The following is a 122,136-nucleotide window of genomic DNA, read 5'->3' on the forward strand; positions in this document are numbered from 1 at the left end:
TCTCTATAATTTTTTTAAAAGAAAAGAGCAGTACGAGATAAACAGACACTTGTTTCCGGTGTCCATATATCTAGACACCCAAGCCTTATTATAAAATGGGCATTATCTACTCATCTAGGAGTAGAACAGGTTCTGGGACCCGGATGTTCTCGTGTGTCTGTAGCAGTGTGCTGTGTTTGAGAGTTAGTTGCATGGTACGGTGGTCACATCTTACAGTCACATAGCACAGTAGTAAACAGATCATCGAAAGGGAGCTTTACACACTAGGTTACGGAAGACAGAAGGAGAGCTAGCGATCATTACCCATTATGGTCGTCTTGTTTTTCCATGGACCCATGCTCGGTGAATCGGTTGGCGATGGCAATGGTGCAATGGCCGAAACCCCTGGATTTCGAGAATTTGGTTAGCTAATTGCGTCTGCACTGCAAATTAAGAGTAGTGGCTGTTGGCTAATGACAATGTTGCTTCCTTCCAATTAAAGGATACAAATGGATATATTGTTCTGACCAATTCCTCTATTCTAAAATGGTCATTTTTTACCAAAAGCCACTACCTATTTTTTACATAAGTTTTTATTTAATCAAGGTCCAATTTTAATTCACTCCAACAAAGAGTCGAATCTAGACCCGCCATGCTCTAACCACTAGGTTAGAGACCCTTGCGGTAAAATCCTCTCTAATTTGGTATTGTTAAATGTCAATAATCATCCCTACTCTTAACAAAAATTATAGAAAAAATAAAGCAACATCTACAGTATCAAATAAATACATTTTTAAGAAATATTTTTTATGTGGATTTAGTGAAACTAATTTGATATTGCAGATATTGTGTACTTTTTCTCCATCCTTTCAATTTAGCCTATCTCCATCCTTTCAATTAAGCAAAATTGAACCTAAACCTCACCAATTCATGTTGCTGAATCCTCACCTATGAGAGGGATATAGACGATCCTGGTGCCCACTTCCGACTGCAACCGGAAGATGTATTTGTCCTCGACGGAGTCAAGCGTCTCCCCGTCACCGAGCGGGTAGGTTAGGAACAGCTTGTAGTCCGGTGGCACCCCCGGGTACCCGCAGGAGCAGTTGACTGTGACGTTCACTGTGCGGCCGTCCAGGTTGTTGTTCTGGTAGCTGTTGGTGGCCTGCAGCCATGCGGCCGTGGTGAGGTTAAGTTGGCGGCGATGCTGCTGTAGGTGTCGCCTGATCTAACGATGTAGGGGAAGGAGCCAGCGAGGTAGGTCGAGAACGGCGCGGTCGGGAGTGCTAGGCAGCGGCAGGGGAAGTTGACGGTGACGCGCGTGCCGGCGGGGATGGGGTCAATAAGATTTGGGAGCCAGAAATTGTTGTACGGCTCGAGCTTCCGGTAGTCGTCGATGTCGAATAGGCTCGCGATGTAGGTGAGGTTTTGGTTCAGCGCGATGTGGTAAGAGGCCAGCGCGAGGTTGCAGCCGGTGCTGCAGCCGTCACCTGCCGCTGTAGCTGCAGACGCGACCACGGCGAGGAGGATGAGCCGCATGAGGAGAGGCTGCGACATCATGCATGGGGATGGAAGGACAAAAACCGTCGGCGAGGAAGCAGAGAGCTGCTCGGAAGGGAGAGAGCACACAATGGCTAGGCAGCAAGTAGATGAAGAAGAAGAGGAGGGGGTATTCCCGTGGGATTTGGGAAGGTGCCGTCTGATTAGGAAAATGTCGTTTTCTTTCATTATTTGGTATACGCAGTCAGTTAGAAAAGTCAAGATAACGTCCTTATTCAAACCAGGCGGCGGGGCCTTTGACCCCTTCCTCACCAAAAATCAAATCATTTTAGAATTTAAAATTATGTAAAATTTTATGTAACAGGGACTCCAAACAAGAGATGTATGCTGAGCCGTTCAATTGTCAGATTGGTACATTTCCAATCAAGTATCTTGGGGTTCCTGTTAGCCCTAGTAAACTCCATGTAAAGGACTGGATACCTTTAGTGGAGAAAAACCAAAAAAAGCTTTCTTCATGGAAGGGAAGCTCCTTATCCATGGCTGGGAGAATTATCCTGATTAACACAAGTCTGTCAAGTACTTTTATCTATCATATGTCTATGTACTTGCTACATAAGACAATCACTGCAAACTTGGACAAACAGAGAAGGAAATTCCTTTGGCAAGGCAGCAGCTCAAAAAGAAAATATCACTTGATTCAATGGCCAATAGCTTGCAAAAGTAAGAAAAAAGGAGGTTTAGGAATAAAAGATATTAGGAAAATGAATATAAGCCTACTTTGCAAGTGGTGGTGGAAACTGAAATCTGAAGATGGGCTTTGGCAATCAATCATTAGAGCTAAATATATGAGAGGAGGGAGTTTAATTGGGGCAATCAAACACAAACTGGATGACTCTCCGGTTTGGTCAGACCTTCTCAAAGTTAGACACATCTATTTGGCTAACAGAGTTGTTAAAGTAAATAATGGCAAATCCACTCTTTTTTGGGAAGACCTATGGCTAAAGGATAAACCTCTCTGCATGTTACATCCTGTCATTTATGACCTCTGTTCAGATAAGCATATCTCAATCCACCATTTCCTTTCAAACGATGCTCAACTCCATTTCTCAAGGTGGCTGTCCCCTGTGCTGTTCAGCTCTTGGCTGAACCTGATAACTGAAATCTACAGCTATTTGTTCAATAACTCTAGGGATACTGTCATTTGGAAGGGCAACAAGTCTGGCTCCTTTTCCTCCAAATCAGTTTATGATTCGCCGACTAAAACTGATCATGGCCAATCCTTCTCTCACATCTGGAAAGCCAGGATCCCTCATAGAATCAAAATCTTTATGTGGCTCCTGGAAAACAAAGCACTGCTTACTAAAGATAATTTGCTCAGGAGGAAGTGGATGGGATCACCAACATGCTTTTTCTGCTCTTCCAATGAGAACATTGACCACCTGTTCTTTCTTTGTCCTGTAGCCAAAGTCTTATGGAGTCCGGTCGAGATTTGCATTGGAGCCTCCAACATCCCAGAAAATATTATGCAATTTAAACTTTGGATTTCACATTGGTTGCTTGGTGGGCAACATATTTACACATTTTGTGCTGCAGCAATCTGCTGGGCAATCTGGAAACGTAGAAATGAGGCTTGCTTTGAAAACAAAATGCTGAGAAACCCAGCTGAAATTCTCTCTTATGTTTGTGCTCTAATGACATTTTGGGCAGGGCTTTATGGTATGGAGATGCAAGGCAAAATCATGGATGGAGTGAAGCTGCTTCTGTCTTGTGCCAGTAGGATGATGGCTCAACAACATCGCTCATCCCCTTCTATGCTGATTGCTCCGAATCAACCACCCGAAGCTGACGCTACTGAAGACTCGAGGGATGATGATATGTGATGCTGGAACTCTTTATTCCTACCTCTCGTGGTTGTCTTTCTTTTGTTTCTTAAGTACGGTTCTTGTTGATGTACTGACTTCTCCTAGGAATCCAAGGGTCTTTATCTTGACTGATGGTTGGAGGGTCAGGTTTGAATGTCATTACTCTCCCTCCCCCCTGTTTCCTGTTTCTGGACGAACTCCTGCTCGTTCTTGGGTGTTTGTGAACTTGGTATTTCCGTTATGTAATGAAAATGGGGGGTTTCCTTGTGTCAAAAAAAATGTAAAAATAGATTATTTTACCTTATTGAAATGTGTATGCTCATGTAAGAATTGGTTACTGCTAAATATAGACAATATAAATATAGATAATAGATAGAGGTAAGTAAGGTAATACTTATTAATCTATTACAAAATTTCTAAAATAATTTATTTTAACTAGCATAGACGCACGTGCGACACACACGTGATTTGAAAAAACTAATTAGCTTTTAATTCAAAAAATACATTGAATATATATTAATTACATTAACATTCATATTAAATCCTAAAATATGTACAATGACAGATATCACTGCTACCTTGTACCGTAGGTCGATACGAACCTATTGCAATAGGAACAGAGCTAAAACAATCAAGCGGTTGAGGTTTAAAGATATAAGAATAGTCCTTTAAATGTTACTGATTCTGTACTTTAGGGGTCAGCGGGTCGTTTTTTACTGAGATAGATTAAGTAGAAGGAGGGAGTAACTTTTTTTTTGGTCAGTTTTCTATGTCAGACTCACTCACCAATCCAATATCGAGGGAAGACATGCGACAAAGAAGTGAGAACACGGGAAGATTTTTGTTCTTAGAAAAGTAGGAGAGATCACTCCGTCCTTTTAATCTAAAATATTCAGAACAACCAATTTTGGTTTATTAAGGGAAACGGGCATGTTATCCTTGAGAGCCACTGCGAGCTGTGCGGTGATCCTGATCAATCCTTATATCATATTGTCTTTCTTTGCCCGGCGGCTAAACGGTTCTGGGCTGAGGTCAAGAATTTTTCTGGGGTTTCAGTGCCGCTTCTGCACCCGACCACGTGGGCGATGGATGTACTGCAACCAGATTTATGCTCGCAAAAGCTAGCTGCTCTACTTGTGTGTGGCGCGTGGAGCCTGTGGTCGGGTCGAAATGCACAGCGCCATGGTCGGAAGGCATGGAAACCAGGTGCGGCTCTCCGGCATATTTGCAACATGCTGGAGGACTTGGCCGGTCTGCAACTTCCGGTTGAGCAGAAGCAACAAAAAGGAGGTGGAACGGTGGAAGGGACCTGAGCAAGGCTGGATCAAGGTGAATACTGATGCTGCATTCATAGCTAAGGCAGGTTCAGGAAGTAGTGGTGTGGTCATCCGCTACCACAATGGACAGGTTGTTGCAGGGGCCGCTAGGTAGCAGGATAATCTGGCGGACACGCTAATGGCTGAAGCTATGGCGGCTAAAGAAGGCTTGGAGCTGGCGGTGGAGATTGGCTGTGATCGGGTGATGCTGGAAGTAGATAACAGTGTGCTTAAAAATATGCTTCATGACCCGGATGCTGGAAGATCATCGATTGGGAGCTTGTGTCTTGATATCATAGAGCTTAGCAAGAACTTTGTAGATTTCAGGGTTGCGTGGGTTAGTAGAAGTGCAAATTATGTAGCCCACGTCTGTGCTCAGAAGGTCTCTTCATCCGCACGATCTTTGTTTTGGGTTGATGAGATCCCAGATTGGCTTGCGCTGCTGGCAGCCAAAGATTGTAACCCTGTTTAGTTATAATGAAAGCTCTATGAGTTGCTAAAAAAACCAGGTGAATTTTAGAATGCAAGAGAATAGAGAATTTGAAGTTTCAGATTCTTTAAATGTTTTGCATAGCTCCTCCTATTTCTAATTCTCCTGCAACTTAAGGTATTCTCTATGAAGTGAATTGGGAGAAAGTAACTCTTAAGCACTCTGCATATTAGTTCACATTCAAAAAATACATATGAAAAAGGATAAAGATCGGTTTACACACTTGAACTATCCCAAAAATCTGATATTCAGGCTTTAACTACAAAACCGGATGGCAAAAGCCATCCAACTGTTGAAAGCGGACAAGTTTGGCCTTTTGGGTGTTTCCGAAGGTGGTTTTATTTGTTTTAAAAAAAATAAAATTCTAATTAGATCTAAAAATTCAAAATTAATTTATTTTAGATTAGAAAAATACGAAACTATGTCGTGGCTCTGGAAGGAGGGCCACAGCCGGGTGGCGGAATGCACCCGCCTAACCCCAGAGGGTGGTTATCCGGGGAAGTGCAAGCTATTCTTCAGATCTACCCTTGGAGCAAGAACACAAGAACACACGAGGGTTTAGAGTGGTTCGGGCCGCCGGAGCGTAATACCCTACGTCCACTGAGAGTAGTATTGCTCTTGTGTCTATCCGATGAGTCTATCCTCTGCCTGCGGTCCTCTTTTTGGACCTGAGTCCTTCTCTAACGGGCGCCCCCCTTTTATAGAGCAAGGAGGACGCGTACACAGGCGTTGGACCCCGATAGGTAGGCCCAACAAGGATGTATACTATTCTGCATAGACACTAATGGTGCTACAGTGATGCAGAATCTCTTGCCGGATACGCGTCATCGTCCTGTAGACTCTCTGATCGAGGGGGGTCTTCTCCTGTCCCATCGGCGAGGCGCCTGTTGAAGCAGTGTAGGTTGCGGCGTAGATTGTTGGGTCTACCGCGTAGGCATTATGAAACTCCGTCGCCGAGTTGTCGTGTCTAACTGGCGTAGACTGTCGCGCATGGCGGGAGTGGTACCAGCGGTTGTACTGTGTACCTTGGTAACGCGCGACCAACAGTACAGCTTGGCAAAAGTCTCCTCGGGCTCTGCTGTGGCAGAGCGCACTTAACGCTTCCCGCATTGAACGCGGTAGGTGGGCAAACCTTCCCGAGGAAGCTTGGCAGCCGCGCGCGTACTTGTGCCTGCGGACACGTGGCGGCTCCGGACCCCCCCCCACAGGCGGCTCCGGCCCCCCCAGGCGGGGTGTCTGTCCCCCCCCAGTTGTGGGGTCCGGATAGTATATGGGGGTCCGGGAGCCCGTGGGAGGTCGAGGGCCCCTGGCTGCTTTGGCTGAGTGCTCCCTTCTCCGGGACACGTGGTGACACTGGACCCGTCCCCGAGCGGAATGCGGGTCCGAGACCGTTGGTCCGGTGAGATGGAGCCGGATCCCAAGGGTCCGACTGCTCCTTTAGGCGTAGTTACGGATAACTACACGAGTCTTGACACAGCAAGAGGGGATACCCTAGTCCAGAGGTACCGACAGTGGCCCCCGGGCCCACCTCGGGAGAGGTACGAACCCGCAGGTGGGGCCATTATCGTGACGCAATGCTGATTGCGTTGGCGTGCTTATGTCGAGAGCGGGTGCTCCGGACCTCTTCAAGGCCGTAGCACTTGCTGCCAGGTTCCGGTACTAGAGCGCTCTACTCAGGGCAGCGAAGGTGCAGGCTTAGGGTACGGAACCGAACTAAGCGGCTGCACGGACCTTGAACCGCCCAGGGAGCAAGCACTACTTCCCCGGACCCGGCTCCAAGCGACCGTGGCGAGAGGTTTCCGCCGGAGCGGGCCACCGGAGTGGACTTGGAGCGACCGGAGCGAGCGGTCTCCGCCGGAGCGGGCCAACAGAGTGGACTTGGAGCGACCGTGGCGATCGGTCTCCGCCGGAGCGGGCCACCGGAGTGGACTTGGAGCGACCGTGGCGAGCCGTCTCCGCCGGAGCAGGCCACCGTAGTGGACTTGGAGCGACCGTGGCGAGCGGTCTCCGCTGGAGCGGGCCACCGGAGTGGACTTGGGTTGTTGCTGACGATCCCATGAATTACGCCACCGGGCCTTGAAGCATGGTGTAGGAAACTAGGCCTTATACTAGAAAGGAGCCCGGGACCTCTAGGGACAGCAGTCTCAGATACTAGGGGACTCGTAACAGGGTAGTGAAGTACGTAGGCTTAGGGTACATTACCAGGCTAAGCTACTCAGAACTTCTCTACCCCAGGATACGGGCACCACTTCTCATGAGCAGGCCCCTAGAGGTCCGAACTGCCTTCCAGCTAGAAGGGGTGTCCCCACCTGACCACAAGCCAGCAACTCGATTTGGATCGTTAGCAACAAAAGAGAAACTCTGTTCGGGAGGAAATCATGCAAGCTGAACGGACAAATATCATTAAGTTAACGTAAAGATAGGACTGAGAAAGCAAATCTCCTTCATTGCTTGATTCGTGGTGTACATAAGAGGTCGGGATTACGAGGGCGGACCTCTATCGCTCTGGACCACTTGATGGTGTCGCCTGTTTGTGCGATGAAGCCAGAGGTCGGGTTTACAAGGGCGGACCTTTACCGTTCTGGACCACACGTAGGCACCATATCATTACAAAGGATAATCACACTCAATCCTATCTAGTGGTAACCTATGACTGCCATTCGTAAGGCGTGCACTTCCCTGCCGGAGTGGATCTGCCACCTTGGAGATTCCTCAGTTGTTGGGGGCGGAGGCGCCTTGGACATGCTTATACAGCATCATCCATCATCACCTCGGGAGCTTGCAGGGCCCTCTTTTGCACAAGAAATGTTTCATGCTTAGTTTGCATGAGAACAACTTCTTTGGCTTTGAATGGGAGTGGCCCTGCCGTTGCCAGCTGTCGTCGGAAGCCAGCCCGATGGTTGCCCTCGATGCGCTGAAGCCAGCTTGACATCCTGGCGCAGCGGAAGGACGGGTGCTCGTTTGGACGAGCACGGAGCGTGGAGAAGGGCAGTCGTTCGCCGGCTTCGCCTTGGCGCTGGCACAGGGCCCCCGCGCCTTGCGATGGAGGCTGACGCCTGTCTGCAGCAGCTCCAAGGGTGGCTTGAGCCAGGCGAGGGAGAAGACGACAAACATCCTTCCTGCTCCAGGCTCCATCTTGAGAGGAAACCTCGAGCCGAAGCCGTGCCGCCGCGGGAGACCCCGAGTGGTTGCTTGAGAGGAAACCTTGAGCCGACACTGGAATGGCGCAGGGCGACGCGCAGCAGGCGCCGCCCCTGCGCACCACTGTGCCGGCTCTGAGGTGTCGTAGTGGCGACGCACAGCAGGCGCCGCTGCCATGCGCCACCGCACCGAGGACACTGCCGCTTCGTTGTCGGGGCATGCGGCGCAGGTGGTGCCGTGCCCTTCTTCATCTTCTTGTCGTTGTTGCAGAGGATGAGCTCAACCTCAGAGACGAGGAAGTGAGCGGAGATCCGACCGACGCCTGCGACCTCCCCACGGACGGCGCCAGATGTCGTGGCTTTGGAAGGAGGGCCACAGCCGGGTGGCGGAATGGACCCGCCTAACCCCAGAGGGTGGTTACCCGGGGAAGTGCAAGCTATTCTTCAGATCTACCCTTAGAGCAAGAACACAAGAACACACGAGGGTTTAGAGTGGTTCGGGCCGTCGGAGCGTAATACCCTACGTCCACTGAGAGTAGTATTGCTCTTGTGTCTATCCGATGAGTCTATCCTCTGCCTGCGGTCCTCTTTTTGGACCTGAGTCCTTCTCTAACGGGCGCCCCCCTTTTATAGAGCAAGGAGGACGCGTACACAGGCGTTGGACCCCGACAGGTGGGCCCGACAAGGATGTATACTATTCTGCATAGACACTAATGGTGCTACAGTGATGGAGAATCTCTTGCCGGATACGCGTCATCGTCCTGTAGACTCTCTGACCGAGGGGGGTCTTCTCCTGTCCCATTGGCGAGGCGTCTGTTGAGGCAGTGTAGGTTGCGGCGTAGACTGTTGGGTCTACCGCGTAGGCGTTATGAAACTCCGTCGCCGAGTTGTCGTGTCTAACTGGCGTAGATTGTCGCGCATGGCGGGAGTGGTGCCAGCGGCTGTACTGTGTACCTTGGTAACGCGCGACCAACAGTACAGCTTGGCAAAAGTCTCCTCGGTCTCTGCTGTGGCAGAGCGCACTTAACGCTTCCCGCATTGAACGCGGTAGGTGGGCAAGCCTTCCCGAGGAAGCTTGGCCGCCGCACGCGTACTTGTGCCTGCGGACACGTGGCGGCTCCGGACCGCCCCCCCCACAGGCAGCTCCGGACCCCCCAGGCGGGGTGTCTGTTCCCCCCAGTTGTGGGGTCCGGATAGTATATGGGGGTCCGGGAGCCCGTGGGAGGTCGAGGGCCCCCGGCTGATTTGGCTGAGTGTTCCCTTCTCCGGGACACGTGGTGACACCGGACCCGTCCCCGAGCGGAATGCGGGTCCGAGACCGTTGGTCCGGTGAGATAGAGCCGGATCCCAGGGGTCCGACTGCTCCTTTGGGCATAGTTACGGATAACTACACGAGTCTTGACACAGCAAGAGGGGGTACCATAGTCCAAAGGTACCGACAAACTAGTATCAAAATTTTTCAAAAAATGTAAGCTATCTATTTTGGTTTGAATGCTTACACATCATCTATTTATGTGTGGGCTCCTTGGGTCGTCGTTAGGGGCAACGAACGACTGCCAGCCGAATCATCACAGAAGAGGATTAACACTAAATAAAATAAATTATTAGGCCAATTTGCTTCCATTGTTATTGGGCCGCCGGCCATCCTTCTTTTTCTCTCTTTTCTTTCTCTTTTTCTAAATGGATACGAAACCAAAACAAACAACCTAACTAAAAGCTCAGATCTCTCTTAGATGAATTAATACATGATAAAAAAATTATGACAACAAACCAAAATGTATAGACTAACCAAACGAACAGCATAAACAAATAGCATTACTCTGGATCAAAAAACGGAACTGAAAAAATTTGTTGCATCGCAGTTGAGAACAAAAAATTTCCATGGGAACAAATGTAAACAGTTTGTTAGAATGTTTACAAATTTCCATGGAACAAATTTCAACTGGATTCAATCACACCATTGGAACAAATTGTTCCATCTGATTAAATATTAAAATTTGTTTAATTGGATCTAATTTTACCACTGGAACAAAAACGTGTCTGCTGATCTAAGGAAACACATGAAGTCATCGCATAAAGATTTATTATGGAATACATAACTATACAGTGATATTAACAAAAAAGAATAGTTTCATCCATAGTGCAAAAATGAAGAAGACAGATGGCACTGAGAAGTCATGAGAGGAAAAAAAAAAGACAAAGGAAAAATAAAGAAGAGATGGACCCTAAATCCCTAATGGGCCGAAAATAACAAGCCGGCCCGTGCTGAATAAAACAGCTTCTGCGGTGCAACGGATCGCATGTTGGACTCGACCTTTAACATTTACGATATTCTTTGCATGCGATTGCGGAGATTAAAAAAACTGGGTTTCTCCGTGAGAAAAATCTGCTACGTGCGGATGTTTTTTCCGGAAAAAAAAAGCAACTAACGTGAGAGATAAAAAAAGGCATGCGGGAACAAACACAACCACGTCGCATATTGGACTCGAAAAAAAATTGTGAGTGAGATTGGACCACTGTTGGAGTGCTGTTTTTCATGATATATGTAAAAACTGATTATTAGGAATATTGTTGGGCTCTCTTGGAGATACTCTTGCATAAGGCCCGATTACTTTTTTGGGCCTTTGCCCATACCCCTCAGAGACGGAAGGTGGTGGGTAGCCGCGAAATGCAGCCCAAGTAACGACAGGACGGTCAAATTTCAACCTCCGCGTCACCAATGTTGGCCATTCTTCAACCGGCGGCGCCGCCGGTGGCGGGCGGGTGGGCGGGGGCTTCTGCGCCAGCCGCCGCTCGTCAATTTTTTCTCGATTAGAAAACGGTAGTCCGGCGTGCGGACAGGGAAGGGAAACACCGGCCAGACGCGACTTTTTGGGGCCCGACGCGCGTGGACGGTTTCCTCCATGGCGTCGCATGGTATCAGCAGTCGTTGCAGGAGGTGACTAGAAAAGGGAAATTGTGATGGAGAGAGAGAGAGGGAGGGAGCAAGGTCGCCATACGCTGGTACGTTCCGTGTTCATATGTGCTATGGCTGTTTCCGCATGGTGCCTGCTGCAGATTGCTCATGGTCCTTTCATCTGCAGCCGCGCCGCGGGACGAGGGGAGGAGACCAGCGTGGAGCCAAAGCGGTGGATCCTTCTGCGAATAGCTTGGCTTAAGGTTTGAGCTCCTGCTTCCCGCCTCTTCGGCATCTAGTCGTCATGATCAACTCGCTAGCCGATTGTCTAGAGCTGGTGAAGGCAAATCGTCGAGCAGCCGGCGTGCGTCCTGTTGCCGCCGGTCAGATGGCCAATGTCCTGGTTGTGGTGGGACGTGTTGCCAATAAATCGATTATTTACCATCAAAAAATAAATAAATCGTTCATTAGTTGCTTTCTGGTGCTCCTTGCTTCCTGAAACGACCGCTTAATGTGGTACTTGCGGCATTTCTTCCGTCTAGGCTACTGCAGAAGCAACGGCACTGGATCCCAGCCCGGTTTTGATATGTTATTCAGTCTGCTTCCTTCTCACCCTCTTGGTTGACTGCCTGTGGTGCTCCTGATTCCTGGACATGCCTCAGCAGCACCCGAGGAATTGTGACATTGATTATCTCAAGTTTTGAGCGAAATAGTCATAATTAGTTTATTCTTCATCCAACAATTGAGTCAAATTGCACAATAATTATCTTCACATGACATACATTGTATAACGTATACAAACTAATGAAGTCTTATCGCCTGTCTGCTAGCTTTTACGATTTACCGATAATTAGATAAGTGTGATGGTAGTCTTTGATACCTCTTAGATATTATATTAGTAGCAGAAAAACCAAGATCCTTGTATAAATGTATATTTTTGAGGATCATGCATTTAATTCCTCTAACTTAAATAGGGCTTTTCACAAATTTATTCAGCTGATTCACAGTTTCAGGACTTAGGAAAAGATGCCAGCACCAGCCGCACCCATTCGTCTGGGAGTTCCAACTCCCTATATAACATCTCATGGATCCAAAGTTGCACGGCTACACATGTATGACTGGATTGTGCTAGTTCTTCTAGCTGTATTAGATGGAGTTCTTAATATAATAGAACCATTCCATCGATTTGTTGGATCAGAAATGATGACAGATCTCAGATACCCCATGAAGGACAACACAGTGCCATTTTGGGCTGTGCCGGTAATATACTGTTCTCTTTTAGTTTTTGTGCTACCCTGTCAGTTCCCATGAACTTCTTTACTTTTATTTAATCATGCTTATTCAGATAATTGGTATCATTGGACCTATGCTTATCATCACTGCAATATATTTCAAGAGGAGGAATGTATATGATCTGCATCATGCCATACTAGGTATATCCATTTTCTTTCTCGATTGGCCATTCTAGTTTGTTCATTTATAACATCTCTGAAATCCATCTTGTCCTAGCAGGTCTCCTATTTTCAGTTCTTATCACTGCTGTTTTAACTGATGCGATCAAGGATGGTGTTGGGCGACCACGTCCAGATTTCTTTTGGCGCTGCTTCCCTGATGGAAAACCTGTAAAATTCTTAAGTTTTAGGCAAACATTAATGATAACTCAATTGCAACCCTCGTACAATTACATTACATGAAAATTTTGTCAGAAAGCTTAGGAATTTACTTGGCTTTAGGATTATAACAACTTCACTACGGGCGCCATATGCCATGGCAAGGCGAGTGTTATCAAAGAAGGTCATAAGAGCTTTCCAAGTGGTCATACTTCATGTAAGTGGCATTATTCTTTACAAATAGAAGGATTGACCCCATGTTACAAAAAGTAAGGGCTTAGTGTGCACTAACTCCCTACTTCGCCGTTCAATGAACACAATTTGTGCCTCCTTTTCTAGTCTCTAGTCTTTGTTGTAGCTATTGTTGGACTATCTTAATCAGCTAATAGCATGGGGCAAGGCATTTCATACTTTCTTTTATACAGTATCCTTTTATCATGTTGTCTAGATACGCATGTAGTCATGTTGTTTCCATGTCTATCTGTCCACGTGATCCTTTAGGGCAAATATTTCTGCTTATTGCACTCTTCCATTGAGAATATGAATCGTATGTTGCATTCATTTATTTGCAAGAAATACACTGGCATGCTATTATCCATTAGTGGTTGTAATACAAAAGATTGCTAGTGCAAATGATAGTGTGAATTATCTTGATAATGTAAAAAACATAGTACTTGCGAACGGCTGCGAGGCTGGACTGGCTAGCGGGCTCAGTAGCGCCCCTGCCTGCCGGCCGGGGTTCGATCCCCTTCGGGGACGGATTTTTCGGTTGGTAGTGCAGGGGTAAAAAAATCCCCTCGTCTGTCCCCATGTCCAAAGCATAGTCTGAGTCCGGCCTAACTCACAAGGCGACGGGCCACTGTGTATGGGTGGGGGCAGGGGTTCGGGGGTTTTCTTGACCTGTGTGAGAAGGTCTTCTTCTTAATACAATGCCGTGGGGGTGGTCTTTCCCCCCGCAGGTCAAGTTTTTAAAAAACATAGTACTTATAAGTTTTCATAAAAGTATATTCTGCATATTTTTAACAAATAGTCAGTTTATGTGTTAGCAGTTGACAGTTCTACCTGATCATAACGCACTTTACTACTTTCAGCTCCAGCTTCTAGAAATACACTGGCATGCTACTATCCATTAGTGGTTGTAATACTGCTCCATTTGATTCCCTCAAGCCATACAAACTTGGTCTTTTTCTCAGTTCAGATTTACCTCCTAGCTGGCTGTTACACAGTCTAATGGAGGTTCAGTCAGCATTTTGTAGCCCAAACTATTCGTCTCTTATAATTCTAGAATATATGAGCTTTTCATTCCAGCTGTTATTGTTGGCGGATTACTCACAGATTTATGCTTACCTTAGGGTCTTTTGCTGGCCTTGGCTTCCTTTCATGGTATCTAGCTGGTAAAATCAAAGTCTTTGATCGTAAAGGGCATGTTGCAAAACTCTGCATTGTCCTTTCCCCTCTGCTTCTTGCAGCCTTAGTGGCAGTTTCTCGAGTTGATGACTATTGGCATCATTGGCAAGATGTATGTACCGGTGGATTGCTTGGTAAGTCGTGAGTAGTACCCTCCCTTTACTCAACAGTCACCACAAAGAAATGGAAGTGTTAAGTACATACAATTCTTCAAACATTAACTTACTGTTAAAACCGTGCAGGGCTGACGGTTGCTTCCATTTGCTACCTGCAGTTTTTTCCACTACCATCTGATGAAAATGGTTTGCTTTCTAACTCTGTCCAATAAATTTTTCTTCCAATGTTCTGTTCATGTTTGCTGATCTCAGATTATAGTAACTACTTGGTTGGTAGTGTCTATTCTAAATTCTAATCTCACTTTAGATAAACTTTGGATGCGTTTTAGTACTAAAAAATGAATCAAGTTTGAAATTGATAGATAAAATAATAGGGTTATGTGTGATTGCTGAGGTACCATACCTTCGGTGAGTGGTGGCATCATGCTCTGTACTGAGCTCATGACCCAACGTTTGTGGAAGGAAGAGTTTCATTTATGTCAGAATGATATAATCCCCTTCAACGTAAACGCACTCCAACTGGCCTAACATCCCTGAACAATGTTTCTGACTAATAGTTGGTTGCTAGCTGGGTGGTAGATATTTGTTCGATGGTTGTAATTCACCTATGAAAGGTCAGGGGTGTCAATTGATGACTCTTAGGTGCACCTCCAACCCTTACGAAAGGTATCAGAATGCCTGCTGGATCAGGAATTTTGCACAAACCAAAATTTTGCAGTTATAACTTTCATAAAATTACTCTACAGCAGAAAACTTGCATCTGCCTTTTCTTCTCCCCCATCAATTATCTCTTCTAGCCTTGGACAGTTGTGTGTAGCATGTAGCATATGCTCCTGCCCTGGCCGCGTCATGAGTACAGACAGACTGACAATGGTGCTACGGCAGTACTGCTGTTAGTACGAGGATCGCTGGTATTGGCAGGCTGTGCGGTAAGATGACCAGTACCAAGTACCAACAGATAGATATACTGGCAAGGATCGTGCATGGAAATAGCAAAATAGGACATGGTCCAGTGCCATGTGTGGCCATCATGTTTCACGCCTGCTTGGGAAATAGGACACCGTGCAGTGTCGCGCGGGATATGGCCCTGATGTATCCATCATCAGTCCCCTCTCTGAATGATGGCTGAAGCCTTGGTCTTCGACAGTTGTTCTGGTATAAACCATTGCCATTGCTAGTCCTATGCATGGTAGTACTGTAATGGCAACTTGGCAAGAGAGAAGAAATGTTTAAGTACAGTACTAAGAATACCGTGGATAGGGATACTCTATATAAGTGTAAAAATATCAGCCATTCAAAGAGACAGTTAAACCAAGTTTTAGTGCTCTCTAATGCTCAATCTAATATTTGCTGTTTGCTGCCACGATAAACCATGGATGCCCTTCCCAAACTAGTCGGAAACTTGAGCCCATCATGCACATGTTGAGGAACACGACAACTGTAAGAATTAAATTCTTGATAGTGGGTAAAAGATAAACATTTAACAAAAAAAAGGCAATATCAGGATACTAAGATACCATACGCTGTACTAGGAAACTGCAAGGGTCATGTTCATATGTCAGGATTGGTTATTAAATGTTAATAATTTAACCTTGTTCGATGGACAGGATTGTGGCCTCATGCATATTTCCGGCACATTCTTGAACCGGAGGGTGAGAACCAAGTGCAACCCACGTCCATGAGCCGCCGTAACTCCATTCATAATGGTTCCTTTCACGGTCCTGATGCTGTGGAAATGAGGAGCACGAGCCAAGCACTGGATTCCATGGAAGCTGGCCGAAGACAACAATGACGGGATACTAACATCAACTAGAACGATTGTATTATAGTGCTTCGAATAGCATGTTTTTGTTCCCTATTTCTGATGTAACTTCCAGCCCACTGAATATAGAACACATGTCTCATGTGACGATTGGGGACAGCATATTCTTCTGTCATATGAACACAACCAAATCACTCGCCTTTTGGAACATATATTTGCTTGGATGTCGATGTACCGTAGGTCATAAAGAAGCATGAGCTTAACATGCCTTTGGATGAATCTTAAAATGAGGCTCCATGAACTTTAGTATAAGTTTTTCAAAAAAAAAAAGAGAGAAAACTTTAGTATAAGCATTAAAACCACAATTTCGGTTGGATCCTGGTGGCTTCAAGGTTCCTGTATGATGATTGTTATCTCCCAATGTTCTCTGGAGTGTAATTAATTACTCTGTGCTTCGCAAGAAAATAATAATAATAACTCTGTCGTTGTGATCCGGCTGCCATGTTATTCATCAGACGATGAGCACTAACAAGGAATTCATTCGACGCAGTGGTGTTTGTTGGAATTTGGAACCATCCTCACAGCACCATGTTCCTCTACAGTCGCCAGATTTTAATGGATCCATTTCAGGCACCTGCGCAACATGACCAAATTGGTCCTGTCCTAGTTAAACTGAGACTGGGCAAAAGCCTGCGAGCTGACACACCGACATGTGGATCGCAATGTTCTTAGACCAAATGATGCTGAATTGATAGCGAGCCTGACACGCCGACATGTGAGCCGACCTGTAATCGCTTTTCTTGTTCTTTTTCAATATATGGGGTGTTTAGTTTTCAAAAAAAAATTCTACAGTACCCGTCACATCGAATCTTCAGACACATGCATGAGACATTAAATATAGTTGAAAAAATAATTAATTACGCAGTCTAATTAATTAGCACGAGATGAATCTTTTAAACCTAATTAGTTCATGATTGTGCATTATTTGTCAAGTAATAACAAAATGTGCTACGGTACCAAAACTCAAACTTTTTCACCAACTAAACACACCCATAGTTTTGCCTTTTTTCTGATAAACAACTGTCTTAGGCAACAAAGATGGTCGATCGCATGACGCTATATAGTAGTGTAAACGTTACTTTCTGGCAGCATCATATTTGTCTTGACTACTGGTAAAGCCATGCTGCTGCTGTTGCAGTTGCCCAAACTTTTCAGAGGAGGGTGCAGGGATCAATCATGGAGACAGAGCAGAAGATGCCCCAGTGCTGGGCTTTTCAACCAAATCAGATTAAATGATGGGCGACTTATTGGTCGTTGAGAATTTTCAGCGCATTTGAACAGTCCCTGGTCACGGACAGCACAAAACATTACTCTTCATCCTTGTTTAGATCACTTTCCATTTTGGATTTTTGGAAAAGAATCTTCAACATTTGAAGTATTAAATGTAGACTAATCACAAAACTAATTATAGATCTCGTCTGTAAACTACGAGACGAATCTAATGAATCTAATTAATCCATCATTAGAGTATGTTTATTGTAGCATTAATGTAGCAATTTAGTGTCTAATCACGTCCTAATTAGGCTCATTAGATTCATCTCGTGATTTACAGTCCATTTGTGTAATGCGATTTATTTTTTGACTACATTTAGTACACCATACAAACTATTTACAAAAATTTTGTATTTTGGCTTTATGGATCTAAACAGGGCCTGATAGTGTCCTTGAGAGGTCATATGGCAAAACCAGAAAAAAAAAGCCTGAAATATTGATGTCTCAACAACCCTATATATGGTGTGCTGACGAATAATTCAGGACGGTACCGTTGCACTGTCAATCCTCGGATTTCTTGCTGGGTCGTCTCTTTTTTTTCTCTGAATCTGAAAACCTGGGAGGAGGACAGATATAGTGATTAGCTGGTGCACTGTCCTTTCCTCCCCTCTTTCCTCGACAGGTGTATGAACATGTGCTCACTTCTTTTGGGGCAACATGATCCACCATATGCTTGATGCTTGCATAGGATTCCTGGGTTTATGCCCGCTGCTGCTGCACAACACAACTGGTATTGCCATTTGCCAACTTGCAAGAAACCAAGGACAGGCAGCAGGATCGTCAGGCACGGGAGGGAGATCAGAAAAAGAATCGCGGTACGAGTTGGTCATAATCTATGTTGCTGATCAGGACTACGGCCCTGCGACAGCTGTGGAGATGCGCGTTTGTCAAAGCGCGGAGCCCAAAGGGCGCAGAGGTGTAGGTGATCAGCAACGTGCACATGCGTGGAGCTGAGGAGACTTGTTATTGGGCTTATTGAATATTTGAAGGGGATGCATTGCAAGAGAGGCGCCAAAAGTTTTTGACTCTGATCACATGTTGCGCAGAGCTGTATTCGACTGAGGGAATCGTGTTCATGGCAGCAAGACCTCGAAATTGGAAAGTCTTATATATATATATATATTTCATATGCTTCGAATTCGAGTGATTAATATGTATCCCATGATCTATCTTTGTGCGACTCTGAAGGGACAGTGCTCAGGGACTTGATGGTTTACTTTGATTGAGTCTATTTTGGGTGGTGCATTGTAGTATCATGTAGGTAACCCAAACATTACAAGTTCTATTAGGGGATATTTTTATCTCTAAATTATATAAGATTAGAGTCCGGTTTTTAGATTATCTAGACTAAAATTAAGACCCTTTACCACTCTAGGTCCTATGCATCCTTCCACTATTTAAAGGCGAGGCTGTCGGTGCTGTTAGGAGACCTGAACATTTTACATCTGTGCTTTCGTTAATCCGCATAATATTTTTGCCCTCGTTAAGATCGATACTAGTAAGATGCCATGTTCCGAGAGCTTTTTCCGTTACAATTAGCCGCAAGCCGACATATGAAGGTACATGGTTTGACGAATCCCAATCATGTTTAATGGCCTATCATGGGTTAATCCCATGAATTTTTGGTGCCATGACTAAATTATTCGTCAACCAAACACTTTCTTCTCGCTGCTGTCATCTCGAGTAGGACAAAACAAATTGAGCAGAACCATTGACACAATGTTGGATTATTATACGGCTAATGCGTCCTCCTTCGTCTGATTAATCTATCCAAGGTCGCTGGTCAAAGAAGCCGGACTCGATCGTACTTATGAAATGGTGGCTCGGAGCAGGAAGATATTATCCGATGCATGGCGAGGATTTGCACGCGAACGCCCGGATGGTTTGTCAACCATGCTGCCCTGGACCCAAATTAATCTGCTAAAGTTGTCAAGAACCGGCAGAAAGTTTGTGCGTACGGCTGCATAGACATTAGTTAAGTACTCCACGTAGCTTGCCGCATTCTCATACCAACCCACACATCCACGGCGAGTCCCGCCTGCTTTTGATGCGAGCGAGATGACTGGTCGTAGTACACACACAACATGGCACAAGGCACACAGTAGAGCCAGCGGACAGAACGGTAGTGGCTCACCACTCGATCGAGGAGACATATATTATGTATATAAAGATTAACGAAAGCAAGTTTGTTGTTCCGTTCTCCCCTGCCCAGTTTGGGTTTGGGTAGGGTAGCTAGTCAAAGAAATCACGCTCAACGGACAGACACTGGCATCGATCGACGACAGAGGGGCCGTCGCTCGTCCAAACGGTAGTGAAGTGAGAGTGCAGCCTTCCATCCACAATAAACTACTCCCAGCAAGTACGTGCCGGAGCCTAACCACTTGACCAACAGGCAGCTTGCTTTTGATGCGCTCGGCCCTGACCCTGAGCACCGCCCACTTGCCTGATGATTAGTTATATAGTACATGTAATCCGCGATTAGGCACGCCGATTGACAGCTAGCTAGCTAGGCCGGGGGGGCATGTGGGAGGTTTGACCGGTGTTCAGAGCCCGCCAATGGCGCCGCGTGCTTATCCGTGATCCGTCCACACCACCTCCGATCCTCCTCCGTCCCATCCCCCCCGGCTGAAAAGATCGTGGCGCATGTGGTGTGGGCGTGCCGACCGCCGAGGCTGCTCCTGTTTTGTGACCTGGTGACGACGACGCCTACCTCCGGCCGGCGCATTCCCCGAGAGGCAGCCACGCAAGCAGCGGATTAACTAATCGGCGATCGGGGTTAGCATGCAGATGGATGGATATCTTCTCCGCGTGGCGTTGCTTCTTGATCCGGAAAGCTACAGAGTAATGACAACAGGGCCGCCCAAGTTGTCGATTTCACAACAGTGGTACTGTGGGGGGGCTTCCGTGGTAAAGCCACCGGAGGTGGTCTCGCGAATGTTGCGGTTTAGCCCTGGGTATGTTGACGTAATCGCACGTTTTCTTTTTCACCCCCCTGGAGGGACCGGGGTTCGCACCATAAAAGTAAAAGTTTTTTTGCATTGATCTATTCTCTTCAAGTACTGTATACTATACATGCGGATTGGAGTGAAACATGAACTAATTTCCAAGCCAAACATAGGATTGATCAATTATGTTTCCAAAATAGATATAGGTGACTTTTAAAAAAAACAAAATGTGTAGGAGATTCTTTTCAACGTACATTTAGTTTGACAACCTGCGGTCGGGCCGGGCAGGAGCAAAAAAAAAAAAGGACACAGAGAGAGAACCGGCAAACGAAACAAAATGACAAGTCTTCAGTCCTGCAGCTTGTTAGCTACTGCATTTCAACATCCGTAGAGAAAAAAAAATCAGACGCCAATGGTCCCGGACCGAACTTTCCAGTTAATTTCCAGCGCGGCCAGTCGAGTACTACCGCTAAGCAGATCTTCGCCATCTCTCCAGTGGTACCAGTAGTAGTAGTAGACTTGCTGACTTTGACTGTGCGCGGTCGATTAACTCTGCACGAAGCAAATGCATGCGAGCTGTACATCGCAAGATGAGTCCCCAGCTTCTAGACTCCCAGTACAACCACTTGCAACACACGTCCATCTCGTCCAAGCCAAGCTGGAGCTGCTGCAGCCTGCGAGGCTGCAACTGGGGGGGAGGGAAGGAAGAAAGACCCGTGCGAAACGACCTAACACTAGCTAGACGCCGAGATCCGAGCCTGCAGTCTTGCCGGTCAGGTCAGGTCAAGTTTTTCCCACAAAACACAAGCCGACGAGCGTAAACATAATGCATGAAACGCAGCGTTGACTTGCTACAAAAGCCCCACCACCACGCGAGACCGCGGGCAGGCACCTACTACTCGATCGATCGTACTCCACATGCAAGGGGAGAGCGTCACTAATTTAATTAGCACCCACACAGACACTGAGACACAGGCACCTGAATAAACAATCCCCGGCTCCGGTATCCCTGCGTGTTGTTGGTTCTTGCTTTCCCATCTACCATGCAGGTACTATCACAGCCGAACCGACGCTGCGGACGGGTCTCAGGTCCCAGGAGCGACACGCCGCGGCCCGGGGCGCGTGTGGGCGTGGCCGCCCGGCGGCCACGCACACCACGGCCGGAGCAAAGCAGAACACGCGGGCGCGGCGTGGCAGCCTGGCCAACTTGCCACAAGAGACAGCAAGAGCTACCACTGCGTCTCCGCGTCAGCGGCTGGCCTTGGCCCTGCGGCCCGCCGAGGACCCGATGGATGGATGGATCGGGGTCTCCAAAGTCGCGCTGCCCCTCTGGCCGTTTTGTACGCGCCTGTCGTGTCCTGTTCGGCGCGTCTGCCATTGCCATCCCTCCCCTCTGGACTGGAGACCTGCTGGTGGTGGTGGTGCCTGGGCAATGCCGCAGCTGTGTCGCTGCCACGGCAAGGGGCGGCCCGGCTGCCACGGTTGGGGCGCCTTTCCTTTCCTCTCGATGCCATGACAAGCGTGCTTCGACGCAGTGGGAAACTTCCGGGAACGCGGTGGTGGGGGCGCTTCTTGACTTTGTGGCAAGGGAGCAGAGAGACAAAGCGCTAGGCGCTGCCTGGCTGTTTGGACAGCGGGTAAAGCGAGCCGAGAGGTTCCCGTCAAAAGGCAGCATCGATTCAGGTCTTCCATGGCGCGGCATGCAGCAAAAGCTGCCCAAGATAGCTAGGCTAGACGGACCTGCTGCGGCATCATCTTTCTGGCTCCTGTGCGGCTGTTTCCCTTTTCTGTTCTCTCTCTGCTGTGACGATCGAATAACTTCGAGCTCCGTACTGTTACTGTTACTATTAGCCAGGGAGAGATCTGGATCCAATGGAATTACTGTCTATCTGATGAGGCCTGGATGCCATGGCACACCCATGCACTGTGGGGGTCCGTACATGTACTGTACAGTTGGTCGATCAAGGGCGACGTACGGTACCACTGGGCACTCTCTTGGCTCGTGCGTAGCTGTCGTACTTGCATTGCATTGCATTGCATTGCAGGTGGAAGAAAAACACGGCGTGCATGCAAATGCAGCGCGGGTGTTTGATGAATGCTTCCGCTCTCGTTTCTCCGTCAGGAATGAACCCTGCAGCACATGTTCTGACGTGACGTGACCTGCGCCACATTCTTGTCGCACATGTTTCCAGGGTTTCACCGGAAAGGGTAACACGGCGGCGGCGTACACGGCAGGCAGCGGCAGCAGCAGCAGCAGCAGTTGGGTGCAATGCATTCTGGCTACTCGATCGCCTGCCCCGGCCAAAACATGCGGGCAAGTGGCCGTCGGTTGTTGACATGCCCAGCTGCTTCGCTCATCCATCCAGGCCCTCGCTCACTTCCACCCATGACCCATCCGCTGGGCTCGACGGCTCTCTGTTGCTCCACTGGCGCCACCAATATTTTAGGCCGGCAACGAGGCAACCAGGCAGGCCGAGGCGAGGCCACGCAAGAAAGAGAGGGACGGGGAACGATACCGTACCGGCTTTATCTGCGCAACTTGTCCCCACGTTGCCGCGTGCAGATTATTGTCGGGCTGCGACGCCGGAGGCCCCCCTGATCCCTCAAGAGCCGTGCCCCGCCGCATCTCTACCCGTACGTGTCGCCCGCTCGAGCGTCCCCTCCCCCCTCTGCCGGTGACGACGGGGGCCGCTGCCGTGTGTGTAGTGAAGGAGCGTGTACGGTGCTGTGTCCTACCGTACTTGTGTGCTCATCAATTCGGACGTTGTGAGAAGAGTGGCAAAACCGGCTCGCGGTTTTCGCCTTGTTCGGCTGGCAGCTTCAGACAGCCAGCAACAGTGTTTTTTTTTCACGCCAAATCAATCCAGCCACCAGCCAACCAACCAATCAGCAGTGTTTTTCTCTCATGCCAAATCAGTCCAGCCACCGGCCACCAACCAGCCGAACGAGGCCTTTGCCACGAACCAGTGAGCCGGGAAGAGGAGCATCGCTTGTCGCCTGTCGGCAATAGCGTGGCATTCTCTACCAGCTATTACTACTAGCTACCGGCGGCGATCTGTCCTGCTGCGAAACCGGCGAGCACCGGCCCTCCGGTCAGGCACCGTCTCGGCCCGGCCGGCCGGCCGGCCGTATCCGGGGAAACCGGGCGATCGGGCAGCATTCCCTTGGATCCCGAAGCCTCATCGTCTGAGTGACGGTGACGGCCGGCCGGCTGGTTTCTCCTCCATCTGTTTCGTGCGCGCGGCCGGGCGCCGATCGATCGGAGATTCCGATGGCCCCCGCCGGTGAGCTGGAGTCACGTCGTCGTCGTCGGCCCGGGAAGCAAGGCGTTTTTTGTTTGGTTCCGGCGCCAATGTGTTGCACATGCGCGAAACTAGTGTGCCGTGCAGCAAGCGGCGCGGCGATTAAACAAACACACGGCACAACAGACCATGCGTGCCTGTGTCTGTCGAGCGAGTACATGTACATCTATCTGTCTATGTCAGCGTATATACTGCCTACTACTTCTAGAAAACACCCAAACGCTCGTGCTGTCTTCTGTTGCTTGTAGTTAGTTCTACGTGGTGTGGCGCGGGTAGAGAGCGAGGGAGAGAGAGCATGATGCGTGCAACAGAGAAACCAGAGATGCGTATTTTCTAAAGAAAAAAAGAAAGGAAAGAGGGACGGCACCCAGTCACCGTGTTCGGCAGGTTGGAGCTGGAGGCTGGAGCTGGAGTGGTGTGAGAGAAAAATACTATTCGGCAGGTTGGAGCTAGAGGCTGGAGGAATGTGAGAAAGAAATCCTGTAGCTGGTGACCAGCCGAACAGAGGCAGTGCATATTGTTTGGTTTTTCCAGATCTGTTTTATCTTTTTCCTCCGACCTACTACTACTGTCTATTGGCGAGCATATCCCTGGCAGCACTGCTCCTCTTTCCCTGTTGCTGATAAGTTTAGCATATCTATCTACAGAAGATAATGTCAGCGAGCATGCATGCGCCCATAGCCTCTGGCCTGCCATCAGATTCAGATATAGCTAGCCTGCCTTGCCAGCTACTAGCACCCCGGAGCCTTTTGCACCCTCGATGCATGCACGCACCCGCAATCTGTATCCTGTTCTGTGGGGTGTGGTTTATAGCTGATGCAGCAGCACAGCACATCACATCACGTCATATGCATAATCATAGTAGTATCTCAGAAGCTGCAAAGTTCTGAAGAGTACTTAAGAGCAGGTATTCTAATCGGCGGATAGCCGGCTGAATGTCGCATGAGAGAGAAGGAGGCCGGCGGTGTGCCAGGCGCCCGCTTGAGCCGGCTGGGAGGACATGCACGCACTGTCATTGGTCAAGACCGTGGGACCCACCACTATCCAGGACTCCCTTGCAGCCGGCGGCCGGCTGGCTTATAAGTCTTGCTCTAAGTGGGGACTAATCGAGTAATTGGAATCTGAAACTTTGAGATGTCTCTTGTTGAACCGATGCACAACAAAGTACACTAGTACAAGGGGTTAGCTATATGCTGCTTGGAATGTTGCTGCTGGTTGTGTCAGTTGATCATCTTCTAGCCTTCTAGTTCTAGGGCTGTTTTTTTCTCCATTAGTAGTATACAGATGAGAAGATTTACATCGGCAGCAAAAGAGCAAGACGATGAAAAGGAAATTAACAAACGAACCAACTAGGTGAGACGCCGCCGCGAGGGGACTAATTCAGCTCGGTGATGCTACCATCTTGAGTTTTTGGCGATCGAGCAAAAGAAAAAAGGGACTAGCTAGAGAGAAGAGTGATCGGTCGCCCGGGAGCAAGGCATTAATCTACACTAGCGCGAGCTCCACGAGCTGCTTCTTGAACGCCGCCTGCGGGGGCGCCGCCAGGTCCCTGGCCCTCTTGCACCCGGCCATGGCCTCAGCCGGCGCCGGCGCCGGCGCCGTCAGCAGGTCGACGCCGAAGAGCCGCACGGCCTTCGCCACCGGCGCCGACGATGGCTCCGCTACGGGGGCTGTCGAGGCGGTGACGCCGCTGGGCCGCAGCCTGCAGGCGATGAAGAGCTTGCTGTCGGCGCCGGCGGCGGCCGCGGAGCGGTAGAAGCCGACGACGTCGCCGGCCTGGAGGCCCTTCTCCTTGACGAAGCGGCTCCAGCCCTTGGTGAGCACGTAGCTCTGGCTGCTGTTCCAGTACGAGTAGCGGAACCGCCAGACCTTGCCCGCCGCGGCGTCCTCGAAGTTGAGGAGCACGCCCTTGCTCTCGCCGCCGGCGGACGGGAGCTGCAGCGGGAAGTGCTTCTCGGCGTGCTGCTTCGGGATCACCAGCCGGTTGAGCTTGCCCACGTCGCTGGGAGTGACCGTCTTGTCGAACAGGTGCTCCCGCGCCCGCGCGGGAGAGGGGGGCGCGAAAGAGGGGGAGTGGGCGCCGGCGAGCGACGAGGTCGCGGCGGCGAAGGCGCGCTTGTTCTGGGCGAGCTCGTCGAAGTAGGTGTGCTTGCGGAGCATGTCGACGACCTCGGCCTTGGAGCGCGACGCGAGGAAGCGGAGCTCGGCGGCGGCGTCCGGGTCGGCGTCCGCGAGCGGGCGGAAGTTGGTGACGGCGTCGCGGCCGCGGAAGCGCTGCGCGGCGACGTCGTAGGCGCGCGCGGCCTCGGCCTCCCCCGCGAAGGTGCCGAGCCACACGCGCTGGTGGCGCTCGTAGATCTGCGCGCCCCACCGCCCGTTGGGCTGCGGCACCACGCCCTTGTACCTGGACGACGGCAGCTTCCCGCCCGCGCCGGCGTGGCCCACGGAGCCCGAGTCCGCCTCGGCGCCCGGCTCGGCCGCGTCCACGACCGCGCTGGCGCCGCTGCCCATGCGCTCCAGCGTCGCCCCCTCGGCGGCCGCGGCGGCCAGCGCCCTGAGCTTGTCCGTGCACGCGCCGCCGCCGCTGGTGTCGTCCACCACGAGGCTGCTCGCGCTGTCCATTTCCTGCACCGCCTACGCTCGCTTCAGCTGCGGACTGGGAGATGTTGTGTGCGTAGGATATAGTTGGGGGGTTCGTGGAGGGAGCCGGGGGATATATAGGTGGAGGCTGGGGCTGGGAGGGCGTCGTCGCGTCGTAGTTTTCTCTGCGGGGGACGCCGCGCCATGCCCGTATCCCGTAGCCATACCACCATACCCATGCCCGCGTGGGGAAACCCAAAAGGGTGGGTGGGAAGGTGGTTTGGTTTTGCGCTTTGCGGCCGTGCCCTCGGCTCGGCCGGCTTGTTTCCTTGCTTCGTGATAATTTTTGGCGTCCGGCGCCTGGAGATTTATCGCGTCATTTATTTGCTGCCACGCTGGATGCGCGTGCGTACGAAAGGGCACTATACTATCGCGGAGTGTACAAGTAGAAGTGCCGGGGCGCGCCGCGCGCGACGGCGTCGGTCACCGGCACCCGACGACCGCCTCCGGCTCCGCCCCGGCCGCCGTGGGCTGCTGCTAGTTTCGGCGAGTGGCGCGGTGACCTGGGGTGTGGGTCAGTCAACTCCCTACCTTGATGGCAATAGAATAGTGTCAGCCTCTACGCGAAAATTAACAAAAGATTTTTCCTTGTTATTGTTGCGGGCGATGATGCGAGCAAGGCTGGCTGGCTGGCAGCCCATGGGCGCTGGTTTGCCATGACGTGTGCTAGAATTCTAGCACGCACATTTTCCGAAAAAAGAATGTCGCATGTATGAAGCACTAAATAAAGTCAATTTGCAAAAAAAATTTAGGGATGGGTGTAATTTTTCACGACGAATCTAATGACAATAATTAATCAATAATTAGATACAGTGATGCTACAGTAACCATTCTCTAATTGCGCGGTCAAAGGTCTCATTAGATTCTTCAGGGTCACTAGCGCAGGGGTTCTGAAGTTGGTTTTGTAAACTGATTTTATTTGACACCATAATTAGTGGTCAAAGTTTGTTACTATTCACTAGCGCTACAATTCATTCCAAACCAAACAAGGCCCATGTCACCTTTGGATCCCTCCCTATCCTGGCTTTTGGCCTTTTGCGCTCGAGGATTTTTGTATGCTAAAACGTCTGGGGTTGTGTGTGTTTCAGATGTGTGCTGCTGACTTGTACGATATTATTGTTGTTGGTTGTCTGTCTCGACGTCTCGTGGACTGCTACGGTAGACCTTTCTCTAGAAGCTTTGGAAAAGAGGGGTATAAACGGTATAGCATGGACACGAAAATTCTTTGATGGGAATGGCAAGCAATTAGAAACTACTACTACTAGAAACAACTTGGTAACTATCTACAAGTGGCAGATGCGTGGAGACATGATACACCTGCTGGGAGAATAGTCCAAAACATCGGGGACAAGCATAGGAGCATCACTGTTGCTTCTTGCCATCGAATTGTAAGCCTAGACGGTGACACTTTTTAGGTTTGTATGGTGCTTTACTCATTAGTCGTTTCTAAAAATCGAGGCTATAGCCTCGTGGAATCTAGCTCAGAGGTGTGAACTAAATCCAAGAAAAATGCCATGGACCAATCTTCCTCATCTGTGCACTGCTTCCACAAAGTGGTTCCATATCATGCCACGATAATTTTCAAGACATGCATTCGAAAAGGTCTTGTCCCGTAATTTTCAAGTTACCATTCAAAGGAAGAATATACCTCGCGGACTAGAGGCCAATGCTACAATCAACTAAGCTGAAATAAGCATCAGCTTCACTCTACTTGTACAAGTAGACTTATTATCTGGCTCCACCACTTTCAACATTGAGTCTACTTATACAAGCTAGAACTTTCAAAAAACAAAAATATATGTTCAAATTTGAGTTGGAACTGGCGGACCGTCGGACCTTTTTTTTTTGTCTGCATGCACACATATATCCACCTTTCATCAATGATCCAAGCGTTACCACATCTCTTATTTGCAATGGTTATCCAACACAGTCGTCTTTCTCCTCTTAATGTCTCTTATCGCAGAGATCCCTAACTAATACAGTTAATCAACCAAATTATTTATTAACCAAACCTTGAAAGGGAAAATGCATCTTGGAAAGTAAAAAAATCAATTAAATGCCCGTAAAGAAAAAAAATACATTTAAATGTGCATGCAGTTAAATCTAGCTGGTCCAAAAGCTACAAATGCATTCTTTGCGTGAAAAATTTCAAATGCTTGAGATATACAATCTTTGTTGGATAAAGAGAGTAGTCCTGAGCATCTCCAGCAGCTCCCCAATAAAGACTCCCCAATAAGATATTATTGGAATGTCCCCATACCATTTTTTAGGGATTATTGGAGAGATAGTTTTATAGTCTCCCAATAATATAATCTCATCCCAACACAACTAACACATTGAGAGAGCATGAACTCTACCTTTATTTGAGGGGACTTGGGGTGAAATACTGGGGAAAACCAATAATTATCGGGGAAAAGAAGATGTATTAGAGAACTGCTAGAGCACATTTTTTCGCAATAGTGGTATTTTATCGGGGAAAGGGGGATGATGAAGATGCTGCAAGGGCCCCTGGTCTCTCAACCCCCATGCGCTGGACAGTTTCTTAGCCGAGGTAATTAATGTGTTGCCAAAGGAAACAAAATCCACCATATATAGACCCTAAATGTCGCATGCATGCATGTGTTTGCAAAGGAGGTATATGTGGATTGATTTGTTAAGATGGTCCTGATGAGGCGATGATGACGTTGTATAAACTAGAACTGCATTTTGTGTGTGTCATTTTTTAAATGCTAGAATTCAATTTCTTTCTAAAATGGAGGGAGTATATAAAAATAACATAAAGAGAATAGCTATCTTTGCAGCTAAATTGAAGTTTTACCAACCCTATAAAAAAATAGAGAGCTTCCAAAATACTAGCAGGGAAACCAACAGACTAGGCAAATCTTTCAGGATGACACACTGCATGCGTAGTCGACGACCTAGGTGCGGACTGGCATGGGTGAGTCCTCGTTGCGACTGAGCACAAGGACGACCGCGGCGACAGTGATGAAGGTGAGGTTCCAGAGCAGGTCGAACGCCACGATGGGGCCGGAGGGGGTGCCACTGCGCGACAGAGGGGCCGATGGAGGGGACGGTGGAGGGGAGGCGCTCAGTGCTCTGAGCTCTCTCCAATGGCGACGCAACGGAGGGGCTGGCGGAGGGGACGAAGGGGGTGGCACGGCGAAGGGGGCGGCGCGGCGGAGGGGTTGGCACAACAGCTGGATGGGGCAGCACGGCAGAGGGGCTGGCGGAGGGGGTGCGGAGGGCGCGCGGAGGGGACGGAGGATGCACATGAGGAGACAATATCGAGACGAGCGCCTCACCAAAGAAAGCTAGTGGAGGGGCTGGATTACTAGCCAAATAACGAGTCGAGGAGTTTGGAGAGGCTGTTGGATATGGATTTGAGCCCAGTTTTTCTATTTATATAGAACCAACTTAGTTTACCTAGTCTGTTGGACATGCTTTTAAGGCAAGAACTATTCACTGACGTAGTCCAGCTAGTCTATAGAGAAACCCGATGTAGAATAGAGCACGCTGCAACAAAACTAGACGGTTTCATATTTGTTGCTTTTCTTTAAAAAATATGGTGGCAAAAACCGAAGACAAATTAGGGATTGTGGAGCGGAGGGATGTATTTTGTGCACTTTAGAAATGTAGAATATCATCCTGTGATTTTTAAAGTAATCGCTATGTCATTGTCTCTTCAGTCTTCACCCATTGTCCAACGGTGTCAAGTTCCTAAACAATCCATTGTATAATTGCATTAGGCCCAATTTTATGATAGTATTTGACTCCATCCAGTTGGACTCCACCTTACATGTTTGGAACTATACAGCATACAAATACACACATGGAGAAGAACATGAGCCAGCATTTATAGCTTGGGCGCCGTACGTTGGCTCTACCCTTCTTGAAATGATGGGAATGAATGGGCTAAACATTTGAGACACCATTCATTCGGACATTGCTTGTTGGTTTCAGGCTAAACAAAGATGTGTCCGGCGTCCCTAATAACGATAACATTTCTTTTTTGAAGAGCTAACGATAACATTTCCTAGAGCAGCATTTGTTGATACCACTTGATACGTCGGCGCGTGCATGCAACTTGCATTTTGCTACATGCATTACGGATGCGTGATGGGCTCTGGTTGGAGCTGGATGTCACGAGGGCCCCAGGGGCAGCAGTACGTACACGAGCGAAGAAAACAACAGCGCGCCCAAGAAATCTGGTCAGAGATCTGTTGCCACTTGCTGTTTCTGCTAGGGGGATTGCCATGTCCGGTCGAACGTCAAGTGGCGACGGCGACGCGCTGCAACTTGGCGCCTCATGCAGGCGGATCGGACTGTATAAATTTCTCACAGAAAAATTGCGTGCGAGGACTGTGAAATTGGAGGGGAGACTTGGTGTGCCGGTCTGTCTAAACCGGTGACCTTTTAACGTACCACTGCGAGGTTGGTTGGGTGGGGAACAGGTACTGATTGGAAATGGTGTGTGCTGCCAACCATGGCGAGGGAATGATGAGAGGGATGCTCACTGGGGAATAGCTAGGATGAGCGAGGAAGTCCTCTGACTAGGAGTGGGAAATTAGGAGCAATGAGACCTTTGTCCGTGATGCCTAAAGGCCTTTTTCCAATGGGGATGCCATCATGCAAGCATGAGTTCGATACGTCATTGTCTAGAAGAAGTTAGAATTGAGCAAGGTTGACTGGTTTTTTTTCTAGTTTTACCTTATCTTTTGATGATTATATTCTCTGTTAGACTACCCAGTACAGAAGTTTCCACGCGTACAGTAGAACAGAAAATCTGGATGCCAAGGTCGCGCGCAACTGTGCAAGCCATACACAGTAGCTGAAGTGCATGGTGAGAGGCAGAGGAGGCATGCTCCTCAGGATGATGAGTAATTGCCAACACGTGGAGTGGACTGACAGTGGTTTAGTCGTGACTCTGTGGAGATTGCGCCGGTTCTTGGTCTGTGGTGTGCAGGTACACGGATGACGCGGTGGCAGCGAGATGGTTTGGACAAGAGCGAGGCGCGTGCCGATGCACCATGAGGCGGCATTGCGGAGGCAGGGAGCTCGACGACCATGCGGAGGCGGGAGACCTTGCGGTGGCATTGGAGGCCCGACCGGACGACCGTGCGGTGGAGAAGGGCGGCCCAGATGCTTGGGCCACTGCTGGGCCGCGTTGCTATCCACTCCTGGCGCCAAGGCGGGACGGCGTATAGTTTGTTGGTAGCTCGGGAAAAACCAACGGCTGGGATGCGTCGACATCGGCCAAGTCGGAGAGGGACGGCGATGGCGTCTGGATAACGAAGGCGCTAGGGCTCCGGCGGGAGGTCGGACACGTGGCGACATCGGGCTTGGCGGATGTGCCGGAAACATCACGCGGGAAAGGTTTGGCGGTTCCTCCAAAACCGCCCCCGACACGGTTTCGGCAGTTTTCCAAAAACTGCCCCCTCTGAAGATTCCAAAAGGACGCGTGGCGACATCAGAGTAATTGCGTCGGGTCGAAGCAAATATCTCCAAGTTGTCGCGGCCGTCGGATGGTCTTCAATGTATCTTTTCCGGTTTTGCCCCTATGGGCCTTCTAGCTTAATTTCAGCTCTAGGGGTAGTTTAGTCTTTTCGCGTTTAGAGTTAGTGGGAGATATTTAGGGAGGCAAATCACCCTCTCTCTTCTAGCTCTCTCACTTTCAGTTGCCCAGGCGCCCAGGATCGCTTGTCCCTCCCTCCCTAGCGCATGGCTGGCTGCTGTCTCCTCTCTTCCTCCCTCTTCCTCTCCCTAGAGTAGGATTTTTGAGATGGATTTTTGAGACCATGTATTGAATTCGATTGGGAAAGGAGGCCCTATCCTCCTTGTGCCCTCGGGGCTTTTCGATTTCGTATCAATTCAATACTCCGTGCACTCTTGTTTGTGTTGAATTTCAATTCCGCTTTGATTCTTTGTGTGCACGAGATCGTGGTGGTTCTTAGAGCTCTTTGTGCTGAATCCATGCCCTCTTGCCTAGTGCAAAACTCCTAGGATTTACAAGCTCCTTAGGATTGACGTTCTTGAGCGTTTTATGTTTTGAGAAAACCCCGTTCTTGCTCGGGAATTCCTCGATTCCTCCCAAACCATGGAGTGATTCGTCGATTCCTTTGGTGGGTATGTTCACAAGGTTTTTGTGATCGTGCCTGCAAAATTTGGTGAGATTTGGGCTTGTTTTGATCCTCCAATCGTCAAGTCTTGTATCGAACCGAGAGCAAAAACAAAGTTTCTGCGTCGGGCTGAATTTTTCCTATCACCGGTTGAACCGGCATTGCCAATGATTCAATCGGTGTTCAATTGGGGTTTTCGACCTAGGTTTTTGGTTGCACCGGTGCATTAGTATCTACGTGCATCGGATCTACCGGCGTTACCACGGTGCTTGCTGTTTTGCCTGTTCAACCGGCGTGTAGAGTTTCCTTAACGTCGGTTTAACCAGTGCTCAGCACTTTTCGATTTGGTGTTCCTCTGGACAACTGCACCGGTGCTCGTGAACGATCTCGTCGGTTCATCCGGTGTTCTATTTGTCCATTTTGGGGTCGCTCTGGACAACTGCACCGATGTTGCATTTGGAATTTGTCGGATCAACCGGTGATCGTTTTTCACTGCTGCCGGCTCTGACTCATCGGTTCAACCGACGTACTCAGACTCATATACGTCGGATCAACCGGTGAGTTATACCATGCTATTTCTTGTGTTGTTTTTTGTGCTTGCTTCCACGATTGTTCTCGCTTGTTTCTAGGGCTGTTTTGTGTTGGTGTATCTCATCCATAGCTACTCCACACTTCACCTAGTATTCTAGGGTTGGGTGTGTACTTGGGATCTTAAGCCGAGCTTCCAATTGCGATAATTTTTTATCGGCTCCCATTCACCCCCCTCTGGTCGCCTTTCTCGGTCCTACAATTGATATCAGAGCCGGGTTGGTTTCTCTATAGCCTTCACCGGTTTGAAACCGTTGTGCGACCATGGGTTCTCCCGGCAAAGCCCCAGTTTTCGATGGACCGATTATGACTACTGGAAGGTGCGCATGCGTGCCTATCTCCTGAGTCTAGGTTCCGTAGTCTGGGAGATTTGCGATGACCCGGACTACGTGAATCTTGCGGTCCGCACGACCAAACTTCAGATCAGGAGACATGAGGTCAATAGCAAGGCGTACAACGCTCTTATCGCCTGTCTCGCTCGTCCTGAGTTCGATTGCGTCAACGACCTTCTCACAGCCCGGGAGATTTGGGCACAGTTGGCCAGTTTCCATGAGGGAACCAACCATGTCAACTCTAGGCTGTATGAGACTCACCGGCAGGAATATAAGAACTTTACTCAGTTGCCAGGTGAGAGCATCGACACCATGTTCAGTCGTTTTCAATCGATTGTGAACAAGGTGCGGATGAACAAGCCACAGGACATCCAGACCTACTCCGATCATGAGAAGGCTATGAAGCTTCTCTATGGTCTTGATCGAAAGGTCTGGGAGGTGAAGGTCCAGACTATCATAGAGCCTGCTGGCAATGAGACCCTCACCGTGGATGAGCTTTTCAGCAAGCTCAAGTCTTCGGAGGTGGAGAAGCTCTCTCGAGCTAAGATGGAAGGCAATCATGCAGATGCCTCCGCCTCCAAGTCGATGGCCCTGGTAGGCAACTCTGGAGCTAACTCTGACCCTTCTCTTGGAGGTTTTTTGCTTGTCTTCTCTTGTGTCTATGACAGATGAGCAGTTGGAGGTGCTGGGAAATGAGGAGCTTGCACTGATCATCCACAAGTTCCAGCGCGCCTTCAAAAACAGACAAGCACGAGTGAAGACCTGCTTCAACTGCGGCAAGACCGGTCACTTCGCCGCCGAGTATCCCAAGAAGAAGAGTTCCAGGGGGAGGACGACCGCTCCAGGCACGAAGAGTACCGCGAGCACCACCACAAGCACAAGAGTGGGCACTCCCACAAGAAGAATGGCGGACACTCCAAGCGGCACCACGAGCGGAAAAAGAACGTCGGCAAGTACAAGAGCAAGCAGGCGTTCATCGCCCAGAGTGAGGATTCTTCCTCCACTAGCCAGCACTCGACATCCTCGTCTTCATCCAGCTCCAGTGACTCCGACTCACACCACCGCGGCGAGAAGAAGCGGAGCACCAAGAAGAAGGCCATGGAGGGCTTCACTGGCCTTTGCCTCCATGCTGGGAAGGCGGCCGGTTTCTGCACCATGGCCATCGACTCCGACGCCGACGGGACTCCTTCCACCACGGCAGAGCCTGCACTTCAGCCAGAGCCAAGCTCTGAGGTACGTCCTGAGCACCCCACTTCTCAGGAGTTGGAGGATCTTTACACTGCTCTAGATAATCAGGACTTGATCATAGAGGACGCTAAGAGGCAGTTTAGAGCTTTGAGAAAGGAGCTGAAGGAAGTTAAGCTAGCTCTAGAGGTTGCTCAGTCTGCCCCTATAGTGGAGGATTGTGAGGAGAAGGATGAGTGCAGTCAGTGCATCGGTTTGATGTCTGACTTTGCTGAGCTCAGGAGCAAGTATGATGAGAACTTGCTCAAGCTCGAGGAGGGCAAGAAGGCCTTGGATGAGCTCAAGTCCCGGCCTACCCTCTTGGGTGCTTGTAAGGAGTGCCCAGCGCTTAGAGAAGAGCTTATGGAGAAGAATGCTGCTTTGAGAAAGTTGGAGAAATCTGTAGTCCCTGGCTCTTTCTCTGCTGATTGTACTGTGTGCCCAAGCTTGATTTCTGAGCTTGAGGAGGCACGGACGAACAAGACCCGGATGGTGGAGGAGAACTCCCACCTTCGGGAGATTCTCAGTTGGGTGTCCGCCCGCGAGCCTCAGTTGGGCATGATGGTTCAGCAGTTTAAGCGTGCTGATGGTGTTGGGGTTGGTTTTGCTTTTACTCCTGCTGACTTTGTCCACCCCTATGGCAAGATTGGTGAGATGCTTGAGCTGAGTGTGAGTGCACTTTCTTCTTCCACAGCTCCACCAGTCCCTAAGCCAGCACCAGTTAAGGATGGAATTTTCTCTGAGCCACCCAGAGCTCCACCTAAGAAACCAGTGTGGGTTCTCAAGCCTAACTACCTCAAGAATCCACTGGATACACTCCCTCCTAGTGGTAAGCCTACTCCTAAGCCCAAGGTGAGGACTCAGCCCCCTAGAGTGCCTCAGAGAGCCCCAGCTCCTACACCATAGCCTACACACAAGAGAGAGCCTTACCAGTGTGAGTGGTACCGTAGGACTGGTCACTTGGCAGAGTTCTGCTTTCGGAGGTTGAGGTCTGAGCGCAGGCAGCCTGAGAGGCGCGCTCCGGAGGTGTCCCACTAGCCTACAGGAGGACACGCTCCAGCTCGACGTGGACAGAGGCGGGATGCCAGGTCACGTCGTGTAGGTGGAGGAGGTGGAGGCGGTGGTGGATACTGCGCTCCTGGTGGTGGTTTCACCGGCCCCTTTCCACATCGTGCTTTCAGTGGTGGTCAGCGTGGCCGAGGCTTTGGTGGTGGAGGCACACCATGTTTTTCTCAGCGTGGTGGTCGCCAGCCACAGTTTTCGTTTGAGGATACTTACCCTGCTTTCGAGCAGATGGCATGACACTGGTTTGCTTCCTTCTGTGCTAACCCTAGTGTCGGGCCATTTGCCCGCTCTTTTTCTTCTTACTGAGCAGGACACTCGAGGCCTGGAGAATATATGACTCATGGACTCCGGTTGTTCGCGTCACATGACTGGGAGTCACAGATGGTTCTCCAGCCTCACCCCGACGAAGGACAAGGAATACATCGTCTTCGGGGATAACAGCAGAGGAAAGGTACGTGGAATTGGCGCTGTTCGAATTTCTGACTATTTCACCCTAAGAGAGGTTGCTCTTGTTGATAAACTTGGTTTTAATCTGCTTTCTATTTCGCAACTTCTTGATGATGGGTATAACCGTATAAGGTAAGTTTCAAGAGAGGTTGCTCGCGGGTTCTTGATTCCAGAGGGGAATTTGTTTGCAGCATTGTTCCTCTTGGTCGTGTGTTTCACATTGAATTTTTTGGATCTTCCTCTAGCACCTCTCATTGTCTGGTGACGGGTCAGTCCTCTGAGATCTGGAAGTGGCATAGGAGACTTGGTCACTTGAGCTTTGATCTACTAGTTAGGCTCAGCTCACTTGATTTGATCCGAGGATTGCCCAAGCTCAAGTTGGACAAGGACCTTGTCTGTCACCCCTGTCGTCACGGGAAGATGGTTTCCCTTCCGTACCCACCTGTGAATCAGGTGATGACATCGCACCCAGGCGAGCTTCTTCATATGGACACTGTTGGTCCTACTCGTGTGCGCTTTGTTGGTGGGAAGTGGTACATTCTTGTGATCTTGGATGACTTCTCTCGGTACTCTTGGGTTTTCTTCTTGGAGACTAAGGATGAGGCCTTTCAGTACTTTCAAGACCTTGCCTTGAGGTTACAGAATGAGCTTCCACATGCCATGAGGGCTATTCGCAGTGACAATGGCTCTGAATTTAAGAATGCTCGTTTTGATGACTTCTGTCGTGACTTTGGTCTTGATCACCAGTACTCTTCTCCTTATGTTCCTCCACAGAATGGCATGGTTGAACGCAAAAATCGGACTCTTGTGGAGATGGCCAGGACGATGCTCGATGAGCATAGGACTCCGAGGCGTTTTTGGGCTGAGGTGATCAACACCGCTTGTTATGTTGCCAACCGCATCTTCCTTCGCTCATTCACGAAGAAGACTTCGTATGAGTTGCGGTTTGGTCGGCAGCCCAAGGTGTCCCACCTGCGTGCTTTTGGTTGCAGATGCTTTGTTCTGAAGGAGGGAAATCTTGATAAGTTCGAGTCTAGGAGCTCTGATGGCATTCTTCTTGGTTATGCTCTTCAATCTAGAGGCTATCGCATTCTTATTCTTGAGACTAACCAGATCATCGAAACTTGTAATGTAACCTTCGACGAGTCCACTCCTTCTTCGTCTACTTCTGTTGAGTGTGCAGGTGACGATGAGCTTGGCCAGGACATCTTCGAGGATGAGGATGAGCCTGAGGCCTTTGAGGGTGATGGTGGTGTCCCTGCATCGGCTGCAGGCCCACATCATGCCCCCACGAGCTCGGATGATGATGACGGCCCCGACCCGACTACGTCCATCTCCTGGGGACAGATCGAGCAGGTGACTCAGCCTGCACCGGCTACACCTGAGGAGACACCAGCTGTGGTCGAGGGGGAGGCGACTTCGACAAGAGAAGCACCGCGATACATTCAGCGTCGTCATCCACCTCAACAAATGCTAGGTGACCTCAACCAGCGTGTCACAAGGTCCAAGGTAACATCTATCGCTAGTTTTGCTCATTCTGCTTTTGTAGCCACCTTTGAGCCCAAAGATGTTGGACATGCTTTATCTGATTCTAACTGGGTCAATGCCATGCATGAGGAGCTAGAAAACTTTGAGCGAAACCAAGTCTGGGTTCTTGTAGAGCCTCCATCAGATTGTCATCCTATAGGTACCAAATGGGTTTTCAAGAACAAACAGGGTGAGGATGGGATGGTTGTGAGGAACAAGGCTAGATTAGTAGCTCAGGGTTACAACCAGCAGGAGGGGATAGATTATGAGGAGACCTTTGCTCCTGTAGCTCGTTTAGAGGTCATCCGGATCTTCTTAGCTTTTGCAGCTTCGAAGGGCTTTAAGTTATACCAGATGGATGTTAAGAGTGCCTTTTTAAACGGGTTTATAGAGGAGGAGGTTTATGTGAAACAGCCTCCTGGATTTGAGAGTCCCAAGTTTCCAGACCGAGTCTTCAAGCTTCAGAAGGCTTTGCATGGTTTGAAACAAGCCCCTAGAGCCTGGTATGCGAGGTTGAAAGCCTTTTTGCTTAAACAGGGGTTTGTCATGGGATCGGTAGATAAGACGTTGTTTCTCCTCAGGCGTGGCGCTGATTTTCTATTGGTTCATATTTACGTGGATGATATTATCTTTGGTGGCTCCTCTCACTCTCTTGTTTCTAGCTTTTCTGATTATATGAGCAGGGAGTTTGAGATGTCGATGATGGGTGAGCTTCAGTTCTTCCTCGGGTTGCACATCAAGCAAACCCGGGATGGCACCTTCGTCCACCAGGCCAAGTACACCAAGGATATGCTCAAGAAGTTCGACTTTGGGGATCTCAGTCCCTTGCCGACTCCTATGGGTACCTCTACGATGCTGGATGAGGATAATGAAGGTGTTGCTGTGGACCAGAAGGAATACAGGAGCATGATCGGCTCGCTCCTGTACTTGACGGCCACCAGATCCGACATTCAGTTCGCGGTCTGTCTCTGCGCGAGGTTCCAGGCATCTCCGCGCATTTCTCACAGGAACGCTGTGAAGAGGATTTTCAGGTACCTCCGCTACACTCCTGAGTTTGGCCTTTGGTACTCTTCTTCCTCTTCTCTTGCGTTGGTTGGCTTTTCTGATGCTGACCATGGCGGGTGTCGGATTGATCGCAAGTCGACTTCAGGCACCTGCCAGTTTCTTGGAACTTCTCTTGTGTCCTGGTCTGCCCGCAAGCAAACTAGCGTAGCCCTTTCCACCACAGAAGCCGAATACATCGCTGCTGCTAGTTGCTGCCCCCAGATCCTTTGGATGAGACACACTCTCAATGATTATGGCCTAATCTAGGGCAGAGTTCCTATTTTCATTGACAGCACCTCAGCCATAAGCTTAGCCAAGAACCCCGTCCTACACTCTCGCTCAAAGCATATAGACGTGAGGTTCCACTTTCTGAGAGACCATTATGCGAAGGGTGATGTCGAGCTGACCCATGTATCCACTGACAATCAAGTAGCCGACATCTTGACCAAGCCCTTAGAACAAGCCACATATGCTCACTTGCGGGGAGAGCTTGGCGTGTGCTACCCATTTTGAGTTGGGTAGTTGTTTCTGTAGTTTAGGTTTGGTTTTCCTTTCTTCTTTGCTTTTTCTTGCATTTTTGTACATACCATTTTGCATAGCATCTGTTCATATGCATTGCACTAGCACTTGTCTTCCTATACAATATCTGCATTTGCTTGTGTCTTGTGCTATGCTATGAGTTGTATATATACTTTGACCATGTGTAGCTAGCTCCTTTGAATATGGTGTATATTGGCTCTGAGCTTAGCTATTTTATTCTTTGAAAATCATGAAACATGGTCACCTTCAGGATGTGCTACTAGCATGTGTAGGCTTGTTTGCTTATGCTATCTTGTTTCATGCTTAGTGGCTAAGTCCTTTGCTCTCTTCATGCAACAAGATGCCCTCTTTTGCTTCATGATTGTTTTGAAATTCAAACAGTTGGTGTGTTATAATTGGTATCTAATTTCAAAAGTCCAACAATCGGTATATCATGTTTTGCTCTGAGTGAAAAGATCCAGGTGGGATTGCTTGCACCACTGATCCTGTTCTGAGACTGCTCCTCTGGAGAACTTGGACAAGGCTGTGGATGACTGAGAGTGTTGTCTTAAGCTTCTGATGGTCCTTGACCTAGGCTTGGCACATTGGCTAAGTTAAGCACTTGCAAGTTTTCAACCCCTGGCACCACTTTTTCTTGTTAAGAAATTAAGAGTTTTCAGTTGGTATCACACATTAATCTTGACAAGTTTTCAGTTGCTTGAGTGGCAATTGCTATGATTTGCTTTGGATAGCTCACCTGTATGTTCTTGCTAGCACTAGCATACTTGTTTACCTTCTAGTATGCTAGGTCCTTTATGGTGATGCTTTTCTTTTACAAATGACAAATGCTTGCTCACGATCTGTATAGACATATTCTTATGAGCTTCTTCATGCATTGTCTTTGTATATGCACCCTCATATGTTGTGCTATTTCGACCCTTGCAAATGCTCTTGTTCTGTACCTGGAAGCTTTTAGGCACGCATGCATTGCACTTCATGGCATATTTCCAGGGGGAGCATCAAGACAGGGGGAGGTTCCTTGATGTGTGCTTTGTCAACAATGGGGAGAAATTGGTATCAGATTGGTATCAGTTAGTGGACCTTTGTTCTAAGGGGGAGAGATTGTTGTTTAGTGTCTCTTGTACCCTCGGGGGAGAGTTGCATAGTGAGGGGGAGCAGCATTTCAGGGGAAGCTTTTCGAGCTTTTTCATGCTCGTTGCTGGTTGTGTTGAGCTTTGCCTCTTTCTGGAGGGACCAGCTTTGCACATGCTTGGCTGTGTTGAGCCTTGCCTCTTTCTTGAGGGGTCAAGCATGTTTTGGAGTCAGTGCGTCGAGCCGTTGCCCTTGTCTTGGGGGCTGACTCTTTTGGCCTTGCTATCTCAGAGTGATCCTATCTGGCTTTCATTTGCTTTTGATCACTCGAGTTAGCTCCTTGATTTTCCCTTTTCTTTTTCGGTTATCTTATTCTTTCACCAGTGCCCGTGTGGGGTGTGGTGTTGACAATGCACTCATCAAGGGGGAGATTGAGAGGCAGAGGAGGCCTGCTCCTCAGGGTGATGAGTGATTGCCAACACGTGGAGTGGACTAACAGTGGTTTAGTCGCGACTCTGTGGAGATTGGGCCGGTTCTTGGTCTGTGGTGTGCAGGTACACGGATGGTGCGGTGGCAGTGAGATGGTTAGTACAAGAGCGAGACGCGTGCCGAAGCACCATGTGGCGGCGTTGCGGTGGCAGGGAGCTCGACGACCATGCGGAGCCGGGTGACCTTGCGGTGGCATTGGAGGCCCGACCGGACGACCGTGCGGTGGAGAAGGGCGGCGCAGATGCTTGGGCCATTGCTGGGCCGCGTTGCTATCCACTCCTGGCGCCAAGGCGGGACGACGTGGAGTTTGTTGGTAGCTCGGGAAAAACCAACGGCTGGGATGCGTCGACATCGGCCAAGTCGGAGAGGGACGGCGATGGCGTCTGGATGACGAAGGCGCTAGGGCTCCGGCGGGAGGTCGGACACGTGGCGATATCGGGCTTGGCGGATGTGCCGGAAACATCACGCGGGAAAGGTTTGGCGGTTCCTCCAAAACCGCCCCGACTCGGTTTCGGCAGCTTTCCAAAAACTGCCCCCTCTGAAGATTCCAGAAGGGCGCGTGGCGACATCAGAGTAATTGCGTCGGGTCGAAGCAAATATCTCCAAGTTGTCGCGGCCGTCAGATGGTCTTCAATGTATCTTTTCTGGTTTTGCCCCTACGGGCCTTCTAGGTTAATTTCAGCTCTAGGGGTAGTTTAGTCTTTTCGCGTTTAGAGTTAGTGGGAGATATTTAGGGAGGCAAATCACCCTCTCTCTTCTAGCTCTCTCACTTTCGGTTGCCCAGGCGCCCAGGATCGCTTGTCCCTCTCTCCCTGGCGCATGGTTGGCTGCTGTCTCCTCTCTTCCTCCCTCTTCCTCTCCCTAGAGTAGGATTTTTGAGACCATCTATTGAATTCGATTGGGAAAGGAGGCCCTATCCTCCTTGTGCCCTCGGGGCTTTTCGATTTCGTATCAATTCAATACTCCGTGCACTCTTGTTTGTGTTGAATTTCAATTCCGCTTTGATTCTTTGTGTGCACGAGATCGTGGTGGTTCTTAGAGCTCTTTGTAGTGAATCCATGCCCTCTTGCCTAGTGCAAAACTCCTAGGATTCACGAGCTCCTTAGGATCGACGTTCTTGAGCGTTTCACGTTTTGAGAAAACCCCGTTCTTGCTCGGGAATTCCTCGATTCCTCCCAAACCATGGAGTGATTCGTCGATTCCTTTGGTGGGTATGTTCACAAAGTCTTTGTGATCGTGCCTGCAAAATTTGGTGAGATTTGGGCTTGTTTTGATCCTCCAATCGTCAAGTCTTGTATCGAACCGAGAGCAAAAACAGAGTTTTTTGCGTCGGACTGAATTTTTCCTATCACTGGTTGAACCGGCGTTGCCAATGATTCAATCGGTGTTCAATTGGGGTTTTCGGCCTAGGTTTTTGGTAGCACCGGTGCATTAGTATCTACGTGCATCGGATCAACCGGCGTTACCACGGTGCTTGCTGTTTTGCCCGTTCAACCGGCGTGTAGAGTTTCCTTAACGTCGGTTTAACCAGTGCTCAGCACTTTTCGATTTGGTGTTCCTCTGGACAACTGCACCAGTGCTCGTGAACGATCTCGTCGGTTCATCCGGTGTTCTGTTTGTCCATTTTGGGGTCGCTCTGGACAACTGCACCGACGTTGCATTTGGAATTTGTCGGATCATCCGGTGCAGTATCGCCGGTTGAACCGACGGTGTTCAAACCTGAACGTCGGATCAACTGGTGATCGTTTTTCACTGCTGCCGGCTCTGACTCGTCGGTTCAACCGACGTACTCAGACTCATATACGTCGGATCAACCGGTGAGTTATACCGTGCTGTTTCTTGTGCTGTTTTTCGTGCTTGCTTCCGCGATTGTTCTCGCTTGTTCCGAGGGCTGTTTTGTGTTGGTGTAGCTTATCCATAGCTACTCCGTACTTCACCTAGGATTCTAGGGTTAGGTGTGTACTTGGGATCTTAAGCCGAGCTTCCAATTGCGATAATTTTTTATCGGCTCACATTCACCCCCCTCTGGTCGCCTTTCTCGGTCCTACACATGGCCACATTGGAGCTTGCAACTCCAAAAACAAACTTTTCTCAGTGTATTTACCTTCTTATTTTTTGAATAATCAAATAAGCCAGATGTCCGAGTGAACAGTGTCAACTTTGGCGGGCGGGGATGAGGACCATTTGCACGTACGCCTATCACGGACTATTCCTAGCGGTCGTAGATTCGGAGCCCTTCACCAGGTCTTTCCCTGGCCTCTACTCCAAGTCATCTCTATCCGAATCATTGCAGATCCGGCCACTCCACATGTTGCCAGGAATAGATGACTAACACACCAGTGCTTCTAGAAAAATGCCTGAAACACATCACACACAGGAAAGGAAATATCTTACCCCATTGTTTATCGGTGGGAGTGGGATGGGAAACAAAAGACTAGTTTTTTTTTTCTCTCTAGTGAGAGGATTCGCAGGTAGGCAGCTTAGCTTCCAATCCATGTTTCACACCTGACCCGGCGCGTCAGCACCATGCATGGTGCAGGGAAAGGATGGGAAAAGGCCATGAGGCCATCCACGGCAGATCGGCCCCGGTATGGGGCTTGAGGTTGAGGGTGGGCCCGGATGAGGGGGCAGGTGGATGAGGGAGGAGCGTGGCATTCACAAGAAGTGTGGACCCCTGCCCAGGTGCACCCCCTCTTGGAACAATTTGCAGCTGTTGGACGGGTGCTGACCGCTGACATTGCCATTGGCCATGCCTACTAGCCTTTGGCTTTGCGGCTTGCCGCTCTCTCTCTCTCCCCCCCTGTTTCTATCTCCTCCTGTGCCCATCTATCCAACCATTTATTTTGTCTTTCCTAATAATGCAGAGAGAGAGAGATGTGAATGTGATACTCTTCTATCTGCGATTTGTCTAGCTGTTGGTTTGCGCCGACTGTGTTGGCGATAAGGTCGAGAAGACAAGCACGTACAACGCCGTCTCTTGCCCCGTCTCCGTGATGGAAGTTTTGCAAATCACCCCCAGCTTGCCCCGCAGACGGCCATCTCGTCGCCTCGCGAGGCGACGCCTCTGTCCCGTTCTCCCAGGCGGAGGAGACGGCCAGCGGCCCGTTGTACGGCTTGTCTTCCCCAATCGACGAGCAGCTCGGATCCCGCGCGCCCTCGCTCTCCACAATTCCTAGGTCGGCCGTGCGCGCGGGAGTTTCTCCTCGCGCCATATCTGCGAAGCCAGCAGGGAGGAGGATGCCACGGGGCACCGGATCTTGCGTCGTGGCCGCCGGGGAAGGATGAGGTCAGACCTCGCGCGGTGGCCGCCGCGGGCCACCACAGCGCCGGCGAGCTTGCCTACGGCCATCTCCGCCGCCTCCCCTCCCCTTCTCCGCCCTGATCGCGGTGGTGGCGGCGTCGACAGAGCAGGCCTTCCGAAAAAAGACATCCCCGGCGACGAGCTCGACACGGACGCCATCGCGATGAGCTTGAGCTGCAGCGCCCCTCGCGCATCCTCCTCTTGACCTCCGCTCGGTCTTCACCCCAGCCACGGAGAGCCCGGCGAGGTGGAGCAGCCAGATGCGCCGGCACCGGATCTCGGAGGAGGGAGGAGGAGTCACCGGCGTCGAGGAGGAAGAGGGAGTGGAGATCTGCTGGTGCGCAGAGATCCACCAACGGCATATGTGCAATCCACTGGTGTGCAGAGATCCACCAACGGCATCCGTCTTCCCAATCATTATTCGCGTCTGTGTCACCTTCGATTGGCTCATCCTGCGGCATTTGCCCCAACTCAGCAGTTGTGCGATTGAGAGGAGCAGAGGTGCATGCCATGGTAGTATGAGAGCAATTTTGCATAATTGATATTAGAATATAGATTCATGTCTGCTCAGATTCCTACACTTTACTAAATTTACTATGACAAAGTAAAATCTAATGTTGTTGAAATCTAATACTTAAAATTTCCATTATCATGCATAATCAAACCACACATGCAATTCTATTTTATATCAACTTATCCTACTTACATTTCTGAAGCTTAGTTGTCATTGTAGAGCATCACTGAACCTGATGTGTTAGAGTTCAGAAGTGCTGGATTGCAGTATGTATGTTTTCAGAAGTGCAGGACCAAACTTCTGTTGCCTCTTTGTGACTGGTTAACTGGTGATGTTAATCTCGATGTAGGGGGTGAGGTGGTGATGATGTGAGGACACAATTCTGGAAATCGATTACAAATGCAAAGGAGTGGTGTATCTCAACTCCAAAGTTCCTATTTTTAAGCAATCACACATTGTTTATAAAAATGAGTGTGCCACACAATGGTATACAAAAATATATTTGTAGTTGATCTTAGCCACATGCAAAGTATTAAATAATTTAGAGACGGACACTTTCTCTATGGGTTGTATGAGCTGTCTTTATATTTGATAAATTCGAGGCCCTAGAGACGACCTGCTGGTTGTACATGCCCTTATATATGTCCGTTCCACGGCCACTTGTTTATCTCGGACCCGGGGGGGGGGGGGGGGGGGGGGGGTCACAAGGACCAAGCTGCTGTCTGTCCCAGCTGGGCCGGTGGTGGTTACCTGTTTCTCGGTCTCTCGTGCTCTCAGTCGCATCATTACAGCACAACCATTCGTTGAACGGAGCCTCTTGTTTTTCTGTTTACTAGTAGTTTTTCAGATAGGCGAGCCTGCAGAATACGAGTACACAATGAATCGCCTGAGCAGAAAAGACAATGGGCGGCATCTCTTTCCTTCCTTATCTGAAAGCTCACGTGAAAACATCTGCGCTGTTGAGAATCTGTGCCCAGCAGAATTGGCCACCACCGGTTATGGGGGGAGAGAGGGAGATCGCCGGAGCTCTGAGGTGGAAATGGAATGATGCGGCCGCCGGCCGGAGGGAGTGCATGAAACTTGGGGCTGTGTATGTGCAGGTCCAGTTGCAAGATTTGGACGGGAGCGAAAGGGATCGCTGCTGGCCTGTCATCAGCTTCCTCCCACCACCACCCTGCCGCCCTGCTGCTGATGGATTCAGGAATCAGGATTCGTTCCGTTCAGGGAAAGCGACGGTGCCAGGCCGCGACAAAATCCTGTGCTAATCTGCCTTCACTATTGTGCTTATTCAAAACACGCGCCTCTTCATTCAGATTTTTTTTCTTTTTTGGAACGCACTGTTGGTTTAGATTATTACAGATACGCCGGAAGTGATACTCCATCCGTTCCAAATTATAGGTCGTTTTTGGCAAATCTAGATACATAATTTTTGTTATGTATCTAGATATAGTGTTTATTTAGATACATAGAAAAAATTATGCATCTAAATTTGCCAAAACGATCTATAATTTGGAACGGAGAGAGTATCTTTATACTCGGGGGGCTTTGCACGCCCTTCGTTCAGATACACCTGCTGATCCAAGTAGTGCTATCTTTTTACTCGGAGCTTTGCATACCCTTCGAGAGTTCGAGTTACCCAAAAAAGTAATCTTTCTTTTTACTCCGCCGGTGAAACTTGCAGGTCAGCAGGTCCAAATAATTAATACTCTTGTTTTTAGCTTTTCTGCTGATGCTGGTTTGGAGGAATCAGGCGAAGCGATCAACTTTGGTGCCGTCTGTTTGGAGCCGTGCAGCGGCACAAGTACATCCGCGGCGCCCCGTGTTCGGTCATCACCCGCTAGCCAGCTAGTGCCCTGACGACCTCATCGGCCGAATTCATTGACGCGAACAAGGGGCACGGAGAGCCGTAAAGCAAAAAAAGGAGGAGAGATCGTCCCTAAAAAGAACAGCAAAACACTCGCAGAGAAACACATATGGATCGTGACGTTTAAGCTAATAAAGCTGGGAACAAAATTAAAGGAATAGATCGCACGCTCGGCCCGGGACCAGCCTTCACGTGCGCCAACTTGCCGGCGGCCGCCGCAATGTGTTCGTCCGTAGGTTCGTGCATCACCCAGCGAGCGAGCCAGCCAGAGTAGTCAGCCTGCTACTCAACACCAGTGGGCAGTGCCGCAGTGGCCAGTTGCCACATTTTCTGATGCCCCCTAGCTAGCGGCATCAGGTACCTACCAGTACGGGGCTACCCATCCGCCCGTAGCCAACCAACCCATCCGCCGATCCTTATCCCCGCCGCGCCGCCCATGCCCCGTATCTCCACGAGATCCTTGTGCCTGCTGCTGCTGATGCTCATTTGCTTAAAACCAACCCGCGGATTATAGATGGCAACGGGTAAAATCCGTGCGGATATACCCTTCAGATACCTGTACCCGCGAGCTAAAATCAACGCCCGCACCCGCACCCGCTACCCGCTACGGGTAGAGAACCACGCCCGTATCCGCTATTCGCGGATATCCGCTATCCGTGGATACGCCCGTGTTCCCGCGAACTCCAGGGGCGGCGAGTCCCCTCCCGGCGGCGGTAGCCAGTCCAGGCCCCCAGGGGCGGCGAGTCCCCTCGTCGCGGCGGCCGGTACAGGGGCGGCGAGCCCCTCCCCGCTCCCCCCCCGGCGGCACCAGTCCAGGGGGCGGCGAGCCCCCTCGCGGCGGCGGCCGTCCAGGGGCAGCGAGCCCCCCCGGTGGCGGTACCGTCCAGGGCGGCGAATCCCTCGCGGCGGTGGAGTCGAGGAGGGGGCTGGGGAGCGGACGGCCCTGGCGGCGCTCGGAGGGGGTGGCGCGGCGCTGGGTTGGGCACTCGGAGGGGGTGCTCCGCGACGGGGGGCGTCGCGGACTCGCGACGCTGGGGGCGGCGCAACGCTGGGTTGGGGCTGGGGCTCGGGAGGGTGGCGGCTGGGACGGGGAGTCCGGGGGAATGAAGAAACCCTAAAGATCTGATAAATATACAAGGGTATGGGGTCCACATGTCAGCGGGTTTCGGATTTGCGGGTTCGTATATTGAATTTTTAAATCTCTTATAATATAAAATACCCGTCGGGTTTAAAGTCGAACCCGCGTCCACGCCCGCGGGTACAAACTCAGACCCGAATCCGCGCAAAACAGATTGGGTATCCACGGATTTGCGGATATTTTCTACCGGTTGCCATCTTTACCGCGGATCCGGGCTCTCCTGTTCTCCGCCATCACCTCACATTCTCACCAGTCACCGCCTCATCATCGCCCGCGCGTGATTATTGCTCCGGGCTCCAGCTCGATGGATGGGCGGACCACGGATGGGCCCGAACACGCCGCGTAGTTAAGTTATTTTATGTGGGCACTCACCTGACGACACTGCACCTCCAACGATATGTATGTCACGGATGGATGGATAGCTACCGACACAAAGATGCAGGAACCAGGTATAGTTTTTTTTTTTGAAAAACAAAAAGAGGTATAGCAGCTCATCGTCTCGTCTGCACTCGTAGCGCCGCGCGCCATGTGCTCCTCCATATCGCCCAGAAATTAAAAAGTGAACGTAGTTTTACCTTTTAATTATGTAACTTTTATTTTATATATCTGGCTACCCGTCCATGTCACAGCAGCGTAAGCCGGTTAGTTACACGTTACATGCGCGGGCGCTCTGGCTTCAGTTGATCACTAACCACCTCTCGTCTACTAGGTGATTAGGTCAGATTCCAGGTGTGGTCCTCGAGCTTCGCGGCTAAAATATCTTAGGGTTTATCCGATCGACTGATGACCTGGCGGTGGTTATAGACAATCGCCAAAGCTAATTAAGCGTACGTAACTGATGATCGAGAGGCCGCAAAAGCGCTAGCAGAACTGGAGAGAGAGGCTTTTGCGTCGCCGTCATTGTCGGCAGATGATGCTATCACTAGGCGCGAATTGAAGATGATTGGCGCGGTCCGGTTGTTTAAGGCGACGCTGTTTCGAGCTCCGATCCGACCAACGGGGTTGGCCGGAGGTGGCATCCGATCCTCTCGCGCCATTATTTCTTCCCCTTCCTTTTGCCCGCCCCATGTGAAGATTGTGTTCTCTGCACACGGCCGCGGCCGCTCCGTCGGCGGATCTGATCTGAAAGCGCTCGGACGAGTAGCAGGTCTTGTGCATTTTGTTGGTATCATCAGCGGCCACTAAGCTAGCACCTGCTGCGTGCTTTAAGTTCAGGCTCTTGCATGCGTCCGGCCTGTTTTCAATTCTGAATGGACCGGTACGGTACGTGTGTGCAACGTGTCGCCGCCGGGGAAATATAAGATATTCCTGTGTCGTGCGGTCGCTCGGGCCCCGTAGAATATAATGACGATGTTAACAGATTGTGCTGAGATAGTTGTAGATCGGAAGATTAGGCTAACGTGCAACATGCTGCACTCCCTCATCCGTCCAACATGTATTATTTCTGGTTTATTCTACACTTTTCTTTAGGTCAGATTTATATTAGCCAAGTCTTCAAAACTATTGATTGACCGTTATTTTCTCACGAGCACATGAGTAGCTGCAGAACACGTACTACATGTCAATTAATTGTCAAAGCACTTTAGAATCTAATTGTAGTTTCACATTTTTCTAAACATGCTAAAAACTTATAGATTCACTAAGCACCGATAAAAATTAAATTAAATTTATCGACTGAGTACGGAGCAATAGGGATCGCACAGCTCGCCGTCGGTGGCGAATGGCTCTCCGCTCTCGTACATACACAGCACACCACAGTCCACGCTCCACAAGTCCACAGCGCACACTTGCTGACTTGCGTACCGTACATCACGCGGGACGCCCAATGGAAGAGCAACAGCGAGTGAGTGGGCCTCTTTAGTTCGTTTTACCTGTAAACGCAAAAAAAAATTGTATGGCAATCTTACTAATTTGAAGTAGTAAATGAAGTCTATTTATAAAACTTTTTGCACAGATGGGTTGTAAATCGCGAGACGAATCTAATGATGCTAATTAATCCATGATTAAGCAATAATTAGCGAATGGTTATTGTAGCATCACTATTGCAAATCATGAATTAAGTAGGCTCATTAGATTCGTCTCGCGATTTACAGCCCAACCATATAAAAATTTTTATAAATAAACTTCATTTAGTACTTTAAATTAACAAAATTCCTTTTTACTTTAATGCGTTTACGTCTTTTTTTGTTTACGGGGTGGGAACTAAACAGAGTCTCTCGCGCACGGATCGAGGTGGCCAGCGGGGCTTGCACAGTGGAAAACGAGTGGAAGGAAGTGAACCAACCAGCAGCCAACAAACTGGTGGTCGCGCGAGGTGATCGAGGAGTGGCATGATGGCGTCATGCATGGCGTTTATTCCTGTGCACGTACGCGTCATTATCTGACGTGCTACGACGTGGCCACACATGCCTGGTGCTACTACGGACCACAGTGAGGTCGTGTTTGGCGTAGCCTCACCTTCTCGTGTAACGGTGATGAAGTTAAAACGATTTTCAAAATTATTTGACGAAATATGGGTCTGCGGGTAGGTGAAGCTATGATTTTCTGGCTTCGCCACCCCGATAAAAGCTGGACACAGCTTCACCGGGTGCTTTATGGCCTATGAAGTTGTGCCAAACAGGCCTGAAACTCGATCTGTTGCTGTTAGGCGTTCAACATTGGGCTTTTTTTTCTCTCTTCGTTTTCGAAAACCAATCCAAACTGCAGCAGTTCCAACACAGTTTATAGATACAGACACAAACAATAATACCACGATATGAAATGAACATTGTTAGATTTACTGCAAAATATAAATTTGGTCAAATTTTTAGCGGTCTGACCTAGGACAAACTCAGAAATCGTTACATATATTTCGGAAACGAGCCAACAATTGCATAAGATGAATCGGTATTAGGATACTGAGCGTACTGATGCCCAGGGGCGGAGCCAGGAAGTTAATTTTTCATTATTAGAAGGGGCCAATCATACAAATTTAATCAAAATTTAAATTCCAGTGGCCCCTCTGTCTCCGCGCCCTGCCGATGCCCAGACTTATTATCGGTGCTCTCATAACATATTCCCGTGTGAGTGGGTTGTTGGAGGGCGTCCCATGGCGGTGCAGAACTGTAGTGCTACTGCTGTACTGCCAATGCCATGACCGAGCGGCGACTGGCGGGAGCGGATTCTGCCAGCCAGCCAAGTTGCACTGTAGTACTCTACCCCTACCCTAGTTCACTACACCACCATAGTATACTTCCAGGAAGCTGCGAATCTGCGACAGTCACTGTGCAAACTTTTTCACAAACTACACGCAGCCTACAGCTCCCGTTCATCATCCCACTGCCGGTGCTGCTGCTCTGTCCAAAACTCCGACTAGGGAATACTCCTTGCCACTGCTGGTGTTGTCCTGGCGCCGGCATTTTTGCCACGGCGTGCAATTTCCGCAGCTTTCATTGACCAGCGAAAAAAAATGCAAATAGCGCTGCCCAAGCCGGCAAGCCCCAAACTGACCGTACCTGCCTCCCTGGAGTATTCGCTGCACCTGACCGGACTAGCTAGTAGCTAGGCTGGGCGCGCGGATCCTGTACGTAGACAATAGAAATAGTAGGCTACCATGGAGTAGTGAGAAGTTTTGCTTTGCCAGAACAGAACAGGGTACAGTACCGCTACGACGCTACGTCATCGTATTCGTATGTACCTGCAAGCCGGCTGATCTCCATGCGCGTCGAGGTGTGGGCGAAGAAGCTCGTTCACCTGCCCAAGCAATTCACAATTTCAAATTACACGCGCGCCTGCTTTGCTGGATCGCCCGGGAGGGGGATTAAACGCATCGACCTCTTCAATCCGTCCGGCGTAGTTACCGTCTCCTCCGAACAAGGCTGCAACCCACGTGGAGGAGGGCGACTCTGGGCACGCACTTTGTGACCAAGCTCAGTCGCCGCTGCACTGTAGGCCAGCACGAGCCCAGGGCTTCGCGGTGGAACGAACCGGGCTAGTGGCCGCAGCAACGCGGCATGCCGCTCCTTCATTCAAAATTCTGCACGTTACTGACTTGACTCGCGCGCACCTGCAGCACATCACAGTCGCGCGCGGTACGTCTGGTCACTGTGGTTCGAACACAGCAGGAGATCGAAGAACGATCGATCGGGAGTGACGCACTTCGCTGCTGAGCTGCGTTGCTTAGCGGCAAAGCAAGCATGCGTGCGTGCATGGAGGCACATCGATCGGTCGCGAGCGTACGTGAAAGCGAAGTTGCGGCGACCCGTGACGCTCACCTAGCTAGCTGTGGCCTCAGTGTGGTGGAACAAGTGGAGAGCGTACGTTCAGCTAGCGTTGCTAAGAACAGCTTTTGGTATCTGTTAGTTGCTGCCTTGTTGCTAATCCAATCGTTGGTCAAGAGGTTTTAGGAAAAAGGGAGTCTCGGTTCAGCAGGCTCCCGTCGCTCAGGTCGCTGTCGCGTCGTCCAAGCTAACGACGAGGTACTGTAGTAGCGTGAAGTAAAGGTGCGCAGGCCAAGTTCTGGTAGTGGTAGATATCTTTCGGGATTTTTCTACTTGCAGTTGCACTGCACGTACCCAGTGTCCATCCAGTTTGAAGAAAGATGCCATAGGGGGACCTGCAGTCCTGTCACTTTCTCGGTTCCTTCCTGATAAGCTCTTCCCCTCCGAACTCCGACTCATGACGTGTCAGTAGATATCATCTCTACTCCACCTTTTTTTTCTTGAGAAGTTGAGATAAATCTACTCCACCTTAAGAGCATCGTCGCTAGCTACGTTGACACACATTTTCAACCATAAAAAAAAGACACATTTTCGGGTGGGCCGTTCGGGATTAGCTAAAGACAGACGGGTTTACCTGCAAATCAAAATTAGTTCTTTCATGGCCCATCAGGCTTCTCCGTGTCAGCCCAATTAACAGGTGTCGTCCTCGCCATTAATTGGGCTCTATATATCTACCAGGCCCTACAGAAGGGGATAAAAGGGTCGATCAAAACCACGGCCAACGTCCAAAAATGAAAATCTTCTTTTGATAACTGCCAAACCCAATTAACAGAGTAGCACCCCAGTTTTATTCAGTTAATGAAGCCCAGAATCGCATAGTCCAGCGAAGAAATAATGGCGACGGAAAGCAGCTGCTGCAACAGCAAAACTGCTCTGACTCCATCGATCTCTGTTGGACGTATTGCTTTCGTTCAAAAAACACTAGATACTGATTTAGTTCTCGTGATTGATGAAAGACAATGGGATCATCATGGGCACGAGATAACTGTTTGCAGACCGCAAACAGGTCCCTGTTGTAACTATCCAACAGCTTTTTCCCTAGCTCGCATATTGTAACAAGAGTAAGTGCGTAACCAGTCCCTAAACTTGTTCGACTGTGTCATTCCGGTTCCTAAACTCGTAAATCGATCGTTTAGTTCTCCAAACTTGTTTGATTGTGTCATTCTGGTCCCTAGACTTATAAACCATCTGTTTAGATCTCAAACTTGTCCAGTCGTGTCATCCTAGTCCTTAAATTTAATTTTGAGTCTCATCTAAGTCAAAACCGGACGATCTAAAACCTCTATATCAAAAAATAATTTATAACTTTTTCATATGGACTCGAATGAAGACAAACTTTATATCAAAATTGTATCTCTCGACGCGATCTACAACTTTGCAGTTGAAAAATTTTTAAATTAAAATTGTTTAGAGTCCCAAAATTTATTTTTAACTTTTAAATTTCAAAATCTATAAACTTACAATAATATTTTGAGACCTTAAACAGTTTTAATTAAAAAATATTTTAAACTACAAAATTGTAGATTACGCTAGGGCTACTATTTTGATATAAAGTTTATCTTGATTCATGTTCATATGAAAAAGTTATGAATTAATTTTTGATATATAGATTTTAGATCGCCTTGTTTGACCCATATAGTCTCAAAATAAAGTTTAGGGACCTGAATGACATGATTGAACAAATTTGATGATCTAAATATTTGATTTTCTAGTTTAGGGACCGGGAAGACACAGTAGAACAAGTTTATGGACCAAGACGACACAGATAGATAAGTTTGAGGACCTGAACGGTCAATTTGTGAATTTAGGAACTGGGATGACACAGCGACACAAGTTTAGGAACCGGTGATTAACTTTACTCATGTAACAATCGCAATCCGCAATCTGGAAGCTAAAAAGAAACAGCATCTCAATCTCGTGCAGCGGATCCATTCTGAGTGTGGGAGTTTCTTGGACAGATCACAGCCTCACCGGACGCTCTAGACTAGGACACATTGGGCTGCAGCCCAACAAGTAGTTCTCCGTGGGCCTGCTCGTTACAAACTTCACGCACCTAAACAGGGCCCCAACCCAAAGTTTATATATATCGCGCTCGCCAAGCTTCTGCATCATTGTGGAGAAACTCTTTCAACCAACCAGCACGAGCGGATATAAATTTAATCATATACGGTATCAACCTATGGCTAATGGCACCGGAGTACCAGACCATGCCTCGGCCATAAGCCCATAACTAATCACTAGGAGTACGACTGTACGAGTGAATGGCGGAGCAGAGAGCACCATTGTCGCTGCCACTCGTGGCTAGTCGGCAATCCCAAAACAATCTTTCAGAACGCACTTGCCCAGGAGAGCAACCTATGTCTTCTATGCACCTGCCACTGGGACACTGGGTTATCTCAGATGTCATATGTTGCAGGGTAAATCAAATCATGGCGCTGGACACCATTGATTTGTGTTGCCCTGCAACATGACATCTGAGATTATGCAACTGCAAGGCTGTGTTTACAGATTTATGCTCCCTCTGTGAAATAGAAAGATTTGGCGTGCTGAAATCTCGCCATTTGGATTACTATAGCTTCAAGGTGTTACAGAAAGTGGATCCATCTTAACCACGGGTCCAGCAAGAAGGCAAAAACTGAATCATGCCAGAGAGGCAGAGAGATTACAGCAACAATCAGAAAAGAAAGAAACCTTAAGGGTAATGCAGAGTGGTGGTATTTTTGGCTTATGCCCAGTGCTTCGGGAAGCGATGTGTCATGTGTGAAACCAAGTCAAAAGAAGAAGCTTCAGCTTTCTCAACACCCTATACATAATAATCACTCCAAGGCCAACTCGGCTACTGCTACTGGATAAATAACAAATCTAACGTGCAGTCCAGTCCGATGCCATCGACTGAATGCATATCACTACAGAATAGACTTCTACAACAATGTTCCACAAAGCGGGCAAAAATCGTCACACACACCAGGATTTTTGGTATTTGGATATGCCGATATGGTCTTGGAAATTGGAATAGCATGTAGAACTAACAGTCCAAACTATTCTAGTGTCAGGTATGTTACTGAGCAAGGTGAACTGCTACAATTGATTTAGACCCTAATTGTATTGTAACTGCTGAAAGCGCAACAAAAAAGGAAAATAATTCTACATTGAATTCCATCAATATGTTCAAAATTTGGCAATATGAGTCGCCTACATTCAGTGAAATGTACGCTAGAAGTTGGGAAAAAAAGCACAATCCAACATTGGCCATTCGAAACATTTATTCATTCAAACACTTAGACACATAATTTATTATTCATATTACATGATACAGATAAAAGTACAAGGAATAGCTCTATCCACTTTGACCTATAACCAAAGAGCCTCCAGACCTAGCACTACAAGATATGATGGACCTTTGCAACATATCATGTTCACCAACCGTAACTGAAAAAGATGCAGGAATAGAATTCCTGGCGCTGATAAACAAAAAGCTGTTTTGAGGGTTAATAAAACATAGAGGCTTATATCTTACCATTGAGATTTTTCTGGAGAACATCCATCACAGAAGCGAAGTCAGCCTTCACATTGATCGGCGGATTAGCATACTGGCACAACATGCCCTGGATTTTTTTGTCATGGTAATCGATCTTTGACTGCGTGAACTTCAGCCCATGAGCTGTGCTAACAACCACCGTGCGGTCATTAGGCCCAATTATACGCTGGTCCCGGAGCTTAAACAGAGCAGCAAGTGCAACCCCTGTATGTGGACAAGCAAACATCCCAGTGCGGTCAGCAAGTGCCATTGCATCCATAAGCTCCTCTTCTGTAGCTTCCTCCACAATACCGTCAGTTGCCTTTAGTGCAACCACAGCACGGTCAACAGATACAGGATCACCAATCTGTATGGCAGATGCAAATGTAGTTTCAGCAACTTGTGGCTGGAACTCAGTCCACCCTGACTTGTAGTAACGATACAGTGGATTTGCATTTGCAGCCTGTGCACAGACAAGCCGTGGCACACGATCAACAAGCCCAAGAACACGGCACATCTCGAATCCCTTGTAGAAGGCGTAGATGTTCCCAAGATTGCCTCCTGGAACAATGACCCAATCTGGAACCTGCCAATTGAACTGCTGCAATATCTCAATGGCCGCTGTCTTCTGTCCCTCAAGGCGAAGGGAGTTGAGCGAATTGGCAAGGTAGATTGGCAGCTCTGCAGTCACCTCCCGGATGAGTCGCATGCAGCCATCAAAATCAGTGTCAAGAGAGAGTACGGTGGCGCCGTTGGCGATCGGCTGGATGAGCTGCTGCAGCGAGATGCGGTCTGCTGGCAGGAACACGATGGCGGGGATCCCCGCGGCGGCGCAGTACGCCGAGAGGGCGGCGGAGGTGTCTCCCGTGGATGCGCAGCCGACACCGGCGATGGGGCGCGAGAGCGGGGCGCGGCGGAGGCGGTTGACCTGGCTGACGAGCACGGTCATGCCGAGGTCCTTGAAGGAGCCCGTGTGGGAGATGCCGCAGTGCTTGACCCAGAGGTCGTTCATCCCGCCGAGGTGCTCGCGGCCGAGGCGCTCGGCCCAGAAGAGGTTGGAGTTGCCCTCGAAGAGGGAGACGATGTGGTCGGAGTCGATCTCCGGGAGCACGAACTCCTTCTTGGACCAGACCCCGGAGCCGTAGGGCCAGGCGGTGCGGCCGACGCGGGAGTCGAAGAGGTCCCGCCAGTAGGAGCCCGGGTAGCGGGCCAGCGCCTCCATGTCGTGGCGCACGTCGAGGAGCCCCCCCGAGCTGGAGCGGTAGACGACCTCGTCGAGCGAGTAGCGCTCGTTGGGGTCGCCGCCGGGCGCCGGGGGGAAGGGCTCGTACCAGGCCGAGAAGCCCTGCACGGGGCCCCGGAGCCGCGCGGCCTCCTCGCGGATGTTCTCCTCCGCGGGGCGGCGGTGCTTGGTGGCCGTGGCGGGCGCGTCGGAGGAGGCGCAGCGCGCGCGGCTGGCGCGGGCAGGGAGGCGGAGGTGGGGGCCGCCGCGGACGGGCCTCCTGTGGGCGGACGAGTGGCGGGAGTGGGGGTGCAAGAAGAGGAGGGAGAGGGAGGAGGCGGCGGCGGCGGAGGTCGGCATGGCGCGGTGCGGCGGGGCTGGGCGGCGCGGCGGCGAAGATGGGACCGGGAGATGGGGGGACGATTAGGGGAGGGCTCGGGTGACGTGGCGGAGGGTTTAGGCTTAGGAGGTCGAATCGCCGGACGTTAATTGGCGGCAAGTTGCCGAGGTGGCTGACAGGTGGGGCTAGTAGATGGTCAGCTGCCTATCGCCTTTGCCGCTTTGCCTGACCATTTTTTTTTTTCTCCTTTCACGTTTCACTGGTTCGTTGGCAGTTGGTATGGTATGACAAATCTCTTGGCAACCAGCAGCATCCGGAGCTGAACGCACGTCGTGTAACGTTGATCCTCCTGGCCTCTCTAGGCACTAGCTCTAGCTGAATGACTCGTTGAGCGCTGGAGCTCAGCACTTCAATTGCTCAAAGGCCGTAGCAATGTAGCATCCCAACCACACACACCCAAAATGCCGATTTTCAGACGTTGTTTTCGCGTGAGCATGGCATATCTTCTTCTGAAAAACGTGGAGAGTCAAGAGCGAGAGGACGAGCGCTGCCGATGGATTCAGGATGGGAATTAGTACGTGCTCGCTGAAGCATCGAGGGTCCCAGGGCCATTACCACCACAGATGGTCGCGTCAGAGGATGTGATGGAGCATATTCTGATAGGGGCTTTCTCTGGGTTTGTTTAGTTTTTTGGCTTAAATTTTTTGGAACAGAATCTTGTTATTTAGGAGCACTAAATAAAGTCTAGTTACAAAACATTTTATATGGATGGATTGTAAATCGCGAGACGAATCTAATAAGTATAATTAATCTATGATTAATTCATAATTAGCGGATGGCTACTGTAGCATCATTGTTGCAAATCATAGATTAAGTAGGCTCATTAGATTCATCTCGCGATTTACGACCCATCCGTGCAAAAAGTTTTGCAAATAGATTTTATTTAGTACCACGTGTATGTGTCCAAACATTTGATGTGTTGTTTTTTGGTGTAAAATTTTAAGATCTAAACAAAGCCTCTGTCTGGATGGAAATATCCCGTGCTGAAGGCTGCCACCAATTGTGTGTACGGAAACGTCGGTGTATTTAGTTCCCCATTCAAAAATTTTCGCCAATCACGTTAAAAAAAATTTACATGTATAAAATATTAAATTTAGATAAAAAATAACTTATTATACAGATTGTTTGTAAATTGCGAGACAAATTTAATGAGTCTACTTAATCCATGATTTACAACAGTGATGCTATATTAACTATATGTTAAGTATGGATTAATTACCCTCATTAGATTCGTCTCGCGAATTCTAGGCGAGATCTGTAATTAGTGTATAATTAGTCTACATTTACCACTCCTAAATGGTAAGATTCTCTTCGCAAAAAAATTTCCCCAAAATTTTTCACCAACTAAACACCCAACCCAGCAGCCAGCAAGAGCAGGAATGCATGATGGAATCATGGAAGTCGCAATATCGCTGAACTCAGAGAGTAGACAACGTGGAAGCAATATTGATGGAACAAGAGTACGTAGATCGTAGAAGCCGAAACTCAGGCACTAAACAGAGTGTCTGATTTTCGAAGAGTGGTACAAATTTCTTTAAAAAATATGAAATCAACAAGCATGTATAATATATAGGTGATCATGGATTCACAGTACATAGATTGCTCATATCATACAGTATGCTCCAACGAGCACTTCAGCTGTCAGAATTTTCTTGCAGGCAATATGGCCACCATGCAAAATGATACACCAGGTGAAGCCAACTGCAGTGTGCCTTACTGCAGTTCATACCCCAATTAAATCTATTTGGCACACGAATAAAACTGAATTCAGTAGTCTATGATTCTATCATCTATTCAACATTTCAGATGACTGGGCAGTGTTCACGTGAGTTGCGCTCTTGTTGAATCCTTCAAGCACCATTATTCGCACCGCCTCCAAGCCCCTGTGGAACGCGAAATCAAGCTGCACAAAGAGATCACTTTTGTTACAGTTTCCTTGACTCCGTGTAGAACACCCATCTAAGTGTTGTTAAATTGGTTGAACCAAAATATCTCTAAGGTACGTATCATAGTGAAAACCTCTTCTTGCTCTTTCTTGGTAAAAGGCCGGAGAACAAAATTTGCAGGATCCATCTTCCCAGGTGGTCGCCCAATGCCTGCAAAATATCATAACAGGAATATTTCAGACTGTGCAGCAGAAGAGAAAAGGACTGACAAGTGGTATACCAATTCGTAGGCGTGGAAAATCGCGGCTTTGTTTCAAATGGTTGATGATACTTCTCATCCTGCAAATGGTGGGAAAATGGTAAATAAAGCAAGAAACTCTTCAGTCTTCTCCAGACAATAACAGTAAAGGCAAGGTTCCAAACTCACTGCCGCCATTCAGTCTCTGTCAAAGATTCCACAATGATATAGGACCTCTATGAAATTATAAATCAACAGTGTTGGCATATTTACTTGAAGAATAAGAGGGAGCAATGAAACTACAAATGAAGTTGTTACCAAAGTTTTGCTGCTGCATTTTTAACAGCTATGCACCTTATAGTCAAATTCTAAACATCAATATACACATGCTATTTTGGACAAGTACGGCACAGATCATATGCTCAAAATACCCTTCTCTCAGGTGAAAACTAAAATACCAATTGAGCTATACATGGAGCAGATATAAGAAAAGAATTTGTCTCTGGAGTAGTCTTATAGCATCTAATAGTTTGAGTTGGTGAATGGGTGCCTAGCCGGATTGGTTAGGTGGCCTCAGTAGCACTCCTCAAGTCCTGGGTTCGACTCCCGGTGGGACCGAATTTCAGACTGGGGTTAAAAAAATCCCCTCGCCTGCCGCCACGCCAAAGCACAAAAGGAAGGTCCCGGCCTGCTCTCACACAGGTAACGAAGCTCTGCGTGAGAGGTCTTCTCTTATTCAATGCTCGGGGTTAACCCCCCCCCCCCCCCCCCCCCCGCGCAGGCCGAGTTTTTTAATAGTTTGAGTTGCATGGTGCCTTGATCAAGCACTGTTAAAAGTGTGTGCTCTGAAAAATGCAGCACTTCTCCGGACTGGTAAGCCGAGGAATACCAGAATATGGGGGTTGTTCTGCTAGAACCAAATGAGCTATAAAACTAGAACACTCTTGCTTTCCATAACGAAACAGAGCTTAGGCATTTCTTAAAAAAAGGATATCAGAAAAGAAGTAAACAAGAAATGGAGTACCCATTATGCCCTCCATGCCCACCCTTTGGTAGCAAGCGCAATTTTGCAAAGGGTAAATCTAGATCATCATACATCTGCAGAGAAGAAAAGAACAATAAGTAGATAATAACAAAGTGAGAATGGCAATTATAGTGACCTGTGATAAAATGCAGCAACTGAAGAATTCATTTACCACAATGACTTGACTAAGTGGTATCTTGAAGTATGAAACCAGCTGCCCCACCTATATAACTCAGTGTGTCAAGAAAAAAGGTATAAAAGATAACAATAATAATTCAAAGTTTCTTTTGAATCATTATACTTACAGACTCACCACTTGCATTCATAAAAGTTTGAGGCTTAGCAAGCATGACAGGTGCATCACCAATACGACCTGGGTAACAAACAAGCAGTTTGTGAAGAATGCTTTCTGGAATGTAAATATTTTCGAACAAGTAATAATACATCTATTCTGTCATTGATCTTGCTCACTTCGAGCACATATAATCTAAGCCTCGTCCCAGGGCGCGACGCATCAAGGCACCACCCAAGTCAAGAGTTCAGTTTCCGCTACCATCTCACCGATACAATCTACGCCTTCGACACTTCCTCTCAGGCCTCAAACAATTGCCATGACATATTTATGTTTAATATTCAGCCGTGGAGTACCCTAAACATATAATTTTCTTTACAGGCACATACTTGAGAAAGCATATGCAGATTGTTGCGAGGACTCTTTCAAGTTGCAACAAATTAGGTAGCAAAAGGAAGTGAGCAAAAACGATGACAAAAACTTAGTGCTGGAAATTGTTCAATCAAGATTAGCACCACAGCCTTCAACGCATACTTCAGCATGCAAAAAGAAAAGAGTATATTAAGTGTTAATAATACCAAAGTGTTACCTTTTCCAACCATTGCCTTGAACTGCATACTGCTGAGAGGTATACCCTCAGCTTCTGCTATAACATCAATAATCTCGAATCCAACCTGAGAATAATCAGAAATGATCTCAACTCCATGAAGAGATTGGACACTAGAGTTTTGACGAGTAAAGTCATTTATTGAAGACTCGATTAATGTGTTCCAATTTGGTTCCACGAAACGGAGACTAAAACCATGGTATACAACACAAGTAGAACAGCAAATGCCCTGCCTGCAAGAAAAATCTCTGACTTGACTACTGAATCCTACATTTTAGTGTTTCTATCTCATTCTGTATACAACAAGAAACAAAGTGGACAATCAAATCAGCATATACCATGTTTCCACATTCCTATAACCTATTAGATGTCAATACATGTATCTTAAAAAGTTAAATCCTGCTTTCTTGCTGTACAACTCAAACATTCCCAACTCGATGACCCATGGTAACTAGGACAAACCCGCAATCCCAGCGTGCAAAACGGTAGTTTTCATGGCGAACAGAGGTGGGCAGGAGGCTTACGTTGTGGCGAGTCCCCTGGTACACCTTCCCGGGGTTCCCCAGCCCGACGAAGAGCCATGGCTTCCGCGGGCCGCCGTCGCCTGCGCCCGCGGCTGATGAGGAGGCGGCCCGGCAGGCGGAGGAGGCGGGCACGCATCTCGGCCTTGCGCGGGGAAGTGAGAGAAGTGGGGAGGAGATGCGGGACGCCGAGGCGCCGGGGAGCAGCCGCATCGCCGTCGCCGCCGCCGCCGCCGCAGCTGGTACGAGATTACGAGCTGAGCACACGGGACAACCTCTGAGAAGGGGGCGGGACGGGCCGGGATTGTCATATTGGGCTTCTTAGTTTGGGCCAGCCGCGCCAGCTTTCTTTACCGCTTTCAGGACTAGAAAAACTGGCGCGTCGTTGCCGCGCCTCGACCCGTAGGCCAGTGTGGTGGAATCCTCTTTTTTGGTTTTATGATTTCTGTGATGCAACGAAACATGTGCAAGATGGTGGCTACAATAGAGAGAAAGATGTAGAAGCTCTGAGGAAAAAGCTTAATTGTTTAGCATTTGGAGTTATGATTCGTTGCATGCACGTAATTTTTTTCTTATGATAACTTGCATATATGATACACCAAAATATTACAGACTTGCTGTATCTTTGGTTTTTCATAGTTGCAAAGAGGACTAGTTTTTGGCCTTCGTAAACATTTAAGCGTTATACGTAGAACAAAATACAGTGCATTCACTGAAACACCTAGATTTGGCATTATAGCATAGCATTTATAAACTAAGGTTGTAGCTGATGTGTCTATGTAGATACACATCCAAAAGAGGGTGACAAAGATGTCGCCTGATCCTGTGAACTGCAAAAGGCAAATTAATGGACAACTAATTTTTGTTAATGAAAATGAATCGAATGAACTGTAGTAAGTTTGAGAAATTAGTACCTCTGTAACCGGCTTTGATCTATGTATGTGACCTTTTGGCTTTCTGATTGAGATCATCCTTTTCGCGTGTGTCTTCAAGCTATATGAAAAGATTGTATGATAAATAATAAGATGAAAGGGTTGAGATATAGAAATCAGGAGGAAGAGCATGAGTTTTGAATCATTTGAATGCAACCCTTGAGCTGTATTTGAAGTACCTGTTCTTCATTCTTTATATGCAGTGCTTTTCTTGTGGTCTTGTCTTGTAATATTCTGTAGAGAATATTTAGGGTTAGTTCATGAGTTTGTTAAAACATTAGGTAAAATTAGTGAACGATATATTAGTTTGGTAGGGTACCCAGTCAGTTCAGTTTCCCAGTCATCAATATTGTAATTCTGCTGACTGCTAGAAGATGATGACTATCAAAGAGATAAAAAAATGAAGTATTAGTACTGTGGTATATGGAATTGCTAAATATATAAATAGACATGAGAAAATAGACCTTGTTTTGCCATTGCTTGGGACAAATAGGTACCAGAGGTGGAAGGTTTTGTTTCTCAGAAGTTGAGGTGGTAGAAGAAGCTGGTTGTCTCTCTATTTTAACATTTGGGATATGCAACTGCTTTCCAAAGGTTTTCTTTATATTCAGTACTTCAAATGTTGGATCATGAGCAATAAGTTTCTTCTCCGGGAGTACTCGAACAATAAAAGTGAATTTCTGACCAATAAGTGCTGAAATTTCTGGTGGAGTGTCGCTTTTCCTATAAGTAGTGAGCAACTTTTCTGCAGGTTTACCAATCAGCTGCATTGCTCGATCTTGGAATAGCATGAATCACAGCTGCCATGTTGTATCGCTTGCTATAAGACAAACTTTGTACCTATAAAGCAGAATAAAATAGTTCATGGGAGGTTAGTAGGATATAACTGATTGATACGAATCAAACTTTGTACCTGTAAAGTAGAATGAAATAGTTTGTAATAAGACTTTCATGTGGTGCTTCGTGGGAGGTGTCTAGGATTTATTTGATTTGTATCTAAAGCATGTAAGAAGCGCCAAGTATTGTATTTTGATTACTATACAAACATACTTATGCAATGTTGCTAGGATAATATTTAACATACCTATGCTCAATAGTTGTGCATATGCAACCATCCTTGGAACAATGATATTTTCCTCCATCAAAAATTGATCTTGAGCCACAAGCTGTGCAGGCTGGATAGCACCAATATTGGTTTTGGGCTACTTGAATTATTACTGCAGTGCACTCAAACTTTATGCCTGTAAATAACATTTTTGTGTAAGAGAATAGGAAAACAAATGTAATGTAAAAATTGACCAAATATCTTAGTTTTTTTTGTGTACTGCATGATCAAATGGATTGATTTCTCTTAGCTCTAACAAACTCTTTGTTTCTGGATTTCTTCATGATTTTTGAGATGCAGGTTTTTAACTGGCTGTGCTTGGATGGGTAAGCTGTAGCAATTTTGAAGAGTTATCAGTTAGTAGCTCCAACATATAAGAGTGTATATGATAGATTTTGTGATTAGCATAATACCATACCATTTGTAGAAATCTCTGATTTCAGTGACATCATTTTCATTGATATACCATCTGCATGCAGCTGTTCCACTTAAGAAAGGAGGTGACCCCTTGTACTGCTTCATAGAAGTTCCAACAAATATTGCTATCACGTGAGAGTTTTGTCCAACTTCATATAATGTGTCCCTGTCAAATTCCTGTGCTCTTGGTCCAAACAATGATAATTCGATCATGTTTCCACTGTGTGTAATTATATTGAAGGAAAAAAGATTAAGCATTAATTAAGTATGGGAGGAAGCGGAGAATATGCAAATATAGATGTTGTAGTATATGTGTGATCCACCAAATGGATTATCCTTCTCAGCTTAATACTGCCTGAACTTGTCTCCATTGTTGCTGCATTTGAAACAGCTGTAATCTTTCCTATGACATGACATCTGCAATGAATGAGCATTGTCTTATTAAATAAAAACATGAAGCCATAATTTGGAAGAATAAAATTTGGTATTATCTGTTTTTGTTCATTTTACTTACCTAGGAATGTACCTTGGTTCCCAATGTATTGATTTAGGGATTTGCTACGGTACACCAAAGTGACTGTGGACCGTTGATCTAATGCCATATTACCTCTTAGGAGGTAATAGTTCTAATATTTAGTTTATATATTTTAAATTAGAAAATAGAGAATTAGAACTAACTTGCATGCATATTAGTTGAGATCTTATATTTCTGTTTTTTCCATGTGATGTGCGGTCATAAGCATTAGTTGATGAGATCTCATATTTGTTTTAACGTGAACAAAAGCAAACGTGAGGTGTGTGGTCACTTTGAAAAAAAAACATGTTAGTGACAATAACATGTATACGTGACAAACCTGATCAGAAAAAATATTTTTACAACCATGTAGCATGATAGCTGCACATATGTATCATGACATAATAATCTAGTGGTAGGACTTGGTCTAACGTGACATGATTGTAACGAATGACTTGGAAAAAAAAAAGAGAGATGTATGTACTAGAGGTAGGCGTTTATTTTCTATAGTGTGACATAAATACATGTGCACATGTTATTTTTAACTGTTAGAAAATTTTTCTACACTCCAACGAGACTAATATTGCTTTTTCCATACACGTACGTGCATGCATGATTTAGGTGAAACAACCTGCACGCATGATTAGAAAACAAGATTTGCAGTTCAATGATTTTCGGATCTGCAATTCTGCGTGGCTAGTTAGGAAATCCATCGTTAATTGATTTGTGAGATCCTAAATTAGTGGACAGCGGTTTGGGCCTTTGGCCATATATTCTTGTATCGGTAAACACTTGAGAATTAAGAAAGACATTATCCCAAACTTCCTCTACCTCTCTCTCATGTAAGCCTGCGGCTAGGGTTTCACCTTGCCGGAGAAGACGGATCGAGGCTACGAACTCCGTAGCCGAGGTCCAGCTACCCAGGGGTTTGAGGCCCTTGACAACCTGGTATCACGATCCCGGCGATCCTCGCCTTCCCGCGCCAACTCCCCACCACCAGCCACCGCCGCTACACAGCCACCACAAGCCACCGCCGCGCCACCATCGCCTGCCGTCACCATGGGTGACAACTCGGGAGAGAACGCCGATCTGAAGACCACGGTGGAGACCCTCGTCAACGCCGTCAAGCTTCTGCAGGTCACCGTGGACTCCAACGCCCAGGCGATCGCCGTCCTCACGGCCGATCGTTCGTCGTCGTCCAGCAACAAGCACGGCTCCGGCGAGCACCACAGCGACCGACCCCCGCGGTTCCAGAAGATGGATTTCCCCGCTACGATGGGAAATCCGATCAGCTCATCTTCATCAACAGATGTGAGTCCTACTTCCATCAGTAGCGGATCATGGAAGAAGAGAAGGTTTGGATGGCGTCCTACAATCTTGAGGACGGGCTCAACTTGTCTTTGGCAATCTTGGTGCCTCAACTTCAAAGGTTGGCTCCGGCTCAGTGGCAACATCTGAAAGCTCTGACTTGTCTTTGGCAATTGTTTGATTGGGTTGAGAAGCTGAGTGATGTTCATCTTCATTTTTTGGTAAATCTCTTGAATAATCTGAATAGTTTTCAGCCTTCCCAGAATTGGTCGTATGGCGATTATCTCTGAAATCATAGTGCCTCCGAGCTTACTTCTTATGGTGCCAGTTCCACCGTGTGGATGGACCAAGCCCATGTGTTTCTGCAGCCGAACTCGTCTCCGTCGATATGGCTGAGCCGGAGCCAATGCTTTGCTTGTTCGCTTCAGTTAGGCCACGTCAATACGTCATCCTCATCCTCTCCGCTCCACTCGTCTGCCGCCACCGGCCACCGCTGCCGTTTCTTCTTCATCCTCCTCCGGCCGTTCCGGCGGACCGAATCGAACCCACCCTACGGCCATTGCCGTGCCACTAGCTGCTCCAGTGATGCTGTGCTGCGCGCGCTACTCGCTCCAGCTCCTCCAGCCCCATCCCTCCTTCCCCGGGGGCTCCACCTGCGCTTGCTCATGCTCCTCGCCTTCGTCTTCGGCCTCCGGCAACCAGCGACAGAGGCTCCATCCTCCAGCCGCCGTGTCCTCAACTACCTCCTGCTCCACCCCGCCACTCACCCACCCGCCTGACGGCGACCACCCAGACGAGGACGGTGGCTCCGACGCCGCCCTCCTGGCGCTCCTCCGCGCCCGGGACACCGACGCCGCCTACCGCCTCTTCTCCTCCAATCCTTCGCTCCTCCCTTCCTCCCCCGCCACAGCCTCCCGCCTCCTCGCGCAGCTCTCCTTCAGTTCCTGCAGCCCCGACGCGTTCTCCCGCGCCGCCCGCCTCCTCCAGAGCCTCCGCGCCCGCGGCGCCCTCGACCTCCTCGACGCCAACTCCCTCTCCCTGGCGGCCGCGGCCGCCGCCCGCTCCCGCGACGCCCGCCTCGCGCACTCCCTCCTGCTCTACATGCTCCGCCAGGGCTTCCTCCCCGACCGACGCGCGTACACCGCCGCCGTCGCCCGCCTCACGCCGCCCACCAAGGCGCTCCGCCTCTTCGACGCCGTCCTCCGCCACCTCCGCCGCGCGCCGCCTGAGCTAATCTCCCCCTACTGCCTCCCGGACACGGTCGCATTCAACGCCGCGCTCAGCGCCTGCGCCGACGCCGGAGACTGCCGCCGGTTCCGGCAGCTGTTCGACGCAATGAGCGAGTGGAGCGCCGCCGCCGACGCGCTCACCTACAACGTCGTCATCAAGATGTGCGCGCGCGCCGGCCGCAAGGGCCTCGTCGCGCGCGTGCTGGAGCGCATGCTCTCCTCCGGCCTCGCCCCCTGCGCCACCACCTTCCACTCCCTCGTCGCCGCGTTCGTCGGCTTCTGCGACATCCCCACGGCGGAGAGGATCGTTCAGGCGATGCGGGAAGAGCGCAAGGACATATGTTTGCTGCTCAGAGCTGTCGCCATGGAATGCGACGATGTGCCCGACGTCGAGCAGGGTGCTGCCCTGCTTGACGACATCGTCGCCGGGGCCAAGCCAGGACAGGGCACAGACGAGCTGCCGCTGCTCCCCAAGGCATATCCGCCCAACGCCAGGGTGTACACCACGCTCATGAAGGGGTACATGAACGCCGGCCGCGTCGACGATGTCGTGGCCGTGCTGCGGGCGATGCGGCGAGAGGCGGAGACGGTACCCGCAAGCCGGCCGGACCATGTGACCTACACGACGGCGATATCAGCGCTCGTCGCCGCTGGCGATATGGCGCGCGCGCGCGCCGTGCTGGACGAGATGGCCGGCGCCGGGGTTCCCGCCAACCGGGTCGCCTACAACGTCCTGCTCAAGGGGTACTGCCAGCAGCTGCAGATCGGCAAGGCCAGGGAGCTCTTTGAGGAGATGGTCACGGACGCCGGCATCCAGCCCGGCGTGGTGACATACAACACCCTCATGGACGGGTGCGTGCTCACGGACGACAGCGCGGGCGCGCTAGCCTTCTTCAACGAGATGCGGTCGCGGGGCATCGCGCCGTCCACGGTGAGCTACACGACGCTGATGAAGGCGTTCGCCCTGTCGGGGCAGCCCAAGGTGGCGCACAAGGTGTTCGAGGAAATGGAGCGGGACCCGAGGGTGGCGGTGGACAGGGCGGCGTGGAACATGCTGGTGGAGGGGTATTGCCGGCTGGGGCTGGTGGAGACGGCGAAGCAGGTGGTGGAGAGGATGAAGGAGCGCGGGGTGCAGCCGGACGTGGCGACGTACGGCAGCCTGGCCAAGGGCATCGCGGCGGCGCGCAAGCCGGGGGAGGCGCTGGTGCTGTGGAACGAGGTGCGGGAGCGGTGCCTGGAGGAGGCCGACGAGGAGCTGCTGGGGGCGCTGGCGGACGTGTGCGTGAGGGCGGCCTTCTTCAGGAAGGCGCTGGAGATCGTGGCGTGCATGGAGGAGAAGGGCGTCGCGCCCAACAAGACCAAGTACAGGAAGATGTACATCGAGATGCACTCGAGGATGTTCACCAGCAAGCACGCGTCGCAGGCGCGGCAGGACCGGCGCCGGGAGCGCAAGCGCGCCGCCGAGGCCTTCAAGTTCTGGCTCGGCCTGCCCAACTCCTACTACGGCAGCGAGTGGCGGATCGAGCCTCTGCTGGAAGGCGATGACCCAAGCTGAGGTACCTACCAGTCCTGCTGTCAGCATGAAGGGAAATTTGGTTCCTTCTTTTTGGCAAATTTTTTGTCAAACTCACAAAAGGATATGTACACACACGCATCATGTTTCTTGTTGTAGGAAACAAAATGTGATTTATATATTCCCTTCCTTGTACAATGCGAGTATGTGACCATCAGTTAGCTGCTAATGCACAGAGGAGTCAAATGACATTCTATTTATTGATGGGTTTACCAAGTGCTTGCTTGGGGGGACCAACAACATCTTTTGATCTACGCAAATCGAGTTATGAATTCAAAAGGATTGTATTGTCAGTGGTCTATCCAGTATGGGATTGAATCGTTATCAATGAATTTTTAAGTCAATTAACTGTATGCAGTCAGATACTCGACAGACATTTTCTACAGCTGAGAGCTGACAACCTGTTCATGTTACGCACCATTCACCCCGTTCGGCTGGTGGACAGCCTCCAGCCTCTCACACAACTCCAACTCTAGCCTCTAGCCACCAGCCAGGCAACAGTGTTTTTCTCTCACACAACTCCAGCTCCAGCCTGCCGAACAGCGTGATTTTGTCTTCCCTATTTGGCTCTACTGACAAAACACATCGTCTTTCCACGACACACAGGTGCGTGTAGCAGAACTATGTTTGCTCACAACCCACTTGTACCGACGGAGTTTCCTCTACAACTAATGCATTTATTGTTTCGATCTCCATTCAACCATCAGTATTTGCTTCTCCTGGTGAAGTAGGTTTACATTCAGCGCACAAAGATGGCACAAAGCCATGATCTTATTAGTCATGTATATTAGTAGAACAGAAACGAAGGCAGTATGAGATCGAATTTGCCAAGCTATTCATCATTCTCGGTCGAGCTTGGAGCAGGTATCTCCACACTACTGTCGGCCTGTCTCTTGAGTTACAGGGGCTCTGTCAGTTGTGGAATTTCTTGTGGTTTTTACTGGATCAAAAAAGTGTTATGATTATATGAACACCCAATCGATTGTGCTCGAGAAGATAATTTTCTTGCTTCGTCTGAAAACAAATTCTTGCTAGAAATTATCATTTTACAAGTGTCAGGTGGAGTGTATGGATGTTGCAGTGTTGATGTGCGCTCTGCTAGGCTCTGACAGGAGTGTATGTGCCGATGCGTTCTGCAACCTGTAGAACAAGCAGCCCGTGCGCAGCCGCGAGCACCACCGGCCGTCGGCCAACCCTAGCCACCCGGCCATCCCTCGCTTCAAGTGGAATGCGACGAACAGTATGTCCATCAGTCTCAGGCCACCGCGGCAACCCGGAGGAGCGAGGGTCGTCGGCGGCGTGCCAGGCGAGCGGGAGTCACCAGATGCGCGTGGGAACTCGCCGGAGGCTCGCAGACCTAGCGGCCGGTCTAGCTCGGAGGTCACCGGCGGTTGAGCACGGGCATGGCCGACTTGCGGCGGCGCACGCCAGCACGACGGTGTTTCCACTTCTTTGCACGGCTTTTGGGCGTTCGTCGCCGGCGAGCTCCGCGATCGTCACCAAACCCGCCAAGAGCGTTACTTGCCAAGAGATGCGTGAACACGGCGCCGTGCGCGTAAGCAGCGGTTTCATCACGAGAGGCCGGCCCTACCTTCCGTATCACCTCCCGGATATCGTGCCGCCTTTCTGGTAAAGAGCTCGGACAAAATAAAATAAACATGAGACGATAAAGTCGGGCACAGCTAATTTACGGTCAACCGCACGGAGGGTTCCGTGCGGTCGATCCCCCGACTGTTTTTTTTCTATTTTTAGTAATTTTTTTGTCGTTTTCCGATTTTGGAATTTTTTTAAGAGAAATTTTGGAGAGAGAAATTTTTTTGACGAAAAATTTTGGAGACCAAAAAAAATTCAAGCAAAAAAAAAGAGCAGAAAAAAATTCAATAAATTTTTTTTGTATCATTAAAAAAATATTCATCCGAAAAAATTAAAAAGAATTCAAAAAAATATTGAAACATTTTTGCAAAAAAAAAACTGGATCTGCGCCTCCCGCCGACCCACCGCCGGCGCCGGGGGCGAGCGCCGGCCTTGCCGCGCCTCCGGACCCGCCGCGCCTCCCGCTTTCGGGCGCCGGCCCCGCCGCGCCTCCCGCCGCCGGTCCCGCCTCGCCTCCGGCTGCCGGCCCCGCCGCACCGCCTCCCCGCCGCCGCCGCGCCACCCCGCCGCCGCCGCGCCAGTTCCGCCGCCGCCCCGCTCCGCCCGCCGCTAGATCCGGGAGGAAGGGAGAGGGGCTCCCCCGCTAGATCCAGGATGGAGAGGAAGATGGAGGGAAAGAGGGGAAGAAGATGGAAAGGGAAAAGGGGCGGCGGCGGCGCGGGTGCTCCGGACGGCGAAGCACCGGACGGGAGCGAGGGACGAGGAGGGAAGAAGATGGAGGAAAAGGGGAGAAGCAGCCGCGCCGCTGGAGGAAAAGGGAGGAGCAGTCGCCCGTAAGTTGCAAAACTTACGGTCAACTGGAGATTCATCATTGCGGATAAAGACGCAAGTTGGGAGCACCGCCGAACAATTTCAGCCGCGACCAACAACCCTAGCAACAGAACAAGACAGCACAGGTCAGCAGCCTACCAACTAGAGAAACAATGGGCCGGCCACCCACGGGGACTCGAGGAGAAGTTGCACCCGTAACACGCACGCTGTTGCTTTCTGCCTCCCTCGGATACGATGGTCACTTGGTCAGATCTGCTGACCTCCAAGGATCTCCAGCTCGATCGACGACTGTGCATGTTGACTCCTCCTGAAGCAAAAGAAATGAGATGATGGATGGTCCAGCAAGCCAGAAAGCTACTCCAGCATACCAACTTGCATGCATGCATCGCCAGATATCAAATTATCAACTCTAATAATGTGCCTGGTTGCAGGGTCTACTGGCTAACCATGATGTGGAGTGGCGTGCTAGTGTGCTGAATCTGAACGCGTGCGGAACCTTTCAGGGTCAGCCTGACCAAGACCTCCCCGTGTGTTCCCGTCATCAGTGTAGATGCCGGATGATCTCAAATTGACCCCTCCAGATGGCAAATTTCAGGAGCAATTGATATGCTTTTCTTGGTCCCCTTCTTGTTCTTGTTAGCACTGGATCAGGACCATGGAGAAGATGCAATCAGCGATTTTTTTTTCCTGCTGAAAAACCACGCAAAGTTAGATGGAGATTTTTCCCTTTTTTTGTGTTTTTTTTTTGGGGGGGGGGGGGGGGGGGACTAAATCCAGGACAGATTGCTTGCTAAAATGTGAAAGCAGTTTCTTGGAAAAAAAATCCTTATTTTCAGTAAGCAGCACGCAGTAATAAAGAAGTTCAAAAAAAAAAACGGCACATCCGTCCATACCTTTGGACCATATAGTACTAGCATGTGGGTAAAAGAGGAAACGCGTTGACCATACTCAACAAACTGCGCATATGCAATGCCTCGTCAGAAAAACAAGTACAAGTAGGTTTCAGCTCGTTTCGTCCCGGCTACTTGAGAGACTGCTAATTATAAGAGGAGCAGTCAAGCACACCACACATCCATATCTGTCGACTGATCTTTGCCTCTCCACCAAAAAATGGCCTTCTTCTTCTTCTTCTTCTTCTTCTTCTTCATCCGCGTGGTGCTCCTCTTCCTCCTGAGCACAACGACATGCGCCACCGCACTCACCCCAACACCGAATACCACAGACCTTGCTGCGCTGCTCGCCTTCAAGGCACAGCTCAAGGACCCCTTTGGCATCCTTGCGAGCAACTGGACTCCGACCGCTTCCTTCTGCTCGTGGGCCGGCGTCTCGTGTGACCGCAGTCAGCGCGTCACCGGCCTGGAGTTCAGCGACGTGCCGCTCCAGGGCAGCATCGCGCCAGAGCTTGGCAATCTCTCTTCCCTCTCGACCCTGGTCCTCAGCAACACCAGCGTCATGGGTACCGTGCCGAACGAGCTTGGTAGTTTGCCATGGCTTCAAACTCTTGATCTTTCTTACAACAGCTTGTCAGGTACCATCCCTCGCATCCTTGGCAACCTTACTAGGCTTGAGATGCTTGATCTTGCTTGGAATAACTTCGTTGGGGGGATCCCACACGAGTTGCAAAATTTGCACAGCCTTCTTATGTTAAGATTGCAAGGCAATGATCTGAGCGGACCAATTCCGGAGGGCTTGTTCAACAACGCACCAAATTTGAGTAGCATATATCTTGGAGTGAATAGGCTGACAGGAGCAATTCCTGATAGTGTCAGCTCATTGCTAAAGCTGGAGATTCTGGTCCTAGAAAAAAATTTTCTCTCAGGCTCCATGCCGCCTTCTCTTTTCAATATGTCCCAGCTGCAGTTACTATATGTTGGACGGAACAATCTCTCAGGTCCGATTCCCGGAAACAGGAACTTTCACCTCCCTATGCTGCAAGTGCTCTCCCTCCCAGAAAACCAATTCAGTGGGCCTATCCCATTGGGACTCTCTGCCTGTAAGAACCTTGAACAGCTCTCCCTTTCAGGAAATAATTTTACTGGTACTGTACCACCATGGTTGGCAACACTGCCAAACCTCACCACAATATCCTTGTCAATGAATGACCTTACTGGCAAGATTCCTATTGAGCTAAGCAACAATACCGAGCTTCTTGTGTTGGACCTCAGTGAGAACAATCTAGAGGGGGGAATTCCACCAGAATTGGGGAAACTGAGCAACCTTAGGTTTCTAGGCCTTGCAAAAAACCAAATTACTGGTGTCATTCCAGAATCCATAGGCAATCTATCTAACCTTACACAAATAGACTTAGTAGGAAACAGGTTAACCGGATCAATACCAGTGTCATTTCAAAATTTGCTGAATCTCCGTCGCATCTATGTCTTTGGGAATCAGCTCTCAGGGAATCTCGATTTCCTGGCAGTATTATCCAAATGCAGGAGCCTGGATACCATAAACATAGCAGCAAATAAATTCACAGGGATACTACCACCCTACATGGGAAACCTCAGCACAATGCTCCAATATTTCATAGCGGATGAAAACATGATCACCGGCAGCATCCCTAGTACATTGGCTAATCTGAGCAACCTGCTGGCACTGTCTCTCAGTGGAAACAACTTGAGTGGGAAGATCCCAACAACCATTACTGCAATGAACAATCTCCAAGAACTCAACCTCTCCAACAACAGCTTGTCTGGCACTATCCTTACAGAAATCAGTAGACTAACAAGCCTAGTTGAGTTGCATCTTGATGGCAATAAACTAACCGGTTCCATTCCAAGCAGTGTCAGTAGCCTAAGCGAACTGCAAATTATGAGATTATCCCGAAACTCATTGTCTTCAACCATACCAATAGGTCTGTGGCATCTCCAGAAACTTATTGAGCTTGATCTGTCATCGAACTCTTTGAGTGGTTCCCTACCTGCCAATGTTGGAAAACTGATAACAATTACCAAGATGGATTTATCAGGCAACCAGTTATCAGGTGAAATTCCAAGGTCCATTGGTGATCTTCAGATGATGATCTATCTGAATCTATGCAGCAATTTATTTGAAGGATCACTACCAGACACAATTGGAAAGTTACTAAGTATTGAGGAGTTGGATCTCTCCTCCAACATGCTTTCTGGTACCATTCCAGAAACCTTGACCAATCTCACCCACCTTGCAAACTTGAACCTTTCTTTCAACAGCCTGAGTGGACAGATACCAGAAGGAGGGGTGTTCTCAAATATCACCCTCCCATCATTGATGGGGAACAATGCCCTCTGTGGCCTTCCCCACCTAGGAATAGCACCATGTCAGAGCAACATTGATCGGTCACGGGTAAAACCAAAGTTGTTAAAAGTCATATTACCTGCAGTTCTGGCATTTTTTGTTTTAGCTGTGTGCCTGTATATGATGGTAAGAGTGAAAGTGAATATACGAAGAAAGACGACAGTACCCTCAGACAAAGACTTGCTGAACTATCAGTTGATCTCACACCACGAACTTGTCCGTGCAACCAGCAACTTCACTGATGATAACTTGCTAGGGGCTGGAAGCTTTGGGAAAGTATTCAAAGGTGAATTGGATGATGGATCTGTGGTTGCAATAAAGGTACTAAGCATGCAGCATGAACTAGCTTCCAAGAGCTTTGACACAGAGTGCCGTGCACTAAGAATGGCTCGGCACCGGAACTTGGTGAAGATAATTAGCACTTGCTCCAATCTTGACTTCAGAGCACTAATTCTTGAGTATATGTCTCATGGTAGTTTGGAGGATTTGTTGTACTCAAATGATAGGAGGCAACTCAGTTTCCTTCAAAGGGTTGGCATAATGCTGGATGTTGCAATGGCGATGGAGTATCTCCACCACCGGCACTTTGAAGCTGTCCTGCATTGTGATTTAAAGCCAAGCAATATCTTGTTGGATCAGGACATGACTGCACATGTTTCTGACTTTGGCATTTCCAAGCTGCTAGCTGGAGATGAAAACTCCATCACGTTAACAAGCATGCCTGGCACTGTAGGATACATGGCACCTGGTAAGTATAAATTTCCTTGCAATGTATGATGCAGCACACATCCCTGTTCTTATTTAAGCTCACCAGTTTTCTTTTGACATGGAATGAACAGAGTTCGGATCAACAGGAAAAGCATCACGTGCCAGTGACATTTATAGCTATGGAATTGTTCTCCTTGAAGTCTTCACAAGGAAAAAGCCGACTGATGCAATGTTTGTTGGTGAGTTGAGCTTAAGACAGTGGGTTAGCCAAGCATTTCCACATGAACTCTCAAATGTCGTTGACAGTAGCATAGTGCTAGATGAGTTGAATAATGATATTAGAGATGCAAGTAGGCCTCCTGAGAATTTCAGCATCTTGAATACGTACCTGGCGTCCATAGTTGAGTTGGCCTTGCTATGCTCGAGAGTTGCACCTGAGGAAAGGATAGCAATGACTGATGTGGTAGTGATGTTAAACAAGATGAAGTCAGACTACAGTTCACAGCTTGGAAAGTAAGGGGTTCTTTTTTCAACACAACACCTGATGTACCCAATTTTTACCACATTTTGGTGATAATCAAATATCTAACCAATCTGATCAGCAAGAACTGGGAGGATAACAACACTTTTCAAGCATAGGCACGAGTCGGCAAGAAATAAAGTCTTCAGTTCAGAAGTACTGGCCACAAGCCCACAAGCATTCAATTGCCAAGGCACTCAAATCACAGAAACAACAACTATGCAGGATTGGAACACCAAGACAGATTGGAATTAGCATATTTTTAACAGTGCAAATAGATTAGTCCAGGGAGGTGGTGGGTGCAACCTTATACCATTCCATCGAAAACCAACGATTGCATTATTGCCTTAAAGAATAACACACTATTGTCATACAAACAATGATGCAAAATTCTATTGTTGTTTGGAACATACTTACTCTGTATCGCTGCAATCATACAAGAGTACCAAAAATAAAATAAAGAGATGCCCAATCTTATTTGCAGTTTTCTGGCACTGTTGTGGGTTGTATCTGAAGGGCAGGAAATCAAACGATTTGCAGTCCGCTTACTGACCTAATAGGCTGACTCCACTAAAACTCAAACCTAAACCGTACGCTACATTCTGCAGACCAGCGACATCATGCATTCATGCAGGCCGGGAGTACTGTATGGAAAGAGAGCGAGAAGAGATTAAGGACTCACACGGCGGCGCGAAGGGGTGGCGGGGGTGAAGCGCCGTGCCGGCGTGCCGACAGAGCAGAGGTCACGCACCTGACAGCAGTGGATTCCGACGCAGTTCTTCCGACACCGGCGGAAGCGCCGGTCTACCCTGGGGATGTCGGCGGCTGTCGTCTCCGACCACGGCGCGCCGCGCCCACCCGTCGCGCTTGCTTATCCGCGGCGAGACAATCGCGCCGTATAGGGGGTGCCCCTGCTTAATCTTACCCGCTGGATATAGATTGGACGGCATCTAGCTTCCCGGGGTGGACGGTAAATGAAGTACCGTCCACCCCGGAGTCCCGGACGGTAAATCGAGTACCGACCATGCTCTGGCCGCGGCGCACGACGCCGTGCGCCACCCACCGGTGCGCCGGGAGGCGGCGAGGGACACTAGCTACCAGTCAGGAAGAGGAGCGGAGAGCCCTGCAGCCCCGTCAGCGGCGGCGGCACGGCGGTAGGGCAGGCGCCCGTGGGTGACGCAGCGCGCCGGCGTCGCCACCGCTGCGACGGCCCGTATGCTTACGCCGGAGGTGTGCGGAGAAAGTGGTCATCAGCGGGTTGGAGCTTGTGCTGGTGTCGCGTGCACGCGCGTATATCGTCGGGACTCGGGGGAGACCGAGAGGTTGGTGGCCGGACGGCGAAGGGCGCATGAGCGCCGGCAGGGGGGGCGCGTCCATGCGGCTAGGTTGCTGGCAGGGGGTTGTTCTGAGGGGCAAGCTAATTTACCGTCGATCCGACCGTTTTTTTTTTCTAGTAAATTTTTATGGTTTTCTAATAATTTTTTTGGAGAAATATTTTCAGAAATTTTTTGAAGAGAAATGGAATAAATTTGAAACAGAAAATTGTAAAAAATTTGAAAGAAAAAAATCAAGTATAAAAATTTGAAAGAGACAATTTTTTTAAGAAAAAAATTGAAGAATTTTTTTTGCATCCAAAACCAAAGAAAAATTCGAGTGAAAAAAATTTTGCATTAAAAAGAAAAAATAAACGACATACCTGGGAGCTCACTTCCCCACCGACGTCGCCCTGCAACGGGCCCGCCCCGCCTCCCGCCGGTGCCACACTGCGCCTCTTCCGCCCAACCCCGCACCAGTCGGGCTCCCTGCTGAATCCGGGAGGAAAGGGGAAGAGGAGAAAGAACAAAATGAATAAATGATTGAGGAGGAGCAGCAAAGAGAGTCAAGCTCTGATGAGACCCACCATGTGCGCGAAGCGGAAAAGAGCTGCAGGAGTCGGTCTTAGTCGACCGTGAGTTTGCGATCGACCGTCGAATCAGCATTGGGGCGTACTGAGGCGACGCCGAGGAGTTGAGCAGTGGATTTTAATGGCGCTTCACACTGAGGAGGCCATTGCCACTCCATCTCCATGCGTGTGGGATCAAGCCGGAGTCCAGACTGTACATACTCAGCACTGATATTTTACAACTAAACTTCCCATTTGATACTACTACTTGTATTGTATATGATGTACTCCCTCTATACAACAGTACCCGAATACGATTTTTTTTAAGCAGCTGGCATAAACATTGCCCAACATGTATGATAGAGAAGAAGTTCAAAACTGCACAGAAAGGAAAACACAGCAAAAATGATTAAAAGTAACCACCGTCTGATGATTACACTCCTAGGACAATTTCATGAAGACGTTATGCGGCGCCCAGACACTAAGCAGCGTCTCCGATGTGAAGTGTGTGCGCTGGAAATTTCTTCGCATTGCGTTCCTTCAAAGTCTTCAGAGAGACAAGGAGTAGCTGGCCGCGTCGGCAACTCGCCATGCCCCCGGCTTTTGCGGTTTTGCCCGGCCAGGCAGCAACAGGCAATTTCTACTAGTCTCGTCACTTGGTCTTGGCAGCCTCCTATCGATTCTCCTTTTCTTCTCCTATTAGGCCTGATCATCTATCGGGTCGGGTCGGGTTCGGATCGGGTCACTTCGGGTTTCGAGTTAAAAAATATTGGCCCATGCCCGGCCCATGATATGGTCGGGTCGGGTCGGGTTCGGGTTGGGTCGGATTGGCCCGCAATTTTATGTATAATTTTCGGATTGGATCGGATTTTTTTGAGTTTCGGGTCAAATATTTCGGTCCGTACCCGACCCGTCACTTGGTTGGGTCGGGTTTTTTTCGGGTGAGTCGGGTCGGGTTTATCGGGTTGGGTGGCCCATGATCAGGTCTAGACTCCTATGCAGCATGATGTTAACTTCGGGAATCCAATGCCTCTCTTCCCGTTGTTTTCCTTGTGTAACGATCAAACCTTAGGCATGCCAAAGTAATGGCTTCATTGCTGCAGTCGGCATGGGTCGGCCGTGCTTTTGGACTAGTTCGCTGCCGCAAGCCGACCGTCGCCGTCGATGACCATCCCATCTGGTGCCAAGAGATGCATCGTCAGCGTCAGTAACTGCGCATTGACTCCAAAGCCCAAAGGTCAGCTATCGTCGTCAAACTCGCAACGTGCTACGCAGGGTTTCAAATCTCGGCCGGGAACCACCGGTTTCCGGGTTTTTTTCCCGTTCCCGGTCCGGTCCGGGACGGTAAACCGGGTCCTGTTTTTTATATTTTATGCTTCTAAATCCAAAAATACAAAAGTAATTTTTTTGTGCTACTGTTCCGGTTTTGAACAGTGTCACCGGTTTTTGAAACCCTGGTGCTACGCCGCTACATGTACAGTGCATGATCAACCCCAACGCGCGCCGGCGCGCGTCATCATGCTGAAGAGTCTATAGGTTATTAATTACAGTGCAAGAAGTTGTGCTCCTGTGTCCTGTGTCCTGTGTCCAAACCAGAACCCTTGCATTCCAACCACGTATCAGGATCAGCATAAAGCAGCAACCTTTTTTTTCTGTTCCTGTCAGTACATGCCAAATTGCCAATAGTCTCAGTGGCACCACAGGCTGCAACGTATGGCCAACTCCTAGAAGAAAACATAAGAAGTCTAAAAAAAAGACGAAAACATAAGAAGGGATTTTTCCTGATGGAAATTCTCCAAGAGGCCTGAAGGGACTCCGCTAGTTAGATTGTAAACTATAAACAAGCGACCACCGCGTCTCCAATTCTTTTGAACCAAACATTTTTGAATCAAAATCAAACAGATCCAATATGCGGTAATTTAAAGAGGCGTAGGCTGCTTGGTAAGCGCTAGTGCTGATTGCTGTCAGTTTAGTTAGGTGGCAAGAGAATTTTGTTTCCAAGAAACAGCTGAGTGTGGACATGTGTATAAGTAGAAACTCAACTTTTTGACCATGTTCAGTGGTGCACAACTGCACATGCCGTTCCTTGTCAAAAGCCACCGCAAGTGGAAGACTCGGCACCATTTCAGTTCCCAGAAGGCAACGACTCAATCTAGCAAATTGCAGATCCAGAACCGCTGATAAAAGAACCAGACCAGTGCAATGCACAAGCATCTCCTCTCCAGTATCCACCACCATGGCTATCTCCTGCATCCGCATGGCGCTTTTCATCTTACTGATGCCATGCGCCGCCGCACTCGCTCCACCATCCAATACCACGGACTTGGCAGCACTGCTCGCGTTCAAGGCACAGCTCAAGGACCCCCTCGGCATCCTTGCCAGCAACTGGACTGCCACAGAATCCTTCTGCTTGTGGGTTGGGGTCTCCTGCAGCCGCCGTGGGCAGCGCGTCACCGGTCTTGAGTTCAACCATGTGCCACTCCAAGGCAGCATCGCGCCGCAGCTTGGCAACCTCTCCTTCCTCTCCAGCTTGGCGCTCAGAAACACCAGCCTCGTGGGTCCTCTCCCAAGTGAATTTGGCACTCTGCGCCGGCTCCGGACTCTTATTCTTCCAAACAACAGTATGTCAGGTACCATCCCCCGCACCCTTGCCAACCTCACGAGGCTCGAGTTGCTTGATCTTGCTGGTAACAACTTCATCGGGGGCATTCCGTACGAGCTGCAAAATTTGCACAGCCTCCAGATGTTTCAATTGGCAGATAATGATCTGAGTGGAGAAATACCACAAGACCTGTTCAACAACACGCCCAGTTTGATTACAATACATCTTGGATCGAATAGGCTGACAGGAAGAATTCCTCGTAGCATAATCACACTGTCAAATCTAGAGAAGCTTATCCTGCAAAAAAAACTTCTGTCAGGACCCATGCCACCTGCTATCTTCAACATGTCCAAGCTGTGGGGACTATCTGTCGCACGGAACAATCTTTCAGGTCCTATTCCTGGAAGGTAATGACTCTAGTACAGCCGGCCGTACGTTAGTGCATCCGCACGGCCGGATCCATCTACTGACCACACACCCATGAGTCGGAGGTCGGACAATATCTGTCTGGACCCACTAGCCCGTCGCCCGTCCTCCTTTCCTCTGCCTCTCTCACTCCATTCCCCATTTCGACCCGTTCCCTAGGGTTGGCGCTCCTTCTCGCCGCCGCCGCCGCGATGGACCCTCACCCGTCGCCGGCCCGCTCGGGGCGCCTGGGTGAAGGGTGCGCCGAGGCCAGCGGCTGGGCGCCAGGGCCAAGTCGGCGGCCGCCTGATGACGAGCTCCGAACCTTGAAGAGAACCCCCCCCCCCAAATCTACTGCTGCCACGCCCACCACGACATCTTCGAACTCCGACGACCTCTCCACAAATCTCTTGGCTAGGTCTCTCTCTGTATCTCTCCCTTGGATAGGTCTCTCTCTGTATCTCTCCCTGCATTCCCAGGATTGGGGCTCTCTTTCTCGTCGTGTTCTCTCTAGACCCCAGCGATTTGTGAAGGGGAATCACAAATCGGAAGCAAAGAGAGGGCCACACTCGAGGTGAGTGCTTGGCTTGTGCGAATCGACTGATTTCGGAGGTTCTCTACTCAGATTTTTGGTGGATTGCAAAGCGTAAAGCCTGAGGCCGAGGGGGGATCGATGCAAGTGAAGGTTACTGCTCCTCTCGTGGTTTTATTCTATGCAGATCTTTTACCCAATCAATCCAGCAAATTAACTGATTCGAAGGTATTTTTCTGTCTACATTTTAGTGGGCACAGATCGATACTTGGAGGTAGGAGCAGACCAACATGAAGGTGAGTTTTTCTTTCGGGGTTATTGGTATTCATTCCCCATTCACACTCCCTGGTCTCTGAATCACCTGATTTTCTCTTTGTTTTTTGAATTGGCAGAGGGAATTGAAATTGGGGACAACAAGGGGAGATGGCTCAACTGGTTTGCACTGATTTTTCTAAAGCACGTGTGGAAGGAGCTGAATGGGTTGATCGGCTCAGTTAAGGTTTGAGAGCTCATTGCTGATAGTTACATTTTGTTTTGTAAGATGCGTCCTAGTTGTACATTTTGTCTGTGCAATTGATAGTGTTTTGATAATCTAGCAAAGATAAGAGTTAGGAAAATTCTAAAACTAAATATTCAGTTTTGTAATATGTTTTTTCTACATAACTATGGCACCTCATTATCTTTTAGCTTTGCACTTTTTATTCAGCTTAAAGGATCATGCCATTAGGCAAAATACCATGGACCTGATTAATATAGGTAGGAATCCGGTAATAACATTTTTCTAGATAAGCAATAATATCTCATGTTTTTATGCATTATATTTACAAAAAAGTCCTTGAAAATACTGTTCTAGAATTAATTAAGCATTACTCGTTTTTGTTTCCTTTTGTTTTGTGCTCAGTGACCTGAATGCTTGGCTTCTATTCCACAAGTGTAGTGTCGCATGTCTAGATTCCTTATCTTGTATTCACAAATTATGACTTGAAAGCTAAATGTCTCAAATTTGTATTTTTTTTGCCTAGCTGAAGCATATGAATGAATACTTATGCATTATCGATACCATCGGAATAACCTTTAATTTTATATTTTCTAAATTCTAATTGAACTAGTACAATAACCTAACTGGGAACTTAACTCAAAATGATTTAAGTTGATTGTTTTTTCTGATGTTTTAGATGCAGTGGTGAGTGAAAATCAGAGAGCTCTAGGGAGGCAGTGCACATAAAGGATGGGTCTGCTCCGATCCCAAATCTTGAGGTGTTCCTGGAGGCTGTCGCTACACATTTGTCATGGTGGTCAGGTCTCTTGGTGAAATGCCGAATGCACCTCTGCATTTATTGACACCAAGCTGATCGTAGCATTTTTATATTTTTCTATTCATCATTTTTTTTGGATTTCGTGTAGGCAACTTATGGTAAACAAACAGGCAAATTATTCATTTTAGTTTAGCATTTTTTGTTTTCTGATTTAGCAATTTCATGTAGGCAACTTATGGTAAACAAACAGTCAAATTATTTATTTTACTTTAGCATTTTTATTTTTTGGTTTAGCAATTTCATGTGTATATTGCTATAAGTAAAATTAATATCTCACCCTAATTCTTGGACTCTCATTTTGCAAATTGATATCATTAAGTTGCTTTATCCTTGTCCAACGTATGTTACTGTCGGTATGCATGTATTGATCGATTGGGTTCCAGTTAATGTATTGATCGGTATCCTAATTATTTTTGTGTCATTAAGTTTTTTCATTGGTCAGTAGCGGCTTGTGTAGTACGACAACTCCCTGGTTATGTGCAGTTCAGTTTCTTCAAGGGACACAATGATTGTCGTGGCTCTAAGAGGAGGGCCACAGCCAGGTGGCGTAGTGCACCCGTCTAATCCCAGAGGGTGGTTACTTGAGAAAGTGCAATCTATTCCTCAGATCTACTCATGAAGCAAGAACACAAGAACACACGAGGATTTAGAGTGGTTCGGGCCGCCGGAGCGTAATACCCTACGTCCACTGAGAGTTCTATTGCTCTAGAGTTTGTGGATGAGTCTATCCTCTACCTCTAAGCCCCTTTTGAGATTTGAGTCCTTCTCTAGCGGGCGTCCCCCTTTTATAGCGCAAGGAGGACGCGTACACAGGCGTTGGACCCCGACAGGTGGGCCCAACAAGGATGTATAGTTTACCATCAAAAAGACATTAACAGTGCCTTGTGAATCTCTTTCTGGATACGCTTCGCCCTGTAGACTCTCTGACCGAGGGGGTCTTCACCTGTCCCATCGGCGAGGCGCCCGTTGAGGCGGTGTAGGTTGCGGCGTAGAGTGTTGGGTCTACCGCGTAGGCGTTATGATATTCCGTCGCCAAGCTGTCGTGTCTAACTGGCATTGCAGACTGACGCGCGTGGCGTGGGTGGCGCCAGCGGCTGCACTGTGCGCCTTGGTAACGCGCGATCAACAGTACAGCCTGGCAAAAGTCACCTCGGGCTCTGCCGTGGCAAAGCGCACTTAACATCTCCCGCATTGAATGCGGTAGGTGGGCTAGTCTTCTCAGGGAAGCTTCGCGGCTGCGCGCATACCTGCGCCTACGGGCACGTGGCGGCTCCGGACCCCCTCAAGCGGGGTGTCTGTTCCCTCTCCGCTGAGGGGTCCGGATAGTATATGGGGGTCCGGAATCCCATGGAAGGTCCGGGGCCCTCGGCTGTTTTGGCTGAGCACTCCCTTCTCCGGGACACGCGGGGTCACCGGACCCTTCCCTAGCAAGGAATGGGTCTAGGGCTGCTGACCGGGTGAGAAGGGCTTCGGACCGCGGGGGTCCGGCTGCTCAAGCCGTCAGCGCGTAGTCACAGATAACTACAAGGCTCTTGCCTAGACACGGCAATCACCTCTGGGACACATGGTGACACCGGAGTGGACTTGGGCGACCGCGACGAGCGCTCTCCGTTGGAGCGGGCCACCGGAGTGGACTTGGGCGACCTTAGCGAGAGGTCTCCGCCGAAGCGGGCCACTGGAGTGGACTTGGGCGACCGTGGGGAGCGGTCTCCGCCGGAGCGGGCCACCGGAGTGGACATGGGCGACCGTGGCGAGCGGTCTCCGCCGGAGCGGGCCACCGGAGTGGACTTGGGCGACCGTGGCGAGCGGTCTCCGCCGGAGCGGGCCACCGGAGTGGACTTGGGCTGTTGCCATCGATCCACCGAGATACGTTACCAGACCTCGCAGTGAGGCATAGGAAACCACACCTTATACTGGAAAAGAGTCCGGACCTCTAGACACGGCAGCCTCGGATACTAGGGTACTCGTAACAGGGCAGTGAAGTGCGTAGGCTTAGGGTACATTACCAGGCTAAGCGGCTATGCAGAACTCCTCCACCCCAGGATACAGGCACCACTTATCCGGGACAGGTCCCTAGGAGTTCGGACCGCCTTCCAGCTAGAAGGGGTGTCCCAACCTGACCACAAGCTAGCAACTCAATTTGGATCGTTAGCTACAAAAGAAAAAACTCCGTACAGGAGAATGAAATAGACAAGCCGAAACGGTTGAGCACAAATAGGTTAAGGTAAAGATAAGACTGAGAAAGTAAATCCCCTTTATCACTTGATTCGTGGTGTACATCAGCGGTCGGGATTACGAGGGTGAACCTCTACCGCTCTGGACCACTTGCTGGTGTCGCCTGTTCGTGCGATGAAGCCTAAGGTCGGGTTTACAAGGGCGGACCTTTACCGCTCTGGTCCACACGTAGGCACCACATCATTACAAAGGAGAAACACACTCAATCCTATCTAGCGGTAACCTACAGCCGTCGCCTCGTAAGGCATGCACGTTCCTAGCCGGAGTGGAACTACCACCTTGGAGGTTCTTCTCAGTAGTTGGGGGCGAAGGCGCCCTGGACGTGCCTATACAACATCATCCAGCATCACCTCGGGAGCTTGCAGGGCCCTCCTAAGCACAAGAACTGTTTCATGATCAGATAGCATGAGAACAACTTCTTTGGCTTTGAATGGGAGAGGCCCTGCCGTCGCCAGCTGCCGTCGGAAGCCAGCCCGATGGCCGCTCATAGTGAGCTGAAGCCAGCTTGTCACCCTGGCGCAACGGAAGGACGGGTGCTCGCTTGGATGAGCACGGAGCGTGGAGAAGAGCGGTCGTTCGCCGGCTCCACCTTGGTGCTGGCACAGGGCCCCCGCGCCTTGCGGCGGAGGTCGATGCCTATCTGCAGCAGCTCCAAGGGAGGCTTGAGCCAGGCGAGGGAGAAGGCGACAGACATCCTTCCCGAGCCACAGTCGTCGACTCCATGCTCCATCTTGAGAGGAAACCTTGAGCCGACGCCGTGCCGCCGCAGGGGCCCCCCGGTGGTTGCTTGAGAGAAAACCTTGAGCCGACGCTAAGGTGTCGCAGGGTGATGCGCAGCAGGCGTCGCCCCTGCGCGCCACCATGCCGGCTCTGAGGTGTCACAGTGGTGACGCACAGCAGGCGCCGCTGCCGTGCGCCGTCACACCGAGGACACTGCTGCCTCGGTGTCAGGCAAGCGGCGTAGATGACGCCGTGCCTCTCTTCATCTTCTTATCGTCATTGCAGAGGATGAGCTCAACCTCAGAAGCCGGGAGGTGAGCGAAGATCTGGCCAACGCTTGCGCGCTCCCCACGGACGGTGCCAGATGTCGTGGCTCTAAGAGGAGGGCCACAGCCGGGTGGCGTAGTGCACCCGCCTAATCCCAGAGGGTGGTTACTCGAGAAAGTGCAAGATATTCCTCAGATCTACTCATGAAGCAAGAACACAAGAACACACGAGGATTTAGAGTGGTTCGGGCCGCCGGAGCGTAATACCCTACATCCACTGAGAGTTCTATTGCTCTAGAGTTCGTGGATGAGTCTATCCTCTGCCTCTAAGCCCCTTTTGAGATTTGAGTCCTTCTCTAGCGGGCGTCCCCCTTTTATAGCGCAAGGAGGACGCGTACACAGGCGTTGGACCCCGACAGGTGGGCCCAACAAGGATGTATAGTTTACCATCAAAAAGACATTAACAGTGCCTTGTGAATCTCTTTCTGGATACGCTTCATCGCCCTGTAGACTCTCTGACCGAGGGGGGTCTTCACCTGTCCCATCAGCGAGGCGCCCGTTGAGGCGGTATAGGTTGCGGCGTAGAGTGTTGGGTCTACCGCGTAGGCGTTATGATATTCCGTCGCCGAGCTGTCGTGTCTAACTGGCATTGCATACTGACGCGCGTGGCGTGGGTGGCGCCAGCGGCTACACTGTGCGCCTTGGTAACGCGCGATCAACAGTACAGCCTGGCAAAAGTCACCTCGGGCTCTGCCGTGGCAAAGCGCACTTAACATCTCCCGCATTGAATGTGGTAGGTGGGCTAGTCTTCTCGGGGAAGCTTCGCGGCTGCGCGCATACCTGCTCCTACGGGCACATGGCGGCTCCGGACCCCCTCAAGCGGGGTGTCTGTTCCCTCCCCGCTGAGGGGTCCGGATAGTATATGGGGGTCCGGGATCCCATGGAAGGTCCGGGGCCCCCGGCTGTTTTGGCTGAGCACTCCCTTCTCCGGGACACGCGGGGTCACCGGACCCTTCCCTAGCAAGGAATGGGTCTGGGGCTGCTGACCGGGTGAGAAGGGCTTCGGACCACGGGGGTCCGGCTGCTCAAGCCGTCAGCGCGTAGTCACAGATAACTACAAGGCTCTTGCCTAGACACGGCAATCACCTCTGGGACACGTGGTGACACCGGACCCGTCCCAGAGCGGGAAGCGGGTCCGGGACCGTTGGTCCGGTGAGGTGGAGTCGGACTCCAAGGGTCCGGCTGCTCAGCTCTTTAGGGCGTAGTTACGGATAACTACGCGAGTCTTGACGCAGCAAGAGGGGGTACCCTAGTCCAGATGTACCGACAATGACTTATCTTGATCTCTCTGATTCGCAGCCCGTGTAGGTAATCAGCAATAGGCCTATGAATTTTTATTTTTTATGATATAGTAGAAATCATGTGTTTGGGAGATTCCATCTGTGGTTTAGTTTATTTGGTTCCACAGTGAAGTAATTTGGAGTCTAATGACTGATTCAGATTGTTTTTTACTGAGATAGCTAGGCAAGGTTGCATGCTTCATGTAGCATGACATTAGTAATTCAATGGCTCTTCTTTTTTCTTCAACACATGCATGGATTACAGTACCAGCTAGGCATATCTTAATATGGGCTGGTTGTGGGCATAATGGAGGTTTTTGCTTCAAACATTCCTGCATTGACTCCTATAAAATCATAGTTAAATTCTAGGGGAAGCTCATTTAAATACATGACCCTGCAGCTTCTACTTTGTCTCCTACAATTAAGTAAGCAAAATAGTATTACTCATGCACTTGGGGGGGGGACTGCAGTTCAGTAGTAAAATCTTGCAATTTACATCCTTTTTTTCTCTTATGTGGTTGTCACTACATGTTACATACATGGAATCTTTTTACTGTAACATTTTTGTTAGGTGATCAAAATCAGCAAAATACAGTAGAGTCTATATTGCTTGGCACAGTATCATAAGCAGTTCAAGTAAATCAGTTGGATTATCATTCATCTACTAGACGTATGCAATGCACTAAATTGCTAGAATGTAGTTTATGCGTCATGGAGTTTGTTGTGTGTATGATTATTTCTTATTTTTGTGCAACTAAATGAATTTCCTCTAAGCATATTAGTGTAATACAACATGCAATTAATTGAATTTCCTCTAGGCAGATTAGTCCAATATAGCAAGCAATTAAATGTTGTTTCATAGGCAAATTGGTGCAATAGAGCAAGCAAAACAATGGATCTGTTACCTATTGTATATATTCTTTATTAATTTATGATACAGAATATTTATTGTTTCTATTTTTGTCATGGTGCAGGAGATAGTAGGGATCAGTAAATGTCGTACAACAAAAAATGACACGCAAGTAAGCACTAAGCAGTAGATAGTATGGGCACTTCTCCAATCAAGTTGTTTTTGGTCCCTGGATTCGCACATTGCAGTCAGCGAATCTTCATATTTTGTTCTCTTGGCTAGATAATGCCGTCCAACCTCCCTCCTAGTACGCAGTTCTAGTAAATCAAAATCAGTTTCTACACAGTTGTCTTCAGGCATGTTTGTAAAGTGGATCCATGAACATAAACAAGGACATGTTCTGTGGTTTTGTGGTGATTTTGTGGAACATGTGAAACTTTTCCATGCTATGGAAAATCTATTGGAACAACCTACTGATTTAGAGCTATATTTGCGCAATATAATACTAGATCCGGGCAATTTACATGTGATGTTGTCAGTTTTTGCCTGCCGCTTCTGATTTGCCTTGGTATTTTTGTCGCTGTCGCCTAGTCAATATCACCTTGACAGGCTATTTCACCCAGGCTCGTCATGGGGGCCACAGAGTTTGGTGCTATTTATTTTTGCGTGTAGAGAATCCAGAATTGCTAGAAAAGGAAGCTGCCAAAGTGCCCACGTGCAAAGGTTTCCTAAAATAGTAAGGCCGTGCTGTAGGACTATATTATGGCTGGCCGTAATATAGCCAAGTCCTTCCTGGAAATGATAGTTTTCACCTCCCTATGTTGCAAGTGATCTCTCTGGGTGAAAACCAGTTCAATGGACCTATCCCTTTGGGTCTCTCCACCTGTCAGAACCTCGAAACGCTTGGTCTTTCAGTGAATAATTTCACCGGTACTGTGCCTTCATGGCTGGCAACACTGCCAAACCTCACCATAATATATTTGTCAACCAATGATCTCACTGGAAAGATCCCCATTGCGCTGAGCAACAGTACATGGCTTCTTGGGTTGGACCTCAGTGAGAACAATCTAGAAGGGGTAATTCCACCGGAATTGGGACAGTTGAGAAACCTCAGATATCTAAGCGTTGCAACTAACCAAATAAGTGGTGTCATTCCAGATTCCTTAGGCAATCTATCCGAACTTACTCAAATAGACTTAGTTATAAACAAATTGACTGGATCTGTGCCACTGTCATTTAGAAAAATGCTGAATCTCCGTGGCATCTATATCGGCGCTAACCAACTCAGTGGGAATCTTGATTTCCTGGCAGCACTATCCAAATGCAGGAGCCTGGATACAATTAACATAGCAGAAAATAAATTCACAGGGATGCTACCAACTTACATGGGAAATCTCAGCTCAACCCTTCAATATTTCATTGCGTATAACAATAGAGTCACTGGAAGCATCCCTAATACATTTGCTAATCTGAGCAACCTGCTGGCACTGTCTCTCAGTGGAAACAACTTGAGTGGGAAGATCCCAACAACCATTACTGCAATGAACAATCTCCAAGAACTCAACCTCTCCAACAACAGCTTGTCTGGCACTATCCTTACAGAAATCAGTAGACTAACAAACCTAGTTGAGTTGCATCTTGATGGCAATAAACTAACCGGTTCCATTCCAAGCAGTGTCAGTAGCCTAAGCGAACTGCAAATTATGAGATTATCCCGAAACTCATTGTCTTCAACCATACCAATAGGTCTGTGGCATCTCCAGAAACTTATTGAGCTTGATCTATCACAGAACTTCTTAAGTGGATTCCTGCCCACTGATGTAGGAACATTGTCAGCGATGACCATTATGGATTTATCAAGAAACAAACTATCAGGTGGCATCCCGATTTCCATTGGTGAACTTCAAATGATGATATATCTGAACCTGTCCAGCAATTTATTTCAAGGGTCGATACCAGATTCATTTGGCAGATTAGTTAGTATTGAGGAGTTGGATCTATCCTCCAATGTGCTTTCTGGAGCCATTCCAAAATCCTTGAGCAATCTCAGTTACCTTGCCAACTTGAACCTTTCTTTCAACAGACTGGATGGAAAGATACCAGAAGGAGGGGTGTTCTCAAATATCACCCTCGAATCATTGATGAGAAACAACGCTCTCTGTGGTCTTCCCCGCCTAGAAATAGCACCATGTCAGAACGACACTGACCACTCACGATCAAAACTAGAGTTGTTAAAATTCATATTACCTGCAGTCCTGGCAATTATTGTTTTAGCTCTGTGCCTATATATGTTGGTAAGAGTGAAGGTGAATATAGGAAGAAAGGTGACAGTACCCTCAGACACAGACTTGCTAAACTATCAGTTGATCTCATACCACGAACTTGTCCGCGCAACCAGCAACTTCACTGATGATAACTTGCTAGGGGCTGGAAGCTTTGGGAAAGTCTTCAAAGGTGAATTGGATGATGGATCTGTGGTTGCAATAAAGATACTAAACATGCAGCATGAACTAGCTTCCAAGAGCTTTGACACAGAGTGCCGTGCACTTCGAATGGCTCGGCACCGGAACTTGGTGAAGTTAATTAGCACTTGCTCCAATCTTGACTTCAGAGCACTAATTCTTGAGTATATGCCTCATGGTAGTTTGGACGATTTGTTGTACTCAAATGATGGGAGGCAACTCAGTTTCCTTCAAAGGGTTGGCATAATGCTGGATGTTGCAATGGCGATGGAGTATCTCCACCACCAGCACTTTGAAGCTGTCCTGCATTGTGATTTAAAGCCAAGCAATATCTTGCTCGATCAGGACATGATTGCACATGTTTCTGACTTTGGTATTTCCAAGCTGCTAGCTGGAACTGAAAATTCCATCACGTTAACAAGCATGCCTGGCACTGTAGGATACATGGCTCCTGGTAAGTTTAAATTCCCCTTACAATTTATGATGCAGCACACAACCCTGTTCTTATTTAAGCTCACTAGTTTTCTTTTGACATGAAATGGAACAGAGTTCGGATCAACAGGAAAAGCATCACGTGCCAGTGACATTTACAGCTATGGAATTGTTCTCCTAGAAGTCTTCACAAGGAAAAAGCCAACTGATCCCATGTTTGTCGGTGAGTTGAGCTTGAGGAGGTGGGTTAGTCAGGCATTCCCGCATGAACTCTCAAATGTAGTTGACAGTATTATACTGCAAGATGGTATGGAAGATGAAAGTAGGCCTCCCGAGAACTTCAGCATTTTGAATATCAACCTAATATCCATTATAGAGTTGGCCTTGCTTTGCTCAAGTGTTGTACCTGAGGAAAGAATGCCAATGAAGGATGTGGTAGTGAAGTTAAACAAGATCAAGTCGAATTACAATTCACAGCTTGGAAAATATGGGTACATTCATCAGAAGACTTGATATTCAAACTTTCATCATCAACAACTGAAAGGAATATTTCTTCTTAATATATTGATGCATAGTTCTCCTGCGCGTTCGAGAAAAAAACTGAAAGGAACATCCATAGTTTTCAAGCACTGGCACGGCTCGGCTAGAATTAAATGATTCACTTCAGAAGTACTAGCCGCACGTACTAAATTGCCAGACTCTCACACCACATGCCTAAATCACAGAAAGAGTAAGTGTGCATGACTGGAACATCAGGAAAGATTGCAGCTGCCGTATTTTTCTTTTCTTTTTCCAGTGCAAGTAAATTTCTGATGTCAAGTTTCCGAAGCAAAAGTAATGACGTGAGCATGTATTGTTGCTTGAGATATATTTATTTACGGTGCACTAGCTGATGCAGTGATGCTATCAATCTATCATCATACCATGGACTAAATGATAAAACAAATGCTAGCATTCTTTGACTCATTATCACGTTCCTTGGTATTGTGGATTGTGTTCTGGGGGCAGGAATAAATTAATCTAGGATTCAGTTAACTGAATGGAGTTTTAAAGTGAGGTTCTTCAGTAATCAGTACTAGGCCCGAGCGATGGAGTGAGGGGGGAAACCGTAGCAATAGGCCCCCGAGCACAGAGATTGCCACTTCGCTCTAGGCCTACTAATCTACGCCGATTCTCGTCGGAATTGAACCGGAGCGCAGACGCGCAGTGCCAAACCTACCCCAATTCCTTAACCCTTCCATAACATTCTGCGGCCCCGCCCGCCACATCGCGATCCTAGCGTACTGAATGTCACCACCAGAAACGGCTAATGCAGGTCAACAGCGTATGCAAAGATATCCGCAGCGAGAAGAGATAGGGTACTCACGGCATCGTAGCGGCGCACGCGCGGGGGTGAAGCGCAGTGGCGCGCGGCGATCCCGCCGTCGCTGGCTGGCCGGCCGGAACGGCGGCGGAATCACCTTCTCTCTTCGGCGGGTTCGGCCTGCAGGCTAACTGCGACGGGGCGGCGGCAGAGCATAGCTTGTTGGGCTGGCTCGTGGGCCAGAAAACAAACTCGGCCCATACTCAGGGTTGTACCAAGTTACTGCAACAAAAAATTACTATGCAAGTGCTTGCTTGAAATCCCAGCAAGCAGAAGCAAGTGCTGGTAGCTTTGGGCTTACGCTGGAGCTGGAAAATAGAATCATTTTCAAACTGCAGCCTAACAAACGAGTATTGACTAAAACAGATCATTCGACGCCTTCGATCTTAATCCATGTCAATGGCCTGGCATGCAGTAGAGCCATGGACACGAACAATGTAAAAAAAGATGACATGACATGGTCTTTCGAAAAAAAAAGATGACATGACATGAGATGAGGGTCCCCTTTGGTTTCTTTTAGCGCAACTAGCGATACGAGAGAATCTTCTATGCATGCAGTACTAAATAAAATCTATTTGCAAAATCTCTTTATGGATGGGTGTAATTTTTCGCGACGAATCTAATGATGATAATTAATTGATAATTGGCTACAATAATGCTACAATAATTATCCACTAATCATGCGGTCAAAGACCTCATTAGATTCGCCTCGTGAAGTAGCGCAGGAGTTGTGAAGTTAGTTTTGTAAATTGACTTTATTTAATACTCATAATTAATAGTCAAAGTTTGCTACAGTAGCTTGTGCTACAAAATCAAACAGAGCCGAGATGAGATGCGAGAGAGACGCTCAACTTGGCCTCCTTAGCCCAAAGGGCATTAGAAGAAACCGTCCCGGCATTCTCCTATTTATATTTTATACTAATGTTCATGTTTGATTATTTGATTCGTTGTCACCGTAATTTGTTTTATTTGGCTAGGCGACACGTGGTTGGCGTGGTGTAAATTTGCAGGTGGGTGATGAATACAAGAAGCCTACAATGTATAATTTGTTTGTTAGAGTCAGGTGGTAAAGTATCTTAAATTTAAAATTTAGCATAGATAATCTAAGATCCACAGATTCAAAAAGAACTAGGGTCTTATTTTATATAATTTCAAGTTAAAAATATATAAAATCTAAATTGAATCTTGAAGAGGAGAGGAGAGCATAGGGATGAACCCAAAATATAGTCAATCTCAAAGGGTCCAATTCCTTACATTTAAGTTTCATTTCCTTTTCTTTCTTAGCAGGAGGTTATTCGAAAACAAAATGTTATGGACCATCAAGCTCAAGTTCCGCGTAGAAGAAATTAAAAGCACAATGGTGAATGTTGCTCTTCCTCCCTCAGCAACAAGCGGGATGAATTCACCTAGCTATTAGTTGCATTGATCGCCAGGTCTTTCGCCGTCGTCGGCGATGACTGCAACGGGCAAGTCGGGGCGCAGGCGGGGCAGTTGGCCTGGCACTCTTTCCGAGATGCGTAACAATATTGGCCCTGGCAGCAGTAGCAGCTTTCACCGTGATCACAGCCAAGGTACCGGGTGCAAAACTTTAGGACGAGTTTCCTCCCATCTAGCGGTACAACGTTGGCTACAGTAGCATTTGAATGTGCGCTGGTAAGATTAGTTGGGTAGCTCCTCCTTGTACCATTGGTCTCAAGTAGCTGACGATAACCTGTTGAAAATGGAATTAATTTTTCTTTATTTATCAATGGTAACGCGTATGCATATATTCATTAATTATAAATTTAATAACAAGGTTGAAGAAGAAGAAATAAGATGGTGATGCATGCATACACATACCCTCTGTTGGCAATATGAATCGTCCAAAAAGCACAAATAAAAAGATAGCAACCACAAGAATAAGACCACCTCTACCATTGTCCCTCATATCGGATCACCTATTGGGTTCCGTGGTTGATAGGTCTGTGAGGAAACAAGTTGGGGATGTGAGCAATAGCCATATGCTTTTCTTGAGTATATATATAGATGATAAGGTCGTCCCTACAGCTATACCATGCACCGATGTAACGTAACTCTTTGTTTCTATTCATTGCCAAGAATAGTAACCCATATAGTGCTCGCTAATAAATTCTTTTTTGAACGTAAAGCTCGCTAATAAATTCTTACTACCTGCAATCAAATTTGGAACAGTTTAGTAACAATTTCCACGCTATCAAACCATCCCAAAAAGATTCTTAAATTTGTGCTATCAAATTAATTTTCTTTGATCAAGACATTGCTTGGAAATGTGTCCGAGGGTGTCAGGAGGCCGGTCATAGGGAGCTGATATTTCTATTGATCGTGTTGTGAAACATGTCGTCAATGATTGGATCCTCTTTCTACCACAACCCTCACGACAGGCACAAGATCAAAGTAGACAAGACAAATAAAAGTTGTGATTGAGCCAGAGAATGAAATCAAGTACGAGAAACGATTCTTTATTTTCTGAATATCAACAATTTACAATGAAGATATCCCTCGTAAATATAATCTGAACGCTTGAGTGTTGTCAAGAACTCAAAACTATAACCGTTCTAGTCTTTCTTTCCTTCTAGACTCCGTTAGATCCGAGTCAGGGTTGTATTGGTGATATAGCTTGGATTGAACCTGTGCTTCTTTTGGAAAATAATTGTCAGCCACCAAACGTCCAAACAGGCGCACGTCGCGATGTAGAAAATGAAGAAAAAGTGAAGATATCAGACAGCACAATTATGGTCTGAAATTCTGAATATATCCAAAACGAATGCTGGAATATCACAGGCAGCAACAAAAAAAAACGCAAAGACAACTGCACTTCAGTTTCAGGAGCAAGCAAACACAACTAGTACATCGTAGCAACTAGCAACCTCACATGCCACATCGAGAAAGTACAGCTCACTGGTGACTTAGTGAGGCCTTTCAGCATTTCATCTAGCGAGAACATGACCATACACGACTATGACATCAATCATTTCCTGAGGCCTCAGAGCACGTTCCCAATATCCTCAACTCCACGACACCGCAGTCCAGTCTCTGAACTACACCAACATCCAGCACCACCAGATGTCTAGTTAGGTAGCTGAAGATCTTTGTGTTGATCCACATTCTGTGGCAGCTGGGCATGGAGATAGATTTTGCAGCATTGGCTTCTTTGGGTCATACCAACAAGAACTGCACCAGTAATGTAAATGCCATGTTCAGCAATAGGGCCATTACTGCATGGTCTCTGCATAATCTGTTCAAAAGTTTCCATGAGGCATGTAGAAATATGGCATTGCAAGCTTGCGAGTTCACCAGTATACAAGGTAGAGAATTGTGCACCTTTCGTTTCTTGCTGGCTGCTGTGGAAGTCATGAGCTTTTCATCTTCTTACTGTGATTGATAAATTGGAAGCTCATGACTCCAAAGACAGGTGTGGATAAGTTCATCTTCAAAATCACCAAAACTTCAGTTCCCAAGAGAAGGTAGGAAGCAAATTAGAACTGTAGCAGAAGTGGAGAATTCCAAACCAGTTGATAACTAATGAACTTACCCTGTTTTAGCCAAAACCCCATTCAAAGCTGCAAATTCTTGAAGCATGCTCTAAAGAACAGTGATGTCACTGCCTGATATTAGATGAAATTTGTGGGTGTTACACTGAAGCAATTACTTGAAGAATAGAGTGAGATGGCAAATTCTTATTTGATTATACTTACTGCACATGATAAACAACCAAATTCAAGAAGTTCCATATAGAAACATGTTGCCTGCAACATAATATTTTTTCTGTCAGAAAATTTCAAAAAGGCTGGAAATCTAGTATGGCACGTCACAAACTCCTTTTACCTTGACCAAGGATGAGAACTGAATCCTTGGAGATAGGTACAATGTCCTGGACTCTTTCACTCGTAAAGATTGCTTCAATAGCTGCATGAAAAACATAACAAGGATCAACTAAGGAAGATTATGATGTAATTGATACACAACATAATAGACCAAATTAAACAAAATGATCTCAGTGCATTAACCAATGGAAAATATATGTGAACCAACCATTAGATTTATTTAACAGGTTAGCACCAGAGGAAACAAACAAAAAGTAGAACACTGCAAATTACAAATGACCAGGTAAATATCACTACATTAACACAAAAAATTAACATTTATGGTCAAATTAAGGACATAGAAGTTGTATGATTGAATAACTAAGCGAATGCCAGAACCTGAGAGCTTAGCAGTCACTAGCTCTTGTTCTCCGATAACTTCTACGCCGTCCCCGTTAGTGGATTCAATATCAAATGCTGACATTACATGTACAGAATGTCCACCATCTGAAACCCAAATCTGTGTCTCTGCACAAACACTCTGAACATATTTATTAATGAAGTAAACCACACTGTGAAAGAAGACAGCAAATTCAGAACAAAAACTCACTTATAGAGCTACTTGGAAAGACAGCAGACAATTGCACTTTCATGGGATAATCCAAGCGATATGTATGGATATTTTCAGAATAATGCTTTATGGAAACTCCTGAGCCCACTTCTGTTGTTGAAAGACTAAAGACATGCAACACTCCATTTGAATCCAGTACCAAAAACTTGTTCTTGGAAAGAGGATGGATCGATACGGCTTTCTCTGATTTCAGCAATTCCCTGCTGCCTTGTGAGTTATGACCATCATTTTGAACTGTCAAGAAGAAAGGGCAATAGCTTCCTGAACTCTGTGTTACCCTCAAAGTTGTGAGCTTACCTGAAAAGAATAATTTTGGCCACAGATGAGTTTACAGTGTGTAAATACGCATGCAAAGTATAATTCTACTTTCAGTATCAATATAACATGTATAGTTTATTGAAGAATTCTGTAAAGTTGACATGGTTTGGGTTCCCACATAATGTGTCCCTTGGAGTCAGTCCTTCAAGAGAGCAGTTTTAGAGGTATCAGTAATAAAGTATGAATAGCTGAATTTGCTTCATCCGCAAACGTTTTGCAGTAGTTTATTCGCATTTGTTTGATATAAAAGTCATTAAAGGTCCAAAAGTAAACTTTGGCTAGCTTTCTTTCCTCTTCTTGTGAGGACAGTGTAACCTACAAATACATGCCATGATCACCGTCTCAGGATAAACAACAAATGTATGTTGGTCTATGTACAATATAGACCAATGCTAATCATCATTGACCTCTACAAAAGTGACCGTTTACATTTACAAATCAAAACCTCTAGTAAATTGGCATGAAATGTACATGTGCACTTACCAGTGACTAGAAACGTGAGAAATTTAGAAGCACAGCATTATTGCATAGTTCATATATCCATCTTCTGTGAAACTTTCAGCTATTTCCTCGCAGCAGTTCAATACACACAAAAATAACATAACCATCCCAACATACATGGTAGGCAGACTCTGAGATAACTAGAGTGCTGGTTTCGAACATAATGGACGCCAACATGGTAAGCTCCCTTGTTTGCAGTTTAAAAAACTTCAGTACATCCTAAATTGATTAAAGATGTATGCAAGATAATCGATTCCAATACAATTAGTATGTTTTGAATATTTTCTAAGTAAATGCACCAATACAGTGGCCAGCATATCGGCACAAAGTCCCCCCCCCCCCCCCCCCCGCGCATATTACACCTAACTTAATTCTCCGCTCAGACTCCCTTTGCGAATGTAAGTTGATTGCCACCTTAGTGCCTTGTGGCAGTTCTCAGATTATATAACACGGGATCAGTGAAGAGAATCAAAGCAAGAAGCAAAAGTACTCACAAGTGGAAACACCATCTCTTTCACCACCTCCCCCATGACTACCACGCCTAACCGGCATAACCAACCCGTTCATCATCCCATTCTTCTTTTGCACGCTCTTCCTTCCTGCAGCACCGGCACCTTCCTTCTTCCCCTCCTTCTCCTTCCCACCCTTCATCAAGCCCCGCAGCGGGAACAAGCGCACGCCGCCAGCCTCACCGAGCAGCAGCCTCCCCATTGCGACCTCCATAGCATACACGGGCCGTGCCGGCTCGAGCTCGACGACCGCGCACTTGTGCAGCTCCACCGTCCGCCCGTCCGTGGCCAGCTTCGGGGCGAGTACCCAGATCTGCCCGGCAGCAAGGGAGAGCAGCGCGACGGCGTTGACCCCGCCGGCCAGGCGAACGCCGATGCCGAAAGGGAGGCCCTGCAGCGGCAGGCCCGAGGAAGAGGCGTGGCGCTTGAAGGAGAGCGGGGCGGGCGCGAAGCGCGGGAAAGCGGGCGCGGTGGCGAGGGAGTAAGCGCGGAGGTGGACCGCGGGGGAGGCGGGGGACGGGTGCGCGGAGAGGAAGATCAGGCGGGAGGACGGAAGAAGGAGCGCGAAGCAGGCGGCGGCGGCGAGCGGGGAGGAGACGGGGGTGGGAGCGAAAGAGGAGGAGGCGGCCGGGGCGGGGTTGGGCAAGGAGGGGAAGAGGTGGGCGGAGGAGTCGGGGAAGAGGAGCGCGAGGGCGCGGGCGGGGGAGGAAGGCGGCGCGAGGAGAAGGGAGGTTGGGGGCGGGTGGGAGGGCGGGAGAGGGAGGCGGCGGGCGCTGAGATGTGGCGGTGCAGGCGGCGGGTGAGGAGGAGGTGGAGGCTGCGGCGGCGGCGGCGGAGGCGGCATGACCGCCGCCGGTGTTTGAGGAAGTGGCACGGCGAGCGACCAGGCGGAGACGGCGCGCGGTTGTCGTCGGGCCCGTGGTCGGGTTACTCGGGTTAAGTGGGTTGAGATTGAGGCTTTGCGGTCCGGGGTCGGGCCTGGGCTCCGTGCGACCGTACCTGGATTTCTTGCTTAGGGTGGGCATTTAAAACCCGAAAAAACCAAACCGAACCGAACCGAACCGAATGTCGGTCTATTCGGGTTCTCGGGTTCGGGTTCGGTCCACACTTATGGTTTAATTCGGGGTACGGGTTCGGGTTCGGTTCCTAACCTCCAAAACCCGAATAGACCGAATAACCCAAAATTCATTCAAACTCTTGGTATGCCATGATATCTTATGTGATTTTTGAACTTATTAGCTAATAGTTGTTATCTCATCTTAATATTTGTATGTCTATTTCATTATGCTATTTTTTCATAGTTACTTATCGCTATTACTCGTACTTCTATTTAACTATTCATTGCATATATTTTAATGGAAGATGAGAGTGTGTTTATTATTCGGTTAATTCGGTGGACCGAATAGACCGAACCGAAATATTCGGTCTATTCGGGTTCGGTTCCTAATTTTGTCTTTAAAATTTCGGTTCTCATTTTTTGAAACCCGAAATTCGCAAAACCCGAATAGACCGAACCGAAATACCCGAATAGACCGAATGCCCACCCCTCTTGTCCAGGGTCCACAATAGAGAGTCCAAACTTGAGCGTCTACACAGGCACACAGCGTAACTCCAACACGTACTGACGCACAGCGGTGTGTTACGGGCTCTGGCTCAGCTATGTTTTGGAGCCAAGCCCCTGAGTTTGTAGCTCATCTTGTATCAGACAATTTGCCTAAACCTGATGTTTAATGCATGTGTGCATTTGTTCAAAAAATAAACATACTGACGTACAGCGGTAGACCGGTATTGCGGTGGCACCTACTTGGATGCTTACGAGTTTTGTTGCGCACCGTTGAGTGAACGAACAGAAATGAATCAACTTAACCTTTAAAAAAGGACCGATGATGTTGGTGTCGCTTTTCTTTTGCATCTTCTCTCGCCACATTCCAATGTCTACTAATTGAAACGCAGACGAGCATCTGATCAGAAACAAATTGTATTCTAGCGCAATTTTGTTCAGTACAGTCAGTAGTACGAGTATGGCAATTTAACATACCCAACCACGAATCCTGAAAGGCTCACAAATTGGAAACTGAATTCTAAAATTTCTCTGTACATCAGGATAATAATTAACTCCAATGGGAAACCTACCCGAATTATGAAGTCATTGAAATGACGTTACATGATGCGGAAACCCCATGCAAAAACATTAACAGCACTACCATTTATTGTTTTCTTAATTAGCGGATTCTCATGACAGTAAATTATTGTCGCCAGAGAGCATAACGAAACAGATGGAAGCGGGTATGTTTGTTAACACTGGCAGCAAAACTCAATTTACTAATGTACACAGACAAATTGTTACAGCAATGGTTAGAGTAAATTAGTCAAATTCCGACTCCCTACGAAGGGAATGCAGCTGCTGCAATCCGACTTCCTTGTTTCAGGTAAGGCAATGATATTGATCAGGTAATATGGGTTACGTTCCTGTAAAGAGCCTAAGCTCTGTCCTTTTGCTTTGCCTGGGCCTGCAATCGAGGGACTCCCACACCTCGACGATGGGACATTTAGCCATAATAGTACAGCTACTATACAACTTGGATGGACTTCAATTCATAGAATCAAGCCCTAAAGCACAATCACCAGACATCACTCGAAACAATCTTGGTTGCTCCAGTCAATATCTCTTTGTTGTCGACATCTCCTTGTGGACTTCACTTATAGCCACTTGTCATCACAGAATAGCAGCATGTCTGAGGGTCCATGCTCCATTCCACAAGCCCATATCACTACTGTCCACAAAGATCTGTATGTGCATCCGATTGGTACTACAACATCGTACTCACATCAGGGTTGCACCGGGAAGAGAGGAGGCTGCATCTGCTGTCTGTAATGTAGCAGGCACAAACGATATTGGTGCCTGCTGAGGTTCGCTAAAGAAGCCCAGAATTTTCAAAATCTGTCTGCAATTAAGATAAAATCACTGTGTAAGGCATGTCAGGATGATTAAAACTAAGAATACTTTGATAAATTCTGCAGAGTATAATAGTATTGATGGTTTCACTGATAGAATACTGAGATAGCCCAACAAAACTGAGATCAAAAGTTACATATCTCGATGAACAGGACACACTTCAAGATCATTAAGGCACATGTTATGAGGCTGGCAGTCGGGCTGGGCAAAATAAACCAAGAACCGAGGACCGAACCGAATTTACCGAGAACCGGAACCGAAAAAGTTCGGTTCCATGATGAGAGGAACCGAAGTTTATAGGTATTTTCAGTTCTTGGGCTCGGTTCCCCCGAAGAACCGAAATTTGGCCCATAAGCATTGAGCCCAATCTACGAAACGCGGATACTCCGCAAAACTCACGTACCCATGTCGGATACCGTATCGGATACGGATACTTCGCGGATACGGCCGAATACGTATTCGAGACGTATCCGACGAAAATACGATTTTTAAATAATAAAAGAAAGTCGGATACTTCCCCGATACCTTCCCGACACGCGGGGGATATCTCCCAACCCTAACTAGTCATTCACAGCCGTGCCCCTCCCTACTCCCGAAGCCGCATCCCTACTCCCGAACGAGCCGCCACCGCCGACGGGCGCCCCCTCCTCCCTCGCTCATCCCTGCTCGAGCCCGCCGGAGCTGCGACGGAGGGTCCCCGCTCGGCGGCTTCCCCTTCCTCTCCCTCTCCGGGGACGGGGAGCTCGGAGGCGGAGGCGCCTCTCGTGGCAGCTCCTCCTTCCTACTGCCACCGCGCGCCGCCGACGGGCGCCCTCCTCCCTGCTCGAGCCCGCCGGAGCTGCGACGGAGGGTCCCCGCTTGGCGGCTTCCCCTTCCTCTCCCTCTCCGGGGACGGGGAGCTCGGAGGCGGAGGCGCCTCTCGCAGCAGCTCCTCCTTCCTGCTGCCACCGCGCGCCGCTCGTCAGCGTCGTCGCTCCCTTGCCATCACCGCCGCCATGCCACCCACCCGTGCCTCCTCCTACCCCTTCCCCGCTGCTCGTCGCTCCCTTGGTGGTGCTGCGCCGCCGGACCTCGCCGCTGGCGGGCCGCCATGGCTGCCGGAGCGCGCCTCTGGGCGGGCCGCGCGGCCGCCGGAGAGGGAGAGAATGAGCTGCAGCTGTCGGAGAAGGAGAGGAGCCACGGCCGCCGGAGTTGGCCGCCAGCCCGCCAGAGAGAGAGAGAGTGAGTGAGTGCGGGAGGTTGGGGAAGATGACCGGCATCCGTTCAAGATAAGGTTGGTTCTTTTTTACTTTGCCCCTTCCTTTTTCTAACAATTATAGAACATATGAATATATGAGTTTATGACGCATTATAGTTTCTGGAACTTCTATTTTCTCACGTTCTAGTCCCTGTAACCTTTATTTATTTTTAATTTATATATATATTAGCGTATCCCCGTATCCTTGTTTTTGGAAAAATGACGTATCGGAGTATCGCCGTATCGCGTACCAGTATCCGTATCCGCGTATCTAGGCAACATAGAGCCCAATAGCCCACTAACAAACCCTAGGGGAGCTCCCAGTCTCCCACCCAGCCTCCCTCCCCCGCACTCACACCCATCCGCCGCCCCTGACCTACGCTTCGCTCGGCGCTCGCCAACCGCGCCCCCAAACCGCCGCCGCCAGTGCTAAGCCAGCGCCTGCCGCCGCTGCCAGTGCCTAGCGCCGCTCTGCTCGACAACGCCAAGTCGCCATTCGCGTCTCCGGTGGCCCGGCACCCTGCCCCCAGCCCTTGAACCTGCGCCCCTAGCCCACGCCGCTGCCCAACCGTCAGCGCCCGCCCCGGCCAGGCGAATCGACGGCACGCGGCCACGGATCGACGCGGGAGGGCCCGACGGCGGCGGATCGACGGCGTGCGCACACGGATTGACGGCGGCAGCCTGCGGGACAGCACGGCAGCGGCGGATCTACGACGCGCGGCCAAACCGAGCGTAGGCAAGGCAGAGGAGAGCATGGCCAGCGCTCACCGCTGTCGGCCCCCGCCCTCGCCCGCCGCCCAGCGCCGGGCGTGCCGCACGCGCACGATGCTGTAGCGCAGTCGACCGGCCGCCCTACTTGTGCATCCTAAAACTTTTCGGTTCCCTCCGTTAGAATCGGAACCGAACCGAACAAACCGAAACCGAAATTCGTCGGTTCCTATATCTGAAGAGAACCAATCGGTTCCAATTTTCTGAGAACCGAATTTTCAAAAGAACCGAGGAACCGAACCGAATGCCCACCCCGAGCTGGCACTTGGCCGTACAACACAAATATAAAACTGATGCTATGCACAGCAAACCAATAAAAGGAAAGAAACTGATGCAATTTTGGGTGACTCAGATTATAGCATGTAATGGAAGTAAGCCCATAGTCACAGGATTCGGGGTCGATGCCTCGTCCCTCGACCCGGGAACGTCGTTCCGATTCGAGGGTCGGGGTCGAAGAGGGTCAGTGTCCCATTCAAGGTTGGATCGTGTCCCGGTTTGAAAGGGGTCGCAGCCCCATTGCTAGCAGATTTAGTTGGGATAAGGAGGTTAAGGACAGTGGATTGGTGTGGTTTTTGTTAGACAATGAGCTGAGTACGTGTAGCATGGTCTAAATGTACTCTTTTATATGTTTCTTATATGCTTGTGCAGATTAATTTCTTCATTAGTAGCACATATATAGTTTTTGTCTTTATCGACCCGAAGATATCGACCCCGATGAATCAGGGTCGCGTCCCACATAATAATTTATCGTTCCATAGATATATACCCCCTTCGTACCACAATTTTATAAAATGACGACCCTCGACCCTCGACCCCGTTCCTCGACCCGGTCGACCCAGGAACTTTGTGACTATGAGTAAGCCAACAAAAGAGGGTATTTAGTAAGCTTGTATAACTAACAGTAATATTGTAAAGGTACCTGGGCAAGGTGGTATGCATGTTCCGCTGATTAACAAAGGAAGAAAGAGGTGTTCGAAGATTGGGATACTTATTCAACATATATTCAAGCTGTGATGGAGGTAGCTACGGGTAGCAGCAGGATATGACATCAGAAAACAGAATTATAGATATCCAGGAATGCTTCTGTAACATGATAGGATAAATTGGATAATACCTGTAATAAGACATCGAAAGAACGTGGCTGAGTCTGGAATGCCAATTTTAAAAACCCAACCCATAGCTTTGGCATTTTCCATATCTGCAGCAAGAAAAACAACCAAAAAGGCTCAGCACTCAATAAGTCAAAATAGAAAACCTATCTAGATTTCTTCGTAATTACAAACAGAAGATCAATATGGATCAATAATATTAGCACACTGCCAACACTCTTGTAGTGTAATGGAAAGCTCCCCAGTCAAGGAAGACACCAACTAGGGTTCAAATCCTGGTGAAAAAAGTTAGTGGCAGGTCGCAGACCTGTGGTTAGTTTGGGCCCTCCTACCAAGGGTTGGTTGCAGCGGGTGCCAACCCATTGGGTCGTGGTTGGCCCAGGTTACAGTGCGAGTAGCGTGAAGCCGAGGTTCAGGGTTTTTCTCAGGGCCTGTTTGTCTCCGTGTTAGCTTCACTTATGAGCCAAATAAACGGAATAAGTCCGCCAAACTGCTCGCGTTGAACGCGCGTTGCACAGCCGCCGGCCACTGAAAATCGCGAAGATTGAACTGTGTGGCCCATAATCACAGAAGCGGGTCGGGAGCTGCGTTGCGCTTATTCCGCTCGCGCTTATCAGGCTCGCGGTCCCAAACAGGGCGTCAGCCAGCTTGGCTAAAGTTTCTTCTCAGTTGGGGCAACCCCCCGCCCCCCAATTGGGTCGTGGTTGGCCTAGGTTATGGGGCGGCCCAATAGCGTGAAGCCAAATAGCCGAAAGTTTCTTCTCGGTTGTAATTCTGCGGGGCCATCCCCCCACCCTCGGTATTTTTTTTAATAATATTAGGACGCTTCAGTGATAACTAATCTTCTGAACATGAAAAGGTGGCTATATTAAGTTTCTAAGTTTCATATATGAAACGTGAACTACACCGAGTTCGAACACTCTGGGGGCATCTATATGTTAAAGTAGCTTCTTTCGCTAGGTATGAATATAGCTATAGAACAACTTTGTTGGGTTTTGGTTAAGCTTTGATATAACATGGATTCTTGGTTGGTCAATCAACAACAGCATTGGAAATAAATAGGTCATATAACAAAGTATGACTGCATGAGACACTGGAAATTGATAGACCTGTTTATTGACAAGCCTGGAGAGTATTCCCATGACAAAATCAACCTGAATAAGTAAAGATGATCAGATAACTGAAAATCAGAAACACAATGCTCTTCAATGTTCTGTACAGCTGTACCCAAATACAATAATTTTGAAAATGGAAAACAATGCGCTTTCAAGAGAAAAAAAAGGAAAACAATGCAAAATGGCATGAACAAATTGTTCATAGTCTGAAACAAAATTAGTGTCTTTGTAAACAATATAGAGATCTATACAGCATCAGATCAGCAAGCACATACAGTACCAACAGGTTGGTTAGCAAGTAACCATTTAGTTTTTAATAGGATATTCAAGAGTGTATTAGACTGATCCCAAAAGGAACAGATGATCTGCAAGCGTTTTCCCAACAAATATAAACAGATCAAATTCATTATGAATTAAAACGAGAATCAGCATACCAAAGCTGGGAAAGCATCAAGTGCTTGAATAACTGTTCTCATAAAAAGAAGAGGAATTGGTATCCTGTCAACCTGCAAAACAGGCCAACTAATTAAGCAAGACAAAAATAAAAGATGCACAAAACTGCAATACAGTGGTAATGCTTACCAATTGATTCAGTGACTTCTCCAAGACTTGCTGAGTAAATACCGTACGCTGCTCAAAGCATGCTGTGCAAGCATCTGTGACCTGAAACGAGTCTCCAGCAGCTTAAAAAAAATCATGAAAATAAATAGACACATGACACACATTTAAAAACTAAAAAAAACTCGACCTGCAAGGAGCAAGCCGCCCCCCGAGCACATGACACACATTTAGACAAATGCATGTGGATGTGTTTGGGTACAAAATCTGGAAAATACGAAATCTGGATGACACACATTTCTATCGAGAACTCTATTATTTTGGAAGGCAAGTGAACTATACAACAATGTATTCAGGAGCCATGCCATCTCTATATACCATGTCAGAATATTATGATATGATATTTAAACAATTATAGCAATTGTTATTACCTTTTTTAAGGCAACTTTATCTTTCTCTGGGTTAATATCATGAATTGCAATCAGAACTTCAGCAGGAGTCAATGCTGGACCAGTATGAGCAGTTCCCTGTTAAAAGTTATTTAATTGAAAGGTTAGGGAAAATGACTTGGTAACAAATAGATTATGGATGCATCCTTAATAACAAATCACTGAAATCATTGTTTCAACCATAAAGTAAGAAATTATGCTAAAGAACACAAACACGGTGCATCAGGTCAGCCCTGAAATAGAGCCAGCCTGCTCATACTTTAATACTTCCACCGTCACATCGAGGCTCAAACAGGCATATGTTCAATTGTTCATACTTCAACATTTTCCAAAATCAAATCCAAAGCTCAGACACTCCTTTGTTGTGAGCTCAAAATGGAGGAGTTACGTAATCCTGTTAATGGAGTGTAATAATCACCTGCAATATCCGAGCAAGCGCATCTTGGAATCTCTCAAGCGGAAGATCAACTAGCCTCGGAAATATGGGCAATACCTGAGACCAGTGTAATAAGAGAAATTATGTGCAATTTATAAAACATGTCAATTCTATCATTATCGAAAAAAAGAATGAAATTCATAATAACCGAAGAAACAAAATGCATGACATTCATAAAATAATTGCAATTGTTAAGGACAACACAAAATGTGAAGTATTAAAAAAACAATAACATCAATTGCGATTTTTCAAAATGATATTGAACATAATTTTTTTTTAATTATGTGCAAATTAATTTGGCATTCCATATTGCCATGTCACGCCCAAATAAATTTGCACAACTAAAAAAACAAAAGTCTGCATCAAACAGACTAAGTGATCAAAGTTGAAGCACCACCATAAATTAGGGACATTTGATGGTGTGATAAAATTTGAAACATATACCTCTTCCTTTGGAAATGAAGGAAGCAAGGGAATGAGAATGGATGCATCCTGCCAGAGAAAGTCACAAGACTCAGAAAACACATTAAATAAACAAACAAATAACTGTCAAAAGTGCAAACAAGTGAATTTCAAGCAGTACAAAGCGCGAGCAGACTTTACGCATACCTTCAGGGTATTATATAATTGTTTAACAGCAGCAACTAGGTCAGCTGAAGGAGTTGACTCGTCAGTCAATGTTTGCAGTATCTTTAAAATGAGAACAAAAAATAAGCATATAGGACATTTTCATTAAGATGATGTATAAACACAGGTCGGGAAAAAAGGTGATATACCAGGGTAATAAGATGTACACTGCCTTCAGGTGGATTATGAATTATGTTCAGCATCTCAGGACATGAGGACCCCAAATTACTTACAAGGCTGGGCATATGCCAATGGATACACTGGATAAAAATTGCACCAAAATGAGCAGCCAGTACTTGTGTTCACCATTCCCACCAATTCAAAATACATGCCGTTTAGGACATTGACAAGTCTACAAGGTGAAACTTTGACCAACAATTTCTATGCAAAACATGACATTTCAAAAGAACATAACTAAAAACTATAAAAGAATATTTTTACAGTGAATCTAATAGCATCGGTCCTGCATCATGAATCTATATATTTTTTTATATATTAGTGGTCAAAGATTAAAATAAAAAATTGACCAGCAGGAATCCTAAAAAACGACATGTATGGAGTAGTCAGTATTTAAAAATCTGAGCACATTGCAAAAGTCTTTACCTGCTTGACAACTTTTGGAGACCTTCCATAAACATTGAACAGATGCTGAAGAAGACTAGGCCTCTGGAAGAAACAAAATGCTTTTACCACCACTCAAAAAGAAGAAAAGTGTAGGAGAGAATAAACAGATGTATTCCTCCAAACCCTAGAAGGGTGGGATATATAGTTCCTATACATGGGCTTCTGGATGGGCCTCTATACATGGGCTCAATATACACCAACACCCCCCCGCAGTCTGAACTACCAGCGCAGCGGTGTTCAAGACTGGATAACAAGAAAGCCAACACCCCCTGTAGTCTGAACTACCATCGCAGCGGTGTTCAAGACTGGACAAGAAGAAAGTACAAAGGGCAAATACCCCCCAGCAGCCACAACTAGCCACCTGCTACGTTGAGGCTGGAGCGAAACTCCGAGAAGGTCGAGGAGGGTAGTCCCTTGGTGAAGATGTCAGCAAACTGGGAAGTGGTCGGGACATGGAGTACCCGAACATCGCCGACGGCGACCCTGTCGCGCACGAAGTGTAGGTCAGTCTCCACATGCTTCGTCCGCTGATGCTGAACGGGGTTGGTGGAGAGATACACGGTGCTGACGTTATCGCAGTAGACGAGCCTTGTAGCGCTCCAGTGTGCCGTCAGCCCGACGCTTGTGCTTCCAGATCCACTTGCCTGTGACCACATTGCCACCAGACGGACGCGGCACGAGGTCCCACGTCTGGTTGGCGAGAAGAGCCGCGTACTCCTCTTCCATCGCGCGACGCCAGTGAGGGTCCGCCAGGGCGTCGCGGACAAAGGAGGGTACCGGAGAGACCCGCGGCTCCCCCTCGGTGGCGGAGAGAGTCGCGGCCTGAGACGCCATCCGCCGAGTCACCATGGGATGGATGTGCCGAGGATCCCGATGGACGACTGGCGGGTGGTACACCTCCGGCTCGACTCGAGAGCGAGTCGGCGGAGTGGCGGCGGCGACGGCTCCGGTGTAGGCGTCGCAGGAGCCTCCGGAGCCGGAGGCGGCGGCGGTGTCGGCGTCGAACGACGCAAGTACACCTGCACCCGCTGAGCGTACGGCGGCGGCGTCGGCGCCGAACGATGCTGGTACACCTGCACCGGCAGAGCGTACCGCGTAGGTGCAGGAGGTGGCACCGGGGCTGCGCGTGGCACAGCAGGAGACCCCGGGTCCGCGCACGGCACGACAGGAGGTCCTGGGGCCGCGCGTGGCGCGACGGCGGGCACCGGGGCCGCGCTGGGCGCAGCAGGGGTCACCGTAAGCGGTGCCAGTGCACCGGGAAAACCTGCAGGGAAAGAACAGACAGGTAAAGGTGGCTGAACCACCGGGTCAGTCGGAAACAGCGACTCCAACTCGGGGTCAGGAGAAGGTGTGGAGGAGATGGAGTAGGGGAAGTCCGATTCGTTAAACACGACGTGTCGGGAGATCAGAACGCGGCGAGAGGTGAGGTCAAAGCATCGGTACCCCTTGTGGTCAGAGGAGTACCCAAGAAACACACAACGAGTCGAGCGGGGCGCCAGCTTGTGAGGATCAGTGGCGGAGGTGTCAGGGTAACACGCACCCGAAGACCCGAAGGTGGTCGTAGCAAGGAGGGGTACCGAAGAGAGCATGGTCTGGAGTGGGAGCAGGGGAAGCAGTGGACGGAAGACGGTTAATCAAGTAGGTGGCGGTGTGGAGGCCCTCGGCCCAGAAGCACGGGGGCAGAGGCCTGGATCAGAAAGGTGCGCACGACGTCGTTCGTCGTGCGAATCATCCGCTCAACCTTGCTGTTCTGGGGAGAGGTATACGGACAAGACATACGCAGCTGAACACCCCGAGAGAGGAAGAAAGAACGGGAGGTGGAGTTGTCGAACTCACGCCCATTGTCACACTGGACGGCTTTAATGGTGAGGCCAAATTGAGTGGACACCCAGGCAAAGAAGTGAAGGAGGGTGGGGAAGGTCTCAGACTTGACGCGCAAAGGGAAAGTCCAAGAGTAGTGTGAGAAATCATCGACCACCACCAGATAGTATTTGTAGCCTGAGAGGCTGAGAACAGGAGAAGTCCACAGGTCACAGTAAACAAGATCGAAGGCATGCGTCGCATGCGAAGAAGAAGAGGAAAAAGAAAGCCGAACATGACGACCAAACTGGCACGCATGGCGAGGTGCTCAACAGGAGTCTTAGTACCAGGAACATCGGTACTACGACTAAGCTGAGCTAGAACGTCGCGGCCTGAGTGACCAGGACGGCGATGCCAGGTGGTGGAAGACGGCGTCGCGGCAAAAGCAGCAGACCAAGACGGCCAGGGCGAAGAAGAAGGCGAGAGTGGTGCAACGGAAGAAGGAAGGCGAAAGGTGTAAAGGGGCCCCGTGCTGTCACACCGGAGTAGCGGACGCCGGGAGGCCGAATCCTTTACAGTGAGGCCAGAAGAATCAAACTCGATGGAACAAGAATTGTCAGCTGTAAACTAACGAATGGAAGGAAGGTTATGAACCATCTGAGGAGCAACAAAGACATTGGGAAGACGAAAGGAGCCAGGAGCAGAACCCACGGCGGTGACAGGAAGGCAAGACCCGTCACCAACCATGATTGAAGAAGGACAAGAGGGGTGTGAGGGCCGGACAGAAGAGAAGATACCGGCATATGGGGTGGTGTGGAAGGAGGCACCCGAGTCGGCGATCCACTTGGAGCTGACCGGCGGCGTCCGCCCCATGGCGCTGAAGGACTGCGCTAGTGCAGCCTGGTCCCACCCCCCAGGCCAGGTCGGCTGCTGGCTGGGTGGAGCGGGCGGGGTCCAGGAGTAGGAGTGGGAGCCGGAGTCGGGTCCGGAGTGCCCCGAGCACCACCACCACATCCCCTCCGCCGCCGACGCCTGCGGCCTCCCCCACCCCCGGTCTGGCCGGTGAGAGGAGCACCAAGGAGGGGCCTGGTAGGAAGACGAAGCGCCGTGATCGGGGAAGGGGACGGGCGGGACAAGTAGGGCTTCTCTGCGGCGACCCGACGAGTGAGAGCGTCGGCCGCAGAGCGCTCGCGCTCCCAAGCGAGGGCAGCCGATTTGGCGGCGAGGAGGGCCGCGGCGAGAGCGTCGGCCGTAGCAGCATTGGCGGCCATCGCGGGTGCGGCCACGGGCGCGGCGCCGTGGGCGGCAGCGGCGGCGGCCTAGGGCCACGGCCGCGCCATGCCATGAGCAGGGGCGGCGGCGGCGGCAGCCACAGATTGCGGCCCAGGGGGCGGCAGCGGCGGCCCAGGGGGCGAAGGCGGCAGGGCGCACCAGGGCGGGGCGGCCGCGCTGGGAGCAGAGCCGCGCCAGGCCGGGGCAGGGGCGGCAGGGGCACGCCAGGCCAGGCCGGCGGCGACGGCTGGGGCGCGCAGGGCAGCTGCGCTAGGCCCGGCGGGTTGCTGCTGCGCGACTTGGCACGCAGGGAGCCACGCGGCAGGCGGCGCGAGCAGGATAGGGCACACAGGGGCAGTCCGGGCCGCGCCCCCCCGCGCCAGCCGCGCCCGCGTGCACGCCAGCGGCGGCGGCGGCGGCAGCGGGCACCTGCAGGGGCGCCATCCTCTACGGGGGGCCCTGCACGTGCTGCACGGGCTGGGGCACGGAGGAGTCCGGGTCCGCGGCGGCGACGCGGCCGCGGGATCCGCGCGGAGGCCCGTCCCAGGCCGCGGATCCGCGCCAGGGTCCCGGGCGGCGGCGCACGGGCCCTCTACCGGCGGCGGCGCATCGCAGGCCGCGGGATCCGGCCACGCGCGCGGGCTAGCCGCGCCGGCGGCGTAGGGGGTGGCGGCGCCCCGAGGAAACAAAGGAAGCAGAGGAAGGGAAGAGGCAGGAGCAGAGGAAGGGAAGAGGGGCGCCGCCGGAAAGGGGAAGAGAGGCGGCGCCGGCGGCCGGCCGGCCATGGTGCCGCCGGCGGCGGCTGCAGCTAGAGGAGAGGGAGAAGGCTAGCTGATACCATGTAGGAGAGAATAAACAGATGTATTCCTCCAAACCCTAGAAGGGTGGGATATATAGTTCCTATACATGGGCCTCTGGATGGGCCTCTATACACGGGCTCAATATACACCAACAAAAAGAAAAGAGCAAGATACCATTTACATAATGTATACCTTTGTGCAAAGTGCAAAGAACAGAGACGTATGGCGTTTTGCCTCAGATAATGATACTACTGACTGTTTCAGTGAAACCAATGATGTCTTGAGTGACCCACTTTCAGAACACCCAGCATCTGGAATCTGAGAACCGCTAACTGAAGTTTCCTGACTGCCTACCTCAAACTGCTTTCACGAAAGATTGGTGATCAGTGAAATATTCAACAAAAATGCAGTAAATATTGAAAATAATCTTATCATAAGGCATTCTAATCATGTGTAAAGAATAATAGAACATGTATCAGAATTAGATGAGAGCTGCAAATAATTAAATTTTAAGAAGCTTACCCTATTCTACAATGCTAGATGGTAAAACAAGTCTGGGACAATAAAAGCTCCGTATGCAATCAACACAAGTTTCTTTTTAACCAAATCAGCTTATTTGTTGAACTTCAACAAGCTTATGGGGCTACTACATCAGTTTTAAATTATCCTTGCTATTTTTTTAACCAAAAGTCCAAAACATGCTACAACTACGTGTATGTTAGTTTCCCAAATTAAAATTCAAATGAAAGTACCAAAGCAGTTTCGGTGATTCACATCCATAGTTCAACTTTTAACTATGAAGTCAAATGGAGCAGAAACTACAATCCCAACAGGAAAAATAGGTATTTGAATGGTTAGGATGTTCCATAATCTCTTTGTCAACCCCTAGCAGAGCCTGACAAAGAAAAGAGGTCGAACCAGCACAAAGATCAAAATCAGAGTTACCTCAGCTGTAGATTCTTTTAAGGATCTCAAGCTAATATCTGTGTCCACATCATGCTCATTAGCAACTCCTACAAGACTCTCTGTGGCGAACTGCTCAATTTTTTCTGTTGCGTATGTCAGATCATATAGCCTTTTTGCAACCTACGAAATAATGCATGTATCAGCATTACATAGCCTAGTGTTACATCAAGTCAAAACAAAGAAAAGTTAAGGCATTGCTGTTCCCATACCAATCTAACTGCCTTTCCCCTGACTTCATCTTGAGAGTGGATGGCACACTGCAAATTAACAACAAAGAACAAGTGCAGCACAGAATAATGTAACAGACACATTTAAAAAAACTTATACCATTTTTCTGAACTAAGTTTGACATTATCATAAATTGGAAATTATAGTAGCACAGAATGTTAGGCATGCATGCCTGCACTTGAGGTTAATGGAAATATTACACAGAATGCAGATAATATGACTAAGTAAACTCAAACATTGACATGTCAACTTAGAAAACTATCCAATTGTATTTCTAGCAGTCGAGACTTGAGAAGGAAACAAGCAAACCTTCAGAGCAATATCCAAGCAAACATGGCGAAGCGGAGGCCGGCCCAAGATAAGGCTCCATACAGTCCCCAGTCCTTGGGTGACACGGTCACCATCCCCGTCCTTTATTTGTTGGCTGTTGTCTTCTGACATGCAAAGACCCTCTAGTAATCTAAATGAAGACTCAGGCAGATATGGTGCATCACATAAAAGTTTGCTAAATGACTTGTCTGAAGCAGGCAGTGAGTCAATCAAGGACCTCGCCTAGAGATGAGGACAAAGGAAATGACAAATGTTATTTCTTTCCTTATTTCAATTGTCAGAAAGAACATACAGGACTGGACAATGATGAGCATGCTTACAAGTGATAGAAAGAACTTCTCATAATGTTTAGAAGTGGAGGTAGAGCTTTCTGGCAAATTAGCAACATTCATACTCTGTAGCAGATACAACACATGCATTGCCAGTTCATGCCCCTACAAAAACACATGTCAGCAGTGAGAAATCTTACGAGGAAGTTACCAGACAACTAATATGGCACATGCATGGTTTGGGAATCGGCAATTGTGAATAGCATGACAAGCAGAGTAAGCTTAACCATCTCAAACATGGCTAAATTCATATTTTGAATCAACCTGTCTTGTGGACACGCTCAATTAGCAGCATTAGCTCAACTTGATAAACACTTAAAAGGTTCGAGCTCAACAGAAATGGGCAATGGATAGAGAAGACAGGAGATCACTCCATCAGTAGAACCCTAGTAATGACAACTGCCCACATGTATGAAAGACCAAAAGATCAGGATTCAGGAGAAGAAGAATGAGATTGGCTCTAATAGGTTTAATTTAGGCACATGTTCTATTTAACCAAATCTCCGCTCATCAGCTTGAAACCAACTTCAAGCTTAGTGTTGTGCTCATGACCAGCTTGTAATGATGGTTCCAGCCAAGTTCACTATAACCAAAAAATTAACATGACCAGAGTTTTAATGTCTAAATTTACATCTGACGACTTAATATGTTCTGCATGTGCATTATAATCCCAACGAGAATAATGAATTCAGATCCTAAACTCAGCCAAATTCTAATCCCTAGTGAATTGATATATCGAAAAGATGGATGTTTCTGCTCTGGTTACAGCAATGTTGGTACACCAAACAATGGATATAATTTACTGTTAATAAGTACCTTCTGATCATGATAATGAAAGATAATGTGCCTCTGAATCAAATCCATAATATTATCATCATCAGCACTCTGCGAAGACACAGATAACAGGAAAAGGCAGTAGTGTGAGAACAAAATACTGAAGGTACATTCAGAGTATTAGCAAGTAAACAAAAGAGGTTTGAAAAATCAAATTACTAAGCTCTCGTATGTATCAATGATACCTGGGCAATCAAATGTGCAAGCAAAGAAAATCTGGCATTGAGACTATCTTTCTTGTAATCACCAATTATCCGCCCAATGGCAAGTTTGTTCAATAAGGATTTCTCTTTATCACTTAGTTCCAAATGAGATGTAATAACTGCCAAGTCATGATTCGTATCATCTGGTGTTGATGCCTCAGGACCTGGTAAAAAGGGGTCAACCTCTAAATCCAAACTATCAGATTCATCAATTGAAGTAACTTCTGAAGACATGGGATTCGGCATCTCTTCATCGACATCAGAAGAATGAATCCCAACATCCACTGGTGCCTCAACTTCAAAGGTTGGCTCCGGCTCAGTGGCAACATCTGAAAGCTCTGACTTGTCTTTGGCAATTGTTTGATTGGGTTGAGAAGCTGAGTGATGTTCAACTTCATTTTTTGGTAAATCTCTTGAATAATCTGAATAGTTTTCAGCCTTCCCAGGATTGGAGCAAAGTGCATTTTGCAAATTATCTGTCTGATGCACGCTATTAGTTTCCACCTTCACCTGTAATGAATTTACAGCAGCAGGTGAAACTATCCTCCGTGGATCGAGGCGACGAGGGTCCTGCAAGACATCAGCATCCTCAGAATAGGCATTTCTGCTGACTTCATAAAACACAACCTGAGAATCACCAAAAGACAGATCATACCCTTCTTGGATCACGCTTAGCATCATGAACACCAGGCATAAAAAGGGGATCAGATGGTGAGATGCTGACTCCATCAGCTGTGGGTGTTGATGGTGCAGCGAACAGTGACGAATCTGAATTGACTGTCAGGTTCTCTGTTAAGAGACCAGATGAATATTTAAAATCCGGTTTCTGGACACCATTATTTTTTGCTAAAGGAAATGAGGCTCCTGGTAGATGTTTCATTGTTTCTATCACAATGTCCGCCATGACATCTGCCTCTACTGTTGAGACAAGAATACCCAGGGATTCAGCTCCTCTTTCTCCTTCAGCAAGTAAAGCACCAATCATTTCAATCATCTTCTCAACAGGAGACAGATCACTGTTCAAAATGGCTGGATCAGACAAATGGCCCACATTGGCATCATTGTCAGTCTGCATATCAGAATAATCAGAGGATCCCAGAACTGGCAAGTTTGAAGTGGCAGATGTGTCAAATCTTGCTCTCTTAGCTATGCCATCAGACATAGCAAGAACATCACTTGGTCTAGCAGCAGGTTTCTTCCGATTATCTCCATAAGGCATCTCCCATGCTGGAGACTCATCCTGTGACATAAGAAAACAGCTTAAATTCTTCAAAGGAGAAAACAACACATAACTCATTAAGGAAGCACATTTCAAAAGTATGTGTACAATCCATTGACAAGGATTGTATAAGCATACCTTGGTAGCGCGAGAAGCACGCTCTATATTTCTAGACATCTTCTCCGCCTGCCTAATATTTTGTTCCATTGCCTCGCCGGGGCTGAGAGCACGAAGCCGCCGCACCAAGATGTCTTTGGACTGTTCTAGAGAAGAAAGTCTCTGGTTAGGTTGACAACTAATATATGTCTTCTATCTACTATTTCTAAAGCAAACAATGTTTCCTTGGTTCGTCACTGGGAATCCTAATCGGAGTCCGGACAAATCAATCCGAATTCTAATCGGAACCTGGATAAATCAATCGGAATCCTAATCGGAACACGGACAATCAATGCCTCGCACAATCACAGCACGGCTTGTACATAAGTAAATGAACACAAAGTTGATGGTATTACGTAGGTCTATTATATTACCCGTAGCAACGCACGGGCATTATGCTAGTAAAAAACAAATACGAGATATGTAAATCCTAAACAAACACTTACAAAAAAATAATGGTGTACTGCTCTGGGATACGATAAAAGAAACAATTTAAGTCTCTGAATAGCTCATAAACATATTAGTCTACGTGCACATAAAAAAATTCCAGGAAGATCAACCAAGATTTTTTTCCCTTTGGTAAATTCAAAAAAAAGAAGGAAGGGGTGTGGGGACCTCTTGAGGGAGTGATTCCCTAAAAAGAGGCCGAATAACTCAGACCAGGTTCTCAATAAATTTACAATCCAAAGATACTAGAGCTGAATTGTGTCTCACTTGGTCATTTTTTGACATATGACCTTCATGCATCAGATAGGCTGCCATGAAGACAATCACACCTCCATCTTCAGGAGCCATATTTACAATCAATCATCATATTGGATTACGATTAGTTAATTGGCCATAATATGGAGTAAGAACGTAATAGCAAGCTAGCCAAGTTGCATTTCGTCGCAAATTAGAAAAACAATTATAGCAACAGTTTAAGAATCTTTTCGCTGCATCGAGGCATGAAGCATATCCATTCAATCAGTCTATCAATGATAACTGATCCATAACCTACAAGTGTGACCTTTATTAGATGATCTCACCTCAACCATTGCCTGGTGAGGGCTCCTTAGAAACCCCAAAAAGGCTGCTCTTAGGGCATAACGCAGGCTTGCTGAATGTGCACCTTTTGCAGTTTCCAAGCCAGGGTTGAAATCAAGTAGCACCGGCAGCACACGGTCATAGTAAATTGGCCGATTCTTTACAATTGCTGCAAGACTGACAAACAACATATATGCATTTCAGAATAACAAATACATCTTAGACAGCTATGCAGCCATGTAAGGTGAACAGTACAAATAGATGCACAGCCCCAAGCTTCAAAGATATATTCGATCTCCACATATAGCTGGGCTGGCAGCCAAGCACGCATGCCCACACACAAAGGCCAAACTAAATGGTCAGGCAACAGAGGCCAAAATAAGAGGTCAGAGGATCACAAAGAACTTAGGTTATATGGTAAAACTGTAGGATACCAGTCAATCAGCTAAAGTATTTCAGTTATTCCATAATGCTTAAATATTCAGCATTCAGGATAAACATGTGGATAGCTAAAAAATGATGCCACGTTAAATGAACTCATGTTTATCATCATGCATCGAGGACGCTATTAAATGAGACAGGAGAAAATGAAGGAATAATGGGAATGTGATGAATCACTTGTCCTCAACATATGTAATACAGCTGGTAAAAACCCTTACGAATTAATGGTGCCAACTAGGAAGGATCCTCGATGAGCATAAGCTGATTGCAGAATATCCAGGAGGAGGATGAGAGCTCTGTGTGCATCAGCTTCCAGAACAACAGGATCAAGGCTAGGATGAAATTGAGATAATCGTGAAATATCAAATCTCCAGTTTTCCCCTGTATGTAGGGTGAAGGCATACTTTGTTAATGTGAAAACCAGTTTCTCTAAAAAAAATTATATTGCCCAATTAATTGTTACTGTTAATCTGGAAAATGTCACCTTCAATTGGCTGTATTTGGTCGCTGATGGCTTGAGATGTGCAACACAAAATCCATGTTTCAATGAACTTTACAGCTAGTAATTTAGTTGCAATATGTCCAGGCTGTTACATATCACACAACAATAGTGTCAGCCAGTAACAGAATATAAACCCCCCAGAAATCACAGCACTAACCGTTGCATCTGATCTCAGACATGTCATTTTTTATAAAACAGGTTATATTCCCAGGAAGCACTGCATTAAAGTACAACAGTATCATCTAGCAACTTACCACCACTAAATATTAAACAAAATCAATGGGAATACAACAATGAAGATCCCACAGGTTTAAAGTTTTAGATAATTGTATGATGTGTCAACTACTCATGACAGAATAACAGTAGTTGCATTTATTGTATGTATGCAGCATTAAACCAAACCTCATGCATTACACCACAGACTGCATCTTTGAACTGCTTCATCCAAGCCCACAAGTCTTCAAGCCAAGCTTCAAGTTTTCCGCACTTGTTAATCTAGATACAGTAGAATAGTGAGTACCAGGAACACTTCTAAGAGCAGCAAGTTACTAACATGTAAAAGAAAGTTATAAATAACGTCAAATCAAAGCACGAAACCCATGTGCCATGAAAAAGCAATATGATGAATGCTTCATATTTTCCAAAAACAGGGGGGCAATGCCACATTAACTTGTACAATTCAGCACAAATCATTCTTGTATATTAGTCCAAACAAATAGCAAACAATCTAACCTCTTGGTACGTATGCCTCGATTAGTTTGACAAATTTCAAATTTGTTTTCCCTCTTGTGTCTGGAATTCTAGATGTTACAGGGAACGAAAACAGTTCAGTTTCAGGCATTCTACATTCAATAGCACAAAAATGTAAAATTAAGAGTTTGATGTGTAATTCATAGTCAAATAGGGAACATTTATCCACAAGCTTATACTCCTGAACAATTATATTTCATGGAGAAATTAACCCTTGCCACTAGCAAATTCTAACAGTCCTCCTGAATTATGGATATAGTCGTGTATACCACTGGGAAGCACCACTTTGAACTTGACACTTAGCTAAACATATAAGATTTTACAAAATTCCTTCAAACATTTAACTGGATGAAGTTGGCTGTGTTTCTTTTTCAAGGCAATATGAATAGTACAAGGAAATCCAGTGCATTTATTAACACTTAAATGCGGGTATACATTTAAGATGGTTGAGTTAGGGCAAGGAGGTCATTATTTTAACTGACATTTCTCAAATGCTAAAAATGAGCACCAAATTGTCATGCAGCTCTTTGTCCATACTATTCTAGCATTTGTTGAATCAGGTCTACTCTTGCCCCCGTGCATGGAGACCATGTAGCAAATATTAAAAGAAAAGGGTGCAAACAATGAGATCCAGAATGGAAGAATGGTGGAAGCAGACTTCAAAAGGATTTGGAGGTTTTAGTTATTAATGAATAAATCCTTGCAAACAACTAAAATGCTTGGCCTTTCAGCATACTAGGTTGTGTGGTCTTCAGTTCTTGGATGACCAAAAACAGATGCATTCACTCTCAACATGCCAACAGTCGAGAACAGACAAAAGTGCTTTCATCAGCAGCACTTTTAAGTCAATGCTGTTACTGTTCTGCATGAACTGACAGTGTAAACAGGAAAAAACAACAAAAGGCTGGATTTACACTGTCTTCAACAACTACAGCATGCATTGCAGTTAAAAAATGCTTGGCATTTTGAGCTTCGAAACTCTTTCTATGAAGACTATATTTTATGTTAGGCAACGGGCATTTCTTGTAGCGTAGTATTTCACTCCGATGGATTTTGTGCGACATTCCCGAAACAACTAAGCAAATAACCTCATCAAATAACCATAGCAACACCACAACGGTAGGTAGTTACAACAATAGTGGATTTATTCATTGATAAATATCTGTTTTACAAAGAACAACCTGAAGTGCCATCTCTTCCAATACAGCAGCAAATAAATTTGTCCCACTAGCTATAGATTGTTTAACAACCGCAGGATCACCATGCTTCAAAAATGACAGCAAATTTGGCATCAGCACAACCAAATCTTCTGTTACATTTGTGCCAAGCTCTCTCAGTAATCTGTCAGAAAGAAACAGATATATGAGAACTACCACAACAGTTTTCCCAGGCAGAAATGAAGGAATAAAGAAATAAACACATTTTTTGTTAACTCACACTAGGCCAAACATTAGGTCCAATTTTACTACTCCAAAGAATCTCAGCAAGTTGTTCACGGGTACTCAAGTTGCTAAAGCCAGACCAATGACACTTTAAACAATATATAAACTTGAATCAATAGGGAAACCCATAAAAATAACATATAGATTTAAAGATATTATTGGACATTTGTCTTGACCAAAAAGACCATATATAAAGATAATAAAAAAACTTATATCCCACAAGCATGAGTTCCACCCCATCATTCCAAAATTCCATGCTTCAATTAATTAAGAAAGTGGTATTGAAACAAAGCTTTGACATCATTGCTTCAGCCTCCTACCAGATGGTATCAACCAAACCACGCTAAATCAATGAGCACTATTCCTGCTGTTGCAGGTTCGTGCAGAAATTAATTAATTTCTCAGCTCCACTGCTGATATCAGGCTCAACTCAGATTCCTAGAGGCTCATAACAGAAATCACAACTTGGCCAAGCCCGCGCTCATAAAATTTCACAAGAACAGTCGTGCACGAATAGGTCCAAAACAGAGCATGTCAGATCTACGAAGCAATGGAGCTCACTAAAACCAAGTCACAATTAATTTCTCTAGCTGACAATTAATTTCTCTAGCTGACAATTTACTTGGCAACTTTAGTAACGTCGACGACTCCAACTAAAACCAGCTAGAGGTCCGGAATTCATGAAGAAAAGCTACAGGTCCAGAATTCATTAAGAAAACGGACCTAGCAATATAAACAATTTTGCCAGCACGCCTGCGAGAGGGCATCACTAGATACGGATACGAAAGTGCAGGAAGGTATGACCTGCGGCTCACCTGATGGCACGAGACGAATCGAAGCGGGGTGAGGCAACCTCCCCGCGGTCTCCCGGGGGTGGCGGCGGCGGCAGCAACGCCTCGGCGGCCTCGCCACGCGGCGGTGGCCACCGGGCGCCGTCCGCCCCGAATTCCATGGGCTCGGGGCCTAAACCCTAGTTCAGGGGCGCAGCGCCTCGCGGGCACGCAGAGGGACAGCTAGGGCGAGAGGGTCTGCGGCCGGTAGGAGTACGCAGTGGCAGCTTAGCGGAAGCTACGATTGGGTTAGGGGTAGGGTTTCTGTTTTGGTAGTGGCCGCAGGGTGCGAAGCAGGCGACGCAGCGGCGGGAGGAGCACGGGGCGAAGGCGGCCGCTCAGGCCACGGGGATAGAGGAGGCGAGGAGCGGAGAGGGGCCAGGCCAAGGAGAGGACTGGCCGCTGGCCTGCACGACGTTATAGGGCGGAGGAGACCGACGCGTGGGACCGTTTGAGGTTCTACCGGGGCCCACGCGTAAGCGTCTCCGCGCCGTCCGGTTTGGCAGCGTGGGCCTGTGCCTGTCCAGCCAAAGGTGCGCCGCGGCCCGAGTTTTCTTTTTCTTTCTTATTGGTACTTTTTTTCCAACGCTGCACCTACAGATTTGAGGTGATGGCGTATATAGGGAATGTTTGGATGCCTCTAGATTTTAGAATCAGCAAGAAGATACATTTGCTCAGATTTTAGAATTCTATAATCTATAGTATATAGATTGTAGAAGTTATGATAATAAAATTTGTAATGTTTGTAGGCTAGGTTCAATGAATCTTAACATCTCCGCTGCCGCCGTCCTCCTGTTGGATCTGGTTAACCTAATCCTCCGCCAATCTTCATGTTAAATGAATCTTAACATCTCCGTTGTCGCCGTCCTCCTGTTGGATCTGGTTAACCTAATCCTCCGCCAATCTTCATGGATAACCAGATAAATCGAGCTCTACACCCTAGCCATGTCCATCGTCGAATGACGGATAATCTCCTGCCTCTCTGCCTACAATCTTCATGACCATTTCCATCCCCCGGCAAGTCACACCGGTGGCTACGAAAAACCTAAATCATGAACCCTAACCCTAACCCAAGCACTATCATGCTCAATCCGAGGGCGGGAGGAGGAATAGGATGGGAACTTACCTCATCGCCGCCCACCCGCCGCTGGCCATCAAAGTACAAGTCGCCAGATTCTTCTACCGAGTGAAGAAAGGAAGAGATAAGATGAGTGTGATCCACCTTCTAGAGGCTTCCCCTTATGTTGATGTCACATATATGGTAGTTGGCATATATATGCTTAGTGGGCCTGTAGGGGGAGCGAGCAAATGGGCCTAAAGCCTATCGTGGATGCTTGCCCCCCTCCCGTTTGCCATGCAACCATCGACCACCTCGGCCACGCAGCCTGCTCTTTGCAGGCCGTGAATCCTATACATCT

At 48.2% G+C, this 122,136-nt stretch overlaps 9 protein-coding genes, 3 long non-coding RNA genes and 1 pseudogene across 23 annotated transcripts; 4 read left to right on the forward strand and 9 right to left on the reverse strand.

Moving 5' to 3' along the window:
- The window catches only part of LOC120675392, a 3,011-nt pseudogene extending 1,410 nt beyond the window's left edge, over positions 1-1,601 (reverse strand).
- Positions 1,602-10,993: 9,392 nt separating this feature from the next.
- LOC120675374 (lipid phosphate phosphatase 2-like) lies at positions 10,994-16,287 on the forward strand. Of its 5 annotated transcripts, XM_039956585.1 has the most exons (10): positions 10,994-11,287; positions 11,368-11,443; positions 12,188-12,292; positions 12,379-12,440; positions 12,526-12,613; positions 12,693-12,802; positions 12,914-13,007; positions 14,143-14,331; positions 14,440-14,499; positions 15,921-16,287. In XM_039956585.1, exons 4-10 carry the CDS (start codon positions 12,381-12,383, stop codon positions 16,103-16,105), a joined length of 786 nt encoding a protein of 261 aa, XP_039812519.1. In that variant the 5' UTR covers positions 10,994-11,287; positions 11,368-11,443; positions 12,188-12,292; positions 12,379-12,380; the 3' UTR covers positions 16,106-16,287. The 5 variants fall into 5 exon arrangements, 4 of the variants coding, with proteins under 4 accessions (XP_039812519.1, XP_039812517.1, XP_039812518.1 ...); XR_005675302.1 differs by having other exon boundaries at positions 12,188-12,440; positions 14,143-14,309; positions 15,921-16,014; XM_039956583.1 differs by having other exon boundaries at positions 12,188-12,440.
- Positions 16,288-24,765: 8,478 nt separating this feature from the next.
- On the reverse strand, positions 24,766-26,427 carry LOC120675355 (AP2/ERF and B3 domain-containing protein Os01g0693400-like). Its single transcript, XM_039956558.1, has one exon. The coding sequence runs from the start codon at positions 26,274-26,276 to the stop codon at positions 25,140-25,142; it is 1,137 nt and encodes a 378-aa protein (XP_039812492.1). The 5' UTR covers positions 26,277-26,427; the 3' UTR covers positions 24,766-25,139.
- Positions 26,428-55,058: 28,631 nt separating this feature from the next.
- LOC120675325 (threonine synthase, chloroplastic-like) lies at positions 55,059-57,255 on the reverse strand. The gene is made up of 2 exons (XM_039956510.1): positions 55,331-57,255; positions 55,059-55,242 (listed from the first exon to the last, which is right to left on the reverse strand). Exons 1-2 carry the CDS (start codon positions 56,910-56,912, stop codon positions 55,151-55,153), a joined length of 1,674 nt encoding a protein of 557 aa, XP_039812444.1. The 5' UTR covers positions 56,913-57,255; the 3' UTR covers positions 55,059-55,150.
- Positions 57,256-58,485: 1,230 nt separating this feature from the next.
- LOC120675394 (peptidyl-tRNA hydrolase, mitochondrial-like) lies at positions 58,486-61,816 on the reverse strand. Its single transcript, XM_039956605.1, has 8 exons — positions 61,524-61,816; positions 60,982-61,066; positions 60,406-60,473; positions 60,273-60,323; positions 60,101-60,174; positions 59,119-59,177; positions 58,972-59,048; positions 58,486-58,855 (listed from the first exon to the last, which is right to left on the reverse strand). Exons 1-8 carry the CDS (start codon positions 61,731-61,733, stop codon positions 58,739-58,741), a joined length of 741 nt encoding a protein of 246 aa, XP_039812539.1. The 5' UTR covers positions 61,734-61,816; the 3' UTR covers positions 58,486-58,738.
- A 250-nt stretch (positions 61,817-62,066) lies between these two features.
- Positions 62,067-64,531, reverse strand: LOC120675435. The gene is made up of 9 exons (XR_005675340.1): positions 64,489-64,531; positions 63,976-64,391; positions 63,778-63,888; positions 63,537-63,693; positions 62,917-63,292; positions 62,772-62,833; positions 62,632-62,686; positions 62,435-62,513; positions 62,067-62,350 (listed from the first exon to the last, which is right to left on the reverse strand). It is a non-coding gene; the product is annotated as an uncharacterized LOC120675435 (long non-coding RNA).
- Positions 64,532-66,207: 1,676 nt separating this feature from the next.
- On the forward strand, positions 66,208-68,891 carry LOC120675313 (pentatricopeptide repeat-containing protein At3g09650, chloroplastic). Its single transcript, XM_039956485.1, has one exon. It carries the CDS (start codon positions 66,382-66,384, stop codon positions 68,578-68,580), a length of 2,199 nt encoding a protein of 732 aa, XP_039812419.1. The 5' UTR covers positions 66,208-66,381; the 3' UTR covers positions 68,581-68,891.
- Positions 68,892-71,073: 2,182 nt separating this feature from the next.
- Positions 71,074-73,498, reverse strand: LOC120675445. Its single transcript, XR_005675353.1, has 4 exons — positions 73,358-73,498; positions 71,916-73,254; positions 71,469-71,712; positions 71,074-71,329 (listed from the first exon to the last, which is right to left on the reverse strand). It is a non-coding gene; the product is annotated as an uncharacterized LOC120675445 (long non-coding RNA).
- On the forward strand, positions 72,103-76,013 carry LOC120675300 (probable LRR receptor-like serine/threonine-protein kinase At3g47570). Its single transcript, XM_039956438.1, has 2 exons — positions 72,103-75,046; positions 75,138-76,013. Exons 1-2 carry the CDS (start codon positions 72,133-72,135, stop codon positions 75,521-75,523), a joined length of 3,300 nt encoding a protein of 1,099 aa, XP_039812372.1. The 5' UTR covers positions 72,103-72,132; the 3' UTR covers positions 75,524-76,013.
- On the reverse strand, positions 74,165-77,062 carry LOC120675443. Of its 2 annotated transcripts, XR_005675350.1 has the most exons (4): positions 76,209-77,058; positions 75,110-75,440; positions 74,378-75,025; positions 74,165-74,304 (listed from the first exon to the last, which is right to left on the reverse strand). It is a non-coding gene; the product is annotated as an uncharacterized LOC120675443 (long non-coding RNA). The 2 variants fall into 2 exon arrangements; XR_005675349.1 differs by having other exon boundaries at positions 74,378-75,440; positions 76,209-77,062.
- An 11,385-nt stretch (positions 77,063-88,447) lies between these two features.
- On the forward strand, positions 88,448-91,478 carry LOC120675306 (receptor kinase-like protein Xa21). Its single transcript, XM_039956467.1, has 2 exons — positions 88,448-90,590; positions 90,684-91,478. Exons 1-2 carry the CDS (start codon positions 88,493-88,495, stop codon positions 91,079-91,081), a joined length of 2,496 nt encoding a protein of 831 aa, XP_039812401.1. The 5' UTR covers positions 88,448-88,492; the 3' UTR covers positions 91,082-91,478.
- Positions 91,479-94,668: 3,190 nt separating this feature from the next.
- Positions 94,669-98,606, reverse strand: LOC120675336. 5 transcript variants are annotated; one of them, XM_039956520.1, is made up of 8 exons: positions 97,697-98,606; positions 96,363-96,680; positions 96,152-96,280; positions 95,775-95,855; positions 95,645-95,695; positions 95,482-95,554; positions 95,271-95,394; positions 94,669-95,184 (listed from the first exon to the last, which is right to left on the reverse strand). In XM_039956520.1, the coding sequence occupies exons 1-5, from the start codon at positions 98,553-98,555 to the stop codon at positions 95,667-95,669; spliced, it is 1,416 nt and encodes a 471-aa protein (XP_039812454.1). In that variant the 5' UTR covers positions 98,556-98,606; the 3' UTR covers positions 94,669-95,184; positions 95,271-95,394; positions 95,482-95,554; positions 95,645-95,666. The 5 variants fall into 5 exon arrangements, with proteins under 5 accessions (XP_039812454.1, XP_039812459.1, XP_039812455.1 ...); XM_039956525.1 differs by having other exon boundaries at positions 94,669-95,120; positions 95,271-95,377; positions 97,697-98,603; XM_039956521.1 differs by having other exon boundaries at positions 95,271-95,377; positions 97,697-98,603.
- A 1,290-nt stretch (positions 98,607-99,896) lies between these two features.
- Positions 99,897-121,106, reverse strand: LOC120675292. 3 transcript variants are annotated; one of them, XM_039956425.1, is made up of 27 exons: positions 120,704-121,106; positions 119,628-119,787; positions 118,099-118,191; positions 117,679-117,781; positions 117,413-117,575; positions 116,756-116,930; positions 115,710-115,829; positions 115,008-115,592; positions 114,335-114,922; positions 114,132-114,200; positions 113,307-113,420; positions 112,966-113,208; positions 112,638-112,685; positions 112,408-112,548; positions 111,655-111,822; positions 107,570-107,632; positions 107,116-107,226; positions 106,949-107,029; positions 106,784-106,831; positions 106,322-106,396; positions 105,886-105,981; positions 105,479-105,559; positions 105,331-105,402; positions 104,891-104,935; positions 103,787-103,870; positions 103,592-103,695; positions 99,897-100,656 (listed from the first exon to the last, which is right to left on the reverse strand). In XM_039956425.1, the coding sequence occupies exons 1-27, from the start codon at positions 120,838-120,840 to the stop codon at positions 100,536-100,538; spliced, it is 3,888 nt and encodes a 1,295-aa protein (XP_039812359.1). In that variant the 5' UTR covers positions 120,841-121,106; the 3' UTR covers positions 99,897-100,535. The 3 variants fall into 3 exon arrangements, with proteins under 3 accessions (XP_039812359.1, XP_039812360.1, XP_039812362.1); XM_039956426.1 differs by having other exon boundaries at positions 99,897-100,652; positions 120,704-121,104; XM_039956428.1 differs by lacking the exons at positions 99,897-100,656; positions 103,592-103,695; positions 103,787-103,870; ... (1 more) ...; positions 105,331-105,402; positions 105,479-105,559 and adding an exon at positions 105,614-105,721.
- Positions 121,107-122,136: the final 1,030 nt, after the last annotated feature.

The sequence above is a fragment of the Panicum virgatum genome, chromosome 5N, assembly GCF_016808335.1.
Source record: "Panicum virgatum strain AP13 chromosome 5N, P.virgatum_v5, whole genome shotgun sequence".
In the NCBI taxonomy this organism is placed as follows: domain Eukaryota; kingdom Viridiplantae; phylum Streptophyta; class Magnoliopsida; order Poales; family Poaceae; genus Panicum; species Panicum virgatum.

Coding starts and splice junctions, on each gene's coding strand:
- LOC120675355 (XM_039956558.1), bottom strand. CDS start 26,276: ATGGACAGCGCGAGCAGCCTCGTGGTGGACGACACCAGCGGCGGCGGC.
- LOC120675300 (XM_039956438.1), top strand. CDS start 72,133: ATGGCCTTCTTCTTCTTCTTCTTCTTCTTCTTCTTCATCCGCGTGGTG. Junction 75,047..75,137: donor TGTAGGATACATGGCACCTG/GTAAGTATAAAT, acceptor TGGAATGAACAG/AGTTCGGATCAACAGGAAAA.
- LOC120675374 (XM_039956583.1), top strand. CDS start 12,207: ATGCCAGCACCAGCCGCACCCATTCGTCTGGGAGTTCCAACTCCCTAT. Junction 12,803..12,913: donor GCTTCCCTGATGGAAAACCT/GTAAAATTCTTA, acceptor ACTTGGCTTTAG/GATTATAACAACTTCACTAC. Junction 14,332..14,439: donor ATGTACCGGTGGATTGCTTG/GTAAGTCGTGAG, acceptor AAAACCGTGCAG/GGCTGACGGTTGCTTCCATT.
- LOC120675325 (XM_039956510.1), bottom strand. CDS start 56,912: ATGCCGACCTCCGCCGCCGCCGCCTCCTCCCTCTCCCTCCTCTTCTTG. Junction 55,243..55,330: donor TCTCCAGAAAAATCTCAATG/GTAAGATATAAG, acceptor CATCTTTTTCAG/TTACGGTTGGTGAACATGAT.
- LOC120675313 (XM_039956485.1), top strand. CDS start 66,382: ATGCTGTGCTGCGCGCGCTACTCGCTCCAGCTCCTCCAGCCCCATCCC.
- LOC120675306 (XM_039956467.1), top strand. CDS start 88,493: ATGTTGCAAGTGATCTCTCTGGGTGAAAACCAGTTCAATGGACCTATC. Junction 90,591..90,683: donor TGTAGGATACATGGCTCCTG/GTAAGTTTAAAT, acceptor GAAATGGAACAG/AGTTCGGATCAACAGGAAAA.
- LOC120675394 (XM_039956605.1), bottom strand. CDS start 61,733: ATGCGGCTGCTCCCCGGCGCCTCGGCGTCCCGCATCTCCTCCCCACTT. Junction 61,067..61,523: donor ACCAGGGGACTCGCCACAAC/GTAAGCCTCCTG, acceptor GATTATTCTCAG/GTTGGATTCGAGATTATTGA. Junction 60,175..60,272: donor CACTTAGTCAAGTCATTGTG/GTAAATGAATTC, acceptor TCTTCTCTGCAG/ATGTATGATGATCTAGATTT.
- LOC120675292 (XM_039956425.1), bottom strand. CDS start 120,840: ATGGAATTCGGGGCGGACGGCGCCCGGTGGCCACCGCCGCGTGGCGAG. Junction 117,576..117,678: donor CCAAATACAGCCAATTGAAG/GTGACATTTTCC, acceptor CCCTACATACAG/GGGAAAACTGGAGATTTGAT. Junction 106,397..106,783: donor CTTCATTTCCAAAGGAAGAG/GTATATGTTTCA, acceptor CACTGGTCTCAG/GTATTGCCCATATTTCCGAG.
- LOC120675336 (XM_039956520.1), bottom strand. CDS start 98,555: ATGCCGCCTCCGCCGCCGCCGCCGCAGCCTCCACCTCCTCCTCACCCG. Junction 96,681..97,696: donor AAGAGATGGTGTTTCCACTT/GTGAGTACTTTT, acceptor TATTCTTTTCAG/GTAAGCTCACAACTTTGAGG. Junction 95,856..96,151: donor AGTGACTGCTAAGCTCTCAG/GTTCTGGCATTC, acceptor TTTTTCATGCAG/CTATTGAAGCAATCTTTACG.